At 46.0% G+C, this 144179-nt stretch overlaps 2 protein-coding genes and 1 long non-coding RNA gene across 4 annotated transcripts; 2 read left to right on the top strand and 1 right to left on the bottom strand.

Moving 5' to 3' along the window:
• The first annotated feature begins 8301 nt into the window (after positions 1 to 8301).
• On the top strand, positions 8302 to 41544 carry YWHAZ (tyrosine 3-monooxygenase/tryptophan 5-monooxygenase activation protein zeta). The gene is made up of 6 exons (XM_056522507.1): positions 8302 to 8460; positions 22631 to 22935; positions 32375 to 32498; positions 37150 to 37313; positions 37393 to 37488; positions 40448 to 41544. The coding sequence occupies exons 2-6, from the start codon at positions 22642 to 22644 to the stop codon at positions 40508 to 40510; spliced, it is 741 nt and encodes a 246-aa protein (XP_056378482.1). The 5' UTR covers positions 8302 to 8460; positions 22631 to 22641; the 3' UTR covers positions 40511 to 41544.
• Positions 41545 to 55349: 13805 nt separating this feature from the next.
• Positions 55350 to 126701, top strand: VIRMA (vir like m6A methyltransferase associated). 2 transcript variants are annotated; one of them, XM_056522502.1, is made up of 24 exons: positions 55350 to 55764; positions 70587 to 70702; positions 73522 to 73608; positions 75935 to 75983; positions 77266 to 77440; positions 78976 to 79104; positions 79840 to 80133; positions 82372 to 83527; positions 84852 to 85343; positions 88300 to 88454; positions 89357 to 89439; positions 98920 to 99013; positions 99381 to 99925; positions 100029 to 100264; positions 103176 to 103425; positions 103528 to 103745; positions 104580 to 104712; positions 108602 to 108751; positions 108865 to 109025; positions 113729 to 113825; positions 113916 to 114079; positions 119968 to 120299; positions 124012 to 124152; positions 126273 to 126701. In XM_056522502.1, the coding sequence occupies exons 1-24, from the start codon at positions 55702 to 55704 to the stop codon at positions 126428 to 126430; spliced, it is 5478 nt and encodes a 1825-aa protein (XP_056378477.1). In that variant the 5' UTR covers positions 55350 to 55701; the 3' UTR covers positions 126431 to 126701. The 2 variants fall into 2 exon arrangements, with proteins under 2 accessions (XP_056378477.1, XP_056378476.1); XM_056522501.1 differs by having other exon boundaries at positions 55354 to 55764; positions 119965 to 120299; positions 126273 to 126700.
• On the bottom strand, positions 120156 to 131561 carry LOC130274316 (uncharacterized). The gene is made up of 3 exons (XR_008844318.1): positions 131460 to 131561; positions 128630 to 128744; positions 120156 to 120293 (listed from the first exon to the last, which is right to left on the bottom strand). It is a non-coding gene; the product is annotated as an uncharacterized LOC130274316 (long non-coding RNA).
• Between the last annotated feature and the right edge of the window lie 12618 nt (positions 131562 to 144179).

The following is a 144179-nucleotide window of genomic DNA, read 5'->3' as shown; positions in this document are numbered from 1 at the left end:
CTTCAGCTGTTAGGGTATGATGGGCATTGTAACTTAGGGTGTTGAGGTATAATGGGCATCGTAGCTTCAGCTGGACTTTGTAGTTTTGGCTGTCAGGGTATGATGGGCATTGTAGCTTTGGTTGTCAGTATATGATGGGCATTGTAGCTTTGGTTGTCAGTATATGATGGGCATTGTATCTTTGGTTGTCAGTATATGATGGGCATTGTATCTATGGTTGTCAGTATATGATGGGCATTGTATCTTTGGTTGTCAGTATATGATGGGCATTGTATGTTTGGTTGTCAGTATATGATGGGCATTGTATGTTTGGTTGTCAGTATATAATGGGCATTGTATCTTTGGTTGTCAGTATATGATGGGCATTGTATCTTTGGTTGTCAGTATATGATGGGCATTGTATCTTTGGTTGTCAGTATATGATGGGCATTGTATCTTTGGTTGTCAGTATATGATGGGCATTGTATGTTTGGTTGTCAGTATATAAAGGGCATTGTATCTTTGGTTGTCAGTATATGATGGGCATTGTATCTTTGGTTGTCAGTATATGATGGGCATTGTATGTTTGGTTGTCAGTATATAATGGGCATTGTATCTTTGGTTGTCAGTATATGATGGGCATTGTATCTTTGGTTGTCAGTATATGATGGGCATTGTATCTTTGGTTGTCAGTATATGATGGGCATTGTATCTTTGGTTGTCAGTATATGATGGGCATTGTATCTTTGGTTGTCAGTATATGATGGGCATTGTATCTTTGGTTGTCAGTATATGATGGGCATTGTATCTTTGGTTGTCAGTATATGATGGGCATTGTACGTTTGGTTGTCAGTATATGATGGACATTGTACCTTTGGTTGTCAGTATATGATGGGCATTGTATGTTTGGTTGCCAGTATATGATGGGTATTGTATGTTTGGTTGTCAGTATATGATGGGCATTGTATCTTTGGTTGTCAGTATATGATGGGCATTGTATCTTTGGTTGTCAGTATATGATGGGCATTTTATGTTTGGTTGTCAGTATATGATGGGCATTGTATGTTTGGTTGTCAGTATATGATGGGCATTGTATCTTTGGTTGTCAGTATATGATGGGCATTGTATCTTTGGTTGTCAGTATATGATGGGCATTGTATGTTTGGTTGTCAGTATATGATGGGCATTGTAGCTTTGGTTGTCAGTATATGATGGGCATTGTATCTTTGGTTGTCAGTATATGATGGGCATTGTATCTGGTTGTCAGTATATGATGGGCATTGTATGTTTGGTTGTCAGTATATGATGGGTATTGTATGTTTGGTTGTCAGTATATGATGGGCATTGTATCTTTGGTTGTCAGTATATGATGGGCATTGTATCTTTGGTTGTCAGTATATGATGGGTATTGTATGTTTGGTTGTCAGTATATGATGGGCATTGTATCTTTGGTTGTCAGTATATGATGGGCATTGTATCTTTGGTTGTCAGTATATGATGGGCATTGTATCTTTGGTTGTCAGTATATGATGGGCATTGTAGCTTTGGTAGTCAGTATAAGATGGGCATTGTATCTTTGGTTGTCAGTATATGATGGGCATTGTATCTTTGGTTGTCAGTATATGATGGGCATTGTATCTTTGGTTGTCAGTATATGATGGGCATTGTAGCTTTGGTAGTCAGTATAAGATGGGCATTGTATCTTTGGTTGTCAGTATATGATGGGCATTGTATCTTTGGTTGTCAGTATATGATGGGCATTGTATCTTTGGTTGTCAGTATATGATGGGCATTGTATCTTTGGTTGTCAGTATATGATGGGCATTGTATCTTTGGTTGTCAGTATATGATGGGCATTGTATGTTTGGTTGTCAGTATATGATGGGCATTGTATGTTTGGTTGTCAGTATATGATGGGCATTGTATGTTTGGTTGTCAGTATATGATGGGCATTGTATGTTTGGTTGTCAGTATATGATGGGCATTGTATGTTTGGTTGTCAGTATATGATGGGCATTGTATGTTTGGTTGTCAGTAAATGATGGGCATTGTATCTTTGGTTGTCAGTATATGATGGGCATTGTATCTTTGGTTGTCAGTATATGATGGGCATTGTATCTTTGGTTGTCAGTATATAATGGGCATTGTATCTTTGGTTGTCAGTATATGATGGGCATTGTATCTTTGGTTGTCAGTATATGATGGGCATTGTATGTTTGGTTGTCAGTATATAATGGGCATTGTATCTTTGGTTGTCAGTATATGATGGGCATTGTATCTTTGGTTGTCAGTATATGATGGGCATTGTAGCTTTGGTAGTCAGTATATGATGGGCATTGTATCTTTGGTTGTCAGTATATGATGGGCATTGTATCTTTGGTTGTCAGTATATGATGGGCATTGTATCTTTGGTTGTCAGTATATGATGGGCATTGTATCTTTGGTTGTCAGTATATGATGGGCATTGTATCTTTGGTTGTCAGTATATGATGGGCATTGTATGTTTGGTTGTCAGTATATGATGGGCATTGTATGTTTGGTTGTCAGTATATGATGGGCATTGTATGTTTGGTTGTCAGTATATGATGGGCATTGTATGTTTGGTTGTCAGTATATGATGGGCATTGTATGTTTGGTTGTCAGTATATGATGGGCATTGTATGTTTGGTTGTCAGTATATGATGGGCATTGTATCTTTGGTTGTCAGTATATGATGGGCATTGTATCTTTGGTTGTCAGTATATGATGGGCATTGTATCTTTGGTTGTCAGTATATGATGGGCATTGTATCTTTGGTTGTCAGTATATAATGGGCATTGTATCTTTGGTTGTCAGTATATGATGGGCATTGTATCTTTGGTTGTCAGTATATGATGGGCATTGTATGTTTGGTTGTCAGTATATAATGGGCATTGTATCTTTGGTTGTCAGTATATGATGGGCATTGTATCTTTGGTTGTCAGTATATGATGGGCATTGTATCTTTGGTTGTCAGTATATGATGGGCATTGTATCTTTGGTTGTCAGTATATGATGGGCATTGTATCTTTGGTTGTCAGTATATTGTCACGATTCGGCTTCCAGGTAGTGGATCCTCTGTGCCAGAGAGGGATTGGCGTGGACCGTGCTAGTGGACCGGTTCTAAGCCACTACTGGTTTTCACCAGAGCCCGCCGCAAAGCGGGATGGTCTTGCTGCGGCGGTAGTGACCAGGTCGTATCCACTAGCAACGGCTCACCTCTCTGGCTGCTGAAGATAGGCGCGGTACAAGGGAGTAGGCAGAAGCAAGGTCAGACGTAGCAGAAGGTCGGGGGCAGGCGGCAAGGTTCGTAGTCAGGATGGGTAGCAGAAGTTCAGGTACACAGGCTTTGGACACACTAAACGCTTTCACTGGCACAAGGCAACAAGATCCGGCAAGGGAGTGCATGGGAGGAGGTCAGATAAAGGCAGGGAGCAGATGGGAGCCAATTAAGCTAATTGGGCCAGGCACCAATCATTGGTGCGCTGGCCCTTTAAGTCGCAGAGAGCTGGCGCGCGCGCGCCCTAGAGAGCGGAGCCGCGCGCGCCAGCAGATGACAGCAGGGGACCGGGACGGGTAAGTGACCTGGGATGCGATTCGCGAGCGGGCGCGTCCCGCTGTGCGAACCGCATCCCCGACGGCCATGACAGTGCAGCGCTCCCGGTCAGCGGGACTGACCGGGGCGCTGCGGGGAGAGAGACGCCGTGAGCGCTCCGGGGAGGAGCGGGGACCCGGAGCGCTAGGCGTAACAGTACCCCCCCCCTTAGGTCTCCCCTTTTCTTTGACCGGCAACTGCCTCCCCTGGGATGAGGACACCGGGAAAAAATGGAGGGTTTCCTCAACGGCAGGCAGTACAGCAGGAGTGGGAATGGGGAGGGAGGGCAGAGGGCGAAGCCTGGCACGGGGCAGTGTGACACCAGGACGGGGGCCATGAGGAGGCACAGAGGTTTGCCTGACGGGACTGGGAGGGGGGGAGAGGCACTTCCTATGGCAGGCAGAGTCCCAGTTCTTTATCTCCCCGGTGGTCCAATCAAGGGTGGGGGAATGAAGCCGGAGCCATGGCAGACCGAGGAGGACCTCAGAGGTACAACTGGGGAGGATGAAGAACTCAATCCTTTCGTGGTGGGGTCCGATAGACATCAGGAGGGGTTCTGTGCGGTAACGCACGGTGCAGTCCAATCTGGCTCCGTTGACCGCGGAAATGTAGAGCGGTTTGGCGAGACGGGTCACCGGGATGCTGAATTTATTAACAAAGGACTCCAACATAAAATTCCCGGAGGCACCAGAGTCCAAGCAGGCCACGGCTGAGATGGAGGAGTTGGCTGTAGGGGAAATCCGCACGGGCACCGTGAGACGTGGAGAAGAAGACTTAGAAGCAAAAGATGCCACACCCACGTGAGCTGGGTGCGTGCGTGCGTTTCCCAGGCGTGGAGGACGGATAGGGCAATCCACCAAGAAATGCTCAGTACTGGCACAGTACAGACAGAGATTTTCTTCTCTACGGCGATTCCTCTCTTCCTGGGTCAGGCGAGACCGATCCACTTGCATGGCCTCCTCGGCGGGAGGCCCAGGCGAAGACTGCAAAGGATGCTGTGGGAGAGGTGCCCAGAGATCTAAGTCTTTTTCCTGGCGGAGCTCTTGGTGTCGCTCAGAAAAACGCATGTCAATGCGGGTAGCCAAATGGATGAGTTCTTGGAGGTTGGCAGGAATCTCTCGTGCGGCCAGCACATCCTTGATGCGACTGGATAGGCCTTTTTTAAAGGTCGCGCAGAGAGCCTCATTATTCCAGGATAGTTCAGAAGCAAAAGTACGGAATTGTATGGCGTACTCGCCAACGGAAGAATTACCCTGGACCAGGTTCAGCAAGGCAGTCTCAGCAGAAGAGGCTCGGGCAGGTTCCTCAAAGACACTTCGGACTTCAGCAAAGAAGGACTGGACTGTGGCTGTGGCAGGATCATTGCGGTCCCAGAGCGGTGTGGCCCAAGACAAGGCCTTTCCTGAAAGAAGACTTACTACGAACGCCACCTTAGACCGTTCTGTAGGAAACAAGTCTGACAACATCTCCATATGCAGGGAACACTGAGACAAAAATCCACGGCAGAGTCTGGAGTCCCCATCAAATTTGTCCGGCAGGGACAAGCGGAGGTTAGGAGCGGCCACTCGCTGCGGAGGAGGTGCAGGAGCTGGCGGAGGAGATGGTTGCTGCTGTAGCAGAGGCAGAATTTGCTGTAACATGGCGGTCAACTGCGACAGCTGCTGTCCTTGTTGGGCAATCTGCTGCGATTGCTGAGCGACCACCGTGGGAAGATCAGCGAGACTTGGCAGCGGCACCTCAGCGGGATCCATGGCCGGATCTACTGTCACGATTCGGCTTGCAGGTAGTGGATCCTCTGTGCCAGAGAGGGATTGGCGTGGACCGTGCTAGTGGACCGGTTCTAAGCCACTACTGGTTTTCACCAGAGCCCGCCGCAAAGCGGGATGGTCTTGCTGCGGCGGTAGTGACCAGGTCGTATCCACTAGCAACGGCTCACCTCTCTGGCTGCTGAAGATAGGCGCGGTACAAGGGAGTAGGCAGAAGCAAGGTCAGACGTAGCAGAAGGTCGGGGGCAGGCGGCAAGGTTCGTAGTCAGGATGGGTAGCAGAAGTTCAGGTACACAGGCTTTGGACACACTAAACGCTTTCACTGGCACAAGGCAACAAGATCCGGCAAGGGAGTGCATGGGAGGAGGTCAGATAAAGGCAGGGAGCAGATGGGAGCCAATTAAGCTAATTGGGCCAGGCACCAATCATTGGTGCGCTGGCCCTTTAAGTCGCAGAGAGCTGGCGCGCGCGCGCCCTAGAGAGCGGAGCCGCGCGCGCCAGCAGATGACAGCAGGGGACCGGGACGGGTAAGTGACCTGGGATGCGATTCGCGAGCGGGCGCGTCCCGCTGTGCGAACCGCATCCCCGACGGCCATGACAGTGCAGCGCTCCCGGTCAGCGGGACTGACCGGGGCGCTGCGGGGAGAGAGACGCCGTGAGCGCTCCGGGGAGGAGCGGGGACCCGGAGCGCTAGGCGTAACATATATGATGGGCATTGTATCTTTGGTTGTCAGTATATGATGGGCATTGTATCTTTGGTTGTCAGTATATGATGGGCATTGTATCTTTGGTTGTCAGTATATGATAGGCATTGTATGTTTGGTTGTCAGTATATGATGGGCATTGTATGTTTGGTTGTCAGTATATGATGGGCATTGTATGTTTGGTTGTCAGTATATGATGGGCATAGTATCTTTGGTTGTCAGTATATGATGGGCATTGTATGTTTGGTTGTCAGTATATGATGGGCATTGTATCTTTGGCTGTCAGTATATGATGGGCATTGTATCTTTGGTTGTCAGTATATGATGGGCATTGTATGTTTGGTTGTCAGTATATGATGGGCATTTTATGTTTGGTTGTCAGTATATGATGGGCATTGTATGTTTGGTTGTCAGTATATGATGGGCATTGTATCTTTGGTTGTCAGTATATGATGGGCATTGTATCTTTGGTTGTCAGTATATGATGGGCATTGTATGTTTGGTTGTCAGTATATGATGGGCATTGTAGCTTTGGTTGTCAGTATATGATGGGCATTGTATCTTTGGTTGTCAGTATATGATGGGCATTGTATCTGGTTGTCAGTATATGATGGGCATTGTATGTTTGGTTGTCAGTATATGATGGGCATTGTATGTTTGGTTGTCAGTATATGATGGGCATTGTATCTTTGGTTGTCAGTATATGATGGGCATTGTATCTGGTTGTCAGTATATAATGGGCATTGTATCTTTGGTTGTCAGTATATGATGGGCATTGTATGTTTGGTTGTCAGTATATGATGGGCATTGTATCTTTGGTTGTCAGTATATGATGGGCATTGTATCTTTGGTTGTCAGTATATGATGGGCATTCTATCTTTGGTTGTCAGTATATGATGGGTATTGTATGTTTGGTTGTCAGTATATGATGGGCATTGTATGTTTGGTTGTCAGTATATGATGGGCATTGTATCTTTGGTTGTCAGTATATGATGGGTATTGTATGTTTGGTTGTCAGTATATGATGGGCATTGTATCTTTGGTTGTCAGTATATGATGGGCATTGTATCTTTGGTTGTCAGTATATGATGGGCATTGTATCTTTGGTTGTCAGTATATGATGGGCATTGTAGCTTTGGTAGTCAGTATAAGATGGGCAATTGTATCTTTGGTTGTCAGTATATGATGGGCATTGTATCTTTGGTTGTCAGTATATGATGGGCATTGTATCTTTGGTTGTCAGTATATGATGGGCATTGTATCTTTGGTTGTCAGTATATGATGGGCATTGTATCTTTGGTTGTCAGTATATGATGGGCATTGTATGTTTGGTTGTCAGTATATGATGGACATTGTATGTTTGGTTGTCAGTATATGATGGGCATTGTATGTTTGGTTGTCAGTATATGATGGGCATTGTATGTTTGGTTGTCAGTATATGATGGGCATTGTATCTTTGGCTGTTAGGGTATGATGGTTATTGTAGCTTAGGAGTATGATGGGCATTGTAGCTTCTGCTGTCAGGGTAATGCGGCATACACAGCATGGTTTATTTATACAGTTTGGGAATATTAAAACTGTATGGTATAAAACAAATACGGTGCTATAATATAAACTGTATACGGTCGCTGTATACACAAACTGTGGTGTGAATGCACCAAGATGGGTGTTGTAGCCTTGGCTTTCAGCGTATAATGGGAATTGTAGTTTTGCTGGAGAACCACATGCTGGGGAGCGCGGACTAGGCATGAAAAACATCAGTTGCCTATAGCAACCGTAGCCTAGCTGTCACTTCATTGGTTGCTACAGGCAACAAAGACCGTTCTGATAAGTGTTGTAGGTGTTTGTACAATGGAAACTTTATTTTTTACCATACACTGACAAACCATTCTCCATCACAGTCGAATCCCCTTATAATTTATACAGGTGTAACATTCCATCTTAGATATTGCTTCATATGGTGATGGAGCCCTCCCCCTCCCCCTCATGATTTTATTCTAAGGGTCCAGATATGTTATCTCCTCCACTGTATGTCGGCACCAGGACCACAGCATGGCCCCCGGCCCTCCCCGCCGGCCTGTGAGGCAGTGACTGTGCAGCCAGGGCCCCGGGCGGGCACGAGCACCCCACCCTCCGCCGCCGCGCGCCCCCGAGGCCTACAGGGAGGGAGGGGAGGGAGCGGGCGGTGATTATGCCACCCAGTCAGCCGTTGCCATAGCAGCGCTTGACGTCACTCCCCCGGCCCCTGCTCAGCGATTGGAGGAAACCCCGTGGATCGGTTAGAGCTTTGAGCGCTCGGAAGAGACCGGACTCTCCCAGCGGCAGTCGCCTGAGAGACGCGTATACACCCAGCCCGGGGACCCGACATCCGCCTCCGTGCATCCCCTCTCTCACACAGGTACCGGCGGGGGGGCCTTCACCGGCGGGGAAAGTGTGGAGGGCTCGAGCCTGACAGGGTGGAGGGGGGAAGAGCTGGAGAGGAGGTGGGGGGAGGCCCGGGTAATGGCGGAGAGGAAGCATTGTTCATAGAACTGGGAGGAGGCTGGGGCCGCGCAGGGCTCTGTGTCCTCCAGCGCTTCCCATTGTGCATCCCTTAGGGCTGGGGCAGGCGGGAGCGTTCTGGTATGCTGGGACTTGTAGTCCCCCGGGTTTTGCCTTTGTCCCCAGATTCTGTTGCCTTGGTCTATAGCAGAGAGGACCCTCCCCTCCCCTTATATGGAGGCTGATCTCATCCATAGACTTTGCCATCTATTCAGGGCTGATGATGGTTTCTCCTGTCCTCTTAAATATATCTTTGCCTTCTCATAGATATTAGGGGGAGATTTTGCAAAAAAAAAAAAAATGTAATTAATAAATAAAAAAAATAACACCGCAGTTGTTGATGAACAGGGACTTGAACCCTGGACCTTGAGATTGGGAGTCTGATGCTCTACTGCAGTGTTTCCCAAGCAGAGTGCCTCCAGCTGTTGCAAAACTACAACTCCAAGCATGCCCGGACAGCCGAAGGCTGTCCGGGCATGCTGGGAGTTGTAGTTTTGCAACAGCTGGAGGCACTCTGCTTGGGAAACACTGCTCTACTGACTGACCCATCCATGTGCCCCACATCTGCAGGGGGTGATGGTTATAGCGGTGTGGGTACCTCCATTCATTGCCATCACATGTGATCTATAGCTGTATACCCTGGATATGCCGGGGCTGTTGCATGCACCACCTCCCCCCCCCCCTGTGTTGCATTGATGCAGTTTTTTGTTGCAGACATTGCAGCACAGGTGAGGCCGCCCCCTCCTCCTCCTCCCTCCTTCTCGCCTGTCCCCAGGGAGGAAGGGAGGTGTCTCTGGTGCGATCATCCTCTCTGTGCTGGGTCAGTGGTGAACAGACAAGGTGACAGTGGCCATATTCCCAGGAAAGGTTCGGAACCCCCTCCTTCCCCCTCCTCACAAAGGAATCCTGTTCAGCGTAGAAGCCCCCCGGCCGCTTCCATCCTGGGGGCCGCTTGCATCTGTTTTCCTGGACAAACTTAAGGTCACAGTGACCTCAGCCTACGTGTAATAGACCTATATTTACTAGAGCGTCTCCTAGAGGGGTGAAGACTATATATTTAATTTTATATATTTTTTAGTTTATTTGCTTTTAAACTGCATGACTTGCAGGGGAACAATGCACTGGCGTCTGTGCACATTATGCTGTTTTATGGCTCAGAATATTGATTATTTTTTTTTTTTTGGGTAGATGGGAGGAGAATAGGCTATTCCAGACCTGTGCATAGCTGGATCGCACCTCCCCCCACACATTCCAGATACTTGGGGTGGATGGGAGGTGTTCATCTGGGTAATGCCTTGCAGGTTTCTTATGCATCAGAGAAAGGGGGGGGTGGATTGTGACTATTACCTGGAACTGTCGAGGGTTAAATCAGAGGCTTCCCTGGAAGAGAGGGGTTATGGGAGAGGATGTGAATGTCCTTTTTAAATATTTCCAGATGCGGGAAAAGAGCCTATGGTCTAGCGCAGGGTGCCTCCAGCTGTTGCTAAACTGCAACTCCCAGCATGTTCGGACAGGCTTTGTACAGTCTGTTCATACTGGGAGTTGTATTTCCGCCGCAGGTTTGGGGGGGGACGGTGTTATAGCTCCATGGTCTCAAACAGTGGCCCTCCAGATGTTGCAATGCTACAACTCCCAGCATGCCCGGGCAATCCTATAACAGCCCATCTTGAAGGCTGTCTGGGCATGCTGGGTGTTGTAGTTTTGCCACATCTGGAGGGCCACGGTTTGCAGGCCACTGCGATAGGCGATAGTCCTGCTGAGATTTGAAGTAATCCAGAGGTTGCTCTGGGCTTTGTAGTCATTCCCCCACCACCTACACACGGAGAGAATCTCTCTTTCCTAACCATGGATTACAGAAGCCATGATGCAATGGCGGGTGGAGCGTAATCTTCAGATAAAACCCTTTTTTTTTTTTTCCCCTTGCAGATGAATCGTCTGGCATCTACAATTTACTCAGGGGCCACCTCCCTTGCTATAAAAACCAGGGCGTCTAGGTGATGTCTGGCGTATAGTGTAGAGCTGGACACATTGCAAACAGGTAACACAGGCTGGTCGGGGTGGGGCGCTAGGGATTCGGCTTTTTTTTTTTTTTCCCTGCCCCCACCTCTTGGGCTTTCTCAGTGACCGGGAGAGACCTTGCTTTCTTCCTCTGCAGCCTGGATTATAGTTGTCAACGCAGAGACCTGCTAGCAGTTGCAAAACTACAACTCCCAGCATGCCCGGACAGCCAACGGCTGTCCGGGCATGCTGGGAGTTGTAGTTTTGCAACAGCTGGAGGGCCACAGGTTGGACGCCACTGTCCTATCTTCTTCTCTGCATCCCTTCAGGGCGTCCTATGGTTAAACTCCAGCATGTGCTTCTAAAGGACAGACCGGCAAAGAGCTGGGGCCGGCAGGGCGTGGTGGATGTAGGATTTTTTTTTATCCTTGTACGTGCGGTTCCTGTTTGTACATGTAGATCACCTTGCGGCTGCTGGATAGGACTCCTGCCGGCTGGGGAGTATGGAAGCCTGTGACCTCTGCTCAGCAGGATAGAGATGCTATACGTACACCCGGGCCTGGATTACGGATAAAGGAAAGGGGATTTGAGAATACATAGAGCCTCGGTTACTGTGGACTAATAGCATGGCGGAGCATTAGGATGCTGGTTGCAATGCGATTCGTCATATGGGAGGGGGGGGGGAGGGGGGGTTGCATAGCGCTGGGCACAGCCTGGGAAAATGTATGTGCAGCAAAGGGTGATAATGACATGCAGGCCGTGGTGTGTGACTGGTTGCTAACCGCTCGAGGTTAACCATTGCAGTGCCTGACCAGCTGAGAAGTAAAATGATGCATAATATGCATTGTGCAGCAGAGACACGTGTTTGTACGGAGGCTAGCTGCTCCTCTCATTGCCATGCCCTTGTATGCGGATGGGGTTTTTTTATTTTATTTTTTTTTGCAATGGGTTAACCTGAACCTCCTGTCAGGCCGGCGTTGTACTTCCCCCTTCTAAGCGTGATGTGGGTTTCCGCCACGTTATGTCGGCTCTTTAGTAATGGCAGCTTGCGTTCATGTACCAGGGCACACGCCATAACACGTTATGTTTGAATGTCCCTTTTGGGCTAACTATACCCTTTATTCCGTGGGTGTCCATCAGTTAACATCTGGGGACAAGGAAGGGCAAATATGGTTTCTAAAAACGCTGCTCCGAAGAAGCGTAGTATATTATCACTGGATCGGCGTGAAGGATGGGGGGTGATAGCCGGGACACAGGAGCTATGTGACTGTAGACCTGCGTTCACATTAACCTAATATACATGTGTGTAAGGCTGTATTCACGTCTTAAAGCTGACTGGCGGTATTGCAAATGATTACCTCATGCGTTTTACAGCAAATTATCGAAATCGCGGTAAAAATGGTGATTTAATGTATTGCATTATCGCAATAAAATGTCATTTTATACTGCAAAATCGCATGCTATAATTTGTTTCAGTGCCACTAATTAGCCGCAACGTGTGAACAGCAGCAAGTCCTGAGCCGACTATGGATCTGATGGCCTGAACGGACAGCTGTCAATTATCAGGCCCACCATTGGGCTGGGAGACGTATCTACGGATACAGCTTATGTTGGTGCTATCTGCTGGTCATTTTCTCTATATCAGTGGTCTTCAACCTGCAGACCTCCAGATGTTGCAAAACTACAACTCCCAGCATGCCCGGACAGCCAACGGCTGTCCGGGCATGCTGGGAGTTGTAGTTTTGCAACATCTGAAGGTCCGCAGGTTGAAGACCACTGCTCTATATGATTGCATTTAGTCGGACCTGCTGTAGTGGTCTACAGGTAAATGTGATGCTGGCTCCCTGGTTTACAGAACTGTACTGATGTGTAACCTTAATGGGCTGCTGTGGGTGAGCATTGACGTCTGCAAGGAATAAATCTTGCCATGCATTTCAGATAACCTAATGCCCACATACGCATGCTCACTTGTGCGTGCATGCATGCATTTGAAATGGGGTCAGTCTTCTCTGGCTGCAGATTATCTCCCTGTGAACATAGGGATTGGTCATGTTAAAATCCCACTGTCCAATCCTTACTTTCCCTGACATCTGCCTTCAGGAGACCCCTATACACTTTTAAAGGGGTACTCCGGTGGAAAACATTTTTATTTTTATTTTTTTTAATAAATCAACTGGTGCCAGAAAGTTAAACAGATTTGTAAATTACTTCTATTAAAAAAAAAAAAAAATAATAATAATCTTTACCCTTCCAGTACTTTTTAGCAGCTGTATGCTACAGAGGAAATTCTTTTCTTTTTGAATTTCTCTTTTGTGTTGTCCACAGTGCTCTCTGCTGACTGTAGCAGGAGAAAATCCCCATAGCAAACCTATGCTGCTCTGTCCAGTTCCTGACACTGACAAGAGGTGTCAGTAGAGAGCACTGTGGGCAAGACAAAAAAGAAATTCAAAAAGAAAATTTCCTCTGTAGCATACAGCTGCTAAAAAGTACTGGAAGGGTAAAAAAAAAAATTTTATAGAAGAAATTTACAAATCTGTTTTTAAATTTCTGGCACCAGTTGATTTAAAAAAAAAAAAATTAAATAATAAAATGTTTTCCACCGGAGTACCCCTTTTAAAAGTGTATAGGGGTCTTCTGAAGGCAGATGTCAGGGGAAGTAAGGATTGGACAGGGGGATTTTAACATGACCAATCCCTATGTTCACAGGGAGATAATCTGCTGCCAGAGAAGACTGATGTGGAGAAGCCAGAGTAGACTCCAGTGGATACATTTTCCATTGGAGTACCCCTTTAATGGTTGGCCAAACCATAATCAGAGGGTTTGACTGACTTCATATGGATGGACCCGCCTTAAGGTACCATCTGCCCAGAGTTTTCGGTGCGGAAATTCCGAGTGCAGCAGGTGCCACCCACAGATAGCAATTGGCACAAGAGACATGGACATGCACAGGTTCATTCTGTTGTCGGAATCCAGTTCTGCTGTGGTATTTGCATAGTTTGAGCTGCACAGTGGACATCGACAACAATGGGAAGCTGCTGCAAGTAGATTCCGCTCAGGAATTTCTCAGTGTGAACTGGCTTTTAGATAGCTGATGGCCAGACAGCTATGCCTCCCGAGCCCCACCCTCCATACATATGTATGCTCATCTTGGCCAAGCATGTATGTGTTCTCAGTAGGGAGAGGGAAATAAGCAGCTACCGCTCACCTCTTCACTCACCTCTTCACTCACCTCTTCACTCACCTCTTCACTCACCTCTTCACTCACCTCTTCACTCACCTCTTCACTCACCTCTTCACTCACCTCTTCACTCACCTCTTCACTCACCTCTTCACTCACCTCTTCACTCACCTCTTCACTCACCTCTTCACTCACCTCTTCACTCACCTCTTCACTCACCTCTTCACTCGCCTGTAGCCAAAAGTATGATTGATCAGGTTTGTAATATACCAGTGTTTCCCCAACCAGGTTGCCTCCAGCTGTTGCAAAACTACAATTCCCAGCTTGCCCAGACAGCCAACGGCTGTCTGGGCATGCTGAGAGTTGTAGTTTTGCAACATCTAGGGGGACCATGGTTGGGGAAACGCTGTAATAGACATTAGATGATGTTGCTGACCTGGGCAAGTTTGGAAAATAGTCAACTAATGTGTTCTTCAATCTGTGGGTCTCCTGCTGTTGCCAAACTTCAACTGCCCTAATGCCCAGACAACTGTCATATGTCCGGGCATGCTGGGAGTTGTAGTTTTGCAACAGCTGGAGGCACCCTGGCTGGAAAACACTGTCTTACACATTAGATCAGAATCCCCCAGTGTTTTCCAGCCAGGGTGCCTCCAGCTGTTTCAAAACTACAACTCCCAGCATGCCCGGACATATGACAGCTGTCTGGGCATTAGGGCAGTTGAAGTTTGGCAACAGTGGGAGAGCCACAGATTGGGGGATTTTGCTCTAATGCTTTCAGCCAGTGTGCCTCCAGCTGTTGCCAAACTACAACTCCCAGCATGCCCGGACAGCCGTTGGCTGTCCGGGCATGCTGGACGTTGTAGTTTGGCAACAGCTGGAGGCACACTGGCTGGGAAACACTGGTGTAAGATGTTCTACACGTTGAATCCCAGCGTTTCCAATCCAGACAACCATGAGGCCCTCCTGCAGAATCCGATGCCATTGCAGTGTATGACCAGACAATGCGGGAGCGGTGCATGGCCGTCCTCATGTGTCTCAGCAGTATATGCGTGTGCGCTTCCAGTGAGCGGCACAGGACTGGGTCATAGGTGGCGTGCACGTTTTATTACGTGTGATCATGTCACTGTGGGGACAAGGTGCATCTAGGAGAACATTTATTCTCTTCCAAGAGGCTTACACAACCGTTTATTGCACCTTGTGATATCTTGAGGACTATGAGAAGCAGATAGCATTGTCTTCTGGTGACACAGCAGGGGGTATTCATTCCAAGACTAAGAATAGCAGGAAAGAAATGTCTGAAATGCGGCAGGGCCCGGCGCTGTACTGGGGAAGTCGCCACCAGCTTGAGAGCAACTCCAGTTCGGGTACTCCGGTGGAAAACCTTTTTTTATTTTATTTTTTAAATCAACTGGTGCCAGAAAGTTAAAGAGATTTGTAAATGACTTCTTCTATTAAAAAAAAAATTAAAAAAATCCTTCCAGTACTTAATTTCATCTGTAGTATTCAGCAGCTAATATTTTCTTTTTGGGACCCAGTGCTCTCTGCTGACATCTCTGTCCATTTTAGGAACTGCCCAGAACAGCCTATGTTTGCTATGGGGATTTTCTCCTTCTCTAGACAGTTCTTAAAATGGACAGAGATGTCAGCAGAGAGCACTGTGCTCGTGATGTCAGCAGAGAGCTCTGTGTTCCAGAAAGAAAGGAATTTCCTCTGTAGTATTCAGCAACTGATAAGTATTGGAAGGATTAAGATTTTTTTTTTATAGAAGTAATTTACAAATCTGTTTAACTTTCTGGCACCAGTTGATTTAAAAAAAAAAAAAAAATAAAAAAAAAAGGTTTTCCACCGGAGAACCCCTTTAATATCAAGACTGCATCCCATGAGTCTCCAAAAGCAATGGAGGTTCGGTGCTTGAGTGGCCGCTACTTTATTGTTCTCTCCTTCTCTTAAACTTTGCACTTTTTGGTACTGCATATGAAGGCTTTACATGTGACTTTTTGCCCATGTAATTTGATCTAAATTCAGCTTCTGTTTGAGGCCCCTATACGCATCAGAAAAAACTTTGGCCAAATTGTCCCCTTTAATGGGAATGGTCGACTGTCCAAACCAGTGTTTCCCAACCAGTGTGCCTCCAGCTTTTGCAAAACTACAACTCCAAGCATGTGCTGGGAGTTGTAGTTTTGAAACAGCTGGAGGCATCCTGGTTGGAAAACACTGGTCTAAACTATCCAAACATGGTGGGAGATGTAGTTTTGCAACAGCTGAAGGCCCACTGGTTGGAAACACTGGTTTAAAGGGGGTTATCCAAGGAAAAAACTTTATATATATATATATATATATATATATATATATATATATATATATATATATATATATATATATATATAATTGTGTGTGTATATATATATATATATATATATATATATATATATATATGTATATATATGTGTGTGTGTAAATTCTATTAAAAAAAAAAATCTTAATCCTTTCAGTACTTATGAGCTGCTGAAGTTCAGTTGTTCTTTTCGGTTTACACTACAGAATTCCACAAGCGGAACTCCACGGCAGACAATTCTGCCGTTGAAATTGTTCCGTGCAAAGAAAGAACATGTTTGTTCTTTGCGTGGATTCCGCGAGCACTGCATAGCCGTCAATGGTGAAGCCTCAGTGCCCCGCGGCCCCAGCGTTGAAGCGGCGGCCGCCAGGCAGAACCTCTGCCCGCAGAATTCAGCGAGCAGAGATTCCGCAGTGTGAACACACTCTTAGTGCTCTGATGACACCTCTCTCGGGAACTGTCCAGAGTAGAAGCAAACCTCTTCTACTCTGTGCAGTTCCCAAGACAAGCAGAGATGTCAGCAGAGAGCACTGTTGCCACAAAGAAAAGAACAATTCAGCTTCAGCAGCTGATAATTATTGGTAGGATTAAGATCTTTTTAATAGTAGTTTACAAATCTGTTTAACATTCTGGAACCAGATGGGGGGGGGGGAGAATCCCTGGAATACCCCTTTAAGGTGTATGGTGGTCTCCCAACACTCGCTTTAGAAGAACCGTGTTTGATTTCAGTTGTCTGATCTTCTTCTCTAAAAGATAAGCTGCCACCAGTACAGTCCATGGCAGCAACTTCTATATCCATTCAAAACATGTGAACATTCAGCTGAGCTCAGCGTTTGTGTATGTAACGTTCGGAACAGAGAACTTTCAGCCATATGAACATCCCGTGTGAGTAGCTACTTATGCAAAAAAAAATAATAATGAATTCATTTGGTTTCTCTTTGATACCCCAAATGACGAAAGGGACCGTCCCCATATACCAACCGGGACACTAAGCAGTCCTGCAGCAGCGTCAGGCTTGTCCATGAGTCATAGACAAGGCTACATGAGCAATTTAAAAAAAAAAGAACTTCCTGTGGAACATACAGCAGCTAAGTACCGGAAGGATTAAGAGAAGTCATTTACAAATCTGTTGAACTTCTTGGCACCAGTTGATTTAAAAAAAAAATTCAGTGGAGTACCCCTTTAAGCTTCCCAGGCAATCGTATAGCCTGAGTCCCATAGACAGGCGGTTCAGGTAATCCATCTGATTATGTGAGTCTGTCACCGTGCATCTCCAGCGCTCACTCCTGACTCGCCACTTATACCGCCATATTTAAAATATGCCTTTAACCTGTTCAGGACCCAAGACGTATGCATACGTCTTGGGACCCTGGTACTTAAGGACTGAGGACGTATGCATCTCGCCGGGCGGAGATCGGAAGCGGATGCCTGCTGAAATCGTTCAGCAGGCATCCAGGGCAAACACTGAGGGGGGCCATGTCTGCCCCCCAAATCACGAGGGAAATCGCCCCTGCGATCTGCGGCGATACCGGGCTGATCGGGTCTCTGGGACCCGACCGCCCGGTAATTTTGCATGATCCCGGTTGTCACAGACAGCCAGGACCATGCTGGAGTATATGAGCGAGGTGGAAAGCCTGCCACCTCCTCCTATCCCCTGCGATTCGGTTAGCTAACCGACCAATTGCAGGGGGGGGGGGGTTACTTCCTCCCGCCCTGCCCGGCCCCTGGAAGTCCGGAGAGGACGGGAGGAAGACCGGAGGATGCGACGGGGGAGTGCTGGGGCCCAGCCCCGGTACTTACCTCGTCCCTGAAGGCCCGGATCCCGGCGGCGGTGACGACAGGTGAGTTGATCTTTGGCGGCGTTGCAGGACTTTTGCAGCAGTCCAGACCGCCGTAAAGCTATCTGGACGGCTCCATCTTGTCCCCTTACACTACAACTCCCAGCATGCCCAGGCAGCCCTTGGCGTCTGGGCATGCTGGGAGTTGTAGTTTTGCAACATCTGGAGGTCCACAGTTTGGAGACCACTGTGCCATTCCAGATGTTGCAAAACTACACATCCTTAGCATGCCCTTACTGTCCAGGCATGCTGGGAGTTGTAGTTCTGTAACATCTGGCCCGTCAGATGTTGAACTACACCTCCCAGCATGCCTGGACAGTTTTGGCATACTGGAAGTTGTAGTTTTGCAACATCTGGAAGGGCAGAGATTGGAAACCACTGTATTAGTGGTCTGCAAACTGTAGTCCTCCATATGTTGCAAAACTACAACTCCAAGCATGCTGGGAGTTGTAGTTCGGCAGCATCTGGCTCTAAAGATGTTGCCGAACTACTACTTCCAGCATGCCTGAGAATGTTTGGGAGTAGTGGTTTTGCAATGACTGGAGGCACACTGGTTGGGAAACATTGTCTGTTTCCTAACTCAGTGTTTCCCAACCCGTGTGCCTCCAGCTGTTGCAAAACTATAACTACCAGCATGCACTGATAGACTGTGCATGTTGGGAGTTGTAGTTTTGCAACAGCTGGATGGGCAGGGGGCTTACAGTGAGTATCAGGCTGCAAGTTTGCGGGAAACTCGCTGTAATACCCCGCCCGTGGGACTGTACCATGAAAACACTACACTAACACAAAATATAATAAAAAGTAAAAAACACTACATATACACATACCCCTACACAGCCCCCTCCCCAATAAAAATGAAAAACATCTGGTACGCCACTGTTTCCAAAATGGAGCCTCCAGCTGTTGCAAAATAACAACTCCCAGTATTGTTGGATAGCCGTTGACTGTCCAAGCATGCTGGGAGTTTTGCAACAGGTGGAGGCACCCTGTTAGGGGTATTCAACGCCAGTGATTCCCAATGTCCTTGTTATGTTCTTCAAGGGGTCTAGTTTCCAAAATGTTATGCCATGTGGGGGTTATTTTGCTGTCCTGGCACCATAGGGGCTTCCTAAATGCGACATGCCCCCGAGCAAAATTTGCTCTCAAAAAGCCAAATATGAGTCCTTCTCTTCTGAGCATTGTAGTTCGCCCGTAGTGCACTTCAGGCCAACTTATGGGGTGCCTCCATACTCAGAAGAGATGGGGTTACAAATTTTGGGGGGTATTTTCTGCTATTAACCCTTGCAAAAATGTGAAATTTGGGGGGAAACACATTTTAGTGAAAATTTTATTTTTTACATATGTAAAAGTCGTGAAACACCTGTGGGGTATTAAGGCTCACTTAATTCCTTGTCACGTTCCTCAAGGGGTCTAGTTTCCAAAATGGTATGCCATGTGGGTTATTTTTGCTGTTCTGGCACCATAGGGGCTTCCTAAATGCAACATGCCCCCCAAAAACCATTTCAGAAAAAACGTACTCTCCAAAATCCCCTTGTCGCTCCTTCGCTTCTGAGCCCTCTACTGTGCCCGCCGAACACTTTACATAGATATATGAGGTATGTGCTTACTCGAGATAAATTGGGCTACAAATATAAGTATACATTTTCTCCTTCTACCCCTTGTAAAAATTAAAAAATTGGATCTACAAGAACATGTGAGTGTAAAAAATGAAGATTGTGAATTTTCTCCTTCACTTTGCTGCTATTCCTGTGAAACACCTAAAGGGTTAAAACACTGACTGTCATTTTGAATACTTTGGGGGGTGCAGTTTTGATAATGGGGTCATTTGTGGGGTATTTCTAAGATGAAGACCCTTCAAATCCACTTCAAACCTGAACTGGTCCCTGAAAAATACTGAGTTTGAAAATTTTGTGGAAAATTGCTGCTGAACTTTGAAGCCCTCTGGTGTCTTCCAAAAGTAAAAACTCATAAATTTTATGATGCAAACATAAAGTAGACATATTGTATATGTGAATAAAAAAAAAATTATTTGGAATATCCATTTTTCTTACAAGCAGAGAGCTTCAAAGTTAGAAAAATGCAACATTTTCAAATTTGTCATAAAATTTTGGGATTTTTCACCAAGAAAGGATGCAAGATACCACAAAATTTTACCACTATGTTAAAGTAGAATGTCACGAAAAAACAATCTCGGAATCAGAATGATAACTAAAAGCATTCCAGAGTTATTAATGTTTAAAGTGACAGTGGTCAGATGTGCAAAAAAACGCTCTGGTCTTAAGGTGTTAAAAATAATGCATTTCAATTAAATGCATTGGAAGCTCATTGCTCGCATTTTTGGTCTGTATTTTGTACATATGCACCAAAATACAGCAGGAAAAGTATATGAACACAGCTGAACATTACTGAAAGAGTTGCTAACCTTAATGGGAGCTTTAATGATCTATATTTTTGACAGCTGTAGACAGCACAAGGACTTGTGTAGCGGCTCTTTTGTTCGCTTCATCCTTGTTCTGGAGCGTTTCTGATGTACAATGATCAGAACGGTGGTAAATGGTGTTTTCTTGCTCTGGCTCAATGTGACGTGTAATTATGACATGGTGGGAGTTTAATAGTTGTGTAATCCGGTTATCGGCAGTGTTGAGCTTCCATCATTGAAAGCCACTACAAGTGTCCATTAGTTTCCCAGACATCGATTACCCCCTAGATGCTGGACAATTCCCAGGAGCCACTTAGTCGTTCTGAGAAAACGGAAAAGGTTGTTGCAGTGTTGTACAGTTCTGACATACTGCTAAGAGATGGCGTGATTGATTGGGGTCTGGCTTCTGGGACCCTTACTTTCCCACATAATGGATGCAATGTTTGTGTAGCTCTGCGTCCCCTTCTAAGTTTCCTCAGCCGCACACCCAGCTGTGCACAGATCTTCTGTCTGCTCCATGTACTTGAATGGGACCATGCTGCAGTTTTCTACACAGCGGGTGATCAGATACTGCTATATAGTGGAAGAATGGTAAAAAGGAGGTAGTGCTGAACCGGCATTATGGCTTTTCTTTCTCAGGATAGGCCAGGGGTTCAGTGTTAAAGGGGTTCTCCTGCCCCAAGACATCTTATCCGGTATCCAAAGGATAGGGGATAAGATATCTGATCGCGGGGGTCCCGCGCAATCTAGCATGCAGCACCCACCTGTAAGCACTGCTGGAGGCTCTGTGTTATGCCTCCCGTCCACGGGGATGGAGTATCTTGACATCACGACGACGCCCCGCACCCTCAATGCAAGTCTATCGGAGGGGGTGTGGTGTCACAATACTCCGTCCCCGTGGTCGTGAGGCATAAAAATGAGAGCCAATAATTCATTGGGGGGGAGGGACGAGAGAAACAGAACAGTGCCCCCGGGTCTCACATGATTAGATCCCCAATGTGGGGACAGTGTGCTGCAGCTGATAATTCATTCATTCGAGGGGGGGGAGGGGCCCAGCCGGTATTGCAGTATGAGAAAAAATTCATATCATGCAGAAAAAAAAAATTCGGTATGAACCGATATACCGCCCAGCACTAGTGCCTTGTCCCCGGAGTGAGTGAAGCAAGAGTGCTGCATCCAGTCATTATGGGATTGCTGTAGGTGGCCGCTGCAAGCTTTCTTTGGTAGTCACACATAAAGTGTATAAAACAGCAGCGTTCCTCCTTGGCTACTACTCCATTTACTCAGAGGACAAGGAACCCCCTGTTCTCCTGATCATTCAGCTACTTAGTCCCTATCCTGTGGATAGGTCATGGGGTATAATCTTGGTGTCACCCCTTGTTTTTTGCCTTCTTTTAATGCCTCAATTGCATTTATCTGTTTTTGGCGATTCCTCTTCTCCGGTTCATATAGAAGGTCTTGCAGACTGGCGCAGGTGTCCTTGACTCTTTACAACCCTCTTCTCTCTCTACTAGCACGTCTGCGCTTCAGGCCTAGTCAGAAGCCAGTGCATCTAGATATGTGGTCTCCAAACTTTGGACCTCCAGCTGTTGTAAAACTATAACTCTCAGCATGCCCGGACAGCCAATGGCTGTCCGGGCATGCTGAGAGTTATAGTTTTACAACAGCTGGAGGTCCTAAGTTTGGAGACTACTAGCAGGTGACACCTACATTCTGGGATGTTTCTTGTCTAGTGTTAGTCCATGTGCTTTGCATTACAAGGGTTGTAGCTAGAGATGAGCGAACTTACAGTAAATTCGATTTGTCACAAACTTCTCGGCTCGGCAGTTGATGACTTATCCTGCGTAAATTAGTTCAGCTTTCCAGTGCTCCGGTGGGCTGGAAAAGGTGGATACAGTCCTAGGAGACTCTTTCCTAGGACTGTATCCACCTTTTCCAGCCCACCGGAGCACCTGAAGGCTGAACTAATATATGCAGGATAAATCATCAACTGCCGAGCCGAGAAGTTTGTGACGAATCGAATTTACTGCAAGTTTGCTCATCTCTAGTTGTAGCGCATAGTGTTGCAGCAGAGAAGATATTCCTTAACCCCACCAAATAAAGCTGTTAAGGGGCTTTGGCACTGGATTTGCAGGCCTGCTAGCAACATTTAATGTATCCAAATGGTAGGATGTGCCTGTACTGAGTATAGTATACTCTGGTAAAATGAATAATGCAGAAATTGATAGTTTCTTTTTTTTTTTTTTCCCCTCTGTCTAGAACCTTTAGCCATGGATAAAAGCGAGCTGGTACAGAAGGCCAAGTTGTCTGAGCAGGCAGAGAGGTACGATGACATGGCCGCCTGCATGAAGCGGGTGACGGAAGAAGGAGGTGAACTGTCCAACGAGGAGAGGAATCTTCTGTCAGTCGCCTACAAAAATGTAGTAGGTGCCCGCCGGTCGTCCTGGAGGGTCATCTCCAGTATTGAGCAGAAGACAGAGAGCCATGAGAAAAAGCAGCAGATGGCTCGAGAATACCGGGAAAAGATCGAGACAGAGCTGAGAGAGATCTGTAATGATGTTCTGGTAAGAAACCCCCCTCCTGCTTATCCTGCCTTTTTATAAAAACTCCCTTTTTCGTGCTAGGTCCTTGGTTAAGATCTCTTTCTTATAAAATGGTTAGAAAACATAAGTGTGAACACCGCTTTATACTTACCAGGCAACTAACTATATAGTAAGGCTTAGAAATTCTGACACACAGAGACATCTCCAAACTGAGGACCTCCAGATGTTGCAAAACTACAAATCCCAGCATGCTTGGACAGCAGTTGGCTCTAAGGGCTTGGTGGGAGTTGTAGTTTTGCAACAGCTGGAGGTCCACGGTTTGGAGACTAGTGCTGTAGTAGTTTGAGCTTATGGATAGGGGACCCTAATGCCACGTTCATAGAAACATCTTCTGCCGAAATTTTGCCATGTGCACAATGCAGCACAATCCTATTGAAATCAATCTGACTCTTCTGCCGCAAAATTTCAGAGCAGAATGTTCCGGTGAAATTCTGCTCGGAAATTCCTCCATGTGAATATAGCCTCAGGTTGAATTGCTTCACAAATTGATCTTCTGTAACTGCACTGGATCAGTTTTTGTTTTTACATACTAGTGTCACTCTGTACTAGGGAGCTGTGTACATTGGTTTATAAACGGTTTGTACAGCGGGATCCCCAAGATCTCAATTTGAGGTTGCTGTTGGGAATTATAGATGAACAAATAGCAATTTTACATTCCCAAAAAGTCCAAAATGCAAGTTAACGATTTGTCCAGTACTTATTGTACTCATCAAAGTGTTACTTTTTAAATGTTGCGTATGGTCCTCACACAAGCACCAGTTACTTACGGGTCTCCCTCCATCTTTTAGGAGCTCTTTGCTTGATGCCTGTCAGATGTTGTGCACATCCCCCCCCCCCCCCCCCCTTAGTATTTTGCTAACAGGAAGTGCTTCCTGTTTCCCTTGTTGGGAAGTTACACAAGCGGATCCACATAGAATAGCACCTAGCCATAAACTACTCTCTACTCTACTCACACCACGTTTGCGAGATCCGGCATAGTATTCCAGTTTTCAGTCCAGCCACAAAACTATCTCTGACTCCTGTCAGCGCATTTAAATGAATGCGATTCAGCGCTGGTCCATCTGGGATACGGGAGCGCCCAGTTTTGAAATTTCCCTGCCGGATCTCGCAAACGTGGTGTGGATGCACCCTAAGCCCCTGTTCACATCTATATTGGAGGCACTTTCCATTTAGACAACAGGACATTAAGCTGCATGCAGTATTTTATGTCCCATTAGAATCCAGTAAAATAAAGGAAGCCTTACGGACCCCAATGAAGTCTGCAGTGGGATCTGTTGGGCTCTATCTGGTGTACAACAGACATACTAGCTCCTTTTTTCCCCTGGTCAATTACATCTATGATGGAAGCTCAGAATGTAGGTGTGAACCTAGCTTTAGCTGTGTGTGGTTAGTAAAGAGGTTTTTGTGGCCAACTTCCTTAGTGTTATTTTTTTTATTTTATTTATGGTTTGGACATGTGGCTTACAGGGTAACTACCTGTAGGTGGCTTTAGAGAGTTTTCTCGCTCGTGAAGAGCTAATTTTCATGCCTTTTCCTAGGCAGCACTTCCTGTAAGATGTTAAACTCGAGCTTGATGTCTATAGGGGGTAATTAATACACTCAAAGAAACATAATCAGAGAAGCTACATAAGGATTGACCTTTCACAGACTGCTGTGTGCATAGTATGAAACATCCAGCATCCTCTAAATGTGCAAAACATAGTGGATACCAACTACTTATAGACTTTCTATGATGGTCAGAGGTCCGAAGATGTCAGCTGGACAAATATTTATCTTGTCACCGGTCTTCCATGTGTTGGACTTAATTTTAATAGGAACTCTGCCCCTAGACATCTTATCCCCTATCCAAAGGATAAGGGATAAGATGTCTGACCAAGGGGGTGCTGCCGCTGTGGACCCCCCCCCCCTTTGCGATCTCCCTGCTGCACCTGGCATTCGTTTAGAGCGTCGGTTGCCGCGCTGGAGGCTCGTGACAATGCAGCCGTGCCCCCCTCAATGCAAGTCTATGGGAGGGAGCGTGACGACGCAGGAGCCTGCATCGCCAGTTATCCGACATGGAGTGAAGTTCATCCCGTGCACCGGATGTCTGGGGTGCTGCAGCAGAAATCGAGGAGGGACCCCTGGCATCGCACCTTTTTATTCCCTATCCTTTGGATAGGGTATAAGATGTCTAGGGGCAGAGTACCCCTTTAAAGGAGTTCTCTAAGCTAAAACTTTTAACCCCGCTGTGCCCAGGCTGTAAAACTATACATAATAAACTTTCACTTACCTGCCTACGATCCCCCGTTGTTCCGATATCGCCGTCCCTTTCTCCGGTCTCTTCCACTTCCTGCGGGTCGGTGACTTCACTCTGTGCTCAGCCTATCAGCGGCCGCAGCAATGTCCCGACGTGGCCGCTGATGGGCTGAGCGAGTGAAGTCACCAACCAGCAGGAAGTGGAAGAGACCGGAGAACGGGACGGCGATATCGGAACAACGGGGGATCGTAGGCAGGTAAGTGAAAGTTTATGATGTATAGTTTTACAGCCCGGGCACAGTTTAGGATAAAAGATCTCCTTTTAAGGTTAAGGTCACACGTAGCGTATCCACAGCGTATTTCACACTGCGGATGTGCCAACGACAGTCACTAGACTGAGCTTCTTGCTGTGGCTGGGTAGCCCGGTGTGTCTGCTCATTGCTCATTGCTCGTAGCAGCATATTTCCCGCTGCAGATCTGACACACAGGGCTACCCGGCCGCAGCAGGGAGCTCATTCTAGTGACTGGCATTGGCGCATCCGCAGCGTGAAATAAATGTGAAATTAATGTTATGTAGTTGACACATCCACTAGATATACAAAGTTCAACCTCAGGGACACCCAAGATCTAACCTCCCCCCCCCCCCCCCCCACCCACCAACCTGATATTCAGTAAGACATACAGTAACCTGTACTCAGCCGTACAGTAGAAATGAAATTAATAAGGTAAGGGGTAAAATACAGGTTAAATGCAACAACTATATTTTTGGGCATCTGTAAAATGCAGACCATCGAACTCCTGGCGGATCTTGCTGGCCGTATGGGCTGACACGAGAGCTTCCTCTGGCTGCCTACATTCTAGTGTTGGTTGACTATCGAGCAAGCATCATAAATGGCTGGAGAGGTGCCACCAAAAGTATTCTGTCTGTCATCCATACTCCGGATGTCTGGGCTGATTAGCTATCAGTCACTTGTTTGACAATTGCTGCTGTAACAAGGAACTTTGACCTTGAAGATTTTAAAACTGTGCTCTCATTGCTGACCGCGAGCGGGTAGGTGTGCCCTGTATTGTTGGCTTTTGTTCTGCCTATTGTACCCTGGCGGCCCGCTGTGCTACCCTATTGCGGTAAGTGCTAAAGCAGTGAACAGACCCCTATCACATTGCGACTTTATTCACAAGGGGCAGTCGGGGAATGCCATTCTATTGATCGATTGTACCCCCAGTGATCGATCATTAATCACCAGATGGGAAGTGCTATTAGAGGACCGACCCCCTTTTTATAGGTTGGACCAGTTGAGGCTGTTCCATTAATTACATCTGTTGCAAAACTACAACACCCAGCATGCCCGGACAGCCATAGGCTGTCCGGGCATGCTGGGTGTTGTAGTTTTGCAACAGCTGGAGGCACCTTTGGTTAGGAAACACTGGTTTAAAGGGGTATTCTGGCTTTATACATCTTATCCCCTATCCAAAGGATAGGGAATAAGATGTATGATCGCAGGGGTCCCGCTGCTGCCTCAGACGTGGACGTGACACACACCCTCCATTCACGCACGCTCCCATAGACATGAATGCCGTGACGTCCTGTCCCTGTGTCGGAAGCAGTGCCCGGCACAGAATGCCGGGGGCTGCACAGAGTTTGCGGGGGTCCTTACATGTATAAAGCCTTAATACCCCTTTAATCCAACTGCTTATCTTTCCAATGCCCCTCTATACATGCACACTTAGGCAGTGCGTACACGTGTTCGCTTTGTGGAGAGAGGCTTGAATAGCTGCCAGACACCTCTGCTGAATAGATCAGGTATGATGTAACCCCTGACGTGTTCTGCAGAGGTGAGAAGTCCCCAATACCCCACACATGGTCCTCATGACTTTTTTCTCTGTTTATGTACATTGTTATTCTTTTACCCATATCAGAGGGAAGTGTCTTAAATCTAGACTAGATTCCCAATGTTCCGGATCTTGTAATAAAACGTTTTTGGCTGTTCCGAAATAGCAGGTTTGAGGCCGCCTGCTCCTTGGTGAGTACAAAGTCCGTACGGCTTGGAGGGGATGTGTCACTGGGCGTGTCGGGTGACCTGCTACTATTCCCGTCACCACAATACGGCCAACTCCTAAAGAAACCATGACTTCCTAACAAATATCCCTTCTAGCAACACAGGATCACTATTCCGCCCCACGGATCAGCCGTGCCCAGCGTCTAAAGTTTCCAGAGTCAGCTGTTCCTTCACATTCTCTGCCCACTGAGAAATACTTTAAGGGCAAACAACCAAGTGCAATGCGTTCTTCCTTCTGGCTGGAGTAAAGGGTGACTGTAGTGTTCTCCCGGCCCCCGTGATCTCACATAGTCAGTCCTGAGACTCTCCAGAACAATTGGCGTACACATAAGCGTAGGCTCCTCTGCATATGAGCTGCCCCCGCTTTACATAAGGCACTTCCAGCACTGGATGAATCTCTAACATTAGGCAGCAGGAGGTATTTGGCTGCATTGTTCCTTTCTAGGATTTCTTGCCATCACTCCCGCAGTGGTAGACAAACTAATAACCAAAAAATGTTTTCTAAGGCCTCATACGCACAGACTCTATACAATGGCAAAGAGTCTCTCCGGTTTTGTGCTCTGCAGCTGTGTGACCCTGTATAGTACCTCAAAGTATCATACATCTTTATTGTGTATTAGAGCTGTGCGGTATGACCAAATATGTATATCACGGTATTTTTGTAAGTTATGGTGGTTCCACGGTATATAACAGTATTTCTTTCACCACCCCAAATCATGTGACCCGCGAGCAATCTTCTGCTCTCCCCCCCCCCTAATCATGTGACCCGCCAGCGCTGTTCTGCTCCCCCCACCAAATCATGTTACCCACCAGCGCTGTTCTGCTCCCCCCCCCAATTAATTATCAGCCCAGCGGGGTACTACTCACATATGTCACCCGCAATCACTGCCCTCCTCCTCTTAGTTAGGGGCCCCCGGCGCTGGAACTCGCTGTTCGCCAGTGGTCTCCAACCTGCAGACCTCCAGATGTTGTAAAACTACAACTCCCAGCATGCCTGACAGCCAACGGCGGTTCGGACATGCTGGGAGTTGTAGTTTTTCAACAGCTGGAGGTCCGCAGGTTGGAGACCACTGCTGTATGTTGTATCCCTATGCCCGGGCTGCAAAAGATATAGAAAATAAACTTTAACTTAAATACGTCGGCCTTACGCTGGGGACTGGAACGTCGGACAGCCGCCAGCCTATCACCGGCCAGTGCGATGTCCCGCCCCTACCAGTGATGGGTTAAACGCACTGTCATGTAAGAAGCCGGCTTTAAAGCTTCAGATTTAATGCTGCAGATTTCAATGTCAAGTAAATGGCCGCAGCATCAAAATCTGCGCTTCAAATATGTGCAGAATACTGTATGTGTAAAATGACCCTAATGGGTAGCAAAATGGCACAAAATATGAAGCAGATCCTCTACGTGTCAACATACCATGGGTGGGGGTCACATGTAGCGCATCTGCAGTGTATTTGATGCTGCAGATGCACTACTGACTGGCCCTAGAGTGTGCCTCAGGCTGTGCCCACTTTGTCTGCCCCTATCGCCCACAGTGATCTGTGATTCGCCGCGTGCATTTGCCGTGTAGTCTCAGATATCACGGTCGTACTAGGCAAAGATCGGCCGTGATGTCTGTGTGTACACTGTGCCTGCACACGGCGACTCGCCGATCACGGTGTGTCTGCTCATGGCGACGGATTGCACAATGCAGGGCTCTCCGGTACAGCAGGACGCACTCTGGGGACGGTCAGTAGAGCATCCACAGCGTCAAATAAGCTGCGGATTCTCTACATGTGACTCTACCCTAAGGAACACAGCTTCAAAACCTGTGCATCAAATATGTGCAGGATACTGTATGTGTCAATACACCCTTAGGGTATGTTTTACATGTACAGGAGCTGCTGCATATTTTGTGAAGCTGATTTTGCTACCTATTAGGGTCTATTTACATGTAAAGTATCCTGCACATATTTGATGCACGGGATTTGATGCTGCGGTCAATTATTTAGTTTACATTGAAATCTGCAGCACAAAATCTAAAGCTTTACATTCTGTACATCAAATATGCGCAGGATACGACCAAGGACTGAAATGTACGTCCTGGTCTGCTGGTACTTGGCACACAAAGATGTACATTTACTTCCTGTACATGACCGTGAGCACCGGATCGGTGCTCGCCTCATGCGTGAAAGCAGTCGGGGACCTGCCGGTAATGGCGATCTCCCTGATGTCCGCCATTAACCCCTCAGATGCCGTGATCAATACAGATCACGGCATCTGGGACAGTGCGGCTATTGTAATAGCTGATCTGATCGCCTGCGGCACAGCTGCGAGGATTAGATCGGCTAAGATGGTGGCCGGAGGTCCCCTCATCTGCCTCCGCCCGCTCTCCCGGGGTCTTCTGCACTGATCTGCCTTCCAGCAGAAGATCGCCGATAATACTGATTAGAGATGAGCGAAGTTACAGTAATTCAATTTGTCAAGAACCTCGCGGTTTGGCGTTTGCTCACTTTATCCTGCATAAATTAGTTCAGTTTTCAGGTGCTCTGGTGGGCTGGAAAAGTTGGATACAGTCCTAGGAGACTGAAGAGAGCACCAGAAAGCTGAACTAATTTTATGCCGGCTAAAATTAGCAAACGCCAAACCGCGAGGGTCGTGACAAATTGAATCACTGTAACTTTGCTCATCTCTAATACTGATGAGTGCTATGCTTGTGCATAGCACTGAACAGTATTAGCAATCTGATTGCTATAGAAAGTACCCTATGGGACATAATTTAAAAATAAAAGTAAAAAAAATTAACTGAAAAATCCCCTCCCCCAATAAAAATTTAAATCACCCTTTTTCCTGATTTTACAAAAAAAAATGTAAAAAAAATATTTGGTATTGCCGCGTGTGTAAATAAATGTACGATCTATCAAAATATAAATAATATAAATATAATGACCCCATACGGTAAACAGAGTAAACGTTTAAAAAAAAAAAAAAAGCAATGATATACACTACGGAAAGCATGACCAATACCAGCGGTGTTAGTGTCAGCAGTTTGGTAAGAGTTTTGTATGTGACTTTCATGGAGGTTTCCTGTTGGGTTTGGCTCATGGAGTGGGAGCTGTAGTATCAATGTCGCAATCCATGCATTTTAGGCATATAGTGCATGTGATCCCCTGAGATCCGCAACAAACCTCTGATTTTACATGGAGATGTTGCTGTATTTTAGGATGGCCAGTAATATTTTTCAACTATGAAGTGCTGAAAGGTATTTACGATCTGCAGCCTAAAAGGAGGGCGAGGCAACTATATACTTAGAGAGACTCTGAAGGAAATGTTTTTTTTTTTTTTTTTAAATTAACCAGATTTGTAAATTACTTCAATATAAAAATCTTAAAGGAAAACTGTCACATGATCACTCCCGCAGTAACCACATGTACTGATTGATAGTGCGGGGGACACTGATTCATATGATCCCTACATTGCCCGGCTCCATCCGGCCGTTCGCCCACAATCTTAGTTTTTCTATATATGAAAATGTGGCTGTAACTGGCGCGGGCGGGGTTTTCAGGAGCCTAGTGATACTGTGACGTCAATGACGCCCGTCCGCAGCGCCGCCTGCTTATGAATATTCATCCCCCCCCTCCCTCCAGCTCTCCCCGCCACTCCTAACCGGTCTTCACTGCGCATGTCAGGACGCGGCACATGCGCTGTGAAGACCGGTTAGGAGTGACGGGGAGAGCTGGAGGGAGGGGGGGATGAATATTCATAAGCGGGTGGTGCTAATGTCACAGTATCACTAGGCTCCTGAAAACCCCGCCCGTGCCAGTTACAGCCACATTTTCATATATAGAAAAACTAAGATTGCGGGTGAACGGCCGGACGGATCCGGGCAAGTTAGGGATCATATGAATCGGCGTCCCCCGCACTACCCGTCAGTACCTGTGGGTAGTGCGAGAGTGAACATGTGACAGTTTTCCTTTAATCCTTCCAGTACTTATCAGCGGCTGTATGCTCCACAGGAAGTTGTGTAGTTCTTTCCAGTCTGACCACAGAGCTCTGACAGAGGTTTATTTATTTATTTTCTCCCTCTAGTGGGAAGACCTAGAGATTTAATGATAGGATATCATGGTCTACATTCAGGAAGTTGTATTTGTAGTTTTGCAACAGATGGAGGCATCCGGGTTGGGAAACGCTGGTCTACCATATTGCATGCCAAGCATTCTTAAGAATTAACCCCTTAATGACCACTCTAATTTACACCTGTTTCCTGTGCCACCATGTTGCTTATTCTGCTTTGCAGCATGATTGTAGGTACGGCCCCTTTCTCAGTGATCTGATCGGCACCTGGGGACTTAAAAAGCCCCCCTGGGCATTCTACACCCTGGCTGCTGTGTTGTGTACACAGATCATAGTGTATTAGTATACAGGGGTACATTAAGCAATATTTGTGTAAACTAAAAATAATTCTTGTACATTTTTTTTTTTTTTTTTTTTTTTTTTAAGCTCAACATATTTGTATTGGGTACTTTCATAGTCATAATGGAAAGCATTAAGTTAGAAGATATTCAGTGTGAAACAATATTAAAAAAAAGTATTCGTAAATATTTATAAATACCAATGCAATCTATTGTTACCCCCAATTAATGTGGATTCCCAAATCCATAGATACATGCAGCCATGTCTCCCCCCTCACCCCCGTGACTGCTATGGCTGCCGTACCCCTTTAATAATGTATATCACAGTGATCAGTATGTATGGGTCTTTTTTCATGATCTTTACAAACTGATGGCAAAGTAAACGGGAGAGCACTGAACAGCAAAAATAGCTTGGCAGCGAAAGGGTTTTCCCGTGAAGGACAAACTCCACCTGGATCACCAAGGTATGAGAGTCTGATCCGTGTGGCCCTGAACCCTGGGACCCCCACTGATCACGAGAGGCTGCTTATCAATTCAAATCAGGGGACATGGGACCCTCTTTCTTATGACTAGTGGGGGTCCCAGGTGACTAGCCTTCTTTGTGGGAAATACGCCTTTAAATTTTCACACATGTTTTTAAAGGGTGGATCCTCTTCCGGGGAGACCACCACCCATTTACCACCTTGTTAGTTACTGTTTTATTTTCTTGTCTTTCAGAATCTTCTGGATAAGTTCTTGGTTCCCAACGCATCACAAGCAGAGAGCAAAGTTTTCTACTTGAAAATGAAGGGAGATTATTACCGTTACCTGGCTGAAGTAGCTAGCGGAGATGACAAGAAAAGTAATGGCTGCTTTTATTTTATATTTTCCATAGGTTAATGTGTGTGTACAGACATGTAGGGGTTACTTATATACCACTGGACTCATAAGCTATATAAGCTGAGACCTCTGCCACTATAAAACCAGGTTTTTCCTTCAGTCATATGGCTGAAACATGGAAGCAGAAATTTATACAGTAGTGACCACTGCAGGTGAAATGTATCACATCACAACTGGGTAGGTTTAATACTCTTCTGCTGACGGGAGCGGCCATTAAAGGGGTCTCTGCTGTGGATCATGTCTTTGTGCCCTAATACATCTTACAGGCAGTCACCATTTTAAAGGATATTTCCATAATCTGGTTGTTTTTTTACATATTCCATATACTAATGGCCTTTTGGACCTTCAGATGTTGCCAAACTAATACTCCCATCATGCCGGGACAACCAGCGGCTCAACAGGTATGCTGGGAGTTGTAGTTTTGCAACAGCCGCAGGTCCACAGTTTGGAGACCACTATCATGACGCAGTAGTTCTCAATCTGTGTCAATAAAATCCTCCCATACCGTTTAGACCAGGGTGCCTCTAGCTGTTGCAAAACTACAACTCCCAGCATGCCCGGACAGCCTTTGGCTGTCCGGGCATGCTGGGAGTTGTAGTTTTGCAACAGCTGGTTAGGAAACACTAATTTAGCTGCTATTTGGGTAAGGGGTCCCTTATCTGCTGGGCTCTCCTGAGTATGGCAAGCTTTAAGGGGTACTCCGCCCCTAGACATCTTATTCCCTATCCAAAGGATATGATCTCTGATCACTGTAGTCCCACTGCTGGGAACCCCAGCGATCTCTCCTGCAGCATCCTGTGTCATCTGCTGAACAGAGCGAACTTCGCTTCCTTCCTGATGACTGGCGATAAAGGGGCCGGAGTATCGTGATGTAACTGCCCCGCCCCCTTCTTGACACCACGCCCCGTCCCCTCAATACAGTCGACACTCCCCCTCCTATAGACTTGCTTTGAGGAAGCGGGGCCGTGACGTCACCATACTCCGGCCCCTGTATCGCCCATCATCAGGAATGGAGCGAAGTTCCCTCCGTGCAGCAGATGACACAGGATGCTGCAGGAGAGATCATGGGGGTCCCCAGCAGTGGGACCCCCGTGATCAGACCTCTTACCGCCTATCCTTTTGGGCGGAGTACCCCTTTAACCTGTGCACATACACTAGACAGAACTGGTCCGACATGGCCAGTTTTAACCATTTCAGACAGCCATAGTTTTAAAATTTCAGGTGAACATTTCCTTGGCTGTGGCCGCCATGTTGGAATTCGTCAGCCAATCATTAGCCCCTTCGCACAAGTACCATACCAACGTATGTGTATGACCGGCTTTATACGTATGGCTCGTTTCCCAGTGCCAGCCTGTATTTGGTTAGGTTGCACAATATCCCAGTTTTAACCTCTCTTCTCCCAGTAACTAATACAGGATGATTGAAGGGAGTAGAGATTCAGCCTCACATGCAGGAGGACCACATACATGCCTTGCTTTGTTACTGCCCCGGAAACATCCATGGCTCCAAATTCCTCCGCTGCTTTAGTCACATTAAAGTTATTTTGGAGCTGCACAATGCAGAGAAGTCACAGGGGGAATAGACTGTGAACATTTGTAGGATTCTGGGTTAGTGAGTCTATCGGAGCATAATTCTTCACTGTCCCAGTGGCCGCACAGGAGGGACCATGTACGCCGTACTTGGCTGTACATAGTCCTGTCAGTCCCTGTGCCCTGCGGCTCTGCCAGGCCTAGATTAGACATGGATAATTAATTCTGGGTTATTTTTGGGGGATGTTACCATGCTGTAGAGCCGTGCGTTCTCATCAGACCTGGAGAGAATCCAGATTGTGACCTCTGGATCAGACTCATTGCGGCTTGTGCACCATCTGCAGTACACTAAATAATACATCAGCTTCCCTACTTTTAGAGCCAAAGGGTGTATATGTAATTGATGTCCCTTTTTACATGTATCAATTATTGTTCTGATGCCTTGTGTTATCAGCTGCAATTGATTTTACATCAGAAAATTATATTAAATACATAGTGAATTGGTGGCTTGAAAAATTGTTCTGTATAAATGCAGCTTTACTTAAACATCACTTTGTCTTTTATTTGACAACTCTAGATGTTTTGTGTTACCAAACTTGGGAATCGCCAGTTGCTGTAAAACTACAACTCCCATCATGCCAGACATCCAAAGGCTTTGTCCGGCCATAATGAGTTGAAGTTTTGCAACAGCTGATTTTCCTAAATTGTTGATCTAATGCCTGGTTCCCAAACTTGTAGGTTTTTAACAGCTGGAGACTTACAAGTTAGGGAACACAACATTAAATTAATAGTTTCTGGAAAACCTGATCAGGGCATGATGGGAGTTGTGATTCTCCAGCTATTTTGAGAACTACAACTCCAATCCTACTCTTACAGTTTTCGATTGTCTGTCATTTTGATTTCCTTGAACTGTTGATTTCATGTGGTGTTCCCCAGTTTGTGATTCTCCTAAGTTATGACTGAAGGCTGTCTGGGCATGATGGGAGTTATAGGTTTTTTTAACAGCTACCAGTTGGGACTGCTTAAAATGATTTAGGGGCACTCTTTGTACATCTGGCATACCACTATAGGTATTGTCAAGATCCTCAAAGATCTTGCTGCACTTTGGGACTGCACTGATCAGTCTATCCTTTAAGCTCACACTTTCTGTGATCGTAAAGGGGTACTCCGCCCCTAGACATCTTATCCCCTATCCAAAGGATACCCATAGACTTGCATTGAGAGGGAGGGCGTGACGTCACAAAGGGGCGTGGCCGTGACATCAGCACCACATCGCTTGTAATCAGGCACGGAGCGAAGTTTGCTCCGAGCACCAGATGACTGCGGTGCCGCTGCAGAGATCGCTGGGGGTCCCTCCGCTGGCAATCAGACATCTTATCTCCTATTCTTTGGATAGGGGATAAGTTGTCTAGCGGTGGAGTACACCTTTAAGATAAAGAATTTGTGACACAATATACACTGCTCAAAAAAAATATAAAGGGAACACTAAGATAACATATCCTAGATCTGAATGAACTAATCGTATGAAATATTTTCGTCTTTACATAGTTGAATGTGCTGACAACAAAATCACACAAAAATTATCAATGGAAATCAAATTTACCAACCCCTGGAGGTTTGGATATGGAGTCACACTCAAAATCACAGTGGAAAACCACACTACAGGCTGATCCAACTTTATGTAATGTCCTTAAAACAAGTCACAATGAGGCTCAGTAGTGTGTGTGGCCTCCACGTACCCGTATGACCTCCCTACAACGCCTGGGCATGCGCCTGATGAGGTGGTGGATGGCCTCCTCAGGGATGTCCTCCCAGACCTGGACTAAAGCCTCCGCCAACTCCTGGACAGTCTGTGGTGCAATGTGGCATTGGAGGATGGAGCAAGACATGATGTCCCAGATGTGCTCAATCAGATTCAGGTCTGGGGAACTGGCGGGCCAGTCCATAGCATCAATGCCTTCCTCTTGCAGGAACTGCTGACACACTCCAGCTACATGAGGTCTAGCATAGTCTTGCATTAGGAGGAACCCAGGGCCAACCGCACCAGCATATGGTCTCACAAGGGGTCTGAGGATCTCGGGACCTAATTGCAGTCAGGCTACCTCTGGCAAGCACATGGTGGGCTGTGCAGCCCCCAAAGAAATGCCACCCCACACCATTACTGACCCACTGCCAAACCAGTCATGCTGGAGGATGTTGCAGGCAGCAGAACGTATTCCAAGGTGTCTCCAGACTCTGTCACATCTGTCACGTGCTCAGTGTGAACCTGCTTTCATCTGTGAAGAGCACAGGGCGCCAGTGGCGAATTTGCCAATCTTGGTGTTCTCTGGCAAATACCAAACGTTCTGCACGGTGTTGGGCTGTAAGCATAACCCTCACCTGTGGACGTCGGGCCCTCATGGAGTCGGTTTCTGACCGTTTGAGTGGACACATGCACATTTGTGGCCTGCTGGAGGTCATTTTGCAGGGCTCTGGCAGTGCTCCTCCTTGCACAAAGGCGGAGGTAGTGGTCCTGCTGCTGGGTTGTTGCCCTCCTATGACCTCCTCCACTTCTCCTGATGTACTGGTCTGTCTCCTGGTAGCGCCTCCATGCTCTGGACACTACGCTGACAGACACAGCAAACCTTCTTGGCCCAGCTCGCATTAGTGTGCCATCCTGGATGAGCTTCACTACCTGAGCCACTTGTGTGGATTGTAGACTCTCTCATGCTACCACTAGAGTGAAAGCACCGCCAGCATTCAAAAATGACCAAAACATCAGCCAGGAAGCATAGGAAACGAGAAGTGGTCTTTGGTCACCACCTGCAGAACAACTCCTCCCTTGGGGGTGTCTTGCTAATTGACTAAAATTTCCACCTGTTGTCTGTTCCATTTGCACAACAGCATGTGAAATTGATTGTCAATCAGTGTTGCTTCCTGAGTGGACAGTGGGATTTCACAGAAGTGTCATTGACTTGGAGTTACATTGTGTTGTTTGTGTTCCCTTTATCTTTTTGAGCAGTGTACTGTAGAACAAAGTGTTAAATGTTAAAGTGACGAGAATAAATCGTGTCCACATTGTAACCGTCTGTCCTTCTATTCCAGCGATCGTGGAGCAGTCCCAGCAGGCGTATCAGGATGCCTTTGACATCAGTAAAATGGAGATGCAACCAACACATCCCATCAGACTTGGCCTGGCTCTGAACTTCTCCGTGTTCTTCTACGAGATCCTAAACTCCCCAGAAAGAGCCTGCTCTCTGGCAAAAACAGTAAGCGGATGAGAAGTGCTGCTCATTACTAATGCTGCTTGTGTATGGCGGAGCAGTGACGTTACTCCTCTCATTTCAGGCTTTTGATGAAGCTATTGCTGAGCTCGATACCCTGAGTGAAGAATCATACAAAGATAGCACATTAATAATGCAATTACTGCGGGACAACTTGACAGTAAGTTTTCTATATGCTTCTGAGGAACACGTCTGAAATGAGGATTCATTCTTGATAGTCACCCCATGTTAAAGGGCCAGCGATCAGCATTTGATCGTTCATTGGCTGATTGGATCTTCTGTTCTGCCAATAAAATCTTAGTCGGCCCTGTGTTGTCTTCTGTAAATACTGATCGAGTTTTGGGGGCTTCCGATTCTACGCAGTACATTTTTCGTTAAAAAATGACACCTTATCATTATTCTGTAGGTCCATACGGTAAAAATGATACCCTACTTATATAGGTTGGATTTTGTCGTACTTCTGTAAAAAAATCATAAATACATGCAGAAAACTGTATACGTTTAAAATTGTCATCTTCTGACCCCTATAACTTTTTTATTTTTCCGCATGTGGGGCGGTATGAGGGCTAATTTTTTGCGCCGTGATCTGAAGTTTTTAGCGGTACCATTTTTGTATTGATCGGACTTCTTGATCGCTTTTTATTTTTTTCATGATATATAAAGTGACAAAAAATACGCTATTTTGGACTTTGGAATTTTTTTGCGCGTACGCCATTGACCGTGCGGTTTAATTATATATTTTTATTGATTCGGACATTTCAGCACGCAGCGATACCACTTTTTTTTTTTTTTTTTTTTTATTTACACCTTTTTTTTTTCTTAATGGGAAAAGGGGGGGGTGATTCAAAGTGCACCTGAGGCCTACCAATTAGCGTAGGGTACTGTTGGTTAACAGCGCTTGGGTCCTAGATTCAGATCCCACCAAGACAACATCTACAATGAGTTTGCATTTTCTCCCTGTTTGTGAGGAAACTAGAGATGAGTGAACTTACAGTAAATTCGATTTGTCACGAACTTCTCGGCTCGGCAGTTGATGACTTATCCTGCATAAATTAGTTCAGCTTTCAGGTGCTCCGGTGGCTGGAGACTCTTTCCTAGGACTGTATCCACCTTTTCCAGCCCACCGGAGCACCTGAAAGCTGAACTAATTTATGCAGGATAAGTCATCAACTGCCGAGCCGAGAAGTTCGTGACGAATCGAATTTACTGTTAGTTCGCTCATCTCTAGAGGAAACCCATGGACACTAAAAAAAATACATACTGATACGTGAATTTAGACTGTGAGCCTTAATGGGAACAGGGACCCATTTAAGTGAACAGTGTTGCTTAATCTTTGTGTGCTATGTAAAGAATGAGGACCTAGTGCTGGGCGGTATACTGGTTCATACCGAATACCTGTGGGGGTGATTGTATACCCTGTTGGGGACAGAGGAACTGTACGCCCTCCGCCTGCTCACTTCCTATAACGCATAGCGGGTCAGGCCTGGTACCTAGCAATGGGCAGGACCCGTGGCTAATAGCGCGCAGCACCGGTTGCGGTGCCGTGCGCTATTAACCCTTTAGACGCGCCGTTCAAAGTTGATCGCCGCATCTAATGTGAAATGTAATCAGTGCCGGTTAGCTCAGTGGGCTGTTCGGGACCGCAGTTTGGAGTACACGAGGAGGGACCCCTACCTTCCTCCTGCGTGTCCGGTCGCCGAATGACTGCTCCGTGCCTGAGATCCAGGCAGGAGCAGTCAAGCGGCAGAATCATTGATCAGTGTTCTCCTATGGGATAACAATGATCAGTGCTATAGTCCCCTATGGAGGCTATAACATTGCAAAAAAAAGTTAATAAAGATCATTTAATCCTTCCCCTAATAAGTCAGAATCCCCCCCCCTTTTCCCCATTTTAAAAATGAAAATTAAATTAAATAAAAAACTCCCATAAAAAAATACAGTTAAATACCGTAAAACCACCATAATTTAGAAAATACCGTGATATACCGTATTTATCGGCGTATAACACGCACTTTTTAGGCAAAAACGTTTTGCCTAAAGTCTACCTGCGTGTTATACGACGATAAGCCGCTGCAGTTCAATTATTTAAAGCGGGCGCGTTAAATCCATGAACTGCAGCGGCTTTGCAGGTGCAGAGACCGCCACCGCTGCCGGCTTCTCTGCCCCTGCCTGTCCTGGGGTCTAGAGCCCTGCTGCCGGCCCTTCTCTCCCCCTGACTATCGGTGCCGGCACAGATAGCCAGGGGGAGAGAAGCGGCTCCGGCAATGGGGCAGCGGCGCCCATAGCCAGGGGGAGAGAAGGGGCAGCGGCACCCATTGCCGGCGCCGCTGCCCCGTTCCCTCCCCCTCATCCCTGGTTGTATAATTACCTGTTGCCGGGGTCGGATCCGCGCTGCTTCTGGCTCCGGTGTGCGTCCCCTGCATCGTTGCTATGCACTGCGAGACGCAATGACGTCACTCGTCATTGCGCCGTGCAGTGCATAGCAATGACGCATGGGAGGCCTGAAGCAGCGCGGACCTGACCCCGGCAACAGGTAATTATACAACCAGGGATGGGGGAGGCAACGGGGCAGCGGCGCCGGCAATGGGTGCCGCTGCCCCTTCTCTCCCCCTGGCTGTCGGCGCTGCTGCCCCATTGCCGGCGCCGCTTCTCTCCCCCTGGCTATCGGCGCTGGCACCGATAGTCAGGGGGAGAGAACGGGCAGCGGTACAGACAGCCAGCGGGAGAGAAGCGGCGGCAGCAGGGCTCTAGACCCCAGGAAAGGCAGGGGGAGCGAAGCGGGCAGCGACGGCCTCTCTCCCCCTGCCTCTCCTGGGGGTGTATCGGGGTATACTCATGCACACACACACCCTCATTTTACCAAGGATATTTGGGTAAACTTTTTTTACCCAAATATCCTTTGTAAAATGAGGGTGCGTGTTATAGGCCGGAGCGTGGTATACCCCGATAAATACGGTACATTTTTGGTCATACAGCCCAGCACTGTGATGACCTGGCAAGTTTGTAAAAACATAAAGTACTTAACAATGTGGCCCCATATCTCATCTATATGGCCCCCATGTGTTTCCTCTTTTCTTTGCGGATGATTTTAATCTTTTTCTCTCTCTCTTTCCTTTCAGTTGTGGACATCAGACACTCAAGGGGACGAAGCTGAGCAAGGAGAATGCGGCGGAGAGAATTAATCAGCCTTCCTTTTCTGTCTGCCTCATTCTAAACAATTGACACAATAGACCATTGTCATCCTTACTGTCCCACAAATAGGTTTATATTTTTTTTTTGTTTACAATTATAAAAAAAAAAAGTTTATGTTACTTCTATTCTCTGGATTTCTATATTTCCCATGTGGTTTTGTGTTAAATAGGGAGTAGGGCCAGTTAACATTGGGGCTTTTTTTTTTTTTTTTTTTACTTATTTAGTATTTTTTCCTTTCCCCACCTCAAGGTGACCAATATGGGGAATGCAAAATTTTTATACATGTTTTAAATGTTTGGCTGAGTACTTCAGGTACATTGCGGGCTACCACAGGGCCCACTATTCCCCATATTCAAGCATCATGAACTGCTTGTATATTGGTCCACGTAATGGCAAGTAAGGGACGTTTGGTTTGCGCTGTAGGCGGAGACTCTAAATTTCCTTAGCACATTGCTTAGAGGGCAGTGCTGTAGTCCGCAATCAGGTTCCCTCTCTGTGCCTAAACCTTTCTTTAGTGATTGGTCCCTGCGATAGCCAGTCAAAATCCTGAGCAAAAAAAAAAAGGTTCACATTCCATTCTCCTCTACGGTTGGCTAACGTTTTTTTTTTTTTTTTTTTTTTTGCTTTTGTTTGTCGCTATCCTCCATTTTTATTTGTATTTAAATTGTTTCAAACAACCTAAGATCAAAAGAGAAGTACTTGATACATTAAAAGACATACATGCTTGGTATCCCATAATGTCACTATATATCAAGCACAGCGGGAAAAAAAAAAAAAAAAGAAAAAACATATATTTAACTTTTAGTTTTATTTTTGTTTTTGATACTTGCCTAACATGCATGTGGCTGTAAAAAATTACAATACAAAATAGTTACCAGGGGAATAACTTGAGATGATGGCTAGCTTTGTTTAATGTCTTATGAAAATTTTCATGAACAATCCAAGCATAATTGTTTAAGAACATGTGTAATAAGTTGATGTAAGTGGAATAAAAGTTTTATGAATGGACTTTTCAACTACTTAAGACGTGGTTATATACAGTGCTTTTATTTTGGCCTTGTCTGGGCAGGGTTTCTAGAAAATATCTAAATCTGGGAAAAAAGGATTCTCCGCTCTATACTAGGGTTGAGCGAACTTACAGTAAATCGGCTCGTAGCGAACCTCGCAGCTCGGCTGTTGATTACTTTAGTCTGCGTAAATTAGTTCAGCTTTCCAAGGGCTACAGTTGCCTGGGAAAGGTGGATACAGACCGAGGAGACCTAAGACTGTCATCCCGGACTTTTCCAGCTAACCGGAGCTCTTGGAAAGCTGAACTAATTTACGCAGACTAAAGTAATCAACAGCCGAGCAGCGAGGTGCGCCACGAGCCGATTTACTGTAAGTTCGCTCAACTCTACTCTATGTACATGTCCAATGTCCACACACATGCACCGAAGCCCCAGTGCCTGCATGCACATGGAGCAGATCCGACAGCGTTATACATTGTGTAGTGGTCGTTCCTGTAGCTCGGCTCCTATTGAAGTGAATAAGAGCTGAGCTGCAGTAACACAGCACAGCCACTACATAATGCAGTGTTTTTCAACCAAGGCACCTCCAGCTGTTGCAAAACTACAACTCCCAGCATGCCCGGGCAGCCAAAGGCTGTCCGGGCATGCCGGGAGTTGTGGTTTTGCAACAGCTGGAGGCACACTGCCACAATGTATGGAGCTGTTCCTCAATCTGTTTCCTGTATATGCAGGCACCGCCACTTTGAGACACAGCTGATCAGCGCCTGTCGGGTATTGAAGTACTGATCAGATATCGATGGCCTATTCTTAGGAAAAGCAATTCATAAAAAAAAAGTATATCCTGGAAGACACCAATTTATAAAGGGACCTGTCCATAAATAAATTAATTAAATGTATATAATTGATATATATAATGAAGTGATGCTGGAACACACACACACACACACTCTGATATATACAGTCATGGCTGTAAATGTTGGCACCCCTGAAATCTTTCTAAAAAATGAAGTATTTCTCACAGAAAAGGATTGCAGTAACACATGTTTTGCTATACACATGTTTATTCCCTTTGTGTGTATTGGAACTAAACCAAAAAAGGAGGAAAAAAGCAAATTGGACATAATGTCACTCCAAACTCCAAAAATGGGCTGGAAAAAATTATTGGCACCCTTAACTTAATATTTGGTTGCACACCCTTTGGAAAAAATAACTGAAATCTGTCGCTTCTTACACCTCTCAGCCGGAATGTTGGATGACTCTTCCTTTGCAAACTGCTCCAGGTCTCTTATTGGAAGGCGCAATTTTAAGATCTCTCCACAGGTGTTCAATGGGATTTAGATCTGGACTCATTGCTGCCACTTCAGAACTCTCCAGCGTTTTGTTGCCATCCATTTCTGGGGGCTTTTTGACGTATGTTTGGGGTCATTGTCCTGCTGGAAGACCCAAGATCTCGGACGCAAACTCAGCTTGTTCTTTTCTTTTGTAGACCTCATTCCGTTTTCGGTTAACAGTAGAATGATGTGCTTTACCAATAAGCTCTATCTTGGTCTCATCTGTCCACAAGACATTTTCCCTGAAGGATTTTGACTTAAGTTAATTTTGGCAAAATGTATTCTTGCTTTATTTCTCTGTGTCAGCAGTGGGGTCCTCCTGGGTCTCCTGTCATAACGTTTCGTTTCATTTTAAATGTTGACGGATAGTTCGAGCTTACACTGATGCTCCCTGAGCCTGCAGGACGGCTTGAATATCTTTTGGAACTTGTTTGGGGCTGCTTATCCACCATCTGGACTATCCTGTATTAACACCTTTTATCAATTTTTCTCTTCCATCCACGCCCAGGGAGATTAGCTACAGTGTCATGGGTTGCAAACTTCTTGATATTGTTGCGCACTGTAGACAAAGGTAAATCTAGATCTCTGGAGATGGACTTGTAACCTTGAGATTGTTGATATTTTTCCACAATTTTGGTTCTCAAGTCCTCAGACAGTTCTCTTCTCCTCTTTCTGTTGTCCACGCTTAATGTGGAACACACAGACACACAATGCAGACTGTGAACTTCTCTCCTTTTTTTTTTATCTGCTTTCAGGTGTGATTTTATATTGCCCACATTTGTTACTTGTTCCAGGTGCATTTAAAGGAGCATCACATGCATGAAACAATCTTATTTTTCCACAATTTTAAAAGGTGCCAATTTTGTCCAGCCCATTTTTGGAGTTTGGAGACATTATGCCCAATTTGCTTTTTTTTTTTTTTTTTTTCTTCCCTTTTTTTGGTTTAGTTCCAATACACTCAAAGGGGATAAACATGTGTATAGCAAAACATGTGTTACTGCAATCCTTTTCTGTGAGAAATCCGTCATTTTCTAGAAAAATTTCAGGGGTGCCAACAAAGGCCCACAAAACAGTCCAGGATTGAAATGTTTCCCTGTTCTCTTCCAATGGAGTACTTAGGCATTCATAAGACATAGGGATTTTACAATCTGTACTCATCACTATTCAGATGGATCGCAGCTTTATTCCAAAATGGCATGTGAATACTGTGCCCATAGGGTGTAAATGGTAATCTGAGGGGGCGCAAGTTCATTATAGTCAGATGTGAATGTGGCTCTCCTAATCACATATTGGGGGGGGGGGGGGGGGGTGCTGGAGGTTGGTGTTCACTAAGTCTTAAATCAGACAAATGTGGAAAAGCGACCTAAAATGCTGGTCCTGGTAAATCTCCCCCTATGTGGTGGTTATGCATAGTTGAAAGAAAAGTTTTTAGTTGTAGTTTGATTACTTTAGGGTGGTCTGTGACTGTCCCATACATTTTAAAGGAGGCTTACCTGGACATCCTACAGAAACACGGTTCAGGGGTACAAGATGGATTTTCAGCAAGAGAAATTTTAGCAAAAAAAAAAAACATACAGACACAGACATCCAGGACTGTATTAAGATAGTGGAATGTGACAGCAATTGTGTCCATATTATAGATGCAAATCCCAGATTTCCCATGATTCAAGTGAGGCCGGGTTCTGCTCCCCACATCTTCCTATGATCTTTACATGTGCGGCACTACTATTATACGTACTGAAAAGGTAACGCTGGCATGAAACGCCTTAATCTGCACAATATGACAATATGTTTCAATGCAATTCTCTTCTGGCACAATCCTATGTTAAGCATAGACCTGTCAGGCAGACTGACCTTGGGGGGAGGATTTTAACCTCTAAACTTCAGGTTAGCTTGGACTTACAAGCAGATGTCATGGATATTAGAGATAAGCCTGTGGATAATCACTGTATGAGAATAGGAAGGCAGAGATTCAGTCTCTCATTAATACATCTCCATTAGCAAGTTGAGGTTACACAAACTCAAACTTTACTATAAAGAAAAGCTGACCTCATGGGTAGGAACAAAACCCCCCTTCTCAAAAACAAAAAAAAAAATAATAATATAGGGAACACTTAAACAACACAATGTAACTCCAAGTTAATCACACTTCTGTGAAATCACACTGTCCACTCAGGAAGCAACACTGACAATCAATTTCACATGCTGGAACAGACAACAGGTGGAAATTTTAGGCAATTAGCAAGACGCCCTCAATAAAGGTGTGGTTCTGCATGTGGTGACCACAGACCACTTCTCAGTTCCTATGCTTCCTGGCTGATGTTTTGGTCACTTGAATGCTGGCAGTGGTAGCACGAGACGGAGTCTACAACCCACACAAGTGGCTCAGGTAATGCAGCTCGTCCAGGATGGCACATCATTACGAGCTGTGGCAAGAAGGTTTGTTGTGTCTGTCAGTAGTGTCCAGAGCATGGAGGTGCTACTAGGAGACAGGCCAGTACATCAGGAGACATGGAGGAGGCTGTAGGAGGGCAACAACCCAGCAGCAGGACCGCTACCTCCGCCTTTGTGCAAGAAGGAGCACTGCCAGAGCCCTGCAAAATGACCTTCAGCAGGCCACAAATGGGCACAAACAGTCAGAAACAGACTCCATGATGGTGGTATGAGGGCCCGATGTCCACAGGTGGGGGTTGTGCTTGCAGCCCAACATCATGCAGGACGTTTGGCATTTGCCAGAGAACACCAAGATTGGCAAATTCACCACTGGCGCCATGTGCTCTTCACAGATGAAAGCAGGTTCACACTGAGCACATGTGACAGACGTTACAGAGTCTGGAGACTCCGTGGAGAACGTTCTGCTGCCTGCAACATCCTCCAGCATGATCGGTTTGGCGGTGGGTCAGTAATGGTGTGGGGTGGCATTTCTTTGAGGGGCCGCACAGCCCTCCATGTGCTTGCCAGAGGTAGCCTGACTGCCATTAGGTACCGAGATGAGATCCTCAGACCCCTTGTGAGACGGTTGTGGTTGGCCCTGGGTTCCTCCTAATGCAAGACAATGCTAGACCTCATGTGGCTGGAGTATGTCAGCAGTTCTTGCAAGAGGAAGGCATTGATGCTATGGACTGGTCCGCCCGTTCCCCAGACCTGAATCCTATTGAGCACATCTGGGACATCATGTCTCGCTCCATCCACCCTAGACTGTCCAGGAGTTGGCGGATGCTTTAGTCCAGGTCTGGGAGGACATCCCTCAGGAGACCATCCTCCACCTCATCAGGAGCATGCCCAGTCATTGTAGGGAGGTCATACGGGCACGTGGAGGCCACACACACTACTGAGCCTCATTGGGACTTGTTTTAAGGACATTACATAAAGTGGGATCAGCCTGTAGTGTGGTTTTCCACTTTGATTTTGAGTGTGACTCCATATCCAGACCTCCATGGGTGATAAATTTGATTTCCATTGATAATTTTTGAGTGATTTTGTTGTCAGCTCATTCAACTATGTAAAGACGAAAGTATTTCATACGATTAGTTCATTCATTCAGATCTAGGATGTGTTATCTTAGCGTTCCCTTTATTTTTTGAGCAGTGTATATGAAATCTTGTTAGCTTTTATCTGCTGGCAGATACATGCTGCTCTGTGTATAGATGCCTTCACCCAGGGTAAAAATACACCATACTGAGAATTTTTGTACAAAAATTATATAAACTGAAAAATGTTTAGAAAAAATATTTGAAATATGTAATTGCACATCTGCCTCTCTAAGTCCACAACCTTTGATTGCAGATTTCAACTTCTCCTTTGTGCAACATCTTGCACATATGACCCAATTGACATCAAAGGGGGGGGAGGGGACAAAGCCCAATACTTTGTGACTATGGGGAAAAGTTCTTTGTGAATTAGGTTGAAAATGTACTCAAAGCCAAGTGGACACCCCGGGGGAGATATATCAAATCCTGTGCAGAGGAAGAGTAGTGCAGTTGGTGCTACTCTGAAATCCAAGTAAATCATCTGCAACATTCCCCATTTATCACTGGCCTCCCATGCTGCTTTGCTACCTGAAAGTACAGGATCTAAAAGACACACACTATATGGATAAAAGTATTGGGAAACCTACAGGAGGTTTTAGGACATCTCATTCGTAGCCCAAAGGTGCTATTATGGAGTGGGCCCATTCTTTCATTTGCCCAAAATGTCACCTAAAGGGCCTAGAACAACCCCATGGTGTTATCCCTCCAGCAAAATTTACATCTGACAGCATGAGCGTCCACAAGAACAGCTTTCCCCACTCCTGTCAAACGTATCTTGCCCCAAATTGTTCTTCCATATCCTTTTTTAGGGAGCAAGGAGTTGTCAGTAGCTCTTACCCAACAGCCGTGACTGCTCCCTGTGTAGCCTCCTGATAGAATGTTTTGGGTGCTGCATCTCCTGAGCAGAACATTCTGGTGTCTGTCCCCACATTCTGCACCTCCCCTCTTATGCTCAGTACAGGGAAGATGTCTATCGATCAATCTAACTATGTCATATCTATCTGCCTATACCCTATCTTAGTGCTGGGCAGTATGACCAAAAATGGATATCATGGTACTTTTCAGAATTATGCCGGTTTCACTGTATTTAACGGTATTTTCACTTATTCCCAATACCTCCCCCCATATATGACCCGTGGGTGCTGCTCCCCCCCCCCCCCCCCGAATAAATTATCAGCCGCAACGCTCTGTCCCCATCGGGGGACTAATCATATCTTACCCGCAGGCGCTCTTTCTCCTCCTGTGAGCGCTGCACATCCTCCCCACATCAGGAAATGAATGATTTGGAGAACAGAAGCTGTCACCTCCCCTGCAAGCGCTGAAAGCCAGTGAGCCGCGGGCGCTGCAGAGCTTCTGATCCCCGTCTCTTCTGTTCTGAACAGAAGGTACAGGGATCAGAAGCACTGCAGCGCCCGCGGCTCATTGGCTTTCAGTGCTTGCAGGGGGAGGTGACAGCTTCCGTTCTCCGTTCTGCGCCCGGTTCTCACAAAACATTCATTTCCCGACATGGGGAGGATGTGCAGTGCTCATAGGAGGAGAAAGAGCGCCTGAGGTAACATATGATTATTCCCCCGATGTGGGGACAGAGCACTGCGGCTGATAATTCATTCGGGGGGGCGGGGCCCGAACAGTATTGCGGTATATGGAAAAATTGATATCGTAAACAGAAATCACTCCGGTATTCGGTATGAACGGTATACCGCCCAGCACTACCCTATCTATTTAATATCTATCTATCTATTTAATATCTATCTAGGCACTGTCTATGGGAGTGCCAGAGATGCCTAAGTGTATCCTTGGCTCTCTTTTAGAGAATGCATGGAGTAGTGTGCAGACACGCTGCTCCATGCACAGGTTACAGTACCATACTGCTATCCATAAGCTCTATTGAATGGACCCATTCCTTCCCTCTAAAGGCAACTGCATTGTTGCCTGTGGCTATGGGACTGAATGAAACACCTGAAATCAATCATTTCCGTATAGTGTACATATGAACACCTGCATCAGACAAGCGTGTTTGTGTCACAACAGTTTCAGGCCCCTGTGCTAGAGTATATACACAGGAGCTGCCTCCCATGGTAACAATGTGCGTCACACAATGCACTGATGATCTCCTGCAATAACAGATTACCCATCTAGAGCCTATAGGGGAGAGATCCCTGGATCTGCAGGTATGAGCTGTTAATCTTAGGGCGCATGCACCCTACGAAATTTGCAGCAGAGTCTTATTCGTGCCAACGGGTTCCGCTGCACAGTGCACGCTACAATAATGTCAACAGCAGAGCTTCTGTCAATGGAAAGGTTTTCATTCTTTCAGCGGAATGCATTGCCAGCTATGGGGCCCACAGTGCCCACGCACCCTCAGGATCACCACCTGTAAAAATTCTGTAGTATGCATAGACCCTTAAGGGTCTATTCACACGTCAGAATTTCCGCTTGAGTCAAATTAAAGCCCATAGACTTCTATGGGATTCCGCACGCCCATTCACACTTCTGAATTTCTGCCTCCACCTGTCCAGAGCAAAAGTTGTCTAGTTGCCCATAGCAACCAATCAGCTCGCTTCTTTCATTTTTAACAAGGCCTCTGCAAAATGAAAGAAGCGATCTGATTGGTTGCTATGGGCAACATTTCCTTTGCACAGATTTTGATAGATATAATAATCTACGTTGGTCAATGCAAGTCAGGTTTCCCCCTTTAAAGGGGTACTCCGGTGAAAACCTTTTTTCTTTTAAATCAACTGGTGTCAGAAAGTTAAACATATTTGTATATTTCTTCTATTAAAAAATCTTAATCCTTCCAGTACTTATTAGCTGCTGAATGCTACAGAGGAAATTCCTTTCTTTTTGGAACACTGATGACATCACGAGCACAGTGCTCTCTGCTGACATCTCTGTCCATTTTAGCAACCATGCATAGCAGATTATGCTAAGGGCAACATGGTGGCTCAGTGGTTAGCACTGCTGCCTTGCAGTGCTGGGGACTTGGGTTCAAATCCCACTAAGGACAACAATAAATAAAGCGTTATTATTATTATTATAATAACGTCAGCAGAGAGAACTGTGGTCGTGATGTCATCAGGGAGCATTCCAAAAAGCAAATAATTTCCTCTGTAGTATTCAGCAGCTAATAAGTACAGGAAGGATTAAGATTTTTTAATAGAAGTAATTTACAAATATGTTTAACTTTTTACCACCAGTTGATTTAAAAGAAAAAAGGTTTTCACCGGAGTACCCCTTTAAGACTCACAACCACACAACTAGTGCACTTACCCTGCAGTAGATTTTCCTGCCCGCTCACTGACTGGGCACATGTACCCGACATGCTCAACTGGGCCAGGTGTGAGGGGCATATGTAGTTACATCAGGGAACACAGTGTGGGGAAGGATACAGGGATGTGGAAATCCTATCGCCCGACACCGGCAGGTGAATTTTTCATAGATTTAGCCCTGTATCGGGCAAGCAGGGCCAGACCTCCCCCTTTTTTTTTTTTTATAATGCCGGTGTGAGGTGCAGGAGCGGATGCAGACTTGCATGGGACGCAAGCCTGCACCTCATACCGGCGGTCAGGGTGTACAGAGCGGGTTCCTGACTCGAGCCCGCTCCATACTCGGCGGCCCCCGGCTGATTTCAGTAGCCGGGGGCCGCCGCTAATAGCTCGGCATGGGGCGATAGCTGCAGCCAGCTGTTAACCCTTTCGATCACCACTGTCAAAGTTGACAGCGGTGTCTAAAGGGATCTTTTAACCCTGGTGGTCTAGTGGGGTGGTTCACAACCCCCCCCCCCCCCCCCCCGCAGCGCGATCGCAGGGGGGCGATCCTCTGTGGAGGTGGCCGGAGGGCTTACCTCTGCATTCATGGCTTCCCACGTGGATCTGCATTTGATTGAGCCTTGAGCAGGCTCAACCAAATGAACACAGATCAATGGAGTCCAATAGGACTGCATTGATCTGTATGAGGAATTATTCTTAATGATTCCTCTTAAAAAAGTGTATTTAAAAAAAAAAAAAAAAAGTTTAATAAAAGCTTAAAAACACCCATTAAAAGTTCATATGCCCCCCCTCTTTTCCATATAAAAATATGTAAACATAATAAAAATAAACATCTGGTATTGGCGCGTGCGTAATTGTCCGAACTATTAAAAAATAACATTTTATATCCCGTACGTTAAATGGCATCAACGTAGAAAAAAATACCAAATCACAGAATTGCGTTTTTTATGTTTATAACATCATATCCCAGAAAAAATGAAGTAAAAAAGTGTTCAAAAAGTCCGATCAATACCAAATTGGTACTGATGCAAACAAACAGCATATTACGGCGCAAAAAATTATCCCTCATACATCTCAGTATACGAAAAAATTTAAATGTTATAGGGGTCAGGAATTTTTTTTTTAATTAAAAAGTAAAAAAAAAAAAATTTATTATTAAAACATGAATGAAACAAAACAAATTTGGTATTGGTGTAATCAGGCCGACCTAAAGTATCAAAATATTTTTTAAGTTTGACCACAAGGTGAATGGCGAAAAAGAGAAAAAACCCAAATTTGCATTGTTTTCAATTTCACCATACAAATATTTTTTTTTTTGTTTCAGAGCATAAGTTATGAAAACATGGAAAAATAAGAGCTATGGCTATTATAGGACGAGGAGCAAAAAAACAAAAGTGCAGAAACTAATAAAGACTTTATTTACGTACTATTTTGGTTGAAATTATTTTATCTACCAGGACAGGTGGATTTTCTTGAGGGACAAGTAGATTGTGTTCCACTTTAGACCCTTGGACAAGTAGTTTTTTTTTTTTTTTCCACACCCATGGGATAGTAACCGTATTTTTCGCCGTATAAGAAACACTTTTTCTTCCCCAAAACTGGGGGGGGGGGGAAAGTTGGTGCGTCTTATACGGCAAATACATATTAAAACCGGCGGTCCCTGCGGCCATCAATGGCTGGAACCCGCAGCTAATACAGGACTTCACCGATCGCGGTGATGCCCTGTATTAACCCTTCAGACGCGGCGATCAAAGCTGACCGCCGCGTCTGAAGCGAAAGTGACACTAACCCGGCTGCCCAGTCGGGCTGTTCGGGATCGCTGCGGTGAAATTGCGGCATCCCGAACAGCTTACAGAACACCGGGAGGGACCTTACCTGCCTCCTCGGTGTCTGCTCCGTGCCGGGATCCCCTGCATGGCCGGCGCTCTCCTTCGTCGTCATCACGCCGTTGCGCACGCCGTCCCATCATCCAATAGGAGCGACGGAGAGCGAGGATACCCAGTAGCAGAGATGTTCCGGAGCGACGGGGACGCGGCAACAGCGATGGAGGGCAACATCCAGGGCAGCGGTGACGGGTCCGGAGCGGTGGGGACACGTGAGTATTACCTCCTATACCAGTGGTCTTCAACCTGCGGACCTCCAGATGTTGCAAAACTACAACTCCTGGCATGCCCGGACAGCCGTTGGCTGTCCGGGCATGCTGGGAGTTGTAGTTTTGCAACATCTGGAGGTCCGCAGGTTGAAGGTTCAGAATCTTTTTTTTCTAGATTTTCATGCTTTAAAGTTGGGTGTGTCTTATATGCCTTATATGACGAAAAATACGGTACATCAGTGAGTGCAATGTAGGGGCCGCATTTTCATTTTAGGGGTCAGCATTTTGCACATTCCAGGGGGGCAGAGTGTGAGTGATATTCTTAGACAGAGGTACAGTGTAGGACACATTCTTTTTCTGGGGGTATAGTGTGAAGCATATTCTCATTTCGGAGGTATAACATGGGGAATATTGGGGAATATTCTTATTCAGGGGGTCATAGTGTGAGGCCATTTTTATTCATGGAGACAGTAAGGACATTTTTATTCAGGCGGCACTATACAATGTATTTGAAATGTTTTAGACCCTTTCGGTTTTCCTTATGCTGCTCCTTGTGCTAAAATAAAAGAAAAAATTAAAGTTTTCTCATCATTCTGCATTCAATACCCCATAATGAGAATGTGAGAACAGAATGTTACAAATCTTTACAAATCTTTGCGATCGCCGCAAAACGCTGGTCAATTCAGGCCAGCGATTTGCGGTGTTTCCTGGTCTTTTGGGTCTCCAGTGACCCGATTACCTGGAAGTGGAGGGTGACGGGTGGCGTAATACACACCACCCTCCTAACGTAGATGGGAGGTGGCATTGATGCCACCTCCCACAGCCCTGTGATTGGACGGTCTGTACGACCGTCCAATAGGCTATACTGGTGGGAAGGGATCTCCTCCCCTTGCCCTTCAGATGCCTCCCCAGATCTCCTCATAGCTCTGCTCTTCCCACCATCAGCTGTAGTTGGTGAGCAGATCTGTCAGTAATCCCCCCATACAGTGCCATCCGGAGCCCCCCTGTAACCCCCTGTCTGCCTTTCCTGTCAGGGATAGATTCTGTTAGGTAAGGGCTGTGGCTCACCCCCATCCTTTTTTTGGGGGGTGTAAGCTTTTATTTCCCCCTTTTTTTATGCGCTATCTGTGGCTGGACCCTCTTCCCTATAAAAGAGCAGCCGGTCACTGTTAGCGAATTGCCCACCCCACCGTTGATCAGTGCGGTCCCACTGATCAGTGTTTTTTTTTTTTTGGGTGTGGCTTTTTTTCAGGGTAATAAGCGTTTCTTTTTTCCATTCATTTCTTAGCACCTTTTTTTGGGGATTTGCGGTCCGTGCCACCAGGATGGACCGTACCTCTGTGCACGCCTGCCCTGACCGCTGACAGTACTATATCACTGATCAGCATTTTTTTAAGGGTTCAGGCAGGTGCTTTTTCTTTTTTTTCACAACCCACTATTCCAAAAAACTCTGAGGTGTCATGGTGTCACATGTGGGGAGTTTCCACTGGTCTGGCACCATAGGGGCTTAGAAAATGCACATGGCCCCCAACTTCAATTCCAGTCAAATTCTCTCTCCAAAAGCCCAATGGCGCTCCTTCTCTTCTGAGACCTGTGGTGCACCTGCAGAGTAAATTACGTCAACATATGAGTATTTCCTTATTTGGAAACAATTGTGCTACAAATTTGTGTGTGTGTGTGTGTGGGGGGGGGGGGGGGGGGGGGGTAACACCAGCATTTTAGTGTTAAAATTCAAATATTTCATTTTTACAACCCACTGTTCCAAAATCCTGTGAGGTGTAAGTACTCACTGTACCCCTTATTACGTTCTTTGAGGGGTGTCACATGTGTTTTTTTTTTTTTTGCTGTTCTGATACCATGGAGGCTTTGAAAATGCACATGGCCCCCAACTACAATTCCAGCCAAATTCTCTCTCCAAAAGCCCAATGGCGCTCCTTTTCTTCTGAGACCTTTAGTGCACCCGCAGTTATCGTTCATATGTGGGTGTTATGGTCACGCCAGGTGGTGGATCCTCTGGGCCTGTGTGGATGATGAAGTGAGCCATGGCACGGAGTGGAGTCTAAGGGCCTGCTGTGGCTGGCGGCACCCAGGTTGCTAACCCTGGCACGACTCATCCACACAGGTAGCTGGGAGGTGGCATGACACAGAAGGAGACTAGCAAGATGGCAGTAGGTCAGGGCAGGTAACACAAGTGCAAGGTAGGAAGGTAGCAAAGAACAGGTACACAGTAACTGAGACACAGGACTTTCACAATGACAATAGACAACCAAAGATCCAGAAGGGAAACAAGGAAGGAGCTGATATTAAAGGACAGGAGACAGGTGTAGACACTTTGATTAATTAAGCACTGGCCCTTTAAGAGTGAGAGCTCCGTACAACCTTAACGAAAAGTTGTCAAACACCTGTGTGGTGTTAAGGCTCACTCTACCCCTTGTTACATTCCTTGAGGGGTGTAGTATCCAAAACAGTATGCCATGAGGGTTATTTTTTGCTGTTCTGGCACCATGGGGGGCTAAATGCGACTCCCCCCCCCCCCCCCCCCCCCCCCCCAAAATCATTTCAGCAAAATTCGCTCTCCAAAAGACAAATTTTGCTCCTTCCCTTCTGAGCATAGTAGTGCGCCCGCAGAGCACTTTACGTTAATATATGTGGTATTTCTATACTCGGCAGAAATGGGGTTTTAAATTTTGGGGGCATTTTCTCATATTACCCCATGTGAAAATGAAAAATTTGGGGTAACACTAGCATTTTTGTGTTAAAAATTTAAATTTACTTTACTTTAACGAAAAGTCGTCAAACACCTGTGGGGTGTTAAGGCTCACTGTACCCCTTGTTACGTTCGTTGAGGGGTGTAGTTTCCACAATAGTGTGCCATGTGTTTTGTTTTTTTGTTGCTGTTCTGGCACCATAGGGGCTTCCTAAATGCGACATGCCCTCCCAATCCATTACAGCAAAATTCTCTCTCCAAAAGTCAAATGTCGCTCCTTCCCTCCTGAGCCCTGTAGTGCGCTCGCAGAGCACTTTACATCCACATAAGGTATTTCCTTACTCGAGAGAAACTGGGTTACAAATTGTGGGGGGATTTTTCTCCTTATACCCCTTGTAAAAATCAAAACAATGGGTCGACAAGAGCATGTTAGTGTAAAAAATTTAGATTTTCTTCCACTTTGCTGCTATTCCAGTGAAACACCTAAAATGTTAACAAACTTTCTGAATGTCATCTTGAATACTTTGAGGGGTGCAGTTTCTATAATGAGGTAATTTATGGGGGATTTCATCAGACCCCCTCCCATAGATTAGAATTGAGGGGGCGGACATGACGTCACGAGGGGGCGGGGCAGTGACGTTACGATGCCCCGTCCCCTGCACCGCCCATCATCAGCCTCGGAGAAAACTTAGCTCTGGGCTGCTGCAGGCGGGATTGTGGGGGGTCCCCAGCGGCAGGGCCCCACGATCATACATCTTATGGGGATAGGGGATAAGATGTCTAGGAGTGGAGTACCCCTTTAAGGTCAAAATGGGCTTGGTCCCCAAGGGGTTAATATTAATAACCGTGTTTATTGTTGATATAATGTCACCTTCACAATTATACATAGTGGGGGAGATTTATTAAAACCTGTTCACAGGAAACAGTTGATCAGTTGCCCATTGCAACCAATCAGATCGCTTCTTTCACTTTTTTTTTTTTTTTTTTAAAGGCCTCTGAGAAATGAAAGAAGACATCTGATTGCTCTAGGCATCAGCACCACTTCTACGTAGGTTTTGATAAAACTCTCCAAGGATATTAGCCAGCTCTGTATAACCATCCTCATGGCGGCGGTTGGCCTCACCAGCGACACTACTTAGATAGGCGGAGCCACAAGCTGCTCTAGAGCGTCATTGGCTGAAAGAGACGTTGCTCACTAGGACCACCCGGAAGTCCCGCCTCCTCACTTCCCCGCCCACACCAAACATGGCGGGTGAGTCCGCGATGGAGCTCTTGTTTTTAGACACTTTCAAGCACCAGAACACGGAGGTGAGAGCGGCTGTGGTGAGGGTGACGGGGTCCTCGTGTGTCCGTGATGTCTCGAGGCTTGGTTCATTTAGGAGGGGCCTAGTGGTCCCCGTGTACGGGCCGGTCATAGCGGTGTCGGCCTGAGGCCTAGAGCCCGGTATAGGGAGGCCTTCACCTCCGGCCCGGCTGAGTCCTGTTCACATCAGGGCCGGTTTCCGCAGCGGTAATTGTCAGCTGCGTCTGCTCTATAAAGTTGTGTCAGTGTCTGGGACTTTAAGTTGTTTTTGGGGGGGAACTACACGAACCGTTATGGCTTATGAGGCATGCTGAGACTTCTGGTTCATCTGCGGTACTGGTTGTTGCAAATGAATGGAAACCTCTATAGGATTTGGAGAGGTTAATGGAAAAACTTCTGATCTATTGCAGAAACAGCGCCACTACTGCCCTCAGGTTGTGTGTGGTATTCAGGGCTAGTACAAGGATTTTTGCTGCCCTAGACAAGAGCTGATTATGCTGCCCCCTTTTATCTGCCCATTGTCTCCACCCTTTGACATGCCCCACCTTACTACTGGGGTGACACTGTAACAAATCACCTTACTACTGGGGTGACACTGTAACACACCTCCTCCTCATGTAATCTCCTTACTTCTGGGGTGACATGGTCGTGCCAAGGAGGAGTGTCCAGTGGCGGTGCTGCGCTCCTCTATCTTGCTGCCGGCTGTTAGGAGCGCAGCACTGTCGCATCACTTCACATACACAGTAATTCTTCTGTATGTGATGTGACAGTGCTGCGCTCCTGACAGGCAGCAGCTGGATATAGTGGCGCAGCGGGTGCCATGGGTGGCATCCTCATCATGGGGGCGCTCTAGGCAGCTGCGTACTCTTCCTATGGGTGGTGCCGGCCCTGGTGGTATTACAACTTGGCACCATTCACTTTAATTGAACTGACCTGCAATACCACACAGAAACTTAGGACAAGGGTGGCGCTGTTTCTGCAATAATTTCTGTTTTTCTAATCCTGTATTAATGCCCAACTGTGCGGAAAACTACTGCTGCAAAACTACAACTCCCTGCATGCCCGCACAGCCGCTGGCTGTCCGAGCCTGCTGGGAGTTGTAGTTTTGCAAGAGTGTGTGGGGTCAACAATTTGGAGACCTCTGCCATATTTATTGGGATGACTTGGCATCCGTATCCAAGCTGTGGATGTATCCATTCACTGCCAGCAAGCAGTGTTGTAAATTGATCGTTACTTATTGTCAGGGTCACATGATAAGGAAAGTCATAAGGAGGTTGATTGTTGCCGGTAATGTGAATCGGTATCAGACACTTGCATGAGTAAAAGTCCTCGTGCAGATAGTCCTCAGGGATGGGGTAGAACAACTCTTTTTAGTAACATAGGGGGGCATTTACTAATCTTTTACTATGTAGTCTGGTTTTTACCCTGTTTTTTTCTACTTCATTTTTGACTATGTGCGACAAATTTACTAAATTGCTGCACGGCATTAATAAATTTGGCACACGTAGGTAAAAGTGGGAAATTTACTTCATGTAGTAGAAAAAATAGTCTGTTCCTTTTTCCTGCTGTCTGAATTGGTTTCCTTCTGGATCTTTTGTTTTTGAGTTTTTTTTTAGCTTTTTCACCACATCTAAATAATTCAATAACTACAGTGGTCCCTCAAGTTACAATATTAATTGGTTCCAGGAAAACCATTGTAAGTTGAAACCATTGTATGTTGAGACCATAACTCTATGGAAACAGGGTAATTGGTTCTAAAGGCACCAAAATGTCATCCAAAATAGGAAAAAGTGACAAAGAAAAATAAGTAGATAACTGATATACATAAAGCAAATCCTTACATATAAAAGTAAGAAAGATCTGCTGGGAGCTGTAAATCACTGTCTATGTCAGTGTTTCCCAAGCAGGGAGCCTCCAGCTGTTGCAAAACTATAACTCCCAGCATGCCTGGACAGCCAAAGGCTGTCCGGGCATGCTGGGAGTTGTAGTTTTGCAAAAAATGGGGCCACCCTGCTTGGCAAACACTGGTCTATGTAGAGGACAGGAGCTTCTTCAGGGGTCCTGTACAGTACAGGCAATGTCCAAAACAAGTAATGGAGTTGCCCTCACCTGGTGTCCAAAAGAGCAGCTAACCCTGATACAGGTAAAGTGTACAGAACATGTAATACCAGACACCAGTCAGTGCATACACTTCAGTAATACAGGGGTTTTACCAGTGAATGCCCATTTTGATTGGTTGGTTCTTCCAGCCATTGACACGTTTTACAGATCTGGACTGTCTGTAGCATTGTATGTTGAGTCTGGTTTCAACTTACGATGGTCCAGAAAAGACCATTGTATGTTGAAACTATTGTATGTTGAGGCCATTGTAAGTTGAGGGATCACTGTAAATTGTAGTCATGGCTCAGAAGTGGTAAACGGCGTTTAGTGTGTGTGTGTGTGTGTGTTTATTACATTTTTTTAACACAGTTTTTTTCTCCCTAAATGTACTTACACTTTTTTTTTTTTTGGTTACTTCTTCTACAGATCTGTGTATCCTGTGGACTCCTTCGGATTCGGTGGACTACTTCGATGACCAGCGTTTTTCTTTGCTTGATGTTAATAAAATGGTTAACGAGGGCTTGTGGGGGAGTGTTTTTTGTAATAAATTTTTTTTAAAACCTGTTGTGTTTTATTTTTTTTTTACTTTACTAGACAGGCTTAGTAGTGGAAGCTGTCTTATAGACTGAGTCCATTACTAAACCGGGCTTAGCGTTAGCCACAAAAACAGCTAGCGCTAACCCCCAATTATTACCCCGGTACCCAACACCACAGGGGTGCCGGGAAGAGCCGGTACCAACAGGCCCGGAGCGTCAAAAATGGCGCTCCTGGGCCTAGGCGGTAACAGGCTGGCGTTATTTAGGTTGGGGAGGGCCAGTAACAATGGTCCTCGCCCACCCTGGTAACGTCAGGCTCTTACTGTTTGGTTGGTATTTGGTTGAGAATAAAAATAGGGGGACCCTATGCGTTTTTTTAATATATTTAATTATTTATTTAAAAAAAAAAAACGCATAGGGTCCCCCCTATTTTCATTCTCAGCCAAATACCAACCAAACAGTAACAGCCTGACGTTCCCAGGGTGGGCGAGGACCATTGTTACTGGCCCTCCCCAGCCTAAATAACGCCAGCCTGTTACCGCCTAGGCCCAGGAGCGCCATTTTTGACGCTCCAGGCCTGTTGGTACCGGCTCTTCCCGGCACCCCTGTGGCGTTGGGTACCGGGGTAATAATAGGGGGTTAGCGCTAGCTGTTTTTGTGGCTAGCGCTAAGCCCAGGTTAGTAATGGACTCTGTCTATAAGACAGCTTCCACTACTAAGCCTGTCTAGTAAAGTAAGAAAAAAACACAACAGGTTTTAAAAAATTTTTATTACAAAAAACACTCCCCCACAAGCCCTCGTTAACCATTTTATTAAAATCAAACAAAGAAAAACGCTGGTCATCGAAGTAGTCCACCGAATCCGAAGGAGTCCACAGGATAAACGGATCTGAAATGAGAAGAAAACAAAAAAAATGGGTTAGTACATTTATTATCACCTGCTCACACATCTCCCGCCCCGCACGACTACAACTGCCAGCATGCCCTTACAGTAAGGACATGCTGGGAGTTGTAGTTGTGTGGTGCAGGAGATGTGTGAGCAGGTGATAATAAATGTGACAAGCTTGTCCCCTGCCCCCAGCTGCAGGACTACAACTCCCAGCATGCCCTTACAGTAAGGTGGGGCGGAGGCCGGGCACAGTGTTTCCCAACCTGGGACTTGTAGTTTTGCAACATCTGGAGGCACCCTGGTTGGGAAACACTGTTTTAGGCCAGTGTTTCCCAACCAGGGTGCCTCCAGATGTTGCAAAACTACAAGCCCCAGCATGCCTGGACAGTCAAAGGCTGTCTAGGCATGCTGGGAGTTGTAGTTTTGCAACATCTGGAGGCAACCTGGCTGGGAAACACTGGCCTAAAACAGTGTTTCCCAACCAGGGTGCCTCCAGATGTTGCAAAACTACAAGTCCCAGCATGCCTGGACAGTCAAAGGCTGTCTAGGCATGCTGGGAGTTGTAGTTTTGCAACATCTGGAGGCAACCTGGCTGGGAAACACTGGCCTAAAACAGTGTTTCCCAACCAGGGTGCCTCCAGATGTTGCAAAACTACAAGTCCCAGCATGCCTGGACAGTCAAAGGCTGTCTAGGCATGCTGGGAGTTGTAGTTTTGCAACATCTGGAGGCAACCTGGCTGGGAAACACTGGCCTAAAACAGTGTTTCCCAACCAGGGTGCCTCCAGATGTTGCAAAACTACAAGTCCCAGCATGCCTGGACAGTCAAAGGCTGTCTAGGCATGCTGGGAGTTGTAGTTTTGCAACATCTGGAGGCAACCTGGCTGGGAAACACTGGAATAAAACAGTGTTTCCCAACCAAGGTGCCTCCAGATGTTGCAAAACTACAAGTCCCAGCATGCCTGGACAGTCAAAGGCTGTCTAGGCATGCTGGGAGTTGTAGTTTTGCAACATCTGGAGGCAACCTGGCTGGGAAACACTGGCCTAAAACAGTGTTTCCCAAACAGGGTGCCTCCAGATGTTGCAAAACTACAAGTCCCAGCATGCCTGGACAGTCAAAGGCTGTCTAGGCATGCTGGGAGTTGTAGTTTTGCAACATCTGGAGGCAACCTGGCTGGGAAACACTGGCCTAAAACAGTGTTTCCCAACCAGGGTGCCTCCAGATGTTGCAAAACTACAAGTCCCAGCATGCCTGGACAGTCAAAGGCTGTCTAGGCATGCTGGGAGTTGTAGTTTTGCAACATCTGGAGGCAACCTGGCTGGGAAACACTGGCCTAAAACAGTGTTTCCCAACCAGGGTGCCTCCAGATGTTGCAAAACTACAAGCCCCAGCATGCCTGGACAGTCAAAGGCTGTCCAGGCATGCTGGGAGTTGTAGTCTTGCAACAACTGGAGGCACCCTGGTTGGGAAGCCTGCGCAACTTACCGGCTTCCGTAGGATCCAGCGCTGCACGACACTGCCGCGCGACGATCTCCGACAGCGATCGTCGCTGGAGCCTCGGAAGGGTAAGTGAACCTCTTCGCCGGTCCCCTTCAGCTGTTTAGTTTTGCAACAGCTGGAGGACTACAGTTTACAGACCACAAACCAGGGGTCTGCAAACTGTGGCCCTCCAGCTGTTGCAAAACTACAACTCCCAGCATGCCTGGACAGCCAATGGCTGTCCAGGCATGCTGGGAGTTGTAGTCTTGCAACATCTGGAGGCACCCTGGTTGGGAAACACTGTTTTAGGCCAGTGTTTCCCAACAAGGGTGCCTCCAGCTGTTGCAAAACTACAACTCCCAGCATGCCCGGACAGCCAATGGCTGTCCAGGCATGCTGGGAGTTGTAGTCTTGCAACATCTGGAGGCACCCTGGTTGGGAAACACTGTTTTAGGCCAGTGTTTCCCAGCAAGGGTGCCTCCAGCTGTTGCAAAACTACAACTCCCAGCATGCCCGGACAGCCAAAGGGTGTCCAGGCATGCTGGGAGTTGTAGTCTTGCAACATTTGGAGGCACCCTGGTTGGGAAGCTTGCGCAACTTACCGGCTTCCGTAGGATCCAGCGCTGCACGACACTGCCGCGCGACAGTGCCGCGCGACGATCTCCGTCAGCGATCGTCGCTGGAGCCTCGGAAGGGTAAGTGAACTTCTTCGCCGGTCCCCTTCAGCTGTTTAGTTTTGCAACAGCTGGAGGACTACAGTTTACAGACCACACACCAGTGGTCTGCAAACTGTGGCCCTCCAGCTGTTGCAAAACTACAACACCCAGCATGCCCTGACAGCCAAAGCCTATGGCTCTCAGGGCAGGAGCCCGGGCTGACATTACAGTGCAGCCGCCCGGGCTCCTCACACGGCCTCCCCGCTACCCCCCCCCCCCCCCCTTGTCTCCCGCCCGCGCCGCTCAGCTCCCGCTGCTCCAAGACTACAACTCCCAGCGTGTCCTCACTGTAAGGCCATGCTGGGACTTGTAGTCTTGCAACAGCAGACAGATGGGAGTTGCATGGCGCTGGCAGGTGAGGGGGGGGGGGGGATGTAAATCACTGTAGTGTCCCGGTAGCGCAGTGAGGGTAGCGGGGAGAAAGTATGTCGGAGCCTGGGCGGCAGTAGCTTTTCCTGCTCCATGTTGGAGCTGGAGTAAATTTAGTCAATTTTTACGGCCGTTGCGACAGTTTATTGCGCAACTGCGACTGTCTCAGTTAATAAATTCCAGACCACTGCAAGTCAAAACTGAAAACTTGCGTAAATTAAGCGGGAAAAAAAAATTTGACTTTCTAGCTCTTGCTAGGGAAAGTCGCACAATTTATAGGGTAGGCGCAATTGCGACAATTTTGCGCCAAAAATAGTCAGAAAAAAATGACTAAACCCCTTAGTAAATGCCCCCCATAGTTCATAAGGTTGAAAAAAGACCAAAGTCCATCAAGTTCAACCTATAACCCTAATGAGTCCCTACTGAGTTGATCCAGAGGAAGGCAAGAATCCCTCATACTAGAGGTAAAAATTCCTTCCCGACTCCAAATATGGCATCAGAATAAATCCCTGGATCAACGTTCTGTCCCGATAAATCTAGTATACATAACCTGCAATGTTATTACTCTCCAAAAATGCATCCAGATCCGTTTTGAACTTTTACAGAGTTCACCATGACCACCTCCTCAGGCAGAGAATTCCACAGTCTCACTGCTCTTACAGTAAAGAACCCCCGTTTGTGCTGATGTAGAAACCTTCTTACCTGTAGATGTAGAGGATGCCCCCTTGTTATAGATACAGTCCTGGGGATAAATAGGTCATGGGAGAGATCTCTGTACTGTCCCCTGATATATTTATACATAGTTATTAGGTCGCCCCTAAGCCTTCTTTTTTCTAAACTAAATAACCCTAATTCTGATAATCATTCTGGGTACTGTAGTCCTCCCATTCCCCGTATTACCCCGGTTGCCAGTCTTTGAACCCTCTCCAGCTCCACTATATCTTGTACACTGATGCCCAGTACTGTACACAGTATTCTATGTGTGGTCTGACCAGTACTGTACACAGTATTCTATGTGTGCTCTGACTAGTGATTTGTACAGCGGTAGAATTATTTCCTTGTCGTGGGCATCTATGCCCCTATTGATGCACCCCATGATTTTATTTGCCTCCGCAGCAGCTGCCTGACACTGGTCACTACAGCTAAATTTACTGTTTACTAAGACTCCCAAGTCCTTTTCCATGTCAGTCGTCCCAAGTGTTCTCCCTTTAATACATAATCCCAGCCCGGATTTTTCCTCCCCATGTGCATTACCTTACATTTATCAGTGTTGAACCTCATCTGCCACTTCCCAGCCCAAACCTCCAATCTATCCAGATCCATTTGTAACAGTGCACTGTCCTCTATTGTGTATACCGCTTTACAGAGTTTAGTATCATCTGCAAAAATTGCTACTTTACTATTCAACCCCTCTACAAGGTCATTAATGAATATATTAAATAGAACAGGACCCAAGACTGACCCCTGTGGTAGTGCTGGGCGGTATACCGGTTGATACCGAATACCCAAATTTTTTTCCTGTACGATATGAATTTTTCCCATACCGCAGTACCGGCTTGCCCCCCCCCCCCCCCCTCTCGAATGAATGAATTATCAGCCGCAGCCGCTGTCCCCACATCTGGGAACTAATCATGTTACCCGCATCACCGCTCTCCTCGTCCTCCTGTGAGTTGCGGGCCGCCGGTGCTGGATATCTGTACTGTACTGTACTACATATTCCTTGTGCCCGGGCTGCAAAAATAAACTACCTTCCTACGTTCCCCTGTTGCTACGGTAACGGCCTCACGCTGGGGATGGGAACGTCACAGAGCCGCCAGCCTAATACCGGCCGCAGTGATGTCCCGCCTCGGCCGGTGATACGCTGAGCGCACTGTCGTGTTTTTTGTTTATTTTTGCAGCCCGGACACAGGAATATGTAGTACAGTACAGAGTTCAAGCGCCGTCAGCCCGCAACTCACAGGAGGACGAGGAGAGCGGTGCTTGCAGGTAACATGATTAGTTCCCCGATGTGGGGGACAGCGCAGTGCTGGGCTGACAAACTGGAGGGGGTCACATACTAGAGAAGCAGCGTCCATCGGTCGGGGGAGGGGGGTGGAAATACTGTTAAATACTGTGGAACGGCCATAATTTACAAAAATACTGATACTGATTTTTGGTCATACTGCCCAGCTCTACCCAAGACGGACCCCACTAGTAACAGTCACCCAATCAGAATAAGTACCATTAATAACCACCCTCTGTTTCCTATCACTGAGCCCGTTACTTACCCATTTACACACATTCTCCCCAGCCCAATCCTTCTCATTTTATGCACCAACCTTTTATGTGGCACCGTATCAAATGCTTTGGAAAAATCCAGATATACGACATCCAGTGATTGCCCCTTGTCCAGTTTGGAGCTCACCTCCTCATAAAAGCTGATCAGGTTAGTTTGACAGGACCGATCCCTCATAAAGCCATGCTGATATGGGGTCATACATTTATTTTTATCAAGATACTCCAAAATAGCATCTCTTAGGAAACCCTCAAACAATTTACAAACAGAGGTTAAACCAATAGGCCTATCATACTCGGGATCCCTTTTTGACCCCTTTTAAAAAAAAAAAATTACTTCAATGGGATGGAGCTGCAATACCACACACAACCTGAGGACAGCGGTGGTGCTGTTTTTGGAATAAATCCATCCATTCGACGCTGCAGGTACACTGCCGGCACACACACAGTTAATGGACAAGTTTTGCCCAAACAGTACAGAAAAACTTCTCCCCTCCGCAGGATAGGGGATAAGTTTTAGATCACGGGGGTCTGGGCGCTATGCCCCCCCTCCCCGATAGTCTGTATGGAGCCCTCGTTCTCCTACAGAGTGGCACGTCACGCCCCCTACCATAGACTTGCATTGAGAGGGGTGGGGCAATGACGTCACAAGCTCCCAGCTCAAACGCTGAGCAGCGGAGTACCTGTTTAAAGTATGACTCCGATCACGATCCGGCAGCAGGATACCTGTTTAAATCCAAGACAACTTTGTAGCCTCGAGAGTAAAGCCATTAGGATATGGTTCTGCCCCAGGTGGGATCCGTATCCTGATTGCTGTAGTGTCTCGTAGTTATGCATCAGTGCGTTCCTGGTCATGTGACCCAGTTATTAGTTTGTGATTTTCTACTACACTCTGCTTGCTGTCAGAGAACGTATACATCCAATGTGTTTGATACAGAGGCCAACCCATCCCAATCATCTCCCTCCTGATTTATAGGTAGTCGTCTCCAAACTGTGGACCTCTAGGTGTTTCACGAAACCACAACTCCCTGCATGTCCGGGCAGCCAGTGGCTGGCTGTGCATGCTGGAAGTTGTAGTTTTACAACACCTGGAGGTCCACAGTTTGGAGACCACTGCATTAAAGGAAATGGTCACCTGTTTACCCGCACTATAGCCTGATACACTGGGTTATAGTGCGGGTGAACAGGAGACCAATCAGGGGTCTCAGACTGCTATACCTACCTACAGTCCGGAGCCCCGATCCTCCAGATGTCCCCCTCTTCCACCACTGACTTGCGCTTTGAGGTGGGCCCGTTGGCTAGATTTAAATATTCATAAGCGCCGGTCACATGAGCGCTCGTGCCTACTGAGCACTCACTTGACCAATGCTTATTAATACAGTGGTCCCTCAACATATGATGGTAATTCGTTCCAAATGACCCATCGTTTGTCGAATCCATCGTATGTTGAGGGATCCGTGCAATGCAAAGTATAGGAAGTTATACTCACCTGTCCCCGCCGCTCCGGACCAGGTCCTCACCGCTCCCAATGCTGTCCTAGGGGCTCCCGATGCTGTCCCGCTGTTCCGGTGTCTTCTTCGGGATCCTCTGGCTTCTTCCGCCTCGCTTTCTGGTGACGTTATTACGCTGCTGTGCCGGCGCGGTGTGCGTGGTGACGTAATAACGACGCCAGAAAGCAAGGCCCAGACCCTGGAGAAGATGCAGAAGTCGACGGAGGATCGCGAAGTGGACCCGGAGCAGCGGGGATAGGTAGGCGAACCTGTCCGGGATGCTTAACCCCTTAACGATGCAGGACGTATATTTACGTCCTGCGCCGGCTCCCCGCGATATGAAGCGGGATCGCGCCGCGATCCCGCATCATATCGCGTCGGTCCCGGCGCTCATCAACGGCCGGGACCTGCGGCTAATACCACACATCGCCGATCGCGGCGATGTGCCGTATTAACCCTTCAGAAGCGGCGGTCAAAGCTGACCGCCACTTCTAAAGTGAAAGTGAAAGTGACCCGGCTGCTCAGTCGGGCTGTTGGGGACCGCCGCGGTAAAATCGCGGCGTCCCGAACAGCTGACAGGACACCGGGAGGGCCCTTACCTGCCTCCTCGGTGTCCGATCGACGAATGACTGCTCCGTGCCTGAGATCCAGGCAGGAGCAGTCAAGCGCCGATAACACTGATCACAGGCGTGTTAATACACGCCAGTGATCAGCATAGATCAGTGTGTGCAGTGTTATAGGTCCCTATGGGACCTATAACACTGCAAAAAAAATGTAAAAAAAAAGTGTTAATAAAGGTCATTTAAAGGGGTAGTCCAGTGGTGAAAAACTTATCCCCTATCCTAAGGATAGGGGATAAGTTTGAGATCGCGGGGGTCCGACCGCTGGGGCCCCCTGCGATCTCTCTGTACGGGGCCCGGCCCTCCGCCGAGATAGCGGGTGTCGACCCCCGCACGAGGCGGCGGCCGACACGCCCCCTCAATACATCTCTATGGCAGAGCCGGAGATTGCCGAAGGCAGCGCTTCGGCTCTGCCATAGAGTTGTATTGAGGGGGCGTGTCGGCCGCCGCCTCGTGCGGAGGTCGACACGCCCCCTTCCAGCGGGCTGTCGGGGCTCCGTACAGGAGATCGCGGGGGGCCCCAGGGGTCGGACCCCCGCGATCTGCAACTTATCCCCTATCCTTAGGATAGGGGATAAGTTGCTCACCACTGAATCACCACTGGACTACTCCTTTAACCCCTTCCCTAATAAAATTTTGAATCACCCCCCTTTTCCCATAAAAAAAATAAAACAGTGTAAAAAAAAAAATAAACACGTGGTATCGCCGCGTGCGTAAATGTCCGAACTATAAAAATATATCATTAATTAAACCGCACGGTCAATGGCGTACGCGCAAAAAAATTCCAAAGTCCAAAAAAGCGTATTTTGGTCACTTTTTATACCATTAAAAAATGAATAAAAATTGATCAAAAAGTCCAATCAAAACAAAAATCATACCGATAAAAACTTCAGATCACGGCGCAAAAAATGAGTCCTCATACCGCCCTGTACGTGGAAAAATAAAAAAGTTATAGGGGTCAGAAGATGACATTTTTAAACGTATAAATTTTCCTGCATGTAGTTATGATTTTTTCCAGAAGTGCGACAATATCAAACCTATATAAGTAGGGTATCATTTTAACCGTATGGACCTACAGAATAATGATAAGGTGTAATTTTTACCAAAATATGCACTGTGTAGAAACAGAAGCCCCCAAAAGTTACAAAATGGCGTTTTTTCTTCAATTTTGTCGCACAATGATTTTTTTTTCCGTTTCGACGTGCATTTTTGGGTAAAATGACTAATGTCACTGCAAAGTAGAATTGGCGACGCAAAAAATAAGCCATGATATGGATTTTTAGGTGGAAAATTGAAAGGGTTATGATTTTTAAAAGGTGAGGAGGGAAAAACGAAAGTGCAAAAACGGAAAAACCCTGAGTCCTTAAGGGGTTCAACTGCTATCCGACAGCAGCTTAAGCATTTTGCGCTTTTGGATAGCAGTTAATGTGATGGCCCCGACATATGATAAAATCGACATACGATGCTTTTATATGTCGGGGCCATCGCAGGTCGGGGGGGGGTTACTGTACAGTACTTAACACTGCAACATACAGAGGTCCTTAGTTTGGAGACTAGGGGGGAGATTTATCAAAATTTTTGCAGCGGAAGAGCTGTGCGGTTGCCCATGGCAACCATTCAGATCGCTCCTTTCATTTTAAAATAGGCCTGTGAAAATTAAGCTATCTGGTTGCTATGGGCAACTGCACCGCTCTTCCTCTGCACAGGTTTTGATAAATCTCCCCCTTTGTCCAGAGATTAGATTGCATCGGTCCCTCCATGATCACGTCTTATAGGTGAAGTGCGCAGTAAGATTGATTCTCCCATTTAGAATATACTGGAGGTAGAGATGAGTGGATCTGCAATAAGATTAGTCAGTGATGGTCATTACGATTCCTCCGGAGAAGTCTGGTATATCAAGGTACTCGGACACCTTACGGCAGAGTTTCCCGACCAGTTTGTGTCCATTTGTTGCAAAACTACAAGTCCCAGCATGCCCAGACAGCCTTTCGTACTACCGTTATGACCCGGTAGTGTGACGGCTGTCTGGACCGCCGGGGAGACAAGCAGATGAAAAAATATTGCTTGCACGGTCTTTCTCCCCCTATTCTCTTTGAAAATAGCGGCACCCTACAGACCCCATTGACTATAATGGGGTCCATCGGGACCTGTTATTGCCCGTTGCGCCCCGTCAAAATGACAGCCGTCAAATGCCCCAAAAAATAAAGAAACAAAAAGTTTGACAGCCGTTATTGACGGAGCATGACAGTAGTGGGAATGTAGCCTTAGGCTGTCCGGGCATGCTGGGACTTGTAGTATTGCAACAGCTGAAGGCACACTTGTTGGGAAACACCTTCTCAGAGACTTCTCCAGGGAACCAGGACACTTGGGAAGCGCAATGCCGACTTTGAATCGAATGCAGGTTCGTTAGTTCCGGATTCGGCAAATCTTAGGATATATATTTATAATGATTAAATTGATGTGGAACATGTGACTACAGTAAGGGTGCGTGCACATGTACATAATCTGCTGCAGTCATTCGGCAATGGAATTTGGGCAGCGGCTTATATACATGTGAACGTACCCTTACTGTAAATTTGCTCATTTCTAGTTAGTTGGGGAACCTCACCCAGGACCCCCTCTATATCCATTTCATGCAGATGTTGGCCATATGTTACTACCTTTTCCTTGTCGTCTGTCATGGCTGCTGCTTATAGAAATGGATGTAGATTATACTGGCGCCAGGTTATCCAGTCCCGTTCACACAGCAGAATTTCTGAAGCAAAATTAATTCCATTAAAGTTTATTGGCTTTAAATTCATGCAGAATTCCGTGCAGTGTGAACAATATCATAAGAGTACAGTGATCCCTCAACATACGATGGTAATCCCTTCCAAATGAACAATCGTTAGTTGAAACCATCGTATGTTGAGGGATCCGTGCAATGTAAAGTATAGGAAGTTGTACTCACCTGTCCCTGCTGCTCCGGACCATCACCACTGCCCTGGATGTCGCCCTTCATTGCTGTCGCCGCGTCCCTGTGGTGTCCACGCCGCTCCAGACCGGCTCTGCTTCCCCGGGATCGCCGCTCGCCATTGCCGTCATCGCGTCGCTACGCACGCGCTCCTATTGGATGATGGGTCGTGTGCGGCGACGTGATGACGACGGAGAGCGACGGCGATGCCGAAGAGAACGGTCCGGAGCACCAGGGACAGGTGAGTGACACTCACCGGAGCACACGGGGCACCGTAAATGGCTATCTGGTGGCAGCTGAAGCAGTCTGCGCTGCCGGATAGCCGTTTATGCGATGGCCCCGACATACAAAAGCATCGTATGTTGATGCTGCCTTCAACATGCGATGGCCTCTGCGAGACCATTGTATGCTGAAATGATCGTATGTCGGGGCCATCGTAGGTCGGGGGGGTCACTGTACAGTGGTCCCACAACAATGGCAATTGGTTCCAGGTGAACCATTGGATGTTGAAACCATCGTGTTTAGAGGGACCAGATATAACTATACATGGAGGCACATACAGATAGATGCTCAATGATACTCACATGTCCCTGCTGCTCTGGCCCTCCAGTTCGCTGCTTCATTGTTGCCATATCACTACCTCGCCGCTGCCCTGTGCCATCGCTTTCTGTCGCCGTCATCATATTGCCCCACACATCGCCCCTATTGGAAGACTGAGAGCGACGGCACAGGGCAGTGGCAGCAGAGGAGTGGCTAACTGATGGGGACATGTATCATTGAGGGGGGCACGTGGGGCACATTAAACGGCTATACAGCGACAGCGGAAGCAGTCTGCACTGCCAGTTAGCCATTTTTGCAATGGCCTCGACACACAGAAGCATCGTATGTTGAAACGATCGTATGTCGGGGGACCACTGTATAAACTGTGATATGTAGAGGTTAAAGGAACCAAGTTTAGGAGCCGTTAAAGGGGCACTCCGGTGGAAAACAAATGTTTTCAAATCTTCTGCCTACTGTCAGTTATATAGATTTGTAAATTCTATTTTAAAATCTTAATCCTTCCAGTACTTATCAGCTGCTGTATACTACAGAGGAAGTTGTGTGGTGCTCTCTACTGCCACCTCTGTCAGGAAAGGTTTGCTATGAGAATTTGCTCCTGCCCTGGACAGTTGCTGACATGGTCAGACTGGAAAGAACTACACAACTACCTTTGGAGCATGCAACAGCTGATAAGTACTGGAAGGATTAATATTTTTTAATAGAAGTAATTTACAAATTTGTTTAATTTTCTGGCACCAGTTGATTTGAAACCATGTTTTTCCTTTATTGTGGAAAGTGACAGATATAAATTGTTCCTATAATCTTCATCAACTAACCCCGTGTTTACTGTGTTGTATTTACAGCAAGGCAGCAACGTAGATGTGGTCCGGTTTCCATGCGTTGTGTATATCAACGAAGTCCGAGTTATCCCACCGGGGGTCAGAGCACACAACAACTTACCTGATAGTCGAGCTTACGGGTGAGTAATATGTGAAATGTTGATAACGTAATAAAAGGACACTGATCAATACATAATGAAAATTTAGGTTCTGTTCACAAATGTTGACACAGGACGGACATTACTGCATTCAGAGCTTTTCATTCCAGTCACTATGGCTATAATAATAATTCTTTATTTATATACACAGATTCCGCAGCACTGTCCACTTGAATTCTTGTGCTGCTGTATTAGGGTATGTTCACACACAGATCTGACGCAGACATGTCTGTGGCCGACAATCCTTTATATGCATCTTAATGGGGTTGTTTTTGCAGCGTTTGCCTGGAATTTTGCAACCTTATGTAGATGATCGGGACAATTGATAAAGTTTCTGAAGCAGGTCTGCTGCGTGTGAACATGTCCTTAGGCCAGTGTTTCCCAACCAGGGTGCCCCCAGCTGTTGCAAAACCACAACTCCCAACATACTGGGAATTGTAGTTTTGCTACAGCTGGAGGCAACCACATTGGGAAACACTGCCTTATCCCCTTAAGGACATGTGACGTAAATGTACAGCGCTGCTAAGAAGTACTTAGTGCACAGCGCTGTACATTTACGGCGCAGCTTTCCTGGATCACCGTGTCTCCAGAATGGGATGACTGCTGATATCAGCAGCCATCCCGGCATATCGCCCAGGGGAGTCCTGAGAACCCCCCCCCCCCCCCATGTCGGCAATTTGCCGCTATTCCGGGTCAATTGAGTCTCTAGTGACCCGGACAAAAGGGGTGAATGGTGCTGTCCTAGGCAGCCCCATTCACCCTTACCAGCAGGAGTGAGGTGGCACGGGTGCCACCTCACGATCACGTGATTGATTGGTCGGAACGACCGACCAATCACGACCCTGCTGGGCGGCGATTGGGACGGTGAATATGGCGGCGAACGGGGCCGGCAGGGGTCCCCTATCTTGGCCGTGTCCGGCAGGGGTCCCCTATCTTGGCCGTGTCCAGCGGGGGTCCCCTCGATCGGTGGCGGCGACAGGAGCAGCAGGATCGGTCCCGGCGGCAAGATACAACAGTAGGTGAGGCATGTTCACCTCCTTCTGTTGCTTAGCAACAACTTGCAGCATACACAGCCAAAGGGCATGCTGGGAGTTGTAGTTTTGCAATAGCTGGAGGCACACTGGTTGCGAAACAATGAGTTAAAGGAGTTCTTTAAGCTAAAACTTTTAACCCCCGCTGTGCCCGGGCTGTAAAACTATACATAATAAACTTTCACTTATCTGCCTACGATCCCCCGTTCAGAAATTGCCGTCCCGTTCTCCGGTCCCAGTCTCTTCCACTTCCTGCGGGTCGGTGACTTCACTCTGCGCTCAGCCTATCAGCGGCCGCAGCAATGTCCAGTCGCAGTCGCTGATGGGCTGAGTGCAGAGTGAAGTCACCGACCCGCAGGAAGAGGAAGCTGACAGGGACCGGAGCACGGGCGGCGATATCGGAACAACGGGGGATCGTAGGCAGGTAAGTGAAAGTTTATTATGTATAGTTTTACAGCCCGTGCACAGCGGGGGTTAAAAGTTTTAGCTTGCACAACTCCTTTAAGTAACAAACTCTGTGTTTCGCAACCAATGTGCCTCCAGCTGTGGCATAACTACAACTCCCAGTATGTATGGTCTGTCAGTGCATGCTAGGAGTTGTAGTTTTACAACAGCTGGAGGTTTGCCCCCTCTCATGTGAATGTACAGGGTACATTCACACAGGCGGGTTTACAGAGAGTTCTGCTGCAAGGTAGATATGCGGCAAATTTTTTGCCGCAACTCAAACTCCCAGCAAGAAACTCATTGTAAACCTGACCGTGTGAATGTACCCTAAAAACACTACACTACACCTACACTACCACAAAATAAAAAGTAAAACCCTACATATGTACCCCCTACACATCAGTTATTAAGAGTTATTAATGCATAAAGTGACAATGGTCAGAATTGCAAAAAAGGGCTCAGTCCTTAAGGGGTTAAAGGGGTACTCCGGTGGAAACCTTTATTTTATTTATTTATTTATTTTTAAATCAACTGATGCCAGAAAGTTACAGATTAGTAAATTACTTCTATTAAAAAAAAATCCTAATCAGCTGAATACTACAGAGGAAATGCTTTTCTTTTTGGAACACAGAGCTCTCTGCTGACATCACGAGCACAGTGCTCTCTGCTGACATCTCTGTCCGTTTTAAGAACTGTCTAGAGTAGGAGAAAATCCCCATAGCAAACACATGCTGCTCTGGACAGTTCCTAAAATGGACAGAGATGTCAGCAGAGAGCACTGTGCTCGTGATTCAGCAAAGAGCTCTTTGTTCCAAAAAGAAATGAATTTCCTCTGTAGTATTCAGCAGCTAATAAGTACTGGAAGGATTAAGATTTTTTAATACAAGTAAATTACAAATCTGTTTAACTTTCTGGCATCAGTTGATTTGAAAAAAAGGTTTTCCACCAGAGTACCCCTTTTAATAAGACATTACGGCAGTGTTTCCCAACCAGGGTGCCTCCTGCTGTTGCAAAACTACATCTCCCAGCATGCCCAGACAGCCTTCGGCTGTCTGGGCATGCTGGGAGTTGTAGTTTTGCAACAGCTGGAGGCACCCTGGTTGGGAAACACTGCCTTAGCCTCACAGAGGATAGCTTAGGCTTGATACAGCTGGATCAGATTCTTAGTTGGAAAGTGTATTTGGGTTGAACAGGTTTTCAGAATATTCCCGTTCACCGACCACAGATTGGTTGCTGATGGTTCACAGCAGTGTCCCCGATCTGTCATTGTCAGCCCTATGAATAATGATGTTCATATGATTAACATGAATTTATTCTTTCTTGCAGTGAGACCTCGCCACATACATTTCATCTGGACCTGTTCGTCAACAATGTCAATAAGCCAAGTGCCACTGTGTTTGACCGACTGGGGAGGTTTGTACAGAAATCTTCTGCATGCTCTTTAAAATGTTTCCTAATTCACATGGTTGTAAAAATTTAAATGCTAACTTAAAGGGGTACTACGGTGGAAAACAATATTTTTTTATTTTTTTTTTAAATCAACTAGTGCCGGAAAGTTAAACAAATTTTGTAAATTACTTCTATTTAAAAATCTTAATCCTTCTAGTATTTATCAGCTGCTGTATGCTCGACAGGAAGTTCTTTTTGTTTTTGTCTTTTTGTCTTTTCTGTCTGACCACAGTGCTCTCTGCTGACACCTCTGTCCATGTGCAGGGCATTGCTGCATGTCATTCTTTAAAGGGGTTATCCAGGAAAAAACTTTTTTTTTTATATATCAACTGGCTCCAGAAAACTAAACAGATTTGTAAATTACTTAATCCTTTCAGTACTTATGAGCTTCTGAAGTTAAGGTTGTTCTTTTCTGTCTAAGTGCTCTCTGATGACACCTGTCTCGGGAACTGCCCAGTTTAGAAGAGGTTTGCTATGGGGATTTGCTTCTGAACTGGGCGTTTCCCGAGACACGTGTCATCAGAGAGGACTTAGACAGAAAAGAACAACCTTAACTTCAGAAGCTCATAAGTACTGAAAGGATTAAGATTTTTTAATAGAAGTAATTTACAATTCTGTTTACATTTCTGGAGCCAGTGGATATATATATATAAAAACATTTTTTTTTTCCTGGATAACCTCTTAAAATGAATATTGCCGTTCTCTGCACAGCCAGGTGGCCAGGGCTGCTGTGCAGGATGTGTTGGACCCCATCAATCGATAAAGTGATGCTATGTTTTAGCGACATTCAATGACTTTATAAGATGGAACTAGCCTTTTTAGTAAATACACTTGTGATGATACAGAGTAACAGCCAGAGTTATATTACACAGCTAAAACTTGTCTCATTATCTAAACTGTGCTGAAGATTTGCTTTGTGTGAAGTCAGTGCTATAAAGTAACCATAGGAAGAACTATGGCGTAGTATGAATGTCCTACAGCACAGAGTATGCTGCAATCTACACTGCTCAAGAAAATAAAGGGGACACTAAGATAACTCATCCTAGATCTGAATGAATGAACTAATCGTATGAAATACTTTCGTCTTTACATAGTTGAATGTGCAACAAAATCACACAAAAATTATCAATGGAAATCAAATGTATCAACCCATGTAGGTCTGGATATAGAGTCACACTCAAAATCAAAGTGGAAAACCGCACTACAGGCTGATCCAACTTTATGTAATGTCCTTAAAACAAGTCACAATGAGGCTCAGTAGTGTGTGTGGCCTCCACGTGCCCGTATGACCTCCCTACAATGCCTGGGCATGATCCTGATGAGGTGGCGGATGGTCTCCTGAGGGATGTCCTCCCAGACCTGGACTAAAGCATCCGCCAACTCCTGGACAGTGTGGAGCAAGGTGGCGTTGATGGATGGAGCGAGACATGATGTCCCAGATGTGCTCAATCGGATTCAGGTCTGGGGAACGGACGGGCCAGTCCATAGCATCAATGCCTTCCTCTTGCAGGAACTGCTGACACACTCCAGCCACATGAGGTCTAGCATTGTCTTGCATTAGGAGGAACCCAGGGCCAACCGCACCAGCATATGGTCTCACAAGGGGTCTGAGGATCTCATCTCGGTACCTAATGGCAGTCAGGCTACCTCTGGCAAGCACATGGAGTGCTCTGCGGCCCCCCAAAGAAATGCCGCCCCACACCATTACTGACCCACCGCCAAACCGGTCATGCTGGAGGATGTTACAGGCAGCAGAACATTCTCCACTGCGTCTCCAGATTCTGTCACATGTGCTCAGTGTGAACCTGCTTTCATCTGTGAAGAGCACAGGGCGCCAGTGGCAAATTTTCCAATCTTGGTGTTCTCTGGCAAATGCCAACCGTCCTGCATGGTGTTGGGCTGTAAGCACAACCCCCACCTGTTGGCGTCGGGCCCTCATACAGTCTGAGTTTTAAAACTACTTATATAGTATCGTAAAGTTTTTCTATTGTCAATTTAGAATTTTTTAAAAACACACCAGGTCTTCTTCAGTGCAAAATGAACAAGATGAGCTGATAAGCTGTAAATCATTTACTCTTCATTTCTATATTTGTAGAGTATACCTGTCACTAAAAAGACATTTTATGTCAAAGTTTTGATGGGTTGTGGGGTCAATGCTTCCCCCACTTGTCCTCCTTATAGATGTTTAGTATCTATGACGGACACTTTAAATTAGATTACAGTTTTGACATGTCTTTAGCTTGGATGTAGTTTATTATTCTCAGCATATTGTTTTTTTTTCTCTGACTAGTTTGGATTATGATGAGAATAATTCAATCATCTTCCGGCCAAATGCAAAGGTAAGAAAATGTATAATTGTAAAACAATAAGATATCTAAAAAGTACATGAAAATAGATATGTCATACATTTCTAATAGTTTAGGTTTCAATCCTGGGACCCTAACCTATTCAAATGTGGTTCACATGACCCCATTCTTGACTTATAGTCAGGCTTATGTACAATTTTTTTTATTTTATTAAAAAAAAATTTCCGTTTGCAAGCAAGCAACTATAGAGCCTTGGTACTCCCAAAAGATAGATTCAAGTTCCATCTTTGGCATTTTGACATCTATGTGAGAATGCTTCTGATACATTAAGGGCCCATGCACACTATTGAAATTCTGTGCGGAATTCCATTTGCAGCAGCCTCCGCCAGAACATTGAGTTCCGAACACTGTGTGCGGGCTTCCGTGTTCACGCCCGCCCCCTTGTGACGTCAGTCTGCCCCCTCAGTGAAAGTCTATGGGAAGCTGTCACGCCCCCTCCCATAGACTTTCATTGAGGGGGCGTGACGTGATGAGGTGGCGGGCGTGTACACGGAAGCCCGCACACAGTGTTCGGAACTCAATGTTCCAGACGCTGGGGAGCGGAGTAACTCTTTTTAAAGGATAACTCCGAGATGTAACAACTTATCCCCTTTCCTAAGGAGGGGATATGTGATAGATCACAGGGGGTCCGACCGCTGGGGCCCTCACCCCACAATTTCCCAAATGGCGCCCCGATACTCACATGAATGGTGCATGTCGACCACCGCACAAAGAGTTACGCCCCCTCCATGTAGCTCTATGGGAGAGGAGCGCAGCTTTCGGCAATCTCCAGATCTGCCATAGAACTGCATGGAGGGGGGAGTGTCGGCCGCAGCTTTGTGCTGTGGTTGAAAAGGCCTGTTTCATGGGGCTCCATGCGGGAGAGCACGCCCCCCCCCCCCCCATGATCTAAAACGTATCCCCTCCTTACGATAGATTGTTACATCTCAGAGTTATCCTTTAATGGCTGCATGAACATTAAGTGCTGTCCCACTGAGTTCCAGACAGCATTCCGCATTAACATGTTTATTCTTTTGGTGGAATCCCGATCCAGTTTGGATGTTCTGCTATAGAACTTCTGTAGTGTGAACAGTGCAGTAGAATACGATTCAAATCAATGGTAATCTGCTGCAAATGGAATTGTACTCGGGATAATTCCAATCAGACTTTCTGTAGTGTCCAGGGGCCCTTTTAATCTATACACAATGAAAGACTTTAATACTGTATTTTGCTCTTTACTTAGCCTCTGACTGCATTTGTTATGTTTTTGAGTCAGGTTAACACAGATGGGCTTGTGCTCAAGGGTTGGTACAATTGCTTGACCCTTGCTGTGTACGGATCAGTGGACAGAGTTATTCTCAACCATGAAAGAGATTCTCCTCCACCCCCTCCTCCACCTCCACCGCCTCCTCAGCAGCTACAGATAGGGCTGAAAAGGAACCCCAAGCATGGTAAGCATGGACAGCTTTATATATGTTTTTGAGGTTTATCCTCTGTGCCTGTGTTCCCCAACCTGTGACTCTCCAGCTGTTGCAAAACTACAGTGTGGCTGTCAGGGCATAATGAGAGATACATGTTAGGGCTGGGCGGTATACCGGTTCATACCGAATACCAAAATTTTTGTGCTGCACGATATGCATTTTTAACCCATACCGCAATACCGGTTTGGCCCCTCCCCCTCGGGAATGAATGAATTATCAGCTAAGCGCTGCGCTGTCCCCATCGGGTTAAAGACTCACATGTCACCTGCAAGGCTGCCCTCCTCATCCTCCTGTTTGTTGCTGGCGCTGACACTCTATACTGTGCGGTATCCTATGCCCGGGCTGCAAAAAATAAACAAAATAAACTTTAACTCACCTCCCCGTTGGTCCGGTACCCTCCTCACCTGCTTCCTGGGGATGGGAACGTCGGAGAGCCGTCAGCTATCAGCGGCCGCAGCGATGTTCCACCTCGACCGGTGATAGGCTGAGCCCACTGATATGTAAGAATCCGGCCAGAGCTCCTTACATGACAGCGAGTTCAGCCTATCACCGGCCGAGACAGAACATCGTTGCGGCCGCTGATAGGCTGACGGCTGTCCGACGTTCCGTCCCCAGCGTAAGGCCGACGTCGGAACATGCCGTTAGTTTATTTTGTTTACCTTTTGCAGCCCAGGCATAGGGATACCGCACAGTATAGAGTGTCAGCGCCGGCAGCCGCAACAAACAGGACGAGGAGAGCAGCACTTGCGGGGGATATGCGAGTAGTACCCTTATGGGGACAGTGCAGCACTGGGCTGATAATTAATTTGTGGGGGGGGAAATACCGTTATATACCATGGAACCGCCAAAAGTTACAAAAATTCGGTGATGCACACATTTGGTCATACCGCCCATCCCTACTACATGTTAGGGATCACTGCTCTATGTGATGCCGCTTATTCTCAACTAGTAAAAGGACAAGCGCTCCATAGAGTAGTAACGTTTAGAATACCGTGGTGAGAAAGATTTATAAATTAGTTGCTCACCCTGGGTGGTTGTGTAGCTTCATGCACAACAATGATGTAATCGTGGGTCGTCTGCTGCCTTCTGGTAGGTATATGGCATTAGAAGAATTGGCTTCAACGGAACCCGGCTCAACGGCGCTGATCGACCACCGAAGGTGGTCGATCAGCGCCGTTGAGACGGGTTCCGTTGAAGCCAATTCTTCTAATGACTTTTATTCTCAACTGACCAGGTAAAGCTCATTCTTGGGATAGATACTTGGGATAGATACTTCTATTGAAAATACGTTGTTTTCAGCCATGTGTTTATTTAGTATCTGTAATAGATTCTTTATAAATACATGACCCTCCTGCCCCTATATATATATATAGCATACATTTAGCCTCTCAGATGGAGGTTCTACAGTATTGGCCTGTTAATAACTATTGCCGCCTTTTCTCCGTTGCGCGCTTGTGGCTACATATTGGGCTCTTTAGGTTGCATTTGTCTTTCTCCGTTCTTAGTTGAAGAAGACAAAGAAGACCAGTACAATGGTAGTCCACCAAGACCGCAGCCAAGAGGGCCTAGAACTCCCCCTGGCCCTCCGCCTCCAGATGATGATGACGATGATGATGAGCCAATGCCAGCTGCAGGTAGAAATCTGATGTTTCATTGGCAGTAACATCTGTAGCTTTATGTATGATCTTTACCCTCTCCTGCATGAAAAAGGCTCTTAAAATTTAAAGGGGTATTCCAGGAAAAAACTTAAATAAAATATATATTGGCTCCGGAAAGTTGAACAGATTTGTAAATGACTTCTATTAAAAAATCTTAATCCTTTCAATAATTATCAGCTGCTGAAGTTGAGTTGTTGTTTTCTGTCTGGCAACAGTGCTCTCTGCTGGCATCTCTGCTTGTCTCGGGAACTGCACAGAGTAGAAGAGGTTTGCTATGAGGATTTGCTTCTAAACTGTGCGGTTCCCGAGACACGTGTCATCAGAGAGCACTTAGACAGAAAAGAACTCAACTTCAGCAGCTCCTAAGTACTGAAAGGATTAAGATTTTTTCATGGAAGTAATTTACAAATCTGTTTAACTTTCTGGAGCCAGTTAATATATAAAAAAAATTTTTTGTCCTGGATAACCCCTCTAATAGCTAAGAATTGGCTGCTATTACTTTTCTGTACATAAAATGCATGAGTTAACCATTACAGCACTGAACGCATCCAGCTTTGCTAATATTTATCTAACACTTCTCCTTGTTGCTTTGCTTTCTAGATGTTTTTACTGAAAATTGCAGATCTTTTGCAATGGATGGTTTGAATTGTATTTTTATTTTCTGTTTGATCATATATGTTTACACATCATTATATCCTTTTTTTATGTTAGGAGGAGAAAAAGAGGATGATCGAGAACAAAGAGAAGGTTACTTTGAGCCCATTTCTCCCGATCGAGTATCTATTCACCCTGATGGCACTTACTCTGATGAAGAGGAAGGGGATGACGATCCTCAGGATGATGGAGATGAAGATGATGATGATGAGGAGGAGGATGATGATGATGATGATGAAGAAGATGACGACCTCAATGCTGAGGAAGAGGATGAGGAGGACGATGTGCAAACAGGAGAAAGCATTGCTGATGAAGATGAAGACGAAGAGGGTGACGAAGAAGAAATAGAAGGTGATTTTGTTACTTGACATTTAAGAGGTTATCCAAGATTAGGAAAAGCAGAGTGGATGTCTGATATTGTCAGAACTGCTTGGACCATGTCAGATTGCTTTGGACAGGGTTTCCCAACTAGTGTGCCTCCAGCTGTTGCAAACTACAACTCCTAGCATGCCCGGATGTCTGGACATTATGGTAGTTGTAGTTAAGCAACAGCTGGTTGGGAAACACTGGCCTAGGGACATGCCCCATTGACAGGGGAAACTATAACACTCCGTTGTCCGTTTAGCCATACAGTTCTCAGAGGAATTATAAAGGAACAACACAATACAGGGTTGTCATAAAATGTGTCCCAGAATTGCTATTACATAAAATTCAATGAATTACTTAAACAGATCTGTTGCTCTTAACCCCTTAAGGACTCAGGGTTTTTCCGTTTTTGCACTTTCGTTTTTTCCTCCTTACCTTTTAAAAATCATAACCCTTTCAATTTTCCACCTAAAAATCCATATTATGGCTTATTTTTTGCGTCGCCAATTCTACTTTGCAGTGACATTAGTCATTTTACCCAAAAATGCACGGCGAAACGGAAAAAAAAATCATTGTGCGACAAAATCGAAAAAAACGCCATTTTGTAACTTTTGGGGGCTTCCGTTTCTACGCAGTGCATATTTCGGTAAAAATTACACCTTATCATTATTCTGTAGGTCCATACGGTTAAAATGATTCCCTACTTATATAGGTTTGATTTTGTCGCACTTCTGGAAAAAATCATAACTACATGCAGGAAAATTTATACGTTTAAAAATGTCATCTTCTGACCCCTATAACTTTTTTATTTTTCCACGTACGGGGCGGTATGAGGACTCATTTTTTGCGACGTGATCTGAAGTTTTTATCTGTATGGTTTTTGTTTTGATCTGACTTTTTGATCACTTTTTATTCATTTTTTAATGTTATAAAAAGTGACCAAAATACGCTTTTTTGGAATTTGGAATTTTTTTGCGCGTACGCCATTGACCGTACGGTTTAATTAATGATATATTTTTATAGTTCGGACATTTACGTACGCGGCGATACCACATATGTTTTTTTTTTTTTTTTACACTGTTTTATTTTTTTTATGGGAAAAGGGGGTTGATTCAAACTTTTATTAGGGAAGGGGTTAAATGACCTTTATTAACACTTTTTTTAAACTTTTTTTTGCAGTGTTATAGGTCCCATAGGGACCTATAACACTGCACACACTGATCTCTAATGCTGATCACTGGCGTGTATTAACACGCCTGTGATCAGCATTATCGGCGCTTGACTGCTGCTGCCTGGATCTCAGGCACGGAGCAGTCATTCGTCGATCGGACACCGGGGAGGCAGGTAAGGGCCCTCCCGGTGTCCGGTCAGCTGTTCGGGACGCCGCGATTTCACCGCGGCGGTCCCGAACAGCCCGATTGAGCAGCCGGGTCACTTTCAGTTTCACTTTAGAAGCGGCGGTCAGCTTTGACCGTCGCTTCTAAAGGGTTAATACCGCACATCGCCGCGATCGGAGATGTGTGGTATTAGCCGCGGGTCCCGGCCGTTTATTAGCGCCGGGACCGACGCGATATGATGCGGGATTGCGGCGCGATCCCGCTTCATATTGCGGGAGCCGGCGCAGGACGTAAATATACGTCCTGCGTCGTTAAGGGGTTAAAGGGGTATTCCAGGAAACCTTCTCTCTCTTTTTTTTTTTTTTTTTTTTATCATCAACTGGCTCCAGAAAGTCAAACAGATTAGTAAATTACTTCTATTAAAAAATCTTAATCCTTCCAATAATTATCAGCTTCTGAAGTGGGGGAGTTATTTTCTGTCTGGCAACAGTGCTCTCTGCTGACACCTCTGTCTGTCTGGGGAACTGCACAGAGTCGAAGAGGTTTGCTGTGGAGATTTGCTTCTACTCTGGAAAGCTCCCGAGACAGGTGTCGTCAGAGAGCACTTACACAAAAGAACAACTCAACTTCAGCAGCTCATAAGTACTGAAAGGATTAAGATTTTTTTAATAGAAGTCATTTACAAATCTGTTTAACTTTCTGGAGTCAGTTGAGATAGATAGATATATGGTTTTTTTCCCCCCCTGGATAACCCCCTTTAATAACAACCTATTAAATTCCAGCCCCTTTTTTGTGAGGGGGTTTTAGATATGAAAGAATGTGTGGTTTCTTTGGGCATCTCCAGGTCTCCTTTGCCTTCTCTAACATAAGCTTTTGTGGATTGCAGGGAATGAGGTTTATGAACTGATTTCGAGTGATGAAGATGGGATTGCTGACTTTGAACAAGAGGCATTTAAATATCCAAGTTTTGACATCGACTACACACCAGAGGATTTGGCTTCTGTACCCACTATGAATTATGATCCTTATGACCGAGACTTGGGCCCCCTTCTTTACTTTAGCTGTCCGTACAGAACTGCTTTTGAGAACGAAATTATTAAGCTACGGGACCAGGACCTTGATAAGGATATTTCTGGGTCTAGTGAGTTGTCGGTGAAGCTATTGGAACTTCTCGATCTCTATCAAGATGACAGGGGTGCAAAGTGGGTCACAGCACTGGAAGAAGTACCTAGCTTAATAGTTAAGGGATTAAGTTTTCTCGAGCTAAAAGAGCCAAGTCGAGACCATCTTAGCCAGTTGGTGGACTGGGCCATGCAGGCATTGGACTTACAGCTTGCTCTCCAGCAACCAATTGCATTGAATGTCCGGCAGCTCAAAGCTGGTACTAAGCTGGTGTTGTCGCTTGCAGAATGTGGAACTCGTGCAATGGAATCTCTGCTGAAGGCGGATGTCATCGGCAAGTTATATAATCTATTGTTTGCCGAGCATGTTTCATCATCCCTCAAGCTAAACGCCTTTAAATCGTTGGACGGCATAATCGGCACAACCGAGGGAATGAAAGCCTTTCTGAAGAATCCTTTAGATTCACAAGGAAAAAGTGGTTATCAGAGACTGCTGGAGCTGATCTTGATGGACCAGACTGTCAGGGTTTTCACAGCTTGCTCTGGTGTCCTCCAGAAGTGTCACTTTTATGAAATCCTTTCTAGTGTAAAGAGAATAGCAGACCAGTTAGCAGACAACACTCCCACCCCACCTCCTGCTGACAACAGAGATCCTGATCAGGAAACTCCGGCAGCAGCCGAGAGACCAAGTCGAGACTATGACAGCGAGGTGGAAGTTCCTATGGATATGGATCAATTCTTGGAGTCTTCTAATATAAGTGAAGGAGACTTGGAAAAACTGCTTGGTCTTCTCAATGAGATTTTTCATCTTTTAGAAACTGCTCCTCATGCTATGATCCAGCCTCCTGTGAAGTCTTTCCCAACTTCTGCCAGAATTACTGGCCCCCCAGAACGAGATGACCCTTATCCTGTTCTGTATAGGTAAGATGTCGGTGGTCGATATATGTTGCTTCTCACTGCCCCAGCAGCCATGATTGATAAATGCCGTCCTGTTTGGGTATAGGGAAAGATCTATCCATCAAGGCAAGCATGTGGCAGGGAGAAGTCAACGGGGACCACCTTAATGACTGGTGGTTTGGGCTGCTTGAAAGTGATGACAGGTTCCCTTTAAATAGTAATGCTGGCAACCACGTTGGTCATATGTTTGATCAAAAGTGAGCAGCCAGAATCAGATTATTAATTTATGGTGGGAGGTTAGAGGTCAGCAGTCTTCTTTATTAGAGATGAGCGAAGTTACAGTAATTCGTCACGAACCTCGTAGCTCGGCGGTTGCTGATTTTAGTCTGTATAAATTACTTCAGCTTTCAGGAGCTCTGGAGGGCCTTCTGGAGAGTCTTCTAGGACTGTATTCATCTTTTCCAGCCCTCCAGAGCTCCTGAAAGCTGAACTAATTTATACAGACTAAAGTCAGCAACCGCCGAGCCACAAGGTTCATGACGAATCGAATCACTGTAACTGCTCATCTCTATTCCTTATGTAAAGAGAGTAGGGATCGACCGATATCGATTTTTAAAATAAATTTTTTTTTTTTTTTTTAGGCCTGATACCGATAGCCGATAACTTATACCGGAATATCAGTATAAGTTATCGGCTGTTTCTCCACCCCCCCCTAGGGCCCGAAGAAGCGGCTGCAGATCATTGATTCAAAGCGAGCGCTTTAAATCGATGAACTGCAGCGGCTTTTGCGGGGCCAGAGACCGCCGCCGCCACCTGCTTCTCTCCCCTTGCCTGTCCTTGGGTCCTCCTGAGTCCAAACCCCCCCCCCCCCCATGCTCTGGCCAGAGACCGCCGCCGCCCGCTTCTCTCCCCCTGCTGCCCCGTTACCTCCCCCATCCCCGGTTTTATAATTACCTGTTCCCGGGGTCCGCGCTACTTCTGGCTTCGGCGGCGCCCTGAGCTGTCACTGTGCGCACTGACGGAGACGTCGCGTTGAGGACGTCACTTGTCATAGAGTAACGCAGGACGCCACAGGAGCCAGAAGTAGCGCGGACCCCGGGAACAGGTAATTATAAAACCGGGGATGGGGGAGGCAATGGGGCAGCGGCGGTCTCTGTGCGGTGGTGGGGGGCGATGCGGTGCAGGGTGTCTGGGCATTATCGGATTATCGTCAAGGTAATTGCCGATACTGATGACGTCCAAAATCGTGAATATCGGCCAAACCCATAATCTGTCGATCCCTAAAAGAGTGTATGTGACTGACTTTAATTTCATTTATTTTTCTATTACTTTCCATCTCTTCTCTCAGGTACCTCCACAATCACCAGTTCCTGGAGTCTGCTACTTTGTTTCTGTCTTTACCCGGGACCTGTTCCCACCCTGGTATTGTAAACACTATTAGGGAGATACTTCAGTTTCTGGCACAGTCTCAGAATGGACTCCTGTTTCTATTATTTGAGAATGAAGCAACTAATCTGATCGCCAGAGCTTTATGCCAGGCTTCTGAACAAGATCAAGATGACAATCTGCAGTCAGAGGGGAACAATGAAGACTCTTGTGCCTTGTGGCTTTTACATGCCACCCAGGCTCTGCAATACATCTCTGAACTATTTCACCACTTCCAGCATTGTGAAGCCACAGAAGAGGCCGACCACATTAACCTGCTGGGCATCCTGCACAACCTTTACCTGATCACCTTCAGTCCCATTGGCAGGTCTGCAGTGGCTCATGTCTTCAGCCTAGACAAGAACCTGCAGTGCCTCATCACTTTAATGGAGATCTGCTCCAAGGAAGCCCTTGGGTAATACACTCACTGTATCTTTTACTTTTTAGGATAACAGATATTGTTTATTTACCACTAATTACTTTCATTTAGTGCTGGGCGGTATACCGGTTCATACCGAATACCCAAATTTTGTGTTGCACGGTATGAATTTTAACCCATACCGCAATACCGGTTTGGCCCCTCCCCCTCGGGAATGAATGAACTATCAGCCCAGTGCTTCCCCATAATCATATCTGACCCGCGAGCACTGTTCTGCGCCCCCCCCCCCCCCCCCCCCCAAAAAAAAAAAATTCATTATTAGCCCAGTGCTGCGCTGTCCCCATCGGGGTACTACTCACATATGTCACCCGCAAGCGCTGCCCTCCTCGTCCCTCCTGTTTGTTGCGGCCCCCGGCGCTGACACGCTATACCAGTGGTTTTCAACCTCCAGATGTTGCAAAACTACAACTCCCAGCATGCCCGGACAGCCGTTAGCACTGATCAGTATTATCGGTGATCTTCTGCTCTGGTCTGCTCGATCTCAGACCAGAGCAGAAGACCCCGGGAGACGGCCGGAGCCAGGTGAGGGGACCTCCGGCCGCCATGCTGGATGATCGGATCGCCGCGGCAGCGCTGCGGGCGATCCGATCATCCAATCAAAGTACTGCATAGCCGCAGATGCCGTGATCTGTATTGATCACGGCATCTGAGGGGTTAATGGCAGACATCCACGCGATCGCGGATGTCGGCCATTACTGGTGGGTCCCGCTCTGTTGCTCGCGGTCATTCACGGGACGTAAATGTATGTCCTGGTGCGCGAAGTACCACCAAACCAGGACGTACATTTACATCCATGGTCAAGGGGTTAATAATGAAGTGTATATGGCACTTGTTGTAGTTGAAAAGCCTCTTCATTCTTCAGACCAGCTGGATATCTGGATTTGGACCTCCACCAACCAAAGATTGATAGTCCATCATTATTTATCATGGGGACTTTTATCCTTGTAGTTGGCCATTATTTGAGCAGTATAGATGTCTACATCCAATAATCGCCGTACATGGAGACTATGAAGATCATTCTCATTCTGGGTATTGGTATAGATGTGATTTATGTGATTTAGATATCTTAAAGAAGTATTACGCTGACAAACATCCCCCTAACCAAAGGATAGGGGATAAGTTTTAGATTGTGGGGAGTCCGACCTCTGGGATCCTCCCACGATCTCCTGTACAAGGCCACGGCTCTCTGGGAAGGTAGTGTCACGACCCCTGCAGGAAGCGGTGGCAGACACGCCCCCTCCATAAAACTCTATGGGAGAGCAAAAGATGGCCGAACAGCTCTCCCATACAGGTGTATGGAGGAGGGGGGGGGGGGGGTGTCGGTCATGATGCTATATTCCCGGCGAGAGCCAGGGCCCCGAATAGGAGATCGTTGGGGGTCTCAGCAGTTCGACTTCCTGGACATCTAAAACTTATCAGTTTAAAGTTTTTCAGCGTGATATTTATTTATTTATTTATATAGCGCCTACAGATTCCGCAGCGCTTACAATTATGGATTTCTCTTGTAATAGGGTATTCCAGGATTTTCTTTTCTTCTATTATGATTCTATTACCTCTACAGCGCTTTGTCCCATATGTGACACCCAGAAGTGCTGTGGTGCAAGACTTTTTATTTCACTGTTGTCTCTGACCTTTCCCATCATTCTTTGCAGCCAGAGACAATGCCATAAGTCACATGGTCTCCAGGGGGCGTGGCTATGCTGAAGTGGGTGGGTAACATTACTTCTGTAAATCCCACCCACCCATTACAGCATAGCGGGGTATGGAGGTAATAGAAGCATTAGGGTACGTTCACACGAGCGGATTTTTGCAGCGGATCCGCTGGTGAAGGCCCCGCTCTATGCTGTCTTTACATGTGCCTGCTCTACAATACGCCGCTACGAGCAGACACACTGTGATGTGCAAGGCGCAGTATACTCTCACATTGCGGGAGCTCTCTGTCTAGCTCAGAGCAGGGAGAGTGGCCGCGATGTTCAAGTACACCGCACACATCGCTGCAGGGTGTCTGCTCGTCGCGGCGTATTGCTGAGCAGGCACATGTAAAGACAGCATAGAGTCGGCCTCCACCAGCGGATCCACAGCGTAAAATACGCTGTAAATCCGCTCGTGTGAACGTACCCTTATACTGTATTTTAACTTGATATAATGGGCACAAAGACTGAAGAAAAAAATCCTGGAATAGCCCCTTCAAATAGTTTCCATTTTATCTGTAGCTTTATACCCTCAGTGACCCATGATGTAGGTTTATGTTTAGGGCTATTAAGGGTGTATGGAGCTTCATAACTCGCACCTCTTGGCTACTTCCAGCATCTTGAGGGCCACCGCATGGAGTGATCTCCAAAGCCGCTTAAATAAGTTTTACTGCCATTGTCAAAGCTGACATCTGCTTTGTAAATGACTTCACTGTTGTTCAGTGGCTCAGGTCAGCACCCTGACGTGATCAGTGGGAGCCGATCCATTGTCATGGCAGCCCAAGGCTTTTGCTAGGCCTCTGTGGCTGCCTAGAAGTAAATCACACCCATTTTCCAAGAAAAAAGAAATGTAATAAAACAAAAAAAAATCATATTTGGTATCAATGCATGCAAAATTTGTCCAAACTATTAAAATATAAATTTATTGGGCCAACACGGTGAATGGCATAAATGAAAAACTACCAAATGCCAGAATTGCTGATTTTATCATTTTTTTTCATTTTTTTTGCCCACCTCCCAGAAAAAATTTAATAAAAAGTAATCAAACCCAGAAAAAATTTAATAAAAAGTAATCAAAGTCCAATTCAATAAAAAAAAATTTTTTTTTTAAAGTAGTAAAACATCAAACTACAAATTGAGTATTGTTTTGATCGTGCTGACCTGTGGAATACAGAAATTCAGTGGTTAGGAGATTAATCGTCAGCTAGTGTATCATTTCTTCTTTCTTTTCTGACTTTCAGAGACACAAAATCGAAGATGTCGGTGGTTTATAACTACGCTTGTCTGCTTTTGCTGCTGGTGGTGCAAACATCCAATGATGTACAGACGCTGGAAACTCACTGTGCACCTATACTGAAGCTCTGCAAAGGAGATGAAAATAATCCCAAGCTACAAGGTAAGAGCCTATACAGTGACCCCCCCCCCCCACCCGACCTACGATGGCCCCGACATACAATCATTTTAACATGTGATGGCCTCTGAGTCCATCGCATGTTGAAGGCAGCAGCAACATACGATGCTTTTTTTATGCCGGAGCCATCGCATAAACGGCTATCCGGCAGCGCAGACTGCTTCAGCTGCTGCCGGATAGCCGTTCAAGTTGCCCCGTGTGGTCCGGTGGGTGTCACTCACCTGTAGTGGCGCTCTGGACTGTCCACTTCGGGATCCCCTGCGCTCTCCATCATCGTCATCACGTCCTCTTGCACGCCGTCCCGTCATCCAATAGGAGCGGCGTGCCCAGCGACGTGATGACTGCGATGAAGAGACGGTCCGGGGATGCGGCGACAGCGATGGAGGGCGAAATCCAGGGCAGCGGTGAGCGGCGGGGACAGGTTAGTACTGTATAACCTCCTATACAAGTGGTCTTCAACCTGCAGACCTCCAGATGTTGCAAAACTACAACTATCAGCATGCCCGGACAGCCGTTGGTTGTCCGGGCATGCTGGGAGTTGTAGTTTTGCAACATCTGGAGGTCCGCAGGTTGTAGACCACTGTCCTATACTTTACATTGCACGGATCCCTCAACATACGATGGTTTCAACTAACGATCGTTCATTTGGAATGGATTACCATCGTATGTTGAGGGACCACTAGTTCTCTCTTTATGGCGGCTGCTGGCCTTTATGACATTACAAAGTCTTTCCAATAAATCACAGGCATGAAGTCTTTAAACTGAAATCCTTTTTGTTTGTTGGAATTTTTGCAGTAGATAAATTGCATTTGTTTACCTTCTTTGTCTTTTTGCTTAATGTAATTATTGTAATTCAAGCTTCTTGACCGCAGATGTTTCTGTTTCAGAGCTTGCAAAGTGGCTGGAGCCATTAAAAAGTATTCGATTTGAGATCAGTTGTATTCCTGGTCTGATCGATTATATCAAACAGGTAAGTGACATTGGGTGCTTTGCTATTGAATGTGTGCAAGTGTTCAAGCCAGGTCATGTGCCCCGCAGTGGTAGATGGACTTCAGTTAGGTTTGTAAATGGCTACGTCCCATAAACTGTAGGTGTTAAAGGGGTTATCCAGGAAAAAAACGTTTTTTATATATATCAACTGGCTCAAGAAAGTTAAACAGATTTGTAAATGACTTCAGCAGCTGATAATTATTGAAAGGATTAAGATTTCTTTAGTAGAAGTAATTTACAAATCTGTTTAACTTTTTGGATTCAGTTGATATAAAAATAAAAAAATATTTTTTTCCCTGGAATACCCCTTTAAGCCTGCAGCCCTCTAGTTCTAGCACAACTTCCACTTTTAGTGGGCTGGGAGTTGTAGTTTTGCAACAACTGGAGGGCGGCAAGTTTGACACCTATCCCACCTATCAAACTGCAGCCCTCTAGATCAGTGGTCTCCAACCTGCAGACCTCCAGATGTTGCAAGACTACAACTCCCAGCATGCCCGGACAGCCAACGGCTGTCCGGGCATGCCGGGAGTCGTAGTTTTGCAACATCTGGAGGTCCACAGGTTGAAGACCACTGCTCTAGATGTTGGTAAACTTCAACTCTAGGAACTATAGGCTTCCTTTAAGAAAATGTGTGACATTTTGAAGTGGTTGTAGGAGATTAGAAATGAAATGGGGCTTAGCCACAACATTGACGTGCTTGATGGAAAAATACCTTTCTCTATCAGCTCCATTGGGGGACACAGACCATGGGTGTGTGCTGCTGTCTCTAGGAGGCTTGACACTATGGCAACAGAAAAGTCTGCCCCTCCCAGCAGGGTATACCCGCCTCCAGGTCACTGAGCTTAGTGTCTTAAGGAGATAGACACTGGTCTGGAGTTCTCTCCAGACCAGGTCTCTTATTTTTTATTTTCCTAGGTTAGGAGACGTGTTAGTTCTTTTATTCCTTTTTCTTTCCGTTTTCAGGTGGAGACTCGGAACTGAGGTTCACTGTTTCCCCTTTTGCGATTGAGGGGGCAGGCATTTTGAATGTACTGTTAACCCCCTCTCACCAACGGTCAGCGCTTGGGGTTGTATCTCATGGGTCCGGGTCCCGCTACCTCCCTGTTCGCCTTGCTATAATAGCTCGGCATGCTGCAGGTGACAATGCTGACTGAAGACTTCATATGAAGACTTCTATAGGTAAGTTCTTAAGACTAAGTTGAGTACTTTCCTTCTCCTTAGGTGCGGACTTGCAACATCTGGAGACCCCCAGTTTTGGGACCACTAGTTCATAACCAGGCAGTGTGGGGATGGGGCTGGCCTTGAGGTTCTTCCCTCTCCTTCCCTGCAGGGGGACACTTTTATTATTTTATTGGGGAGCAGTGTGTTCTGTGCAGACTAGGCTAATTATATAGCCGTGCAGTGTTCGGTGGGGCGCAGTTATAACGCGGCTGCCTTCAGCAGCCGCAGCACGGCACCTCTCACTACGAGCGCACAGCGCCCATTTTACTTTCGTTTTGCTTCGTTTTGGCAGCTGTAGCTACCAGCAGCATCCTCGCCCGCTCTGTTCCACCCGGGGTGCATATGCCTTCACATGTGCGCTCGGGCCGGGAGTGGGCGCCATTATTACTTCATATTTTGCTTCTTCGGCGGCCGTGGTGCATTAACTCCGCCCACCCGGGCAGCCGGAGCTTCTACAGGGGCGCGAACTGGCCACCAGTCAGCGCTGTGCGTGCTCATGGAAGCTGCAAGGACCAATCAGCAGCGCCCTTTCACCTGGCACGGCCCTCTATTACTATTGGCTGATGTCTCTCTCTCTGCTGACTTTCAGTGGAGTTCTCCTTGCAGCAGCTGCCCTGGGGACACAGGCTTGGGTGAGATTGTTCATTTTTTACTATGTCCGTGCCCAGAACTGTTCCTCCCTCTAAACAGTTTACCGGAGTATTTGTTACTCATTACACCTGTAAAAGCTGTAATTCAAAAATGCCAGGTTCTGCTGAACCCACTTGTTCTGCCTGCTCCACTGCTCCCCCAGACCCCTCTGCTATTTCTGCCCCGGATGCTCTTGCAGACCCGGTGGTTTCGGCCGCCCCTCCAGCCTTTGTTTCTTCCATCTCCCAGTCTATATCCGACTTGGCTCAGGTCTCCTGTTCTGTGGTGACTGCCTTGGAGAGATCCACCTTACACCGGCCCTCTAGAGGGACCCACTCCCCCTCTCCTTACGCTTCACTCTCTCACAAGCGTTCTAGGGGTGTCTCCTCTGACTTATCCCCTGGGTCATCTGATTCAGAGGACCAATCGGACACAGTGGACACGGTGAACTCATTGGTTTCGGCCATAAGAGACACCTTTCACCTAGAGGACCCAGGAACTTCGGACGTAGCTCCAGAAGTTTCCTTTCATTGTGCCCGACCAGCACCCAAAGTGTTCAGCTCTCATGCTGAATTTGACTCCATTCCGGAATTGGCCTGGAGGCATCCTGACAAGAAGTTTCAGAGACTGAAGAAAGTTCAAGCACGATATACATTTCCCAAGGACCTTGTCTCTAAGTGGACTAACCCCCCCCCCCCCATCGGTGAACCCACCAGTTTCCCGCGCCTCTAAGGCTGCAGCTGCCCTCAAGGATCCGGCAGACAAGAAGGTAGACACCTTAGCAAAGTATGCCTTCAAAGCAGCGGGTTCCTCCCTGCTTCCTGCCTTCGCCTTGCCTGGGTGTCGGAGGCCCTTTCAGTTTGATATTCCCAACTCCGTCAGGGTATTCTTTCAGGATTCCCTCCGGAGGAGCGGTTGGCTCTAGCTCTCCAATGCTCGAAGGCCGGAGACTTTTTGTGTTCTGCTTCCAGGCAGTCAGCCAGCTGTGCTGCCTTTGCCACTGGAAACCTGGTAGCCCTCCGTCTCTCCATATGGCTTAAGGCATGGAACGCGTATGCCGCCTCCAAGAAAGCTCTCACCGAAATCCCATTTACCGATTCCCGGCTTTTTGGCAAGTGCCTTGATGAGATTATCTCAGAGGCGACGGGTGGCAAGAGTTCTTTGCTGCCCCCAAAAAAGGCTAGCACTTCTTCCCGTAGGAAGTCCTCTTCTTTTTGGTCCTTTTGGACTTTTGGTTCCATTAAAGGGTCTGGGCAGGCGCCTTCACGGGACAAAAAGGTTCCCACCTTCCGGACACGCCCCTCTTTGAAGTCGGACAACCGTTCCGGATGTTTGGTGGCCAAAATGAAGGGATGCCCCCACCCACAGTTTTTTTTCGGGTGGGAGGTCGTCTTATTCTTTCGAGACGTCTGGACCGCGCACATTCAGGACTCCTGGGTCAGGGACTTGTGTCCAACGGATACCGGATAGAATTTGGCTCCCTTCCGAGGGATCGTTTTTTTCAGTCCCGGCCCCCCCCCACCCCCCCCCCCCCCCCGTCTCCTTCACTAGCGAGGGAATATCGGGGGCTCCAGTCCCTTCTTATCCAGGGGGTCATTGTCCCGGTTCCTTCCAGGGAACGATTTCGTGGTTTCTATTCCAATCTTTTCGTGGTACCCAAGAAAGGCGGTTCTGTGCGGCCAATCTTGGATCTCAAGCGTCTCAACCAACATCTTCTAATCCGTCATTTCCATATGGAATCCCTCCGTTCGGTGGTGGCGTCCATGGATCAGGGGGAGTTTCTTTCCTCGGTGGACATCAAGGATGCCTACCTACATGTTCCAATATTTCCTGGCCATCAGCGGTACCTCCGCTTTGCACTTCCGGAGGGTCATTTTCAATTTGTAGCCCTCCCCTTTGGCCTGGCCACTGCTCCACAGGTCTTTACCAAGATCCTGGGCCCGTGATTGCCCTGTTATGGTCAAGAGGGGTCTCGGTGATCCCTTACTTGGACGACCTCCTCATCAAGGCTCCCACCAGAGCCCACAATCTGGAGAATGTGGCTCTCACTCTCCAGGCTTTATCTATCTTCGGGTGGATGATCAACCGGAACAAGTCTGTCCTCTCCCCCACTCAGTCTCTGGTCTTCTTGGGGCTTCAATTCGACACGGCCTCTGTTCGGATTCGCCTTCCGCCGGACAAGCGACTGTCTCTCTTGTTGGGCGTCCGCTCCCTTCGGAAGCTGGCCCCAGTCTCCATCTGTCTTTGCATGGAAGTCCTGCGTTGGATGGTGGTGGCCATGGAGGCCGTGCCCTTTGCCCAGAATAATTACCGCCCTCTTCTACTAGCGATTCTCTCCTGGTGGGACAGGTCTCCTCTGTCTCTCGACCGCAAAATTGTTCTCTCTCGACGATCTCGTCAGTCTCTTCTCTGGTGCCTCCGGTCCCCCCTACTTTTTCAGGGGGCGATCATTCCTTCCCCTCCACTGGCAGGTGGTCACAACAGATGTCGGGCTGGGGCGGTGTTTTCAGGGACCGGAGGGTTCAAGGCCGCTGGTCTCCCCGAGAAGCCCTTCTTTCCATAAACATCTTGGAACTGAGGGCGATCCATCTTTGCCTGCTTCATTGAGAGCCACTGCTTCACGGCCGTGGCGTACATCAACCGGCAAGGCGGCACTCGCAGCTCAGCAGCCATGGCCGAAGTGACAAAGATTCTCCTCTGGGCGGAACACACTGTTCCGGCCATTGCGATTCACATTCCGGGAGTGCTCAACTGGGAAGCAGACTTTCTCAGCCGGTCGTCGGCAGACCCTGGCGACTGGTCTCTGCATCCCGAGGTGTTCACACAGATCTGCGACCTCTGGGGCACTCCAGACGTGGACCTCTTCGCGTCTCGACACAACCGGAAGATTCCTCCGTTTGTGTCGAAGTCCCGGGACCTCCTGGCCGTAGCAGTAGATGCCTTGGTGATTCCGTGGTCGGGCTTTGCCCTGCCCTATCTGTCCCCTCCCCTTCCTCTCCCTCCCGGGGTCCTGAGGAAGCTCAAAGCAGAGGGCGTCCCCGCCATTGTAGTGGCTCCAGACTGGCCCCGGTGGGCGTGGTACGCCGATGTGGTCAGGCTCCTGGACGACGTTCCGTTGCACCTTCCTCTTCGTCCAGACCTACTGTCACAGGGTCCCCTTTGCCACCCCAGTTTACAGTTGCTGCGTTAAATGGCGTGGCGGTTGAGACCGTGATTTTAACCCCTTAAGGACCAAGGACGTACCGGTACGTCCTTGGTCCTGCTCTTCTGATATAACGCGGGGTTACACAGTAACCCCGCGTCATATCACGGCGGGCCCGGCGTCATAGTGAAGCCCGGACCCGCCTCTAATAGCGCCCAGCGCCGCGCGCTATTAACCCTTTAGCCGCGCGCTCAGAGCTGAGCCGCGCGGCTAAAAGTGAAAGTTCCCGGCTAGCTCAGTCGGGCTGTTCAGGATAGCCGCGGCTAATCGCGGCATCCCGAACAGCTGACAGGACAGCTGCCTCCTCGCTGTCCGATCGCCGAATTACTGCTCAGTGCCTGAGATCCAGGCATGAGCAGTCATGCGGAAGAATCATCGATCACTGGTTTCTAATGAGAAACCAGTGATCAGCATAGGAGATCAGTGTGTGCAGTTTTATAGGTCCCTATGGGACCTATAACACTGCAAAAAAAAAAGTGAATAAAGATCATTTAACTCCTCCCCTATTAAAAGTTTGAATCACCCCCCTTTTCCAATAAAAAAAAAAAGTGTAAATAAAAATAAACATATATGGTATCACCACGTGCGGAAATGTCCGAATTATAAAAATATATCATTAATTAAACCGCTCGGTCAATGGCGTGCGCGCAAAAAAATTCCAAAGTCCAAAATAGTGCATTTTTGGTCACTTTTTATATCATTTAAAAATGAATAAAAAGCGATCAATAAGTCCTATCAATGCAAAGATGGTACCGTTAAAAACTTCAGATCACGGCGCAAAAAATGAGCCCTCATACCGCCCCATACACGGAAAAATAAAGTTATAGGGGTCAGAAGATGACAAATTTTAAACTTATTCATTTTCCTGCATGTAGTTATGATTTTTTCCAGAAGTCCGACAAAATCAAACCTATATAAGTAGGGGATCATTTTAATCGTATGGACCTACAGAATAAAAATAAGGTGTCAATTTTACCGAAAAATGTACTACGTAGAAACGGAAGCTCCCAAAAGTTACAAAACAGCGGGTTTTTTTTTCAATTTTGTCGCACAATGATTTTTTTTTTTCCGTTTCACCATAGATTTTTGGGCAAAATGACTGACGTCATTACAAAGTAGAATTGGTGGCACAAAAAATAAGCCATCATATGGATTTTTAGGTGCAAAATTTTAAGAGTTATGATTTTTTAAAGGCAAGGAGCAAAAAACGAAAATGCAAAAAATGGAAAAAACCCCGGTCCTTAAGGGGTTAAGGGCCTGCGGTTTCTCTTCGCAAGTGACTCGCACCATGCTCAGGGCTCGCAAGCCCTCTTCTGCAAAAATCTACCACCGTACCTGGCGGTCTTATTTTTGTTGGTGCGAAACTCAGGCCTTCTCTCCTGTTACTTTTTCCGTTCCCCGTCTTCTCTCCTCTTTGCAGTCGGGGTTGGAAAAGAGGCTGGCCCTCAGTTCCCTTAGGGGTCAGGTTTCGGCCTTTTCTATTCTTTTTCAGCGTCCTTTGGCATCCAGTTCTCATGTCCGGACCTTTCTCCAAGGTGTGGCACATGCTGCCCCTCCTTATGGGTCCCCTTCTCCCCCCTTGGGACTTAAACCTGGTTCTGGGTGCTCTGCAAGGCGCACCCTTTGAACCTCTCAGGGATATTCCTCTTCGCCTCCTTTCCTGGAAGGTGGCATTCTTCATTGGGAGTCCCATCTTCAGTCCCGTCCTGTCCGCGTTCAGTCGGACAATGCCACGGCCGTGGCGTACATAAATCGTCAGGGCGGCACTCGCAGCTCGGCAGCCATGGCCGAGGTGACCAAGATTCTCTCCTGGGCGGAGAGCAAGGTTCCGGCCATTTCGGCGATTCACATCCCGGGGGTGCTCAGCTGGGAAGCAGACTTCCTCAGTACGTCCTCATCCGACCCCCGCGAGTGGTTTCTACATCCAGAGGTCTTCGCGCACCTCTTCGACCTCTGGGGCATTCCGGACGTGGACCTCTTCGCGTCCCGGCACAATCGGAAGATTCTTCCGTTTGTGTCCAAGTTCCGGGACCCTCAGGCTCTGGCCGTGGACACCCTAGTGATTCCTTGGGCGGGGTTTACCCTACCCTATATGTTCCCTCCTCTTCCGCTTCTTCCCAGGGTGCTGAGGAAGCTCAGGCAGATGGCGTCCCCGCCATTCTGGTAGCTCCAGATTGGCCCCGAAGGTCGTGGTACGCCGACGTAGTCAGGCTCCTGGACGACGCTCCACTGCGCCTTCCGCTCCGTCCGGACCTGCTCTCTCTCAGGGTCCTCTTTGCCACCCCAATTTACAGTCACTGCATTTGACGGCGTGGCGGTTGAGATCGTGGTTTTGAGGGCCCGCGGGTTCTCTTCCCAAGTCATTCGCACCATGCTCAAGGCTCGTAAGCCCTCCTCTGCAAGGATTTACCACCGTACTTGGAGGTCTTATTTTCGTTGGTGTGAAGTACAAGACTTCTCCCCGGTGACCTTCTCTGTTCCTCGTCTTCTCTCCTTTTTGCAGTCGGGGTTGGAACTGGGGTTGTCTCTCAGTTCTCTTAAGGGCCAGGTTTCGGCCCTTACTGTTCTTTTCCAGCGGCCCCTGGCTTCTAATCCTCATGTCCGGACCTTTCTGCAAGGAGTGGCGCACGCTGTTCCTCCTTATCGGTCACCTTCTCCCCCTTGGGACTTGAATTTGGTTCTGAGTGCCCTCCAGGGTGCACCCTTTGAGCCCCTTAGTGAAGTGCCTCTCCGCCTCCTTTCTTGGAAAGTGGCATTTCTGGTGGCTATCACCTCCATCCGGAGGGTGTCGGAATTTGCAGCCCTTTCCTGCCGTTCTCCGTTTCTGGTGATCCACCAGGACAAGGTTGTTTTCTGGCCAGACCCTTCCTTTTTACCTAAGGTGGTCTCGGCCTTTCATCTCAATGAGGATATTGTCCTCCCGTCATTTTGCCCCGCTTCTTCTCATCCTAGGGAGCGCTTACTGCACAAGCTGGATGTGGTTCGGACTGTTCGGTCTTATCTCTCCATCACTACTTCCTTTCGTCAATGCGATTCCTTTTTCGTCCTGACGGATGGTTGTCGCAAGGGACAAGCTGCTTCCAAGGCCACCATTTCTAGGTGGATTTGATCTGCCATTTCGGAAGCCTATCGCTGTAAGGGGAAGATTCCCCCTTTCAGGGTTGTGGCTCATTCCACTCGTTCTGTTGGGGCATCCTGGGCTCTCCAGGATAGAGCCTCGGCCTCGCAGATTTGCAAGGCGGCTACCTGGTCGTCTTTGCACACTTTCTCGAGGTTTTATCGGGTTCATACTTGCGCATCGGCTGATGCTTCCCTGGGGCGTAAGGTGTTGCAGGTGGCAGTGGATCAGCCGTCTGCCTGATTACTTATCTGCCCACCCAAGGGACGGCTTTGGTACGTCCCACTGTCTGTGTCCCCCCAATGGAGCCGATAGAGGAAAAGGAGATTTTTTGACACTTACCGTAAAATCTCTTTCTCGAAGGATCCATTGGGGGACACAGCTCCCGCCCTTTTTTGTTTTTTTTTCCTTGGTTTTCTGTCCGAGGGTGTGTTCAGTTATGTTTTTTCTTCTGGTTCTCGGGCAGTTTTGGGTTTTTCCTTGACCTATTGGTCTCCTCCTATTGCTCTGGAACTTAAACTGACTAGCTCAGAGACTGAAGGCGGGTGTATCCTGCTGGGAGGAGGTGACTTTATTTTTTTATTTTTTATCACCATAGTGTCACACCTCCTAGAGACAGCAAGATACACCCACTGTCTGTGTCCCCCAATGGATCCTTCGAGAGAGATTTTACAGTAAGTGTCAAAAAATCTCCTTTTCTCGAAGGATCCATTGGGGGACACAGCTCCCACCCTTTCTGGTGTTCCTATTCGGTTATCTGTCTGAGGGTGTGTTCAGTTATTTTTTCTTCTGGTTCTCGGACAGTTCATGGTTTTTCCTTTGACCTTTCAATCTCCTCCTATTGCTCTGGGACTAAAACTGATTAGCTCAGTGACCTGGAGGCGGGTATATCTTGCTGGGAGGAGCCGACTTTTCTGTTGCCATAGTGTCAAGCCTCCTAGAGACAGCAGCATATACCCATGGTCTGTGTCCCCCAATGTATCCTGCGAGAGAGATTTTACGGTAAGCATAAAGAATCTCCTTTTACACATGGGGAAACCTTTATCAATGTTGGTGTGAGGTAGTAGAGATTTTACCCATGCTTGCTTAGTGTATTTTTTTTGCGCAGCTGCTCAAAAATTTACCAAAATGGCGCACAGGTATTTATAGGAACCAGTGAGCTGCAGAGCGACAACTGTGCAAAATGTGGTGCCTAATGAACATAAGAAAAATTGTGTATTTAGTTTATTTAGTATTTAGCAAGTATTTTTTTTTTTTTTTTCCAATGACCTGTTACTTGGTAATTTTAGAACCTGGACAATCTGATGGCTCCGGAAGGTGTGGGTCTGCTGACTGCTCTCAGGGTACTTTGTCATGTGGCTTGTCCACCTGCTCCTGTTGAAGGTACGTATAGACGCGTTCTCTTCCCTTGTACACCCCTTCATATCCATATTGTTTAGGTAGCAGTGATAGGGCTGGTTTGTAGGCAACTTGCGAAGACAGAAATTTGACAATATCAACCCAATGATAGATTACTGTGCGCAGCATTTTATGGGTTATTTTCTAAACGCCCTATGGAAAACGAGAGGTGCAGACAAGAGAACATTACTGAGGTCTTTACCAACACAGAAGACTTCTTTCATCCCTGTCCTCATATACATGCCTTCTCTATTGGTGTTCTATAACGCCATTGTGGCACATGATATCATTGAGCACGAAATGTTACTGAATTTAGAAAAATCTTCAATAGATATTTATTTTTCCATCACAGGCCAGCAGAAAGACTTGAAGTGGAATCTCGCTGTTATTCAGCTCTTCTCTGCTGAGGGACTTGACACCTTCATACGAATCCTGCAGAAAATGAACAGCATCCTCATCCAGCCGTGGAGGCTGCACGTCAACCTCGGAACCACTCTGTATAAAGCAGTAACAATCTCCTCGGCTCGCTGCACTCTATCATTGCTCAAGACAATGCTCACAGAGCTTTTAAGAGGCGGCAGCTTTGAGTTTAAGGATATGCGGGTGCCGTCCACTCTAGTGACGTTACACATGCTCTTATGTTCCATACCTCTTACTGGAAGGCTGGATGGAGAGGAGCAGAAGATGCAGAGTGATATCATAGACATCTTACTGACATTTACACAAGGAGTCAATGAGCAGCTGACTATCTCTGAGGAGACTCTGGCCAACAATACCTGGTCATTAATGCTTAAAGAGGTGCTCACCTCTGTCCTTAAAGCACCCGAGGGCTTCTTCTCTGGGCTTATCCTTCTGTCTGAGCTTCTTCCTTTCCCACTACCAATGCAGACCACTCAGGTAAATAGCTGGCCACATAATCTCTAGGCTCCTGTTTATATCAGATCAGACAGAGAGCAGCAGACACTCATTTTAGAGAATAATCGTTTTTGCTTTCTTTTAGGCAATTGATCCACAGGACATTGCGGTGGCGCTGAACACCAGGAAGCTGTGGAGCATGCATCTACACGTACATTCCAGGCTCCTGCAGGATATAGTCAGGTCTTTTGCTGGTTCTTCGTGTCAACCTTTGCAGCATATGGTGAGACGCATCTGTGTTCAGTTGTGTGACCTGGCCTCACCCACCGCCCTCTTAATCATGCGCACAGTCCTGGATCTTATTGTAGAAGACCTGCAGAGGTACATCATATCTTTTAAAATTTTCTCCCAATTCCTCCTACATTATTATAAAAAGGTTATAAAAAGTTATCCAAGTTTTAATAACTTTTTACTATGGTGCCTGTGATGGCAAGTTATGTCTTAAGTGCCTTACATTTGTGGGGTTAAGCCACCTCTTCTTTTTTTTGAGGTTTCATAGTCTCCCAAGGTTCAGCAGACTAATTTCTCGAACCTTTTCCAGGATCCTGTTTGGTAGGAGACTTGGCGTGTGAGCGGTCCAGCTGTATTTGTTGCCGTGCCGACGTTGAATGCCTCCCTCGCTTTCGTTATCTCAGGAGACAGTGGGGGGAGCGTTGAATGCCAGCGTGACGACATGTACCGATGGACCGCACACGTAATCATGGGGCTGGGAGTTCCATAGCAAGTGGATAGAGCGGAGCTGTGGCCAAGCATGCACATTGCTTCCTTTATTTATTCAGGGAGCAGTTGACCTTCGTTCTCTTGAATAGTCCTTACTGCTATCGGGGGAGTGGTAAACCTCTCCATACACATTATTGGTGTTTTCCCAGCCAGGGTGCCTCCCGCTATTTCAAAATATCAACTCTCAGCATGCTGGGAGTTGTAATTTTGAAACATCTGGAGACACCCTGGTTGGAAAACACTGTCTTAGACAGTTAGCTGATTCCACTAAGGTTGACAAGTTAACCACTCCTAGTGTGCATTGGCACTTTTGGAAAGGTGGGTTCTGCAACTTTTGAAGCGGAACTTTAAAGGAAAAGATTTCACATACATATAAATCTATGAATTCTTTATAATCAGGACTGTATGTGGATGAGACTAATTTTATGGCTTTACAATATTTAAATGGGCTGTCAATGAGCTACCGTATATACTCGAGCATAAGCCGGCCCGAATATAAGCCGAGGCCCCTAATTTCACCCCAAAAACCCAGGAAAAGTTATTGACTCGAGTATAAGCCTAGGGTGGGAAATACATCATCCCCCCCCCCCCTGTCATCATCCAGACCCCTGTCATTAACACCCTCATCATCATCACCCTGTCATCATCCCCCCCCTTCATCATCATTACCCTGTCATCATCCCCCCCTTCATCATCATTACCCTGTCATCATCCCCACCTTCATCATCATTACCCTGTCGTCATCCCCCCCTTCGTCATCATCCCCCCCTTCGTCATCATCCCCCCCTTCGTCATCATCCCCCCCCTTCGTCATCATCATCCCCCCCTTCATCATCATCCCCCCTTCATCATCATCCCCCCCTTCATCATCATCCCGCCCTTCATCATCATCCCCCCCTTCATCATCATCCCCCTGTCATCATCATCCCCCTGTCATCATCATTACCCTGTCATCATCATTACCCTGTCATCATCATTACCCTGTCATCATCATCATCCCCTTCATCATCATTACCCTGTCATCATCTCCCCCTTCATCATCATTACCCTGTCATCATCCCCCTCTTCATCATCCCCCTCTTCATCATCACCCTGTCATCATCCCCCTCTTCATCATCACCCTGTCATCATCCCCCCCTTCGTCATCATTACCCTGTCATCATCCCCCCCCCTTCGTCATCATTACCCTGTCATCATCCCCCCCCCTTCGTCATCATTACCCTGTCATCATCCCCCCCCTTCGTCATCATTACCCTGTCATCATCCCCCCCCTTCGTCATCATTACCCTGCCATCATCCCCCCCTTCGTCATCATTACCCTGCCATCATCCCCCCCTTCGTCATCATTACCCTGCCATCATCCCCCCCTTTGTCATCATTACCCTGCCATCATCATCCCCCCCCTTCATCATCATTACCCTGTCATCATCATCCCCCCCCTTCATCATCATTACCCTGTCATCATCATCCCCCCCTTCATCATCATTACCCTGTCATCATCATCCCCCCCCTTCATCATCATTACCCTGTCATCATCCCCCCCCCTTCATCATCATTACCCTGTCATCATCCCTCCCCCTTTCATCATCCCCCCCCCTTCATCATCCCACACCACCCCCTTCATCATCACCGCTTTTCAATGTCTGATTTAACAGTGGTTTTCAACCTACGGACCTTCACATGTTCCAAAACTACAACTCCCAGCATGCCTGGACAGCCATCGGCTGTACGTGCATGCTGGAAGTTGTAGTTTTGAAACATCTGGAGGTCCACAGGTTGAAGACCACTTCCCGTGCCTTCGTCGTTTTCAAGACCTTCCCTCCCCCCTTTAGTTTTGTACTCACCTCCGCTCGGCAGGACGTTAGGGTGAGCTGGTCCGGGCCATCTGTGCTGCAGGGACCGTCCGGTGGGGAGGGATAGTCGTTCCGGGCTGTCCATCTTCACCGGGGGTGCCTCTTCTCCGCTCTTCGGGCCCGGCCCCGGAATAATGGCGTTGCCTTGACGACGATGCACAGGGACGTTCATGAGCAACGTCAGTGCGTCGTCGTCAAGGCATAACGACGAAGGCCCGGGCAGTGGTCTTCAACCTGCGGACCTCCAGATGTTTCAAAACTACAAATCCCAGGATGGGAGTTGTAGTTTTGAAACATCTGGAGGTCCGCAGGTTGAAGACCACTGAGGGCGGAGAGTTCACTCGAGTAAAAGCCGAGGGGGGTGTTTTCAGCACGAAAAATCGTGCTGAAAAACTCTGCTTATACTCGAGTATATACGGTAGATAAGTAATTCTCCATATTTCCTGCTATATATGGATGCAGCTTACCTCAATCATAATCATTGATTAATACAATGGCGGGAGACTTCAAGGTTTTTTACAGGACCTGGTTCTTTTGTTTGATTAGTTGATGAAATTAAAAAAAATTTGTAGCTTTTTCATGATTTGTTGACGGCCACTTGAATGTCTATGAGGTTGTTGCTGTAGTTTGGGGGATTAATGTGACACTTTCTGTTTCAGTTCCCCCGAAGACAAGGAGAAGCAGTGCACAGGTCAGACAGCTAGGCTTCTCGCTCTTCTCGACTCTTTGGCTGCCCACAGAGCCTGCAAAGTGGCTATTCTACACCTTATAAATGGAGGGAAAGGTGACGAGCGATATGCTGAATTCTTTCAAGAGCTTCTGATGTTAATAAAATCTGCAGGTGACCATGTCATCCACCAGCAATGTGCGGAGTATGCTGCGTCCATCGTGCAGTCCCTCTGTGACCAGGTATTCTTTCCATTCCTTTTATGAACTCTCTTTCTTCATGTAATGGGTACAGTTGGAGCAGTGATTTTGTATGAATTTTTTTATTTATTTTTATTTTTTTAGGATATTGCTCTCATCGTACCCACCTCAGGAGATGCTCCAGCATCAGAAGTAGATCAGCTTTCCAACTCCTTACCGAGCAAAGATCATCTTCCTTCTATCTGCGAATGCCTAATGGAAACCTTGGCTAACACTGACAGCAGCTACACAACACTCCTTACCTGTATCAGGACTATGATGTTCCTTTCAGAGCATGATTTTGGGTTCTTTCACTTAAAGAGGTAACACTGTAACCTTAAAAAAAAATTTTAATCAATCAATATATCTATAAAAAAAATGATATATATATATATATATATATATGTATATATATATTCTATATTTTATATATATATATATATATATATATATAGATATATATATAGATATATATATAGATATATATATATAGATATATATATAGATATATTCTATATATAAAAAATGTTTACATTATTTTTACATATTTACTTTCAATTTTAACTTAAACGTTTTCACTTTCTATCACCACTTTCAAAGTCATCCTACCGAATGGGATGCCAAAGTTTACTTTGAAGATCAGCGGGTGTCATTGATTTGAGTGGACCGAACTGGTCAGGCTGTATACACTAATTTTAACAGACCCCAATAGCTCTGCAGACCAGGCTATAAAGTTCTGTTAAAATGGCACAGACCAGAGAGAAAGCTACCCCCGGAGTGAGTAGGGTGCAGTGATTGTTCTGCTCTCCACCACAATATACGTTGGCACCATATGCTGATGATACCTGTGACAGAATGTGAAAAAATGGTGTGAACCTAACCTAAGGAGTCAAAAATAATCATGAAAACCAGAGGATAGAGACGGCACCACATGTAGAAACATGTAAAAAAAAAATTTAAACATTTATTGAGAGATTCTACTGTATTGGTAGGAGTGCTGACACCTAGTGGTTAGTTTACAAACTGCAGCATTTTCCAGTCAATTAACGATTTTCCTTAAAAAATGTTAATTGAAATTCTGTTGATTTATAGTTATTGAAATAAATGGATGATATTTTGTAAGTCATGTCTTGTAATGCTCTTGCTTTTTGCTTTAGCTCCCTCAGGAAGCACAACAATGCTCTCTTTCTGCTCCTGAAGCGAATAGTTTCTGGGTTTGGAAAAGACACTGGGGAATTGGCGTCATCGTTCATGGATTTCATGCGACAGATACTAAATTCTGATCCAATGGCAAGTAAACTTTTGCAGCCAGATATGTTGGTAGCCCCTTCAGTAATGGTTAACTACAGTATACAGTATTTTGTTTCGTGAATGTCCCTGAATAGTACATAGCAGTGTTTCCAAACCAGGGAGCCTCCAGCTGTTGCAAAACTACAACACCCAGCATACCTGGACAGCCAAAGTAAAGATATGTTGGGGTATGCTGTCACTTTATGATTAGTGGGGGTCTAAACTCTAGTTCCCTGCACAGTGGCGCCCCCAGTCTGTGCAGGGAACTGCAGCCAGCCACATTTATTTTGCTGGGGTATTGCTGTGCAGGAAAGAGACTAAAGGGGGCCACTTATCTCCTTTTATTTCCAAGCAGTGGGAGTCCCTACATATTTATAAAGATATGACTTATCCTAGTGCTAAAGATGGGAATAGCTTTTCATAAAGTGATACTAGATTGACACTATTGACAAGTTACTGTAAAAGGAGATTTACAATAACTTGCTACATGTCAATATAAAACTACAGTGATCCCTCAACATACGATGGTAATCTGTTCCAAATGGACCATCGTTTGTTGAATTCATCGTATGTTGAGGGATCCGTGCAATGTAAAGTATAGGACAGTGGTCTTCAACCTGCGGACCTCCAGATGTTGCAAAACTACAACACCCAGCATGCCCGAACAGCCAATGGCTGTCCGGGCATGTTGGGAGTTGTAGTTTTGCAACATCTGGAGGTCCGCAGGTTAAAGACCACTGGTATTGGAGGTTGTACTCGCTTGTCCCCGCCGCTCCGGACCGTCACCACTCATCACAGCTGCCCTGGATGTCGCCCTCCATCGCTGTCGCCGCGTCCCCGGGGTGTCCTCGACGCTCCGGCAAGGCCTCTGCATCCCCAGCATCCTCGTTCTCTGTCGCCGCCATCCTGTCGCTACGCACGCCGCTCCTATTGGATGACGGGACGGCGTGCGCAGCGATGTGATGACGACGATGGAGAGCGAAGAGGATGCAGGGGATCCCGAAGAGGAAGCGCCGGAGCCCCGAGGACAGGTAAGTGATCGTCAGCGGACCACACGGGGCACCGTAAACGGCTATCCGGTGGCAGCTGAAGCAGTCTGCGCTGCCGGATAGCCGTTTATGCGATGGCCCCGACATACAAAAGCATCGTATGTTGATGCTGCCTTCAACATGCGATGGCCTCTGAGAGACCATCATATGTTGAAATGATCGTATGTCGGGGCCATCGTAGGTCGGGGGGGCACTGTACATACATTTTAACATTTTCACAACGTTTCACTTATTTCCTGCATGTGTATGTGTGTGTGTGTGTTGTAGGAAAACATTTCATGTGACTAAAGTGTATACTTTTCCCACATGTAGTTTTAATTAAACCATTGGTAACTTATTCCTTTGGGAGAATTCCAATAAATTATGAATTTTTCAGGTATTTTTTTTGTTTAGTAGTTTTCCTGAATGGGGTAAAACTTGTAGCCTCTGCAGTCTGTCTTATTTGTAGATGCTGGTTGGAGATCACTAGTATGACCAAGACTGAGTTTACACATATTAAAGTTAGTACAGTGATCCCTCAACCTACAATGGCCTCAGGTTAAAACATTTCCAACATACAATGGATCTGAACAATCAGAATGGGCATTCACTGGTTATAGCCTTGTATTACTGAAATGTATGCACTGTGATTGGCTGTCTGGTAGCGCCCCCTACAGTACAGGGAGGTATTACATGTTCAGTACTCTTAACCTGTACCAGGGTTAGCTGCTCCTTTGGACACTAGGTAAGGGCGGCTCCATGTTACTTTTTTGGGACACTGGGGCACATTTACAAAGAGTGGTGTGAATTAACTATTTTAGAGCACAAAAGTTGCGGACTTTTGCCAAATTTTTCAAACGACACAATAAATTTCTCTAATGTAACTTCTAAAAAAAAGTTGCAGATTTTGGCCCTGAATCTGTTTTCTTGGGTTGTGTGCCAGAAATTCTGTCTGCGCTAGAATTTGCACCAGAATTCTCTCATTTTGCCAGAATTGTCTGTGGCAGAAAAGAGAAACCCAACCAACCCTCCCTTTTACTAAGAACCCGAAAAAGGGGCGTGTCTGTTGCAAAAAGGGTGTGGTCACAGAAAAGGGCCGTGTTCCACAGAAAATGTGGTGGATTTGAGCTTAGGAAAACCCTACAGATCAAAGCATGTGTTTAAAAAATAAATAAATAAAAAAAATTTAGGGAAAAGTGCAAAATGTAGGGAAAGATTAGTAAATACTGTGGGGAACTAAAACCCACAAAGAAACCTACTCTCCACTCTTAGTAAATCGGGGCCTTTGTGCGGACGTGCAACTTGTGTGAAAAGTCACATATGCCCTGATTGAAAAGTTGCACAGAAACTGTAGGTCAGGGCTGAATTGACCTGAGATACCGTCTATTTTTTGGGATCATGCAACAGTTCTGCAAAAAGTCGCACTTAGTAAATCAGTGACCACTGTACAAAGTGCTCTAAATGGGTAAAAATCATGGAGACGTTTCTAAAGCAATTGTCGCACAAAAAGTCGCACGGACCCATGGTGCGAAATTTTGTGTGACAAAAATAGAGAAAAAAGCCGTTTATAAAGCTTCTAAATATGTTGATAAATCCCTCACCCACTGTGTGTTCTGTACAGGACCCTGAAGAAGCTCCTGTCCTCTTTATAGACAGTGATTACAGCCCCAGCAGATCTTACTTTTATATGTAAGGATTTGCTTTATTTATATTAGTTATCTACTTATTTTCTTTTTTTTTTTCCTATTTTTGGATGACATTTTGGGGCTTCAGAACTAATTACCAGGTTTCCATAGAGTTTCTCAACATATAATGATTTTAACATACAATGTTTGTCCTTTAACTACTTAATATAACAATATAACTTTAGAGACCACTGTATTAATAGGCAAAACCAGGAGTGGGTCTAGAACACAGAAAAAAGGTGCAAAGTTTTAGTTTTTGTCTGTTCCGCTCCTTTCTTTTGGCTACAAATACAGTGGTCCCTCAAGTTACAATATTAATTGGTTCCAGGACGACCATTGTATGTTGAAACCATTGTATGTTGAGACCAGAACTCTATGGAAACCTGGTAATTGGTTCTGAAGCCACCAAAATGTCATCCAAAAATAGGAAAAAGTGAGGATTAAAGAAAAATAAGATAACTAATACTATGTAACTAACTATGTAATATAGGTAAAGCAAGTCCTTACATATAAAAGTGAGAAAGATCTGCTGGGAGCTGTAAATCACTGTCTATGTCAGTGTTTCCCACCCAGGGTGCCTCCTGCTGTTGCAAAACTACAACTCCCAGCATGCCCGGACAGCCAAAGGCTGTCCGGGCATGCTGGGAGTTGTAGTTTTGCAACAGCTGGAGGCACCCTGGTTGGGAAACAATGGTTTATGTAGAGGACAGGAGCTTCTTCAGGGTCCTATACAGTACACACAGTGTCCCAAATGGAGCCGCCCTTACTTGGTGTCCAAAAGAGCAGCTAACCCTGGCACAGGTAAGGAGTAGTACAGAACTTGTAGTTCCTCCATGTACTGTAGGGGGCGCTACCAGACACCAGTCAGTGCATACACTTCAGTAATAGAGGTGATTTACCAGTAAAATGCCCATTCTGATTGGTCAGTTCCTCCAGTTGTGACAGGTATCACAGATCTGGACTTTCCGTAGCATTGTATGATGAGTCTGGTTTCAAGTTACAATGGTCCAGAAAAGACCATTGTATGTTGAAACTATTGTATGAGGCCATTGTAAGTTGAGGGATCACTGTACTAACTGCAATAGTATGTTGGGTCCGTATTCATTGTTTTGGTTTCCAATTTTTTTTAAACTGCTTTTTGATGCAGTGGTTTAACCCCTTGGTTGTCATCGGCAGACATGTGGAGATGACGGAGGAATGATGGAAGTGGACGGAGCTCCGCAGTCAAAGACTCTTGGCCTCAGCCCTGGAGAAATGAAGCAGCTGCTGCTCAACAAGGAAGATCCTGCACAGAAACTGCTGCTGGGCCTGGAGAAAATCATTCTGGTAGGTTTAAGACTTTTCTATTTTCTTTTTTTTATTACATTTTTTCCCCCCTTTTTTATTACAAGCTTTTTCAATAATCTCAATGCTGATTGTGCCGCTTTGTGCGTTTCTAGGAGCAGTCCAAAGAAGATGATAGTCTGGAGTCTTTATTGGAGAACGTGGCTGGATTCCGACAGATACTTGAAGCTGCTAAGGAGCCCGTACCATTGAGTGAGCACGATGTGGAGCCCATTTTACCAGCTGGAGACCCCCTGCAGAACCTTTTCAATAACAGGTAACAGTAAAGAGGTTAAACAAAAATAGAGAAAAAAGAAACATAGCCGCTAGAGATGAGCGAACTTACAGTAAATTCGATTCGTCACGAACTTCTCGGCTCGGCAGTTGATGACTTTTCCTGCATAAATTAGTTCAGCTTTCCGGTGCTCCGGTGGGCCTGAAAAGGTGGATACAGTCCTAGGAGACTCTTTCCTAGGACTGTATCCACCTTTTCCAGCCCACCGGAGCACCTGAAAGCTGAACTAATTTATGCAGGAAAAGTCAGAAACCGCCGAGCCGAGAAGTTCGTGACAAATCGAATTTACTGTAAGTTCGCTCATTTCTAATAGCCGCACATCCACCATTAGTATTTTGATCTATTTGCTCCTCAGCATAAATTAAAAAACAGGTTGTTAATATACATTTTGATCAAAAAGTACAAGCCCACTCACCACGTCAAGGCCACCTATTTAGAGTGGGTCCCTAACCCAACATTGGCGTTGCGCTGGGCAGCGGCCACCACCACCGACGCAACACCATGCCCACAGGGGGAACTACCCAGTGACCAGGGAGCCCCACTGCTGCCCGACCAAGCCCCTGGCTCCGGGGCCACACCACCCCACAGACGAAGAATCAGTCACAGTGACCGCCGTAGTGCAACCACATCAATGTGATCACCTACAAAGTGCTCCCTGCCAGAGGGCTGGGAGAATGTTAGGAGGAAACCCTTATGCAGTCTCCTTAGGCAGGCCATGTTAAGGTGTCTTGATAGCAAAGAAGTGTAAAGCTTATGCATCCCTTATTTGAATGTGACCTACAGGTATATGATGCTTTTATCCAAAAGAATTATTTATTCTGTCAAAATGGCCAGAAATCTAAAAATATGTTTGCACTTTAGACGACATCTATCTACATGAAACATTAATTGGACTGCAGCATCTGGGGCAGTGGTTCCCCACTAGAGTGCCTCCAGCGGTTACAAAACTACAACTCCCGGCATGTCCGGACAGCCAAAGGCTGTCCGGGCATGCCGGGAGATGTAGTTTTGCAACAGCTGGAGGCATCCTGGTTGGGATACACTACTCCATCTGTTGCAAAACTACAACTCCCACCATGCTGGAAGTTGTAGGTTTGCAACAGCTGGAGGCCCCCTGGTTAGGAAATATTGATCTAGAGAGTTAAACGTCCGGCAGTAGAGTGTTCTCCAATGCTGGTCACTGACGGGTGTCAGCTGTAGATAGCAGCTGTTACTTACCAGGTATAAAGTGGACTTGGCCTATTCCACACTGATACACAATGTACATATGTCAGGAAGGGGTTCATGGAAAAGTGGGAAGTGTTAGATCTTTGTCAGTTAAAAGCTTTTCCCATTTAGGCAACACCTTAGTAGCCGGCACCTCTCTTTTCTGAGTGTTTTGTCTTGAGGTCAGTAGTTCTTGCTGCGAGTACACACGCTCCGAGAATACCTCCTTGGCCTCCGATAACCAGTCTGCCAAATTAGGTGAACCAGTCACCAAGCTAGCCATCACAATCCAGAATTAAATGATGTAAGCAGTATGTAAAATACTGTATAGACCTACAAGGGGTCAATTTGCCTCCCAGCATAAACAATATGAAAAAAACCTCTAAATCAATATAAGGTGTAGGGGAAGTGCTATTTAAGACATAACTTTTAATATATGCTTGCTAAAACACACCAATATGTGCCAAGTGATTATACCCACATAAGAATAAAATCATGCGACACAGGATCTGTTAGGATCACCACCCATCTGGTGGATTTATCATGAATCAAATGTGTAGATACACATATTCAGACATGCATCTCTAATAGAAGATATAATTCTCAACGCGTTTCTACTCCAATCAAGAGTGTCCTCAGGAGAATATCAGAATAATAGAGATAATAGAAGTATCACATTTTTAAAAAAAAACGGTATTGCTGAGTGACTCACGATACGGGGTATCACTCAAAGGGTGTGATCTTTCCCAGCTGTAACAGGAGAATGTCGGCACGACCTAAAAAGAAGAAAACCAACAATACAGTCAGCCCAGTATACAGACTTGCACTGAATATAGTTTTTGTAGGGCTGAAAGACTCACAGTCCTTGCCGTGCTTCCGGACACCTATAAATAAAATAATATATTCCTATCAATAAACAAGGTTCCGCTGTACCTGTAATGTTCTGACAGGCAGGACTTCCTACGAGAAGCACAAGATCTAAGAAGGAGATTTAGAAACAGAGGATACCCTGACCACATATTAAGATCAGCCTATCAACATGCTTTGCACACTCCTAGGGAAAGCTTATTGACACCGAAGCAGACGGATGAGGGGGCACAGCCCTTAAGAGTTATTGCTACATTTGACCATGCAGCCCCGTTAATACGGAACATTCTCGTAAAACATTGGAGGATCCTACATATGGACCCCGATTTGAGTGATTCTATACCACTTGGACCACAGATCACCTATCGGAGGGGGCGAAATATAGGTGATCTGGTTACACACAGCTACTTATCACCGACTACCGCTGGAGGAAACACCTGGTTGGACAGGGCGAATTTGAAGGGTACTTATGCTTGTGGACGATGTAAGGCCTGTCCTAACATTTTGAGAGTTAGGGAGATTCTCAATGAGAGAACAGGAAAGATGCACAAGATTCGTGACTTCATTAATTGTAATACTAGTGGTGTTATCTACCTGGTTATTTGTCCATGTCATATGAGATACATTGGGAAAACGCTTCGTCCTTTTAAAAAACGGATATTGGAACATCTTGGTGATGTCAAACATAAGAGGGACACATCCCTGGCCCGTCACATGAATTTGGTCCATAGTGGTTGCTGCACACAACTCAAGTTTCTAGGACTGGAGCTCATTCGTCCGTCTCCGAGAGGGGGTAACTTTGATAGACTTCTTCTTCAAAGGGAGAGTAGATGGATTTTTGAGATGGGTACATTGAACCCTAGAGGTCTCAATGACCAATTAAGTTTTGCTCCCTTTTTGTGATGTCCCCTTACAACAAGTGATGTGGTCCCCCCCCATTGGTGACGAATAGGTAGTTAGGTGAGACCCTAGTGGGTCTTCCAGTTAGTGTCACCATACTTACTTAGTAAGAGCTAGGCCAAGTAGGAGGTACGGGAGCGGGGCCGCCCTTATTAGGGCGATAACACCGCCTAGGACATAGGGCCTAAGTTAGTGCAGGGCAAGTTTAGGATCCCTAGGCCCCCATCATTACCCACATCCCTCCTCTATTTTTGTTAGTATCCCAGGGGGACCACTCCTGTGTCGGAAGGGGGACCAATATTTTTAAAAATATTTCTCTTTCGGGCGTTGTCCCCTACATCCGTCTGCTGATTTCTTATACATATAAATAAATTTAATAAGAAGTATAATATAGGAGTATATGGGCTGCTCTTGGTTGGGGTTTTTCCTGTTCCAACCTTTGGGATTAATATATATTTTTTTCAGATATGACCAATTAGGGCATTTTTTCATCATGTACAAGGGGTTTATAAGGTCGTGATCATGTGGCATGTGTACCCTTATCTTTAGGGACCATGTGCCTATTTCATTTCTAAATGGCACGTATTCACTGCGGTATGCTCACGATCACCTTTGTTTATATACCCCTTCTTAGGAATTTTTTGCAATTTTGGTACTTCTACACCAACTATTGTTACTATTCCCATTGGTTCATTCATTAACATATAACCAGTCACACGAGAGTTAGTATACTCTATTACTAGCAATAAATCACTCCCACACATACCTGAATCCGGCCCTGAACTATAGTAGTGAGTTCGGCATTCTGCCCGCCCCCTGTGGGCGTCAGAGCGGGGCAGGCACTGCCGACGTCACACGTAGGCGCCAGGATATGACGCCAGACGCCGAGAGACCCGGAAGGTGAGCGCATCGCAGCCGGTTTGAATTATTCCGGCTCCCCGCCACTGTGGGTTGCGCACCTCCCGGGATCCTGTGATCGGCACATAGACCAGCTGACAGTGAGTACAGCATACTAGCGGCGTTATGCTAGATTTACATTACAGGTACAGCGGAACCTTGTTTATTGATAGGAATATATTATTTTATTTATAGGTGTCCGGAACCACGGCAAGGACTGTGAGTCTTTCAGCCCTACAAAAACTATATTCAGTGCAAGTCTGTATACTGGGCTGACTGTATTGTTGGTTTTCTTCTTTTTAGGTCGTGCCGGCATTCTCCTGTTACAGCTGGGAAAGATCACACCCTTTGAGTGATACCCCGTATCGTGGGTCACTCAGCAATACCGTTTTTTATAAAATGTGATACTTCTATTATCTCTATTATTCTGATATTCTCCTGAGGACACTCTTGATTGGAGTAGAAACGCGTTGAGAATTATATCTTCTATTAGAAATGCATGTCTGAATATGTGTATCTACACATTTGATTCATGATAAATCCACCAGATGGGTGGTGATCCTAACAGATCCTGTGTCGCATGATTTTATTCTTATGTGGGTATAATCACTTGGCACATATTGGTGTGTTTTAGCAAGCATATATTAAAAGTTATGTCTTAAATAGCACTTCCCCTACACCTTATATTGATTTAGAGGTTTTTTTCATATTGTTTATGCTGGGAGGCAAATTGACCCCTTGTAGGTCTATACAGTATTTTACATACTGCTTACATCATACAATACATATGGCCTCTTTTTTGTTTTTTCCTGCAGGACTGTGTACGTTCTTGCAGACGTGATGGACGAGCAGCTGAAGTCTTTTTCGTTTTCCCCCTTCCAGCCTGAAGAAGCAGATGTTGACCTAGACTTGGTATATAAATATATATATATATACATGTTATCAGTGCCCAGTGTGTGCGCACAAGTACCATAATAGGAGGCCTATGTGGTTTCATTTCAGGTCAAAGTTGACTTAATCAACCTTTCGGCCAAATGCTGCAGTGACTTTGACATAAAAGGAGAGCTGGAAAGATCCTTTTTGTTGGAGCCCTCATCGCCGGGTCGGACGAAAGCAGCTAAAGGTTTCAAACTTGGAAAACACAAACATGAGACGTTCATTACTAGGTGGGTGTTAGTTTAAATCCCTGTGAAGGAAAGGGGTTTATTTGACAGGTTATACATGAAAGCTGCATAGATTGAAGAGGATCTGTTCACTCTTCTGACATGGCTGTTTTAGTAAAGCTTTGTATTTTTGCATATTTTCTTGGAATTCGCCTCTGAAGTTCCTGTTATTCCTCCAGAAAATGTATAAAAAATTAAAAGAAAACAGCAGGTTACGTCATCCCAACCAATTTTCCATATATGTAGTTTTCGGTTTTTCCTCTTTACCTTTTAAGAGCCATAACTCTTCATTTTTATTTTTCGATCCATAGAGCCATATAGGGCTTGTTTTTTGTGGGGCCAATTGTTCTTTGCAATGACACCTTTCATTTTACATAAAATATATGGTGAACCACTTTACCCCTCTTTAACATTCTTAATCCTTCCAGTACTTTTTAGGGCCTGTATACTAAAGAGAAATCCAAAAAAGAAATGCATTTCCTCTGATGTCATGACCACAGTGCTCTCTGCTGACCTCTGCTGTCCATTTTAGGAACTGTACAGAACAGGAGAAAATCCCCATAGCAAACATATGCTGCTCTGGACAGTTCCTAAAATGAACAGCAGAGGTCAGCAGAGAGCACTGTGGTCATGATATCAGATGAAATGCATTTCTTTTTTGGATTTCTCTTTAGTATACAGCCCCTAAAAAGTACTGGAAGGATTAAGATTTTTTTTAATAGGAGTGAGTTACAAATCTGTTTAACTTTCTGGCACCAGTTGATATAAAAAAAAAAAAAAAAAATTTCCACGGGAGTACCCCTTTAACCTTTAAGGACCAGGCCATTCTACACCTTAAGACCAGAGCGTTTTTTTTGCACATCTGACCACTGTCACTTTAAACACTAATAACTCTGGAATGCTTTTAGTTATCATTCTGATTCCGAGATTGTTTTTTCGTGACATATTCTACTTTAACATAGTGGTAAATTTTAGTGGTAACTTGCATCCTTTCTTGGGGAAAAATCCCAAAATTTGAAGAAAAAATTGAAAATTTTGAATTTTTCTAACTTTGAAGCTCTCTGCTTGTAAGGAAAATGGATATTCCAAATACTTTTTTTTAATTCACATATACAATATGTCTACTTTATGTTTGCATCATAAAATTGACAAATGTTTACTTTTGGAAGACACCAGAGGGCTTCAAATTTCAGCAGCAATTTTCCAATTTTTCACAAAATTTTCAAACTCACTATTTTTCAGGGACCAGTTCAGGTTTGAAGTGGATTTGAAGGGTCTTTATCTTAGAAATACCCCACAAATGACCCCATTATAAAAACTGCACCCCCAAAGTATTCAAAATGACAGTCAGCGTTTTTAGGTGTTTCACAGGAATTGAGAAAATTCACAATCTTCATTTTTTACACTTGCATGTTCTTGTAGACCCAATTTTTGCAAGGGGTAAAAGGAGAAAATGTATACTTGAATTTGTAGCCCAATTTCTCTTGAGTAAGCACATACCACATATGTCTATGTAAAGTGTTCGGTGGGCGCAGTAGAGGGCTCAGAAGCAAAGGAGCAACAAGGGGATTTTGGAGAGTACGTTTTTCTGAAATGGTTTTTGGGGGGCATGTTACATTTAGGAAGCCCCTATGGTGCCAAAACAGCAAAAAAAAAAACACATGGCATACCATTTTGGAAACTAGACCCCTTGAGGAACGTAACAAGGAATTAAGTGAGCCTTAATACCCCACAGGTGTTTCACAACTTTTGCATATGTAAAAAAAAAAAATAATAATTTCACTAAAATGTGTTTCCCCCCAAATTTCACATTTTTGCAAGGGTTAATAGCAGAAAATACCCCCCAAAATTTGTAACCCCATCTCTTCTGAGTATGGAGGTACCCCATAAGTTGACCTGAAGTGCACTACGGGCGAACTACAATGCTCAGAAGAGAAGGAGTCATATTTGGCTTTTTGAGAGCAAATTTTGGTCGGGGGCATGTCGCATTTAGGAAGCCCCTATGGTGCCAGAACAGCAAAAAAAAATAAACACATGGCATACCATTTTGGAAACTAGACCCTTTGAGGAACGTAACAAGGAATAAAGTGAGCCTTAATACCCCACAGGGGTTTCACAGCTTTTGCATATGTAAAAAAAAAAAAAAATTTCACTAAAATGTGTTCCCCCCCCCCCCCCCAAATTTCACATTTTTTGCAAGGGTTAATAGCAGAAAATACCCCCCAAAATTTGTAACCCCATTTCTTGAGTATGAAAATACCCCATGTGTGGACGTCAAGTGCCCTGCGGTTGAACTACAATGCTCAGAAGAGGAGGAGCGCCATTGAGCTTTTGAAGAATGAATTTGTTTGGAAAGATAGTCAGGGGTCATGTGCGTTTACAAAGCCCCCCGTGGTCCCAGAATAGTGAACCCCCCCCCATATGTGACTCCATTTTGGAAATTACACCCCTCACAGAATTTAATAAGGGGTGCAGTGAGTATTTACACCCCACTGGCGTTTGACAGATCTTTGGAACAGTGGGCTGTGCAAATGGAAAATTAAATTTTTCATTTGCACGGACCACTGTTCCAAAAATCTGTCAGACACTTGTGGGGCGTAAATGCTCACTGTACCCCTTATTACATTACGTGAGGGGTGTAGTTTCCAAAATGGGGTCACATGTGGGGGGGGTCCATTGTTCTGGCACTATGGGGGCTTTGTAAACACACGTGGCCTTCAATTCCGGACACATTTTCTCTTCAAAATTCCAATGGCGCTCTTTCTGTTCTGAGAATGTGGTTCGCCCGCCGAGCACTTTACATCCACATTTGGGGTATTTTCTTACTCAGAAGAAATGGGGTTACAAATTTTGGAGGGCTTTTTTCCTATTTTCCCTTGTGAAAATGAAAAATTTAGGGTAACGCCAGCATTTTAGTGGAAAAAAAATATTTTTTTTCATTTTCCCATCCAACTTTAACAAAAATTCGTCAAACACCTGTGGGGTGTTCAGGCTCACTATACCCCTTGTTACATTCCGTGAGGGGTGTAGTTTCCAAAATGGGGTCACATGTCGGTATTTTTTTTTTTTGCATTTATGTCAGAACCGCTGTAAAATTAGCCACCCCTGTGCAAATCACCAATTTAGGCTTCAAATGTCACTCCTGAGCCTTGTTGTGGGCGTAAAATGCTCTGCTGACGCACATATGGGGTATTTCCGTACTCAGGAGAAATTGCGTTACAAATTTTGTGGGTCTTTTTTTCCTTTTACCTCTTGTGAAAATAAAAAGTAAAGGGCAACACCAGCATGTTAGTGTAAAAAATTTTTTTTTTTTACATGAACAGGCTGGTGTAGACCCCAACTTTTTCTTTTCATAAGGTTTAAAAGGAGAAAAAGCCCCCCAAAATTTGTAGTGTAATTTCTCCCGAGTACGGAAATACCCCATATGTGGCACTAAACTGTTGCCTTGAAATATGACAGGGCTCCGAAGTGAGAGAGCGCCATGCGCATTTGAGGACTAAACTAGGGATTGCACAGGGGTGGACATAGGGGTATGCTACGCCAGTGATTCCCAAACAGGGTGCCTCCAGCTGTTGCTAAACTCCCAGCATGCCTGGACAGTCAGTGGCTGTCCAGAAATGCAGGGAGTTGTTGTTTTGCAACAGCTGGAGGCTGCGTTTTGGAAACACTGCTGTAAAATAGGTTTTCAATTTTTATTGGGGGGGGGGGGGACAGTGTAAGGGGTGTATATGTAGTGTTTTACCCTTTATTATGTGGTAGTGTAGTGTTTTTAGGGTACATTCACACTGGCAGAGGTTTACAGTAAGTTGCCTGCTAGAAGTTTGCGCTGCGGCGAAAAATTTGCCGCAGCTCATACTTGAAGCAGAAAACTTACTGTAAACCTGCCCGTGTGAATGTACCCTGTACGTTCACATGGGGGGGGGCAAACCTCCAGCTGTTTCAAAACTACAACTCCCAGCATGTACTGATAGACCGTGCATGCTGGGTGTTGTACTTTTGCAACAGCTGGAGGCACACTGGTTGGAAAACCTTCAGTTAGGTTCTAACTCAATATTTTCCGAGCAGTGTGCCTCCAGCTGTTGCAAAATTACAACTCCCAGCATGTACTGATCACCGAAGGGCATGCTGGGAGATGTAGTTATGCAGCAGCTGGAGGGATCGCAACTACAACTCTCAGCATGCTGGGATTTGCAGTTTTGCAACATCTGGAGAGCTACAGTATAGAGACCACTGCAAACTGTGGCCCTCCAGATGCTGAAAAACTACAAATCTCAGCATGCCCAGACAGCAAAACAGTTGTGTGGGCATGCTAGGAGTTGTAGTTTTGCAAGATCTGGAGGGCTATAGTTCAGAGACTACCATATAGTGGTCTCAAACTGTAACCCTCCAGCTCTTGCAAAACTACAACTCCCAGCATGCCCAAACAGCTGTCTGGGCATGCTGGGAGTCGTAGTTTTGCAACATCTGGAGTGCTACAGTATAGAGACCACTATATAGTGGTCTCGGACTGCAGCCCTCCAGATGTTGCTAGGCAACTTACCGGCTTCCGTCGGATCCAGGGAGCTTGCTTCACGACATCGCAGCCCGCCGATCTCAGACTCCGGCGCCGGTCCTCTGTCATTTCCCCGTTCTGCCCCGCCTATTGTGGGTGGGCAGAACGGGGAAAACGAAAGTTAACCCCCACCGCCGTCCCCCCGTCCCCAATCTGCTATTGGTGGTCGCGTCTAGACCACCAATAGCAGGGATAGGAGGGGTGGCACCTCTGCCACCTTACTCCTATCTCTTCAGGGGGATTGTGGGTGTCTTAGACACCCGCGATCCCCCATATATACCGGGTCACCATAGACCCGTAATGACCCGGAATCGCAAGTGTGAATTCACTTGCGATTTGCGCCGATCGCCGACATGGGGCATTTGCGCGGGGTGCCTGCTGATCGACTTCAGCAGTCACCCCGGTCCCCGCGTCGCGGGGACCGAAATTCCCTCGGGCGTACAGGTACGCCCATGGTCCTTAAGTACCAGGGAGCAAAGGCGTACCTGTATGCCCTTGGTCCTTAAGGGGTTAAAGTAAAATGTGTTGTTGTTTTTTTTTCATTTTGTGGGCCAATGCTGTTATGACAATACCCATGTTTACATAGTTTTTGTAATAGTGTACTTTAACTTTTTAAAAATTTTTTCTGTTTATGGTGCTGTTTTTTGTGCTATCTGTAGTTTTTATTGGTACCATTTTGGTTTAGGTGGAACATTTTGATGTTTTTTCAATTAAATTTTTTCCCCCCATTTAAGTAATTTACCGTATCGTATCCATAGTGTTATATATTAATAGTTTGGACAATTCAGCACACGGTGATGCCAAATATGTTTATTTTAAATACCCCTCAGTACAACAATATGGCCACCCACCAGCTCCTTTAACATCCCTATGTGAGACGCTCCTTTGCACTGGTCTTGGATTATGTCACTACAGAGGGTCTAGTATTATTGAGGTCATCGTTGTAGCAGCTGATGGGTGGCCATATTGGTGCACAAGGGGTAAAAGATCCAAATAGTCACATTTGCATATCAATACAATTAATATTACAGGTAAACAGTGAATTGCAGTGACATATAACAGGTACCACAATGCTTATCCTAACCCCTATTAGAGTCTACAAGCAGGTTATGGGGAAACCCAGTTGGCTATTTATTCCTACATTTCCAGGAGGAATAACAGAAGAATGGCACAAAGCAGAGTTCTTAACAATGTTAAGCATATTTTTATGTTGAGGGGAATACAAGTAATTTAATAAAACATTTTGTTCCTTGTTAAGCTAAGGAGTTGACTTATGGTTGAGGTGACCTCCTCTCTTTATTGTCTGTGTGAATTGCCATCCTTTTTCTCCTTCCAGTAGTGGAAAGTCAGAATACATTGAACCAGCCAAGAGAGCCCACTTTGTACCTCCCCCTCGTGGAAGGGGTAGAGGAGGATTTGGACAGGGAATGCGTCCCCACGATCTCTTTCGGCAGAGGAAGCAGAACACGAGCCGACCTCCTTCCATGCACGTGGATGACTTTGTGGCTGCTGAACGTAAAGAAGTCGTCCCTCAAGTTGGAATTCCTCAACCTAAGAGACCTCCAAAGGTTACCCAAAAAGTTTCATCTCGTGGTGGGTTTCCAGGAAATCGTGGTGGCCGAGGGGCATTTCATAGCCAGAGCAGATTCTTCACTCCTCCTGCTCCTAAAGGTGAGTTGCAACATTGAATCCGCTCATACACTTAGTTTACTGACTTATTTCAGTGTGGATATACACAAGGGTTGGGGGGGGGATACATTGTTACATCTTAGGTTACATTTACATTGCGTTAAGTACGGTTGTCGTTGTTTTGTTTTCCTAAACAGGGAAAAAAAACTGACACCACCGTATGTATTTTAATGTTCAATTTGTTTTGCATTGAGTACAAGGTTATCAAAACATTACACGGCTTTTATAACTATATGAAAGATCCCAAAACCGGACAGTCCTGTGTCCAAAACCGTAGGCACCCGGATACATCGAGTTGTGTACGGTTTTGTATGGAATGTCTATAAATAGCTTTTTTTTTTTTTTATACGGTTTCATACGGTTTTCACATTGACAACCATATACGGCAACTGTATGTAAAAATGTGATGTGAATGCACCCTAACTTATCTTACAAATATCCACAAAGTTCAGCTCACCACTTCCTAAGGAACACACCTGTGCCCGGACCTGTCCCCCCCACCACCCCCCCCCCCCCCCCCCCCCCCGGCTTCAGAACCGGTACAGTAGTCCCTCAAGTTACAATATTAATCAGTTCCAGGACGGCCATTGAGACCAGAACTCTATGGGAACCAGGTAATTGGTTCTGAAACCACCAAAATGTCATCCAAAAATAGGAAAAAGTGAGGATTAAAGAAAAATAAGTAGATAACTAATATAGATAAAGCAAATCCTTACATATAAAAGTAATAAAGATCTGCTGGGAGCTGTAATCACTGTCTATGTCAGTGTTTCCCAACCAGGGTTCCTCCAGCTGTTGCAAAACTACAACTCCCAGCATGCCCGGACAGCCAACGGCTGTCCGGGCATGCTGGGAGATGTAGTTTTGCAACAATTGGAGGCACCCTGGTTGTGAAACAATGGTTTATGTAGAGGACAGGAGCTTCTTCAGGGTCCTATACAGTACACACAGTGTCCTAAATAAAAAGTAACATGGAGCCGTCCTCACCTGGTGTCCAAAGGAGCAGCTAACCCTGACACAGGTAAAGAGTACAAAACATGTAATACCTCCCTGTACTGTAGGGGGCGCTACCAGACACCAGTCAGTGCATGCACTTCAGTAATACAGGTGTTTTACCAGTGAAATGTCCATTCTGATTGGTCAGATCTTCCAGCCATTGACATGTTTCACTGATCTGGACTGTCCGTAGCATTGTATGTTGAGTCTGGTTTCAAGTTACAATAATCCAGAAAAGACCATTGTATGTTGAAACTATTGTATCTTGAGGCCATTGTAAGTTGAGGGATCACTGTACTTGTAGAAGGAATAAATTGTCCAGCACCACGGTGTAAAATCTTCAATGCCAAGGCTTTATTAATGAAGTAAAAGAACAAGCGCCCCGTAGGTTAATACTGATAATACCTGGTGTGAAGGAAGGAAGGAATGACTGCTCACCCTGGGTGTCATGTAGATTCATACACAACAATGATGAAGACACAAGAGATAATATGTCTTCTGCTGCCCTCCGGTGAATGATGACAAATAAACGGAAAGAGTCGGCTTCAATGCAGAGAACCGGCTCACACAGCGCTGACCGACCAAGACACGGTGTGGAGGATAAAAGTGGACTTTAATAACAAAGATGCAACTCGTTTCGATGCGCATGCGTCGTGTGAGCCGGTTCACTGCATTGAAGCCGACTCTTTCCATTTATAAGGCTTTATTAAAGGGGTACTACAGTGGAAAACCTTTTCCTTTTATTTTTTTATTTATTTATTTTTAAATAAATCAACGTGCCAGAAAGTTACAGATTTGTAAATGACTTCTATTAAAAAAAAATCTTAATCCTTCCAATACTTATTAGGTGCTGAATACTACAGAGGAAATTATTTTCTTTTTGGAACACAGAGCTCTCTGCTGACATCACGAGCACAGTGCTCTCTGCTGACATCTCTGTCCATTTTAAGAACTGTCCAGAGTAGGAGAAAATCCCCATAGCAAACATATGCTGCTCTGGACAGTTCCTAAAATGGACAGAGATGTCAGCAGAGAGCACTGTGCTCGTAATGTCAGCAGAGAGCTCTGTGTTCCAAAAATAATTTCCTCTGTAGTATTAAGCAGCTAAGTCCTGGAAGGATTAAGATTTTTTTTTTAATAGAAGTAATTTACAAATCTGTTTAACTTTCTGGCACCAGTTGATTTAAAAAAATAAAATATAAAGTTTTCCACCGGAGTACCCCTTTAATGACAGGATACTTGGATAGACACGAACACAGACCATTCTATTCTTCTTTCTACAACTAACTCATCTTGCCGTACACTGGATGAGAGAGACCTGGTGTGAGATATTAAAGGGGTTATCCAGCCTTAGATTAGGCCATTGATATGAGATCAGTGGGGGTCTGATTCCCAACACCTTTACTGGATCAGCTGTTTAGAGGTCATATCATTTTTTATGGCAGGATAACCCCTTTAAATCACCTGTGAAACTGTAACGGTAGAGGTTTGTTACCCTTTATCATAAAGCAGCTTTTTTGTAGTCTCGAGATGTTTTTGGGCATTGAACTTTGAGCTAAAAAGGTAGTCCTAGATTTACCCTTTTTCTTTACACCTGTCTGTATACATAGAGGTGGGTAGATATAAGTGCTGGGCGGTATACCGGTATGAACCGGATACCGTTTTTTTTTTTTTTGCCCATACCGCTATACCGGTCGGGCTCCTCCCCCACCCTCAGAGTCAATAAAAAAAATTAAACTTGCCCGTAATGGGGGTGGTCCGGGCCATCCATCCTTCCTGTAGTGTCCGGCGGCATTCCGGGTGGAGGGTGAACCGGTCCGGGCTGTCTTTCTTCTCCGGGGGTCCTTTTTTCCACTCCAGGCAGGCTCCGGCCTAGTACGCTGCATAGACGCCGTAACGTCGGGTGCATCGCTGCGCACGGACGTCACTGGGCAGCGGCATCTATGCAGCGTTATTAGGCCGGAGCCTGTCTGGAGTGGAAAAAAGGACCCCCGGAGAAGGACAGCCCGGACCGGTTCACCCTCCACCCGGAATGCCGCCGGACACTACAGGAGGGATGGATGGGCCGGACCACCCTCCCCGGACGGTCCCTGCAGCAACTGGGAAGGTGAGTCAGGGTTCTGGGATGCACAGGGGTCTGTATAATATACTATACCTACAGTAGGCCCTCCAGCTGTTGCAAAACTACAACTCCCAGCATTCCCGGACAGCCAACGGCTGTCCGGGCATGCTGGGAGTAGTAGTTTTGCAACAGCTGGAGGCACCCCTAGTTGGGAAACACTGACCTATACTATACACTACTATATAGTCCAACATGCTGGGAGTTGTAGTTTTGCAACAGCTGGAGGCTGTAGGGTTGTTTGTTACATCTATTTAAAAGGGTACTCCACTGCCCCAGTGTTCAGATCATTTAGTTCCGCTACGCCACCTCAATGCAAGTCTCAATGTAAGAAAAAAAAAAACGTGAAATACCGTGATACTTTAGAAAAATACTGTGATACTCCTTTTTGGTCCTATCGCCCAGCACTAGTAGATATATTATGGTCCCTGTTATATTGCAGAGGCTTCATCAGAGGAATCAGTAGAATGACCCATCTCCAGGTGAAGTCTTGACCACACTTGGTGGTGCGCAGCAAGATCTGTGGCTCATCCATGTTGTTCCAGACTAACTTTTTTTCATTTATGTTTTTTCTTTTAGTTAACTACAGTCGTCGTGAAGGTATTCGCATACTAAACTGGACCGCTCAGGCCGCCCCACGAGGAGCGTATGTGGAAAGCAGAGGAGCTCAAAGCAACTTTGATAGGGGACCCCTGCCATCCCTTAGGCAGAGTTCTGCAGGTTAGTAACCACAGTTCTATTTATGTCTGGAGGCCTATTTTTCTTTTTTTTTTTCTTTTTATTAGAGATGAGCGAACTTCCAGTAATTCGATTCGTCACGAACTTCCCGGCTCGGCAGTTGCTGACTTTAGCCTGCATAAATGAGTTCAGCTTTCAGGTGCTCCCGTGGGCTGGAGACTCTTTCCTAGGACTGTATCCACCTTTTCCAGCCCACCGGAGCACCTGAAAGCTGAACTCATTTCTGAAGGCTAAAGTCAGCAACTGCCGAGCCGAGAAGTTCGTGACAAATCGAATTACTGGAAGTTTGCTCATCTCTAATTTTTATATTGGGTTAAAGGGGTACTCCACTGTAAACATCTTATCCCCTATCCAAAGGATAGGGGGTAAGATGTTAGATGGCTGGGGACCCCCGCGATCTTCGTTGCAGCACCCTTGTAATTCGGTGCACAGAACAAACTCCGCTCCATGCCTGATGACTGGCGATGCTGGCCACCATGCCCCCCCCCCCCCCAATTCACGTCTATGGGAGGAGGCGTGACTGCTATGTACTAACTGTCACACCCCCTCCCATAGACATGAATAGAGGGGGCGTGGCATGACTAACGTGAAAGCTGCAAACCTCCATGTCCTGGCCGCTGCTGGCCCGGAGATTGTAGGACCCCCGCAATCTAACATCTTAACCTTAACCATCCTTTGGCTAGGGGATAAGATATTTACAGCGGAGTACCCTTTTAAGTGTCCCAGTGCAGTTTTTGGCCATGACTGGCTTCTTATCAGTAATCTAAACCTGGATATTACTAGAAGCAAAGCTAGTACTGGTCAGTTTCCGTACACCTTTAAGGTTAGGGTCACATGTGCCCTATTATGCTTTGTATTTGCCGCTGCTTACTTTCCTACCCATTGAAGTCAACTGGTAGCAAAATCAGCTGCAGAAAATACTCAGAAAAATACGGCATGCGTGGCCCTACCCTTAAAGGGGGTGATCCAGGAATCGAAAAACAGAGCTAATTTCTTTTAGAAAATTGCTCCCAGTTTGTCTCCAGGTTGGGTGCGGTATTACAACTTGACTCCATTCACTTCAATGGAACTGAGCTGCTGAACCAACCCCAATCTTGAGACAGACGTGGAGCGTTTTTTTTAAAAAGAAAGTACCATATTTTTCGCCATATAAGACGCACTTTTTCTTCCCCAACACTGGGGGGGAAGTTGGTTCGTCTTATACGGCGAATACACACCTATCGGGTCGGTCCCTGCGGCCATCAACAGCCGGGACCCGCGGCTAATACAGGACATCACTGATCACGGTGATGCCCTGTATTAACCCTTCAGATGCGGCGATCAAAGCTGACCGCCGCGTCTGAAGGGAAAGTGACACTAATCCGGCTGTTCAGTCGGTCTGTTTGGCACCGCTGCAGTGAAATCGCGGCGTCCCGAACAGCTTACAGGACACAGGGAGGGACCTTACCTGCCTCCTCGGTGTCTGCTCCGTGCCGGGATCCCCTGCATGGCTGGCGCTCTCCGTCGTCATCACGTCGTCGCGCACGCCGTCCCGTCGTCCAATAGGAGCTGTGTGCGTAGACGAGATGACGGCGACGGAGATCGTGGATCCCGGGGAAGAAGACGTCCGGAGCGTCGGGGACACCACGGGGACGCGGCGACAGCGATGGAACGACATCCAGGGGAGCAGTGACGGGTCCGGAGCGGCGGGGACACGTGAGTATTACCTCCTATCCAGTGGTCTTCAACCTGCGGACCTCCAGATGTTGCATAACTACAACTCCCAGCATGCTCGGACAGCCGTTGGCTGTCCGGGCATGCTGGGAGTTGTAGTTTTGCAACATCTGGAGGTCCGCAGGTTGAAGATCGCTGTTGGGTGCAGAATCTTTTTTTTTTTTTTTTTTCTAGATTTTGCACCTTTAAAATTGGGTGCGTCTTATATGCCGGTGCATCCTATAGGGCAAAAAATATGGTAACTCTCTTTTTCTATTTCTGAATAACCCCTTTTTAAGAGGTTTTAAAGAAGAAAAAAGGTCTGTGTTTGGAGTATACACTCTGCGCATGTAAAGTCTTCTCCCTTTTTATATCATTACACTAAACATTATAATATTTCTTTTTGTCAGGATACCGTCCAAACCCTCGGGAACGAGCTGCCAGGGGCCGCGGTGGTGGTATTGGACTATCCTGGACTAATATTGCAGGTGGTGGAAATGCTTCACGTGGAAAATTCCTTGGAGGCAATGGCAGCCGAGGACGTCATGTACGTTCCTTCACCAGATAGGAGGAACGCTGCTGGACATGTTATATATGTGAATATTTTGAGAGATTGTTCTAAAGCAACAGAGCACTGAAGGACCAATGGACAACGTGGTGCGAGACGGCTGCACCACCCAGTATTGGGCCCGATAGTAAATGTATTTTGATACACATGTTCCAAGTCAAAGTGCAAAACATATTATTTTTATGTACAGTATAGTAATTTTTCTGTGTTTGTCTTATTTCTTTGGTTCATTTTTTTTTTTTTATAATAAAATCATGAAATAATCAGGTGTTGCTATAGTTATTGAGCATAAAGACTAAGTGCAACTGTTAAAGGGGTACTCCGGCCCGGTCCAAAGGATAGGGGATAAGATGTCTGATCACATGGGTCGCACCGCTGGGGACCCTGCAATCTCTCATACAGCACCCACCTGTCTCCAGCTACATGAAACAATGATCGCTCAATGACTGAAGACTCAGGACCACGAGGCCGGAGTATCGTGATATGATTCCGCCCCTTGTGACCTCATGCGCCACCCCCTCAATGCAAGCCTATTGGAGGGGGCGTGATGGCAAAACTCACAATCAGTGATTGTAACCTATGCCAGACCCCCCCCCCCCCCCCCCTTCCCCCCTGCAATCAGACATTTTATAGAATAACATGTCTAGGGGCGTGTTCAGTCATTTAGATTACATTGAACTCTGCAGCTTCAAATTTTGTGCATCAAATATGTGTAGGATAATGTGTGTGTGAATGCACCATAAATGGTTATTTTCTCTTTTTAATCAAGCGGTGAAGTCCATAAAATGTGCAGTATGAAACTTTAAAGATCTGTCACATAGATATGTACCACACAGCCACCACCATAGCCTAGTAGGGGTTAGTGTTCCTGTGACAAATTAAAGGAGTAGTGCAGTGAAAAATAACTTCTCCCCTATCCAAAGGATAGGGGATAAGTTATAGATGGGGGGAGGTAATCCGAGCGCTGGGACCCCCTGCAATCTCCTGAACAGGGCCCCTGTAGTCTGCCTGAAGTAGCCGTTCTGACCCCCGCAGGAAGCTGCGGCCGACACCCCCCCCTCCATGTATCTCTGGGGCGCTCCGTGTGGGGCTCGGCACGCCCCCTTCCAGCAGACTGCCGGAGCCCTGTTCAGGAGATAGCAGGGGGTCCCAGCGCTCGGATCCCCCCCCCCAATCTATAACTTATCCTTTGAATAGGGGACAAGCTATTTTTCCCTGCTCTACTCCTTTTAAGTTTTTACTGCATCCGACTTGGCCAGAGAGTGTGGGGCGCAAGCTTCATTTAGAGGAAATTTAGAGAAGTATATTTGACACAGGGACATGTGGCAGATACTCTAACGCTTTTAAAGATGCAGCAAATGTTAAAATGTTCATCTTCTCCCAAGAGCTAGGACTTGTTTTTTGTAGGATAAGCTGTATCATAACATGAGAAAATGGGGGTGAGGGGGGAGTAAGTGTGTAAAGGAAAAATGCTATTTTTTTTGTAAAAATTACATATAAGGCTGCATTCACGGTTCACCCATACAGGGACCGGATCTGGCTGGGAGATGGGAAAACCAGGCGCTCCCGTATTCCAGCTGGACCCGGCCCCGATCTCATTCATTTGAATGAGCCGACCGGTATTTGGTATGCTGTGGTTTTCAGTCTTGTCAGAAAAACGGATACGGGGCAAAAATGAGCCGACCGTAGTCACTATCTTACTCCGATCGGCTCATTCAAATGAATGAGATGGGGGTCGGGTCCGCCGGGATACGGGAGCGCCCGGTTTTCCCATCTACCAGTCGGATTCAGACCCTGTATGGAGGAAACCTAGTGTGAATGCAGCCTTAAAAGGGGTATTCCTGTCTCACCTTTTCAGCTTTCCAGACCCCCCTCTGGCACCCATGTGCGGCCCCTGGAGGAGATCAGACACAATTTTTGGAACTGTTTACGGGAGTTGCCCAAAAGCATTTCCCCACATTTTTTGTGACTCCTGGAAGTTAAACAATGCGGCCGCAAAGCTGCGCCATTTGTGCTGTTTATTTTAAAGTCAACAGGAGGTACCCTAATAACGTAACTCACCAGCTTCTGCAGTTTTCTGGAACCTCTGGGGGCCAGGAAGCCAATAAGGTGTGAATGGGATTTTGTGTTCATCTAAATCTTCAACGCTAAACGAAATGTATTTTTATGCAGCTGAAATTAAAATTGACACAAAAATACCTTTTAGATCTTCTATTTCGGCCTGTAAAAGACTCCTTCTGGACCATGTGTCTTCTCTCTGAGTCCAGTCTAGATTCCATCTCTTGTTTTGTTTCTTCCACACTGCATATCATTTCTGATGTAAGGAAGACATAGGGGGAAATACGGCATGTGTACTTCTCTCACATAGGTGCACATACTTCATAAGTAGAAAAGTAGCTTAGATGGGGTCTGGGCTGCTGTGAAGTTATGACAATTTTATAAAAGTATAAAATAATTTCCCCTCCAGCACCCCCACCCAAAGAACAGGAAGAAAGAAAACACAAAAATATCTTACTAGAGAATTCTATTTATCTGAGATCTCCAAGCAAACCTATTTTTTTGTTTCCTTTGTCTTCAGGCAGCACACAAAAAAATTTAACACGTGCTGCCTTTGGACTCAAGGAAAGCAAAATTACAGGGAAGACAACTTTTGTCATTCCTCTTTGTCTTAAGGCAGCACATGTGTTTAATTGTGTGTGCCTCCTTCAGTAAACCATCGTTAATGGGCAAATGGGACCATGGATCAGGTATGGGTAAGTATTATGATCACCAGGGTTACGTGCCTGTACAACAGGTTAGTGTGGGTCACACTGATGACGGATTCACTGTACGTAGGTGTGAAGTACCCTTAGAATGGGTTCACACATTGATGCCAGAACCACAGCGATGCACAAGTCTTGATGGTTTTCTAATTGACTGTAACTAAAAGTAGTGTGACTGTTTTTCCTCAAAACCAGGTTAATAATCTAAAAACTTTTTTTTATATATATATATATATATATATATAGCTACAGTCAGTTTGAAAATGTACTAGTTGGTACAGTTTTAGTCGCAACCATAAAGTTGAGTCCAGTATTACAGCTTGTAGCAATAAAGCAGGTTGCCGTGTAGTGACCAGGATGCATGCAGGTGGGGCGCAGATGGGTTGCATACAAATCAGAGCAGTATTCAAACTGCAAGCATTTTAATTGGTAATGGCTGCTAGTGTTGCAGGTAAAAAAATCTGGCCTGGAACCGCCTCATCTTCAACCGGGAGAACATGTCTGTCCAGGACTACCGCAGACTGATCCACAGCCTGCCTAGAGACTATTCCATCTTGGACAGTCCGGACATCGATACCATACCTCATGTACAGGTGTGGTTAGGGGCATGATTGAGGAGGGAGTTAGGGGCGTGGCTTATCCCTCTTTTCTCTCAGCAAAAGTTGGGAGGTATACTTAAAGGTAGGCAGACCTTAAGGGTCTATTCACACGTTCAGTATTCTGTGCAGATTTGATGCACAGGATTTCCTGCTGCAGATTTCAATGTAAACTGAATGACTGAACACGGCTTCAAATCCTGCGCATCAAATCTGTGCAGAATACTGTACGAGCGAATAGACTCACAAGGACTGGACCCCGGCAGATGGCAATTGTGCTCCATTCATATCTATGGGAGCTCCAGTAATGCATGAGAGCAGTACTTGGGTCTTTTCTGCTCTCCCATAGGAATGAATGGAGTGCTGGGTCCAGTCCTGGTGATATGGGGGGGTGGGGCAGCGGTCGGCCCCCCCTTCCCGTGATCAACTACTTATGCCCTAGTTATTTTTCCCCTAGACATTACACTAACCCTAAATAAAGAGTAAAACACTACATATACACTACACTCTTACACTGTCGCGCGCCCACCCCCCTCCAATAAAAATAAAAAACATCTTGTACGTCTGTTTTTCCAAAACGGAGCCTCCAGCTGTTGCAAAATAACAACTCCCAGTATTGCCGGACAGCCATTGACCGGGAATGTTGGGAGTTTTGCAACAGCTGGAGGCACCCTGTTTGGGGAAAACTGACATACAGTATTTTTGGTGGCGGAGGCAAGTGTAACGCTTGCATCCGGGTACACCCCTATGAAAATCCCTAATTTAGGCCTCAAATGCGCATGGCTCTCTCACTTCAGAGCCCTGTCGTATTTCAAGGCAACAGTTTAGGGCCACATATGGGGTATCTCCGTACTCAGGAGAAATTGCGCTACAAATTTTAGGTGGCTTTTACCCCTTATGAAAATGTAAAGATGGGGTCTACACCAGCATTTTAGTGTAAATTTTTTTTATTTTTTACACCAACATGCTGGTGTTTCCCCATACTTTTCATTTTCATAAGAGGTAAATGGAAAAAAAGACCCCCAAAATTTGTAACACACTTTCTCCCAAGTACGGAAATACCCCATATGTGGGCATAAAATGCTCTGCGGGCGCACAATAGGGCTCAGGAGTGAGAGCGCACTATGTACCTTTGAGGTCTAAGCTGGTGATTTGCACAGGGGTTACAGCGGTTCTGACATAAACGCAAAAAAATAAACACCCACATGTGACCCCATTTCGGAAACTACACCCCTCACAGAACGTAAAAAGGGGTATAGTGAGCATTTACACCCCACAGGTGTCTGACAGATTTTTGGAAAATGAAGAATGTAATTTTTCATTTGGACAGCCCCCTGTCAAACGCCAGTGGGGTGTAAATACTCTCTGGACCTCTTGTTACGTTCCTTGAGGGGTGTAGTTTACCAAATAGTATGTTATGTGGTGTGTTTTCTGCTGTTCTGGCACCATGGGGGCTTCCTAAGTGTGACATGCCCCCCAAAAACCATTTCAGCAAAATTTGCTTTCCAAAAGCCAAATATGACTCCTTCCTTTCTGAGCCCTCTAGTGCACCCACAGAGCACTTTACATCCACATATGAGGTATTTCCTTACTCGAAAGAAATGGGGTTTCAAATTTTGGAGGACATTTTCATCTATTACCCCTTGTGAAAATGTCTAAATTTTGTCTTACCTGAAAATTTCAATTCCTGAAGTCCGTAGGCAGCACAGTATGGGTTAAGTTCGTCCCCTTGAACTTGTCAGAAGAGATAAGCATATAATTAAGTAATTAAACAATAAACCACTCCTCCCCCTCACGTATAAGTATAGGCACTAACACACAGACCACAGAGTAGTTTCACAGCAAAAAAATTATTAGGGAGGGATCCCTGTGCTGCCTACGGACTCCAGAAATTGAAATTTTCAGGTTAGACAAAATTTAGACATTCCTGGACATCCTACGGCAGCACAGTATGGGACCTGAGTAGCAAGAAAGAAAAAAACGGAGGGCATTTCTTCTTAAACGCTTCCTCTAACACCGCTTTCCCCAGGGCTGAGCTACTAGAAACGTCTAGAAGATAATGATGGACGAAAGTAGTAGGAGTTGACCACGTCGCAGCTCTGCATATTTCCTGGAGAGAAACGTAAGATGCTTCCGCCCATGATGCTGCCGTGGCCCTGGTAGAATGAGCCTTGATACCTTCTTGTGGCTCTACACCTTCCATCTGGAAACAGAAATTAATAGTCTTTTTTATCCAATTGGAGATAGTAGACTTAGCTGCTTTCGAACCTTTGGACTTGGATCGGAATTGAACAAATAGGTGCTCCGAGCATCTAAAGGATTTGGTCCTAGAGATATACTCTAGTACAGACCTTCTGACATCCACCTTAGACACATCGTCATCCTTTTCCAGAGCTGTTAGAATGATCTCCTGATGGAGGTTGCTGACTGAATGAACCTTTGGAATAAAATCTGGAAGAGTCCTTAGAACCAGGGCATGCCCTAGATCTCTAAGATATGGCTCACGACACGAGAGGGCTTGAATCTTGCTGACTCTTCGGGCCGAGGCAATAGCGACTAGAAAACACGTTTTCCAAGTTAAGAATTTAAGAGTGATTGAACCGATGGGTTCAAAAGGATCTGACGCCAGGCACTTCAACACTTTAGAAAGGTCCCATGATGGAATAGGCTTCTCCAGCTTGGGATGAAGATTGTCGACTCCCCTGAAGAATCTCTTAACCAAAGGGTCTTTGGAAAAACTTCCCGCTAGAAAAAAAATTTTAAGCCGCAAACTGGACCTTCAGAGTAGAAAGTTTCAGGCCTTTATCCAGGCCTTGCTGTAAGAAATTTAGTACATCATAGACAGTGTGTTCCGAATTTGGAAACATGGATTTGAAGATTTTCCAAACCCTAGAGTAGCACCTACTGGTGCAATGTCTATTAGACCCCTGAAGAGTCACTAGCACCTTTTCTGTCAGACCCTTCGCCTTTAGTTCTCCTAATCCACCTTCCATGCAGCTAAATTCAGAAGATCAAGATTCTGATGGAGCATATCCTTCTGGGTTAGAAGGTCCTCTCTCTTGGGGAGTAGCAGAAAGCGATTCCCCGAAAGCTCTCTAGCTAGAGAGAACCAAGTCCTTCTTGGCCAATAAGGCAGGATTAATATTGCCCGAGGTCTCTCTCGTTTGATCTTGATCAATGTTCTTTGGATCAGAGCTGGGGGAGGGAAGAGATACACAAACCTCCCTTCCCAAGAGACTGACAGGCCGTCTACCTGCAGAGGGTGGTCCAGGCGGGACAGGGAACAAAACTCTTTGAGTTTGGCATTCTGCCTTGTCGCGAACACATCCACATCCGGTGTTCCGAACCATTCCGTTATCTGTCTGAAGACTGACTGATTCAGTTCCCACTCTCCTGGGTGCAGGTATTCCCGGCTGAGTAGGTCTGCTCTTACGTTTAGAGAACCCTTCAGGTGAACTGCTGTGAGGTTCTGGATGTTGTTTTCCGCCCACTTGAACATCCGAGCACACTCGTCCATGAGAGACTGGGACCTCGTCCCTCCCTGCTTGTTTATATAGAATACTGTAGGCAGGTTGTCCGATCTTATCATTACTTCCTTGCCGACCAAGCAGGGGGCAAAACGGAGAAGAGCCAGGTAGACCGCTCTGAGCTCTTTCAAGTTTGAAGATAGAGTCGCTTCTGACCGGGACCAAAGGCCTTGCACCCAGCGTTGACCAGTGTATGCTCCCCAACCATGAGCCGAGGCGTCTGTTGTTATGATGACCTGTTGGGCCGGGAGCAATGATTTTCCTTTTATGAACCTGTCTGGCAGCAGCCACCACCGAAGATCTTTGCAGAGATCTGCCGGGATCCAGATGGATTTCTCCAATCCCATCCTTGATCTGTTCCAGGACAATAGAACTCTCGTTTGAAGCCTGCGGATGTGAGCTTTTGCCCACTGAACCGCGTCTATTGTGGACGTCAGGCTGCCCAAGACCCTCATGGCCAAGCGGATGGAGACTCTTCTGTTTTTGAGCAGAAATTTGATTTGCTTCCTGATCCTGACTTCTCTGTCTTGGGAGATGGCTATCTTCATAGAGACGGAGTCTATCATTAAACCAAGGAACAAGATCTTCTGAGATGGAATTAGTTTAGATTTCTTCATATTCAGCAGGAAGCCATGGTCCTGGAGAAAGAGAATCGTCTCCTTCACATGGTGAGCCAGTACTTCCTCTGATTCGGCCTTCAGCCACCAATCGTCCAAGTAAGGGACGAGTACGATCCCTCGCAGACACAGGGCCGCAGAAAGCACCACCACCAGTTTCGTGAAGACCCTTGGCGCTGAACTTAGGCCAAACGGAAGACACTTGAACTGGAGATGCCAGGTGGCACCTCCAACTTTCACAGCAAATCTTAGGTATTTCCTTGATGCGTGATGAATTGGAATGTGGAGGTATGCGTCTGCTAAGTCCAGAGTGGCCATAAAATCCCCTTGATTCAGGAGAGGAAGCACTGACCTGATGGTCTCCATTTTGAAGTGCTTCTTCTCCATAAATCTGTTGAGGAAGGTGAGATCTATCACCAACCTCCATTTCCAGTTGGACTTTGGCACAGCAAAGATTCTTGAATAGATTCCTGCAAAATGTTCCTGAGAAGGAACCCACTCGACCACCCCTTTTGAAAGGAATTCTAGGACTAGGTCCAAGATGTTCTGATCTTGCTTTGAATTGATGAAGAATTTTTCTTCCGGCGTGCTGAGGAGTTCCAGCCTGTAACCCCTCCTGATTACTGACAAAACCCACTTGTCGGTTGTAGACTGAGCCCATACTTGAAAGAAATCCCCTAATCTTCCTCCAACTTGGGGGGGGGGGGGGGGGGAATGGCGTCATAATTCCTTCTTTTTAGCCGGAGGGTTGGTTTTGGTGGATGTGTTATAATTAGGATTTCTCCTCTGCCTGTTAAACCGAGACCTGTTATAATATCCCCCCTGAAAACTCCTCCTCTGGAATTTAGGAGACCTCTTCCACTTTGGGCCGCCTTTGGATGTTTCCTTCTTTGCCGTCCCTGGGAAGGCATCGTTCTCATCATTCATATCCTTTAGGATACTTTTCAGATTCGGACCGAAGAGAGACTCTGGGGAGAAGGGCAGAGAACACACATGATTCTTTGCTGCCACATCCCCTTTTGTCCACTGCTTAATCCAGAGTGATCTTCTGACCGAATTGGATTCCGCCATATTCTGGGCAGCAAGTAGAAGAGTGTCTAAGGGGGCATCACAAAGGAACTCCGGCGCGGATTTCATAAGCGGAATCTTCTGCCTGATCTCCTCTCTGGGAGTACCATCATCCAGCTCCCTGGAAAGCTGACTCATCCAAATCCTTAGTGCCCTAGCCACGGGAACAGAAGACATTGCAATATTGGAGATAGCAGAGGCCGTAGAGTATGTCTTTTTTGACAGAGAATCCGCCTTTTTGTCCATGGGGTGTGACAGAATAGAATATTCCTCAGAGGGGAAGTAGGATTTTTTAACCATCCTCGCCACAGGTAGATTTATTTTAGGGGGATTAAACCAAGCAGATGTAGTTGCCGGTGAGAGCTTGTAGACTGATTTGAACCTAGAGCCTACATCGACCCTCTTCTCTGGCCGTTCCCAATTGGACTCAAACCATTTGGTAATGGTGGGATGGGATGGTAGCACCCTGTCCTTGGACACTGGGAAGTAGAACAGACTTTCCCTAGGAAGCTTGCCTTCAGTTGAACGATCTGTTTCCAGAACGTACTTGACTGCTTTGATCAGAACGTGCATTTCATCCTTGTGGAATATATAGTAGTCCTCAGGGGATTCCTGAGAACTCAACGAGGCAGAGGATCTAGAATCCTCTGAATCAGAAGGAGAAATTGGCCTATGATGCGACCTACGCTTCTTAGGAACAGGGGCATCATCTGGTAGCATAGAAGAGATACGTTTCTTGAACCAAGAAAAGAATGCAGTGGCTTCATCACCAAACCTTTGCTCATCTTCAACCGGCTGATGTTCTGGCGAGCATAAGTCACTGAAGCCACCCGTGGTCTCCTCCACTAAGGGCTGTGAACAGGCTTTGCACTGCCTGTGCTTGGACTTTCTTGACCTTTTACCTCTGGGGGTTGCGTCAGACATCTGCAGGGATAAAATAATAATCAATACCCTTACCCCAAATAAGTGGCGTAGAAAAGCAAATGCTGCCATAAGGACACAAAAGAACAAGGGTCAACACAAGGATGCTTCACAGTAATCCTATGAGAAAGACCCTGCGAGGCTTACAGCGCTCATATAAGTGTCATAAAAATATAAACTAAGCTGCATAATACACAAGGATACGTCACCGACATCCCCTATAAGCATATACAGAACAGTATGGTCATAGAATGCTGCCTGCTGTGATGGATGGCGCCGCCTGCAAAAAGAGTAGCAAAAAGAAACTTACTTTAAGACTCTAGTAGCTCCGCTGCCCTGGTGCAGTGTTTCCCGGGCAGAGGACACTAACAGGGAAGCTTAAAGGAGTACTCCGGCGTGCACTTTTTTCCTTTTATCCCGTCCGGGCTGCAAAATAAAAGAAAACACACTTTCTCTTACCTGCCGACGAGCCCCCGGAGCTCCGGTACAGGTGTTCGGTCCCCGGGCTGTATTCTTCTTACTTCCAGTTAGCCCGGCACGTCACACGGAGCTTCAGCCTATCACCAGCCGAGACGGGACATCGCTGTGGCCGGTGATAGGCTGAAGCTCCGTGTGACGTGCCGGGCTAACGGGAAGTAACAAGAATACAGCCCGGGACCGAACACCTGTACCGGAGTGTACCGGAGCTCCGGGGGAGTGTATGCAGGTAAGAGAAAGTGTGTTTTCTTTCATTTTGCAGCCCGGACGGGATGAAAGGAAAAAAGTGCGTGCCGGAGTACTCCTTTAATACAACCTCCGGCATTGCGGAGGCGCAGGGCCAGCCCTCCCCCTCCCCAGCGCGACTTCCGGCAGACACGTGCAGAAAGTAAACAAAGAAGCACGTGGGACGCCGCCGGAAGTCAGGGAGAGCCGGCGTCGTGCACAGCGAACGCCATCAGCGGGAGTGAGGCTGCCATTCCCCCCAGTGGAGAGACGAGACCGTTGCCAAAGACCGCCGCAGCCCAAGAACAGCAGAGGGACCGACCGGGAACAGAGGACTAAGGCAGAGGGGGACTAGGCTACAATACGCTGGGCTTCACAGCGCAGGGCAAACACACATACCTGCCACAACAGGGACTTCACAGTACCCTGGATAACATGCCCTTTCGGTCGTCAGAGCCGGGGATTTCACAGTACCCTGGATAACATGCCCTTTCGGTCGTCAGAGCCGGGGATTTCACAGTACCCTGGATAACATGCCCTTTCGGTCGTCAGAGCCGGGGATTTCACCGTACCCTGGAAAACCTGTCCTCTATGAGATCAGATCAGGGGACTTCACAGTCCCCTGTAAACCTGTAAAAAGAGAGAAAAAATAAGCTTTAGCACAAATATTACCCCTTCTGAGAAGCAGAAGAAACAAAACTCTGTGGTCTGTGTGTTAGTGCCCATACTTATACGTGAGGGGGAGGAGTGGTTTATTGTTTAATTATTTAATTATATGCTTATTATCTCTTCTGACAAGTTCAAGGGGACAAACTTAACCCATACTGTGCTGCCGTAGGACGTCCAGCAATGAAAAATTTGGGGTAACATTAGCATTTTAGTAAAAAAAAAAATAAAATTTCATTTTCACGTCCAACTTCAATGCAAAGTCGTCAAATAAGGCTGACTATATCCCTTGTTATGTTCCTTGAGGGGTGTAGTTTCCCAAATAGTATGCTATGTGGGGTGTTTTTCACTGTTCTGGCACCATGGGGGCTTCCTAAATGAGACATGACATGCAAAAACCATTTCAGCAAAATTCCAGTGAAGTTGATGGAAGGCTGCGAAGTGAAGGAGGCAACTGAGACTGGGTAAGGGTGCGTTCACACGGACGTCTGTTCCCGTTTTTTTATCCCCGTTTCGGTTCCGTTCTTGCAGACTGTAAACGGATTTAAAAAGTTTTTTTTTTAAATCCCATTCATGTCAATGGCAGTAAAAACAGCACATGCAGTATATTTCTGCCGTCAAAAAAACTGAAGAAAAAACAGATACAGTAAATTTAACATTGAAGTCTGTGGAAAACGGATGAGCCTTTAACCCCTTAAGGACTCAGACCATTTTGGCCTTAAGGACCTTAAAGACAATTTAATTTTTACGTTTTCATTTTTTCCTCCTCGCCTTCTAAAAATCATAACTCTTTTATATTTTCATCCACAGACTAGTATGAGGGCTTGTTTTTTGCGTGACCAGTTGTCCTTTGTAATGACATCACTCATTATATCATAAAATGTATGGCGCAACCAAAAAACACTATTTTTGTGGGGAAATTAAAACGAAAAACGCAATTTTGCTAATTTTGGAAGGTTTCGTTTTCACGACGTACAATTTATGGTAAAAATGACATGTGTTCTTTATTCTGAGGGTCAATACGATTAAAATGATACCCATGATTACATACTTTTCTATTATTGTTGTGCTTAAAAAAAATCACAAACTTTTTAACCAAATTAGTACGTTTATAATCCCTTTATTTTGATGACCTCTAACTTTTTTATTTTTCCGTATAAGCGGCGGTATGAGGGCTCATTTTTTGTGCCATGATCTGTACTTTTTTTGATAGCAAATTTGCTTATAAAAAACTTTTAATAATTTTTTTAAATAAAATGTATTAAAAAAGTAGCAATTTTGGACTTTTTTTTTCCGTTCACGCCGTTCACCGCACGGGATCATTAACATTTTATTTTAATAGTTCGGACATTTACGCACGCGGCGATACCAAATATGTCTATAAAATTTATTTTTTACGCTTTTTGGGGGTAAAATAGGAAAAAACGGACATTTTACTTTTTATTGGGGGAGGGGATTTTTCACTTTTTTTTTACTTTTACTTTTACATTTTTTTACATTTTTTTTTACACTTGAATAGTCCCCATAGGTGACTATTCATAGCAATACCATGATTGCTAATACTGATCTGTTCTATGTATAGGACATAGAACAGATCAGTATTATCGGTCATCTCCTGCTCTGGTCTGCTCGATCACAGACCAGAGCAGGAGACGCCGGGAGCCGCACGGAGGAAGGAGAGGGGACCTCCGTGCGGCGTTCTGAATGATCGGATCCCCGCAGCAGCGCTGTGGGCGATCCGATCATTCATTCAAATCGCGCACTGCTGCAGATGCCGGGATCTGTATTGATCCCGGCATCTGAGGGGTTAATGGCGGACGCCCGCGAGATCGCGGGCATCGGCCATTGCCGGCGGGTCCCTGGCTGCGATCAGCAGCCGGGATCAGCCGCGCATGACACGGGCATCGCTCCGATGCCCGCTGTTATGCACAGGACGTAAATGTACGTCCTGGTGCGTTAAGTACCACCGCACCAGGATGTACATTTACGTCCTGCGTCCTTAACCCCTTAAGGATCGGGGGGTTTTCCGTTTTTGCATTTTCGTTTTTTGCTCCTTGCCTTTAAAAAATCATAACTCTTTCAAATTTACACCTAAAAATCCATATGATGGCTTATTTTTTGCGCCACCAATTCTACTTTGTAATGACCTCATTCATTTTGCCCAAAAATCTATGGTGAAGCGGGAAAAAAAATCATTGTGCGACAAAATTGAAAAAAAACCGCTGTTTTGTAACTTTTGGGGGCTTCCGTTTCTACGTAGTACATTTTTCGGTAAAAATTACACCTGATATGTATTCTGTAGGTCCATACAATTAAAATGATACCCTACTTATATAGGTTTGATTTTGTCGGACTTCTGGAAAAAATCATAACTACATGCAGGAAAATTAATACGTTTAAAATTGTCATCTTCTGACCCCTATAACTTTTTTATTTTTCCGTGTATGGGGCGGTATGAGGGCTAATTTTTTTGCGCCGTGATCTGAAGTTTTTAACGGTACCATTTTTGCATTGATAGGACTTATTGATCACTTTTTATTCATTTTTAAATGATATAAAAAGTGACCAAAAATGCACTATTTTGGACTTTGGAATTTTTTTGCGCGCACGCCATTGACCGAGCGGTTTAATTAATGATATATTTTTATAATTCGGACATTTCCGCACGCGGTGATACCACATATGTTTATTTTTATTTTTATTTACACTGTTTTTTTTTTTATTGGAAAAGGGGGGTGATTCAAACTTTTAATAGGGGAGGAGTTAAATGATCTTTATTCACTTTTTTTTTCACTTTTTTTTTGCAGTGCTATAGCTCCCATAGGGACCTATAACACTGCACACACTGATCATTGTTATCCCATAGGGACCTATAACACTGCACACACTGATCTTCTATGCTGATCACTGGTTTCTCATAAGAAACCAGTGATCAACGATTCTGCCGCTTGACTGGTCATGCCTGGATCTCAGGCACTGAGCAGTCATTCGGCGATCGGACAGCGAGGAGGCGATTAGCCGCGGCGATCCCGAACAGCCCGACTGAGCTAGTCGGGAACTTTCACTTTCACTTTTAGCCGCGCGGCTCAGCTCTGAGCGCGCGTCTAAAGGGTTAATAGCGCGCGGCGCCGCGGTCGGCGCTGCGCGCTATTAGAGGCGGGTCCCGGCTTCACTATGACGCCGGGCCCGCCGTGATATGACGCGGGGTTACTGTGTAACCCCGCGTTATATCAGAAGAGCAGGACCAAGGACGTACCGGTACGTCCTTGGTCCTTAAGGGGTTAAAGGGGTATTCCAGGAAAAAACTTTTTTTTTTTAATATATCAACTGGTTCCAGAAAGTTAAACAGATTTGTAAATTATTTCTATTAAAAAATCTTAATCCTTTCAGTACCTATGAGCTTCTGAAGTTGAGTTGTTCTTTTCTGTCTAAGTGCTCTCTGATGACATGTGTCTCGGGAACCGCCCAGTTTAGAAGCAAATCCCCATAGCAAACCTCTTCTAAACAGGGCGGTTCCTGAGACACGTGTCATCAGAGATCACTTAGACAGAAAAGAACAACCTTAACTTCAGAAGCTCATAAGTACTGAAAGGATTAAGATTTTTTAATAGAAGTAATTTACAAATCTGTTTAACTTTCTGGAGCCAGTTGATATATATAAAAAAAAGTTTTTTTCCTGGAATACCCCTTTAATGTCATCCGTTTGCATCTGTTTTTTCAATCCGTTTTTTTGATCCGTTTTTACTTTTGAGCATGCTCAGAACAAAAACATTTTTTTTTTTTAGGTTTATTAACTGAACAATAACGGATCCAAACAGATAACATCCGTTTGCATTCGTTTGCATCCGTTATTGTCCGTTTTTTTTTTTTTTTTTTTTTTTTAAAGTCCGTTTTTTTTTTTTTTTTTAAGTCCATTTTTTTTTGGTTTTTTTTTTTGACGGGAGAAGAACGGGACGGGTCTAGACAGCCATGTGAACGCAGCCTAATGACGTGTGTTTCCTAAGAGACAGCTCTCTGGTGAGCTCACTATACAATACACCACTGTTCACTTCCCCACAATCCCCTAGATCAGTGATCTTCAACCTGCGGACCTCCAGATGTTGCAAAACTACAACTCCCAGCATGCCCGGACAGCCAACGGCTGTCCGGGCATGCTGGGAGTTGTAGTTTTACAACATCTGGAGGTCCGCAGGTTGAAGACCACTGCCCTAGATAGTAAAATTCTGCAGGGTCATACATGAATAGGAGAGAAGAATGTTAGATCTGTTAAACAGTAAAAAAAAAAAAATAGAAAAAAATACAATAAAAAAAAAATAAATGAACATCCAACTAATGTCTTCTAACTCCTTAAAGGGTTACTACGGTGAAAAAAAATATATTTTTTCATATCAACTGGCTCCAGAAAGTTAATCAGATTTGTAAATTACCTCTATTAAAAAATCTTAATCCTTCCAGTACTCATCAGCTGCTGAGTTGTTCTTTTCTGTCTAAGTGCTCTCTGCTGACACCTTTGTCTGTCTCAGGAACTGTCCAGAGAAGAAGCAAATCACCATAGCAAACCTCTCCTGCTCTGGACAGTTCCTGAGACCGACAGAGAGCACTGGGGTTAGACAGAAAAGAACAACTCAACTTCAGCAGCTTATAAGTACTGGTAGGATAAAATTTTTTTTTTTTTTTTAAATAGAAGTAATTTACAAATCTGTTTAACATTCTTGAGCCAGTTAATATGAAGAAGAAGAAAAAATTATTTTTTTTACCAGAATACCCCTTTAGGGTCTATTCACACGTACAGTATTCTGCACAGATTTGATGCGGAGGATTTCAAGCTGTGTTCAGTTTACATTGAAATCTGCAGCAGAAAATCCTGCGCATCAAATCTGCACAGAATACTGTACGTGTGAGGAGGTGTGCCGCACTGAAGTGTGCTACGTCCCACACAGAGCCGTATTCTTTCTGAAAACAGTTGTGCTTGTTTTATAGTAAGACTTCCTGCTAAGGTGATCAGGCTGATGTCCACCATTAACCCTGAAGATGCTGTGATCAATGCCGATCACAGCATCTATAGGGAAAAAGGAGGTTCCATTGGGTTCAGGGAGGCTCATCGGACCCCCGCAGTGCGATTGTGGGGATCTAATGACAGCATATGGTTGCTGGAGGTCTCTTACTAACCTACGGCATGCAGGATCACCAATCTTTTTGTACGGTTTGCCTTATATTTGCATATGTCTGTAAAAATGTCTAAAATAAATATAAGTGTATTAAAAAAAAAAAAAAAAAAAAAAAAAAAGACCCTATTTTTTTCTCTCTCCGCTCAACTCCTGTAATACTGGACACCTGATGGACCCTATTCAAGTCAATGGGATCCATAGGGATCCAGTGATGTTGCGGTGCTCTAAACTGTTCAGGATCCATTGGTTGTCCGGTATTTTTTTTAGACAAAGAATGCCCCCCAAAAATCCCCAAATCGCTGCATGGCGTTTATTTGAAGCAAATAAATGTCCAGATGCCACATCCAGATGTTAGCTGGGAGTCAATAGGAAAATATGAAACGCCAAACCCACTTGGCATTTTTCCTGTGACAGTTTTTTCACACTTCATTGGTGTTTTTGTTTTTTTTATAAAATCGCAGCCCGCTGAGACTATGGTGTTTTTTTTTTCTGTGAATCTTGCCATTTTTTTTTCTCTCAGACTTCTATGGGAGGAGAAAATGGCACCAAGAAAAATTAAATGTGGGTTTAAAGGGGTACTCCCGTGGAAAACTTTTTTTTTTATAAATCAACTGGTGGCAGAAAGTTAAACAGATTTGTAAATTACTTCTATTAAAAACTCTTAATCCTTCCAGTACTTATTAGCTGCTGAATACTACAGAGGAAATTCTTTTCTTTTTGGAACACAGAGCTCTCTGCTGACATTATGACCACAGTGCTCTCTGCTGACATCTCTGTCCATTTTAGGAACTGTCCAGAGCAGCATATGTTTGCTATGGGGATTTTCTCTCTCTCTGGACAGCTCTTAACCCCTTAAGGACCAAGGACGTACCGGTACGTCCTTGGTCCTGCTCTTCTGATATAACGCGGGGTTACACAGTAACCCCGCGTCATATCACGGCGGGCCCGGCGTCATAGTGAAGCCGGGACCCGCCTCTAATAGCGCGCAGCGCCGATCGCGGCGCCGCGCGCTATTAACCCTTTAGCCGCGCGCTCAAAGCTGAGCCGCGCGGCTAAAAGTGAAAGTGAAAGTTCCCGGCTAGCTCAGTCGGGCTGTTCGGGATAGCCGCGGCTAATCGCGGCATCCCGAACAGCTGACAGGACAGCGGGAGGGCCCCTTCCTGCCTCCTCGCTGTCCGATCGCCGAATGACTGCTCAGTGCCTGAGATCCAGGCATGAGCAGTCATGCGGCAGAATCGTTGATCACTGGTTTCCTATGAGAAACCAGTGATCAATGATGAAGATCAGTGTGTGCAGTGTTATAGGTCCCTATGGGACCTATAACACTGCAAAAAAAAAGTGAAAAAAAAAAGTGAATAAAGATCATTTAACTCCTCCCCTATTAAAAGTTTGAATCACCCCCCTTTTCCCAAAAAAAAAAAACACAGTGTAAATAAAAATAAAAATAAACATATGTGGTATCACCGCGTGCGGAAATGTCCGAATTATAAAAATATATCATTAATTAAACCGCTCGGTCAATGGCGTGCGCGCAAAAAAATTCCAAAGTCCAAAATAGTGCATTTTTGGTCACTTTTTATATCATTTAAAAATGAATAAAAAGTGATCAATAAGTCCTATCAATGCAAAAATGGTACCGTTAAAAACTTCAGATCACGGCGCAAAAAATGAGCCCTCATACCGCCCCATACACGGAAAAATAAAAAAGTTATAGGGGTCAGA

Source organism: Hyla sarda, chromosome 5, assembly GCF_029499605.1.
Source record: "Hyla sarda isolate aHylSar1 chromosome 5, aHylSar1.hap1, whole genome shotgun sequence".
NCBI classification, from domain to species: domain Eukaryota; kingdom Metazoa; phylum Chordata; class Amphibia; order Anura; family Hylidae; genus Hyla; species Hyla sarda.
Note: the sequence above shows the minus strand (reverse complement) of the source record. Positions and strands in the feature narration are given on the sequence as shown.

Coding starts and splice junctions, on each gene's coding strand:
- VIRMA (XM_056522501.1), top strand. CDS start 55,702: ATGGCGGGTGAGTCCGCGATGGAGCTCTTGTTTTTAGACACTTTCAAG. Junction 99,014..99,380: donor TCCACCTGCTCCTGTTGAAG/GTACGTATAGAC, acceptor TTTCCATCACAG/GCCAGCAGAAAGACTTGAAG. Junction 99,926..100,028: donor TACCAATGCAGACCACTCAG/GTAAATAGCTGG, acceptor GCTTTCTTTTAG/GCAATTGATCCACAGGACAT.
- YWHAZ (XM_056522507.1), top strand. CDS start 22,642: ATGGATAAAAGCGAGCTGGTACAGAAGGCCAAGTTGTCTGAGCAGGCA. Junction 32,499..37,149: donor TAGCGGAGATGACAAGAAAA/GTAATGGCTGCT, acceptor CTTCTATTCCAG/CGATCGTGGAGCAGTCCCAG. Junction 37,489..40,447: donor TACTGCGGGACAACTTGACA/GTAAGTTTTCTA, acceptor CTTTCCTTTCAG/TTGTGGACATCAGACACTCA.